General features: G+C 49.2%; 3 protein-coding genes across 4 annotated transcripts; 1 reads left to right on the top strand and 2 right to left on the bottom strand.

Moving 5' to 3' along the window:
* Window positions 1–49,380: 49,380 nt before the first annotated feature.
* LOC134945738 (nuclear factor 7, brain-like) lies at window positions 49,381–71,709 on the bottom strand. The gene is made up of 9 exons (XM_063935195.1): window positions 71,418–71,709; window positions 70,273–70,347; window positions 68,426–68,580; window positions 64,130–64,576; window positions 63,950–64,045; window positions 63,559–63,792; window positions 63,419–63,441; window positions 63,189–63,319; window positions 49,381–50,086 (listed from the first exon to the last, which is right to left on the bottom strand). The coding sequence occupies exons 1-9, from the start codon at window positions 71,614–71,616 to the stop codon at window positions 49,548–49,550; spliced, it is 1,899 nt and encodes a 632-aa protein (XP_063791265.1). The 5' UTR covers window positions 71,617–71,709; the 3' UTR covers window positions 49,381–49,547.
* Window positions 71,710–71,896: 187 nt separating this feature from the next.
* Window positions 71,897–120,573, top strand: KAT8 (lysine acetyltransferase 8). 2 transcript variants are annotated; one of them, XM_063935196.1, is made up of 11 exons: window positions 71,897–72,215; window positions 106,903–107,152; window positions 107,969–108,043; window positions 108,171–108,346; window positions 108,715–108,768; window positions 108,888–109,052; window positions 109,280–109,510; window positions 109,594–109,687; window positions 116,884–117,034; window positions 117,129–117,283; window positions 120,107–120,573. In XM_063935196.1, the coding sequence occupies exons 2-11, from the start codon at window positions 106,918–106,920 to the stop codon at window positions 120,169–120,171; spliced, it is 1,401 nt and encodes a 466-aa protein (XP_063791266.1). In that variant the 5' UTR covers window positions 71,897–72,215; window positions 106,903–106,917; the 3' UTR covers window positions 120,172–120,573. The 2 variants fall into 2 exon arrangements, with proteins under 2 accessions (XP_063791266.1, XP_063791267.1); XM_063935197.1 differs by lacking the exon at window positions 71,897–72,215 and adding an exon at window positions 104,367–104,508.
* On the bottom strand, window positions 120,323–139,023 carry LOC134945740 (prostasin-like). Its single transcript, XM_063935198.1, has 6 exons — window positions 138,627–139,023; window positions 128,028–128,051; window positions 126,938–127,082; window positions 126,380–126,651; window positions 122,990–123,153; window positions 120,323–122,554 (listed from the first exon to the last, which is right to left on the bottom strand). Exons 1-6 carry the CDS (start codon window positions 138,664–138,666, stop codon window positions 122,225–122,227), a joined length of 975 nt encoding a protein of 324 aa, XP_063791268.1. The 5' UTR covers window positions 138,667–139,023; the 3' UTR covers window positions 120,323–122,224.
* Between the last annotated feature and the right edge of the window lie 5,156 nt (window positions 139,024–144,179).

Raw genomic sequence — 144,179 nt, 5'->3', positions numbered from 1 at the left:
GTCAGGCAAGGAGGACACGCTCAGCCCAGCGGACTGCAGCAGAGTCCGGAGGTGCACTCCGTGCGTGTCTCCCAGCCGCCGACCGGAAGTAGCAGGGCCAGCCGCGGCCGGAGCAGGGGAGACCGCACTTACGGCAGCGGGTTCAGGCGGCAGCAGGAAGGAGGAGAGCAGGGAGCGCTCACCGCCGCAGATCTCTCTCCGGGAGCCCGACAGGCAGTGCAGACACAACGCGCCAATCCCCGCCACCACGGACACCGCGTCCCACGTGGCGCGACAGCAGCCAGGCCGGAGCCGTCCCGCCGACCAGGCAGTACAACGGAGCGAGCCAGAAACACTCCTATGGGTGCACCAGACGTCAAGGCAGGTCCAGGGCACCTCTTAACCCCGGGGGGGAGACTTCAGGGTATTTTTGAGGATGTTCAGGCAGGAGAGCTCAGCACAGTACGTGCTACTCCATGCCCAGCATAGCCACGCCCCTCTATAAGACAGCATCTTTAATATGCTCTACGTTTAGCAATATAGTGTCCCTGTCTAGGGTGTCAATGTTTTCTGACAGGGAGTCTGACCATGCAGCTGCAGCACTGCACATCCATGCTGAGGCAATAGCTGGTCTCAGTATAATACCAGTGTGTGTATATATAGCTTTTTGGAGAGCCTCCTGCTTTCTGTCAGCAGGTTCCTTTAGGGCGGCCGTATCCTGGGACGGCAGTGCCACCTTTTTTGATAAGCGCGTAAGTGCTTTATCCACCCTAGGCGGTGTTTCCCAACGTGACCTATCCTCTGGCGGGAAAGGGTACGCCAGTAGTAATTTTTTTGAAATTACCAATTTTTTATCGGGGGAAGCCCACGCTAGTTCACACACTTCATTCAATTCTTCAGAAGGGGGAAAAACTACTGGTAGTTTTTTCTCCCCAAACATTATACCCTTTTTTGTGGTACCTGGGGTCACCTCAGAAATGTGTAAAACATTTTTCATTGCCTCAATCATATAACGAGTGGCCCTATTGGAGATTACATTAGTCTCTTCGTCGTCGACACTGGTATCAGTATCCGTGTCGACATCTGTGTCTGCCATCTGATGTAGCGGGCGTTTTAGAGCCCCTGATGACTTTTGAGACGTCTGGGCAGGCACGGGCTGAGAAGCCGGCTGCCCCGCATTTGGCATGTCGTCAAATTTTTTATGTAAGGAGTCGACACTTTCGCGTAATTCCTTCCACAAGTCCATCCACTCCGGTGTCTGCCCCGCAGGGGGTGACAACACATTTATGGGCACCTGCTCCTCCTCCACATAAGTCTCCTCATCAAACATGTCGACACAGCCGTACCGACACACCGCACACACACAGGAAATGCTCCGACAGAAGACAGGACCCCACAAAGCCCTTTGGGGAGACAGAGAGAGAGTATGCCAGCACACACCAGAGCGCTATATAAATCAGGGATTAACTAAATTATATCCCCTTATAGCTGCTATATGTATATTGCGCCTAAATTTAGTGCCCCCCCCTCTCTTTTTTACCCTTTTCTGTAGTGTAGACTGCAGGGGAGAGCCAGGGAGCTTCCTTCCAGCGGAGCTGTGAGGGAGAAATGGCGCCAGTGTGCTGAGGGAGATAGCTCCGCCCCTTTTTCGGTGGACTTTTCTCCCGCTTTTTTATGGATTCTGGCAGGGGTATTTATCACATATATAGCCTCTGGGGCTATATATTGTGATATATTTGCCAGCCAAGGTGTATATATTGCTTCTCAGTGCGCCCCCCCCCCCCAGCGCCCTGCACCCTCAGTGACCGGAGTGTGAAGTGTGTATGAGGAGCAATGGCGCACAGCTGCAGTGCTGTGCGCTACCTTGGTGAAGACTGATGTCTTCTGCCGCCGATTTTCCGGATTCTTCTTGCTTCTGGCTCTGTAAGGGGGCCGGCGGCGCGGCTCCGGGACCGCACACCAATGGCCGGTTCCATGCGGTCGATCCCTCTGGAGCTAATGGTGTCCAGTAGCCTAAGAAGCCCAAGCTACCACCAGTTAGGTAGGTTCGCTTCTTCTCCCCTTAGTCCCTCGCTGCAGTGAGTCTGTTGCCAGCAGATCTCACTGTAAAATAAAAAACCTAAAATATACTTTCTCTCTAGGAGCTCAGGAGAGCCCCTAGAGTGCATCCAGCTCAGCCGGGCACAGGATTCAAACTGAAGTCTGGAGGAGGGTCATAGTGGGAGGAGCCAGTGCACACCAGGTAGTCCTAAATCTTTCTTAGCTGTGCCCAGTCTCCTGCGGAGCCGCTATTCCCCATGGTCCTTACGGAGTCCCCAGCATCCACTAGGACGTCAGAGAAAAGATTTACTTGGTAAGTACCAAAATCCTATTTTCTTTTTCATTCACTAGGGGTCACTGGAGTACTCTTGGGACATACCAAAGCTTCCCCTGTGGGCGGGAGAGCTGTTTGGCACCTGTAACACTAAGCGGCCAAAGCTATATGCTGATGCCGCAAACGTATCAAATTTGTAAAAGAGCACAAACGTGTGCACTGATGAGCATGTAGCCGCACGGCAAAGCTGCGTCGTAGAAGCTCCACGACCAGCTGCCCATGAAGTTCCCACAGAACGTGTGGAATGAGCTGTTACTGATGTAGGCGGCTGTAACCTAGCATGAAGGTAAGCCGGACGTATGGTCAGTTTTATCCATCTGGATAAGGTCTGCTTAGAAGCTGGCCAACCCATCTTGGCAGCATGATAGAGAACAAACGATGTATCCGTCTTACGAACTGTAGACGTTCGGGATACCTAAACCCGTAATGCACGTACCACATCCAAAGTTCCCGAATTACCTGTTCACACAGGAACTACCATTGGTTGATTGATGTGAAAAAGATGACATTACCCTTGGCAATAAAACGGAATTTGTCTGAAGTTCCGCTCTGTCATTATGAAACCCCAAAAACGGTGGCTTGCATGACAAGGCACCCAAATCTGAAACACGCCTTGCCGAAGCTAAGGCTAGAAGAAAATAAGAATTTACTCACCGGTAATTCTATTTCTCGTAGTCCGTAGTGGATGCTGGGAACTCCGTAAGGACCATGGGGAATAGCGGGCTCCGAAGGAGGCTGGGCACTCTAGAAAGATTTATGACTACCTGGTGTGCACTGGCTCCTCCCACCATGACCCTCCTCCAAGCCCCAGTTAGGACACTGTGCCCGGACGAGCTGACATAATAAGGAAGGATTTAGAATCCCGGGTAAGACTCTTACCAGCCACACCAATCACACCGTACAACTCGTGATACTATATCCAGTTTGACAGTATGAAAAACAACTGAGCCTCTCAACAGATGGCTCAACAATAACCCTTTAGTTAACAATAACTATTTACAAGTATTGCAGACAATCCGCACTTGGGATGGGCGCCCAGCATCCACTACGGACTACGAGAAATAGAATTACCGGTGAGTAAATTCTTATTTTCTCTGACGTCCTAGTGGATGCTGGGACTCCGTAAGGACCATGGGGATTATACCAAAGCTCCCAAACGGGCGGGAGAGTGCGGATGACTCTGTAGCACCGAATGAGAGAACTCCAGGTCCTCCTCAGCCAGGGTATCAAATTTGTAGAATTTTGCAAACGTGTTTGCCCCTGACCAAGTAGCTGCTCGGCAAAGTTGTAAAGCCGAGACCCCTCGGGCAGCCGCCCAAGATGAGCCCACCTTCCTTGTGGAATGGGCATTTACAGATTTTGGCTGTGGTATGCCTGCCACAGAATGTGCAAGCTGAATTGTACTACAAATCCAGCGAGCAATAGTCTGCTTAGAAGCAGGAGCACCCAGCTTGTTGGGTGCATACAGGATAAACAGCGAGTCAGATTTTCTGACTCCAGCCGTCCTGGAAACATATATTTTCAGGGCCCTGACAACGTCTAGCAACTTGGAGTCCTCCAATTCACTAGTAGCCGCCGGCATCACAATAGGCTGGTTCAGGTGAAACGCCGACACCACCTTAGGGAGAAATTGGGGACGAGTCCTCAACTCTGCCCTATCCATATGGAAAATCAGATAAGGGCTTTTACATGATAAAGCCGCCAATTCTGACACTCGCCTGGCTAAAGCCAAGGCTAATAACATGACCACTTTCCACGTGAGATATTTCAGATCCACGGTTTTTAGTGGCTCAAACCAATGTGATTTTAAGAAACTCAACATCACGTTGAGATCCCAAGGTGCCACAGGAGGCACAAATGGGGGCTGAATATGCAGCACTCCTTTCACAAATGTCTGAACTTCAGGTACTGAAGCTAGTTCTTTTTGAAAGAAAATCGACAGAGCCGAGATCTGTACTTTAATGGAGCCTAGTTTTAGGCCCATATCCACTCCTGCTTGCAGGAAATGCAGAAATCGACCTAGGTGAAATTCCTCTGTTGGGGCCTTATTGGCCTCGCACCATGCAACATATTTCCGCCATATGCGGTGATAATGCGTTGCCGTAACATCTTTCCTGGCCTTAATAAGCGTAGGAATGACTTCTTCCGGAATACCCTTTTCCTTTAGGATCCGGTGTTCAACCGCCATGCCGTCAAACGCAGCCGCGGTAAGTCTTGGAACAGACAGGGCCCCTGCTGTAACAGGTCCCGTCTGAGCGGTAGAGGCCACGGGTCCTCTGAGAGCATCTCTTGAAGTTCCGGGTACCACGATCGTCTTGGCCAATCCGGAACCACGAGAATTGTGTTTACTCCTCGCTTTCTTATTATTCTCAATACCTTTGGAATGAGAGGCAGAGGAGGGAACACATAAACCGACTGGTACACCCACGGTGTCACTAGAGCGTCCACAGCTATCGCCTGAGGGTCCCTTGACCTGGCGCAATATCTTTTTAACTTTTTGTTAAGACGGGACGCCATCATGTCCACCTGTGGTTTTTCCCAACGGTTTACCAGCATCTGGAAGACTCCTGGGTGAAGTCCCCACTCTCCCGGGTGGAGGTCGTGTCTGCTGAGGAAGTCTGCTTCCCAGTTGTCCACTCCCGGAATGAACACTGCTGACAGTGCTAGTACATGATTCTCCGCCCATCGGAGAATTCTTGTGGCTTCTGCCATCGCCATCCTGCTTCTTGTGCCGCCCTGTCGATTTACATGGGCGACTGCCGTGATGTTGTCTGACTGGATCAGCACCGGCTGGTGTAGGAGCAGGGATCTTGCTTGACTTAGGGCATTGTAGATGGCCCTTAGTTCCAGAATATTTATGTGAAGGGAAGTCTCCTGACTCGACCATAGTCCTTGGAAGTTTCTTCCCTGTATGACTGCCCCCCAGCCTCGAAGGCTGGCATCCGTGGTCACCAGGACCCAGTCCTGTATGCCGAACCTGCGGCCCTCTAGAAGATGGGCACTCTGCAGCCACCACAGTAGAGACACCCTGGTTCTTGGAGACAGGGTTATTAAGCGATGCATCTGAAGATGCGATTCGGACCACTGGTCCAACAGGTCCCACTGAAAGATTCTGGCATGGAACCTGCCGAAGGGAATTGCTTCGTAAGAAGCCACCATCTTTCCCAGGACCCGTGTGCAGCGATGCACTGATACCTGTTTTGGTTTCAGGAGGTCTCTGACTAGAGATGACATCTCCCTGGCTTTCTCCTCCGGGAGAAACACTTTCTTCTGGACTGTATCCAGAATCATACCCAGGAACAGTAGCCGTGTCGTCGGAAACAGCTGTGACTTTGGGATATTCAGAATCCAGCCGGTCTGGTGCAGCACCTCCTGAGATAGTGCTACTCCCACCAACAACTGTTCCTTGGACCTTGCTTTTATTAGGAGATCGTCCAAGTACGGGATAATTAAAACTCCCTTTTTTCGAAGGAGTATCATCATTTCCGCCATAACCTTGGTAAATACCCTCGGTGCCGTGGACAGGCCAAACGGCAGCGTCTGGAATTGGTAATGGCAATCCTGTACCACAAATCTGAGGTACTCCTGGTGAGGATGGTAAATGGGGACATGCAAGTAAGCATCCTTGATGTCCAGGGATACCATGTAATCCCCCTCGTCCAGGCTTGCAATAACCGCCCTGAGCGATTCCATCTTGAACTTGAATTTTTTTATGTACGTGTTCAAGGATTTTAAATTTAAAATGGGTCTCACCGAACCGTCCGGTTTCGGTACCACAAATAGTGTGGAATAATAACCCCGGCCTTGTTGAAGTAGGGGTACCTTGATTATCACCTGCTGGGAATACAGCTTGTGAATTGCCGCTAGCACCGCCTCCCTGTCTGAGGGAGCAATCGGCAAGGCAGATTTTAGGAACCGGTGGGGTGGGGACGCCTCGAATTCCAGTTTGTACCCCTGAGATACTATTTGCAGGATCCAGGGATCCACCTGTGAGCGAGCCCACTGATCGCTGAAATTCTTGAGGCGACCCCCCACCGTACCTGGCTCCGCCTGTGGAGCCCCACCGTCATGCGGCGGACTTGGAAGAAGAAGCGGGGGGAGGACTTTTGCTCCTGGGAACCTGCTGTTTGTTGCAGCCTTTTTCCCCTGCCTCTGGACAGAAAGGACCCGCCTTTTCCACGCCTGTTTTTCTGGGTCCGAAAGGACTGAACCTGATAAAACGGCGCCTTCTTAGGCTGTGAGGGGACATGGGGTAAAAATGCTGACTTCCCAGACGTTGCTGTGGAAACTAGGTCCGAGAGACCATCCCCAAATAATTCCTCACCCTTATATGGCAACACTTCCATGTGCTTTTTAGAATCTGCATCTCCTGTCCACTGGCGAGTCCATAAGCCTCTCCTAGCAGAAATGGACAATGCACTTACTTTAGATGCCAGTCGGCAGATTTCCCTCTGTGCATCTCTCATATATAAGACTGAGTCTTTTATATGGTCTATGGTTAACAGGATCGTGTCTCTGTCTAGTGTGTCAATATTTTCTGACAGTTTATCTGACCACGCAGCGGCAGCACTGCACATCCATGCTGACGCAATAGCTGGCCTAAGTATAATGCCTGTGTGTGTATATACAGACTTCAGGATCGCCTCCTGCTTTCTATCAGCAGGTTCCTTGAGGGCGGCCGTATCCGGAGACGGTAGTGCCACCTTTTTAGACAAACGTGTGAGCGCTTTATCCACCCTGGGGGGTGTTTCCCAACGTGACCTATCCTCTGGCGGGAAAGGGTACGCCATTAGTACCTTCTTAGGAATTACCAATTTTTTATCAGGGAAAGGCCACGCTTCTTCACACACTTCATTTAATTCATCTGATGGGGGAAAAACTACGGGTAGTTTTTTCTCTCCAAACATAATACCCTTTTTAGTGGTACCTGTAGTTATATCAGAAATGTGTAACACCTCTTTCATTGCCTCAATCATGCAGTGAATGGCCTTAGTGGGCATCAGGTTAGACTCATCGTCGTCGACACTGGTGTCAGTATCAGTGTCGACATCTGGGTCTGCTTGCGGTAGCGGGCGTTTTAGAGCCCCTGACGACCCATGCGACGCCTGGGCAGGCACGAGCTGAGAAGTCGGCTGTCCCACATTTGGCATGTCGTCAATTTTCTTATGTAAGGAGTCTATACGTGCACTCATTACTTTCCATAAGCTCATCCACTCAGGTGTCTGCCCCGCAGGGGGTGACATCCCTTCTAAAGGCATCTGCTCCGCCTCCACATCATTATCCTCATCAAACATGTCGACACAGCCGTACCGACACACCGCACACACACAAGGAATGCTCCGAATGAGGACAGGACCCACAAAAGCCCTTTGGGGGGACAGAGTGAGAGTATGCCAGCACACACCAGAGCGCTATATAATGCAGGGACTAACTGAGTTATGTCCCCTATAGCTGCTTTTTCTATATATTATATACTGCGCCTAAATTTAGTGCCCCCCCTCTCTGTTTTTACCCTGTTCTGTAGTGTAGACTGCAGGGGAGAGCCAGGGAGCTTCCTTCCAGCGGATCTGTGAAGGAGAAATGGCGCCAGTGTGCTGTGAGAGATAGCTCAACCCCTTTTCCGCGGACTATTCTCCCGCTTTTTTCCATATTCTGGCAGGGGTATTTTCCACATATATAGCCTCTGGGACTATATATTGTGGAATTTTTGCCAGCCAAGGTGTTATTATTGCTTCTCAGGGCGCCCCCCCCCCCCCCCTGCACCCTCAGTGACCGGAGTATGAAGTGTGTATGAGGAGCAATGGCGCACAGCTGCAGTGCTGTGCGCTACCTTGGTGAAGACTGATGTTTTCTGCCGCCGTTTTTCCGGACCTCTTCTTGCTTCTGGCTCTGTAAGGGGGACGGCGTCGCGGCTCCGGGACCGAACACCAAGGACTGGGCCTGCGGTCGATCCCTCTGGAGCTAATGGTGTCCAGTAGCCTAAGAAGCCCAATCCGGCTGCAAGCAGGCGAGTTCGCTTCTTCTCCCCTTAGTCCCTCGCTGCAGTGAGCCTGTTGCCAGCAGGTCTCACTGAAAATAAAAAACCTAAATCTATACTTTCTTTCTAAGGGCTCAGGAGAGCCCCTAGTGTGCATCCAACCTCGGCCGGGCACAAAATCTAACTGAGGCTTGGAGGAGGGTCATGGTGGGAGGAGCCAGTGCACACCAGGTAGTCATAAATCTTTCTAGAGTGCCCAGCCTCCTTCGGAGCCCGCTATTCCCCATGGTCCTTACGGAGTTCCCAGCATCCACTAGGACGTCAGAGAAAAATTGTTTTCCAAGTGAGAAACTTAATATCCACTTGTTGAAAGGGTTCAAAATATGACAACTGTAAGAAATCTAAAACCAGATTCAAGTCCCATGGCGCTGTAGGTGGAATGAATGGAGGATGTACTCTGAGGACACCTTGCAGAAAGGTGTGTACAGACGGCAATAGAGCCAAACATTCTTTTTTTGAAAGTAAATTGACAAAGCAGAGACCTACACCTTTAGTGTAGATAAACGCAGTCCTCCATCTAACCCAGTCTGTAGAAATAACAAAAGACGGGATAACTTGAATGATGTCGGAAACTTCAGAGCTTCACACCAACCGATATAAGCACGCCAAATTCTGTAACGATGAGCTGCCGTATCTGGCTTCCTAGCTCGTAACCTGGTTGGTATAACAGATTCTGAAATGCCCTCTTTTCTTAAGAGGGCGGTCTCAACAGCCACCCTGTCAACCGCAGCCGCGCTAAATCGGGGTAAAGGAACGGACCCTGTTGTAACAGATCCGGACGTAGTGGGAGTGGCCAAGGATCGTCTGCAAGTAGTCCGCGGAGATCCGAGAACCAAGCTCTCTGAGGCCAATGAGGCGCCACTAGTATGACTGTGGCGGACTGTCTTTTGATCAGTTGTAGTAACAGAGGGAGCAGCGGAAAACGGTGGAAACAGCTACACGAGGCTGTACGGCCACGCGATTGTGAGAGCATCCATAGCCACTGCTTTTGGATCTCGCGTTCTGGACACATACTGGGCGTTTGGTGATTGTTGCGAGATGGCATCAGATCCACTTGAGGGTAACCCCACCTCTGGACCAATATGTGAAACACTTCTAGATTTAATGACCATTTTCCTGGATGAAAATGCGGATTGCAATTGCGGTCGAATTCCCGAAATTGTCGAATTTCGGGTCATTTTCGACCAAAAAAAAAAAATCGCCTATGCAATTCAGTGCTTTCCGACCAAAAAACGGACTTTCAAAATTCGACTTTTTGAAATTCGACTTTTTGCAAATTCGACTTTTCTGCAATGATACAAGTGCTGCAATTCGACCAAAGCATATTCAATTCAAGTTTGGAAATTCGACAGCAGTGCTTTTAGACAGCAAATTCGTCATTTTCAATCCGCCACACTTTGGAGGGTGAAAACAAATAAAAAAAATTTAAACATGTTTTTTTTTGTGTTTTTTTGGGGGGGAATAGCAGATCTATTTATATTAGAAGGGATTAGGTACTTTTTTTTTTTTTTTTGGAGGCACAAATATTATTTATATATTTTTTAAAATATTATTATTATTTTTTTTTATGCTGGAACGGTGAAATCATAAAAAAAATGGCGTGGGGTCCCCCCCTCCAAAGCATAACCAGCCTCGGGCTCTTCGAGCTGGTCCTGGTTCTAAAAATGCGGGGAAAAAATTGACAGGGGATCCCCCGTATTTTTAAAACCAGCACCGGGCTCTGCGCCTGGTGCTGGTGCCAAAAATACGGGGGACAAAAAGAGTAGGGGTCCCCCGTATTTTTAACACCAGCATCGGGCTCCACTAGCTGGACAGATAATGCCACAGCCGGGGGTCACTTTTATGCCGTGCCCTGCGGCCGTGGCATTAAATATCCAACTAGTCACCCCTGGCCGGGGTACCCTGGGGGAGTGGGGACCCCTTCAATCAAGGGGTCCCCCCCCCCCAGCCACCCAAGGGCCAGGGGTGAAGCCAGAGGCTGTCCCCCCCCATCCAATGGGCTGCGGATGGGGGGGCTGATAGCCTTTTGTGATAATAAAAAGATATTGTTTTTTCCAGTAGTACTACAAGTCCCAGCAAGCCTCCCCCGCAAGCTGGTACTTGGAGAACCACAAGTACCAGCATGCGGGAGAAAAACGGGCCCGCTGGTACCTGTAGTACTACTGGGAAAAAAAATACCCAAATAAAAAAACAGGACACACACACACCGTCGACAGTAAAACTTTATTTCATACGTCGACACGCACATACTTACCTATGTTCACACGCCGACATCGGTCCTCTTCTCCATGTAGAATCCACGGATACCTGAAAAGAAAAGATCAATATACTCACCCCAGCCATGGTCCAGAGATAAATCCACGTACTAGGCAAAAAAACAAAGCGAACACCCGCTCCATGCCGGACTGAAAGGGGTCCCATGCTGACACATGGGACACCTTTCCACGAATGAGACCTGTCAGTGACAGCTGTCACAGAAAGGTCTCTAAGCCAATCAGGAAGCGCAACTTCGTTGCGCTCACCTGATTGGCTGTGCGCTGTCTGTACTGTGACAGCACATCGCAAAGCCGCTCCATTACTTTCAATGGTGGGAACTTAGCGGCTAGCGGTAAGGTCACCCGCCGGTCAGCGGCTGACCGGCGGGTGACCCCACCGCTACCCGCAAAGTTCCCACCATTGAAAGTAATGGAGCGGCTTTGCGATGTGCTGTCACAGTACAGACAGCGCACAGCCAATCAGGTGAGCGCCACGGAAGTAGCGCTTCCTGATTGGCTGAAGGGACTTCAGTGACAGGAGTCACGTGATGTCCCGGCATTCGGGAGAAAGGGGTCTGATGTGAAAACATTGGACCCCTTTCTAGTCCGGTATGGAGCGGGTATTTGCGTTTTCTTTTTTTTTTACAAGTACGTGGATTTATCTCTCTGGACGTGGATTTATCTCTGGACGCTGGAAGGTGAGTATCATTTTTTCACAGGTACCCTCGGATCGTCGGAGACCGTGGCAGTCGGCGTGTCAACATAGGTAAGTATGTGTGTGTCGGTAGTGTGTAATAAAGTTTTACTATCAAGGTGTCTGTTGTCCTGTTTTTATTTGGGTATTTTTTTCCCAGTAGTACTACAGGTACCAGCGGGCCCGTTTTTCTCCCGCATGCTGGTACTTGTGGTTCTCCAAGTACCAGCTTGCGGGGGAGGCTTGCTGGGACTTGTAGTACTAATGGAAAAAACAATATTCTTTTTATTATCACAAAAGGCTATCAGCCCCCCCATCCGCAGCCCATTGGATGGGGGGGGGACAGCCTCGGGCTTCACCCCTGGCCCTTGGGTGGCTGGGGGGGGGGGGACCCCTTGATTGAAGGGGTCCCCACTCCCCCAGGGTACCCCGGCCAGGGGTGACTAGTTGGATATTTAATGCCACGGCCGCAGGGCACGGCATAAAAGTGACCCCCGGCTGTGGCATTATCTGTCCAGCTAGTGGAGCCCGATGCTGGTGTTAAAAATACGGGGGACCCCTACTCTTTTTGTCCCCCGTATTTTTTGCACCAGCACCAGGCGCAGAGCCCGGTGCTGGTTTTAAAAATACGGGGGATCCCTGGCCAATTTTTCCCCGGATTTTTAGAACCAGGACCAGCTCGATGAGCCAGAGGCTGGTTATGCTTTGGAGGGGGGACCCCACGCCATTTTTTTTCCAGGTTTTTCACGATTTTTACCGTTTTTTAAAATCGCGACAAAATCCGCCAAATCGGCCGATTTTCGCCCGCGACTCTGGCGAATCCGTTTTTCATTGAATATGGTGAATTCCGGAAGCCACCTTCCGGGATTCACCTGTCGAATTGAGTCGAATTAAAAAACGGCGAAAATTGCCGCGAATTCGACCGCAATTGCATATACCCCTCTGTCTTTTAGTAGTCCACTCCCTGAATGAACACTGCCGACAATATCACTTGGTGATGGTCGGCCCAATTGAAGATTCAAGCTACTTCCCGCATGGCCATGCGGCTTCTCGTTTCTTTGTTGATGTAATTGACCGCCGTCGCGTTGTCTTACTGCACTTGGATAGTCTGAGACCGAAGCCTGTGCACTGCTTGTCGTAGCGCATTGTAAAGTATCTTGAGTTCCAGGACTTAGAGACAGCAATCTTTCGTGATCTGCCCAGAGACCCTAGAGCTGACAATTTTGAACCACAGCTCCCCAACCTGAGACTCGCGTTGTTAGAATTATCCAATTGCAGACGCTGAACCGTTTTCCTGCGGTTAACGTGTGTACTTTGAGCCCCCAGAGTATAGATTCTCTGGTCCGTGGAAACATCACCATCTGGTGAATTTGCCGATGTGAGGCCGATCACTGTGCGAGCATCTCCAGGTGAAAAGGACGCGAGTGAAATCTTCCGAACTGAAGCGCTTCGAAAGCTGCCACCATATTTCCTAACAATCGAATGCACAAATGTACAGAGACTGTGCGTGCTTCAGCACTAATTTTACCAGATGACGAATACTCTGTACTTTGTGTTCTGGTAAGTAAATTAGTTGATCTACCGTATCGAGAATCATTTCTATGAATTGAATGTGATTTCCTGAAGTTGACAATCCAACCGGGCTGAACTAGGCCATTGTACGTTAGCAACGCATGTTGGAGGATCATCTGTTGAGACGGAACTTTGATGAGTAGATCGTCCAAGTACGGAACTATTATCACTTCCAGTGATCTGAGATGAGCTATCAACACAACATTCGTTTGGTGACTACCCGAGTTGCTGACGAGAGGCCAAACGGTAGAGTCTGAAACTGGTAATGGTTTTGCCGTAGTGCAAACGCAAGAACCTCTGACGAAGCGGCCAAACTGCAATCCTGTAGCTGAAAACATGCAAATACAGACCGCAGGGATTCCAGTTTGAATCTGTAGTAAGTGACGTACTGATTGAGACGGTTTAAGTTCAATAGTGGTCTGACAGAGCCATCTGGCTTAGGTCCTACAAAAAATAAGAATTTACTTACCGATAATTCTATTTCTCATAGTCCGTAGTGGATGCTGGGAACTCCGTAAGGACCATGGGGAATAGCGGCTCCGCAGGAGACTGGGCACAAAAGTAAAAGCTTTATGACTAGCTGGTGTGCACTGGCTCCTCCCCCTATGACCCTCCTCCAAGCCTCAGTTAGGATACTGTGCCCGGACGAGCGTACATAATAAGGAAGGATCTTGAATCCCGGGTAAGACTCATACCAGCCACACCAATCACACCGTACAACTTGTGATCTGAACCCAGTTAACAGTATGATAAACGTAGGAGCCTCTGAAAAGATGGCTCACAACAATAAACAACCCGATTTTTGTAACAATAACTATATACAAGTATTGCAGACAATCCGCACTTGGGATGGGCGCCCAGCATCCACTACGGACTATGAGAAATAGAATTATCGGTAAGTAAATTCTTATTTTCTCTGACGTCCTAGTGGATGCTGGGAACTCCGTAAGGACCATGGGGATTATACCAAAGCTCCCAAACGGGCGGGAGAGTGCGGATGACTCTGCAGCACCGAATGAGAGAACTCCAGGTCCTCCTCAGCCAGGGTATCGAATTTGTAAAATTTAGAAAACGTGTTTGCCCCTGACCAAGTAGCTGCTCGGCAAAGTTGTAAAGCCGAGACCCCTCGGGCAGCCGCCCAAGATGAGCCCACCTTCCTTCTGGAATGGGCTTTTACAGATTTTGGCTGTGGCAGGCCTGCCACAGAATGTGCAAGCTGAATCGTACTACAAATCCAACGAGCAATCGTCTGCTTAGAAGCAGGAGCACCCAGCTTGTTGGGTGCATACAGGATAAACAGCGAGTCAGATTTTCTGACTCCAGCCGTCCTGGAAACATATTTTCAGGGCCCTGACTACGTCCAGCAACTTGGAGTCCTCCAAGTCCCTAGTAGCCGCAGGCACCACAATAGGCTGGTTCATGTGAAACGCTGAAACCACCTTAGGGAGAAATTGAGGGCGAGTCCTCAGTTCTGCCCTGTCTGAATGAAAAATTAGGTAAGGGCTTTTATATGATAAAGCCGCCAATTCTGAGACACGCCTGGCTGAAGCCAGGGCTAACAGCATGACCACTTTCCATGTGAGATATTTTAATTCCACAGTGGTGAGTGGTTCAAACCAATGTGACTTTAGGAGACTCAACACTACATTGAGATCCCAAGGTGCCACTGGAGGCACAAAAGGAGGCTGTATATGCAGTACCCCTTTGACAAACGTCTGAACTTCAGGCACTGAAGCCAGTTCTTTTTGGAAGAATATCGACAGGGCCGAAATTTGAACCTTAATGGACCCTAATTTTAGGCCCATAGATAGTCCTGTTTGCAGGAAATGCAGGAAACGACCCAGTTGAAATTCCTCTGTAGGGGCCTTCTTGGCCTCACACCACACAACATATTTTCGCCAAATGCGGTGATAATGTTTCGCGGTTACATCCTTCCTGGCCTTGATCAGGGTAGGGATGACTTCATCTGGAATGCCTTTTTCCTTCAGGATCCGGCGTTCAACCTCCATGCCGTCAAACGCAGCCGCGGTAAGTCTTGGAACAGACAAGGTCCCTGCTGGAGCAGGTCCTTTCTTAGAGGAAGAGGCCACGGGTCCTCCGTGAGCATCTCTTGAAGTTCCGGGTACCAAGTCCTCCTTGGCCAATCCGGAGCCACGAGTATAGTTCTTACTCCTCTCCTTCTTATGATTCTCAATACTTTGGGTATGAGAGGCAGAGGAGGGAACACATACACTGACTGGTACACCCACGGTGTTACCAGAGCGTCCACCGCTATCGCCTGAGGGTCCCTTGACCTGGCGCAATATCTGTCTAGTTTCTTGTTGAGACGAGACGCCATCATGTCCACCTTTGGTTTTTCCAAACGGTTTACAATCAGGTGGAAGACTTCTGGGTGAAGTCCCCACTCCCCCGGGTGGAGGTCGTGTCTGCTGAGGAAGTCTGCTTCCCAGTTGTCCACTCCCGGAATGAACACCGCTGACAGTGCTGTCACATAATTTTCCGCCCAGCGAAGAATTCTTGCAGCTTCTGCCATTGCCCTCCTGCTTCTTGTGCCGCCCTGTCTGTTTACGTGGGCGACTGCCGTGATGTTGTCCGATTGGATCAATACCGACTGACCCTGAAGCAGAGGCCTTGCTTGACTTAGGGCATTGTAAATTGCCCTTAGTTCCAGGATATTTATGTGAAGAGACGTTTCCATGCTTGACCACAAGCCCTGGAAATTTCTTCCCTGTGTGACTGCTCCCCAGCCTCTCAGGCTGGCATCCGTGGTCACCAGAATCCAGTCCTGAATGCCGAATCTGCGGCCCTCTAGAAGATGAGCACTCTGCAACCACCACAGGAGAGACACCCTTGTCCTTGGAGATAGGGTTATCCGCTGATGCATCTGAAGATGCGATCCGGACCATTTGTCCAGCAGATCCCACTGAAAAGTTCTTGCATGGAATCTTCCGAATGGAATCGCTTCGTAAGAAGCCACCATCTTTCCCAGGACCCTTGTGCATTGATGCACTGACACTTGTCCTGGTTTCAGGAGGTTCCTGACTAGCTCGGATAACTCCCTGGCCTTCTCCTCCGGGAGAAACACCTTTTTCTGGACTGTGTCAAGAATCATCCCTAGGAACAGTAGACGTGTTGTTGGAATCAGCTGCGATTTTGGAATATTTAGAATCCACCCGTGCTGACGTAGCACTACCTGAGATAGTGCTACTCCGACCTCTAACTGTTCCCTGGACCTTGCCCTTATCAGGAGATCGTCCAAGTAAGGGATAATTAAGACGCCTTTTCTTCGAAGAAGAATCATCATTTCGGCCATTACCTTGGTAAAGACCCGTGGTGCCGTGGACAATCCAAACGGCAGCGTCTGAAACTGATAATGACAGTTTTGTACCACAAACCTGAGGTACCCTTGGTGAGAAGGGTAGATTGGGACATGGAGATAAGCATCTTTGATGTCCAGAGACACCATATAGTCCCCTTCTTCCAGGTTCGCTATCACTGCTCTGAGTGACTCCATCTTGAATTTGAACCTTTTTATGTAAGTGTTCAATGATTTCAGATTTAAAATCGGTCTCACCGAGCCGTCCGGCTTCGGTACCACAAACAGCGTGGAGTAATACCCCTTTCCCTGTTGTAGGAGGGGTACCTTGATTATCACCTGCTGGGAATACAGCTTGTGAATAGCTTCCAATACTGCCTCCCTGTCGGAGGGAGACGTTGGTAGAGCAGACTTCAGGAACCGGCGAGGGGGAGACGTCTCGAATTCCAATTTGTACCCCTGTGATACTACCTGCAGGATCCAGGGGTCCACTTGCGAGTGAGCCCACTGCGCGTTGAAATTTTTGAGACGGGCCCCCACCGTGCCTGAGTCCGCTTGTAAAGCCCCAGCGTCATGCTGAAGACTTGGCAGAAGCGGGGGAGGGCTTCTGATCCTGGGAAGAGGCTGCCTGCTGCAGTCTTTTTCCCCTTCCTCTGCCCCGGGGCAGAAATGAGTGGCCTTTTGCCCGCTTGCCCTTATGGGGACGAAAGGACTGAGTTTGAAAAGACGGTGTCTTTTTCTGCTGAGAGGTGACCTGGGGTAAAAAGGTGGATTTCCCAGCCGTCGCCGTGGCCACCAGGTCCGATAGACCGACCCCAAATAACTCCTCCCCTTTATACGGCAAAACTTCCATATGCCGTTTGGAATCCGCATCACCTGACCACTGTCGTGTCCATAAACTTCTTCTGGCAGAAATGGACAGCGCACTTACTCTTGATGCCAGGGTGCAAATATCCCTCTGTGCATCTCGCATATATAGTAATGCATCCTTTAAATGCTCTATAGTCAATAATATACTGTCCCTATCCAGGGTATCAATATTTTCAGTCAGGGAATCCGACCAAGCCACTCCAGCGCTGCACATCCAGGCTGAGGCGATTGCTGGTCGTAGTATAACACCAGTATGTGTGTATATAGCCTTTAGGATATTTTCCAGCTTTCTATCAGCTGGTTCCTTGAGGGCGGCCGTATCAGGAGACGGCAACGCCACTTGTTTTGATAAGCGTGTGAGCGCCTTATCTACCCTAGGGGGTGTTTCCCAACGCGCCCTAACCTCTGGCGGGAAAGGGTATAATGCCAATAATTTATTAGAAATCAGCAGTTTTTTATCGGGGGAAACCCACGCTTTGTCACACACCTCATTTAATTCATCTGATTCAGGAAAAAATAAGAATTTACTTACCGATAATTCTATTTCTCGTAGTCCGTAGTGGATGCTGGGACTCCGTCAGGACCATGGGGAATAGCGGCTCCGCAGGAGACAGGGCACAAAAGTAAAAGCTTTAGGATCAGGTGGTGTGCACTGGCTCCTCCCCCTATGACCCTCCTCCAAGCCTCAGTTAGGATACTGTGCCCGGACGAGCGTACACAATAAGGAAGGATTTTACATCCCGGGTAAGACTCATACCAGCCACACCAATCACACTGTACAACCTGTGATCTGAACCCAGTTAACAGCATGATAACAGCGGAGCCTCTGAAAAGATGGCTCACAACAATAATAACCCGATTTTTGTAACAATACTATGTACAAGTATTGCAGACAATCCGCACTTGGGATGGGCGCCCAGCATCCACTACGGACTACGAGAAATAGAATTATCGGTAAGTAAATTCTTATTTTCTCTGACGTCCTAGTGGATGCTGGGACTCCGTCAGGACCATGGGGATTATACCAAAGCTCCCAAACGGGCGGGAGAGTGCGGATGACTCTGCAGCACCGAATGAGAGAACTCCAGGTCCTCCTCAGCCAGGGTATCAAATTTGTAGAATTTTGCAAACGTGTTTGCCCCTGACCAAGTAGCAGCTCGGCAAAGTTGTAAAGCCGAGACCCCTCGGGCAGCCGCCCAAGATGAGCCCACCTTCCTTTTGAAATGGGCATTTACATATTTTGGCTGTGGCAGGCCTGCCACAGAATGTGCAAGCTGAATTGTACTACACATCCAACTAGCAATCGTCTGCTTAGAAGCAAGAGCACCCAGTTTGTTGGGTGCATACAGGATAACAGCAAGTCAGTTTTCCTGACTCCAGCCGTCCTGGAAACCTATATTTCCAGGGCCCTGACAACATCTAGCAACTTGGAGTCCTCCAAGTCCCTAGTAGCCGCAGGTACCACAATAAGCTGGTTCAGGCGAAACGCTGACACCACCTTAGGGAGAAACTGGGGACGAGTCCTCAGCTCTGCCCTGTCCGAATGGACAATCAGATATGGGCTTTTGTGAGACAAAGCCGCCAATTCTGACACTCGCCTGGCCGAAGCCAGGGCCAACAGCATGGTCACTTTTCATGTGAGATATTTCAAATCCACAGATTTGAGCGGTTTAAAATGTGATTTGAGGAATCCCAGAACTACGTTGAGATCCCACAGTGCCACTGGAGGCACAAAAGGGGGTTGTATATGCAGTACTCCCTTGACAAACTTCTGGACTTCAGGAACTGAAGCCAATTCTTTCTGGAAGAAAATCGACAGGGCCGAAATTTGAACCTTAATGGACCCCAATTTGAGGCCCATAGACACTCCTGTTTGCAAGAAATGCAGGAATCGACCGAGTTGAAATTTCTTTGTGGGGCCTTCCTGGCCTCCCACCACGCAACATATTTTCGCCACATGTGGTGATAATGTTGTGCGGTCAGCTCCTTCCTGGCTTTGACCAGGGTAGGAATGACCTCTTCCGGAATGCCTTTTCCCCTTGGGATCCGGCGTTCCACCGCCATGCCGTCAAACGCAGCCGCGGTAAGTCTTGGAACAGACATGGTACTTGCTGAAGCAAGTCCCTTCTTAGCGGCAGAGGCCATGAGTCCTCTGTGAGCATTTCTTGAAGTTCCGGGTACCAAGTCCTTCTTGGCCAATCCGGAGCAACGAGTATAGTTCTTACTCCTCTACGTCTTATAATTCTCAGTACCTTGGGTATGAGAAGCAGAGGAGTGAACACATACACCGACTGGTACACCCACGGTGTTACCAGAACGTCCACAGCTATTGCCTGAGGGTCTCTTAACCTGGCGCAATACCTGTCCAGTTTTTTGTTCAGGCGGGACGCCATCATGTCCACCTTTGGTCTTTCCCAATGGTTCACAATCATGTGGAAGACTTCCCGATGAAGTCCCCACTCTCCCGGGTGGAGGTCGTGCCTGCTGAGGAAGTCTGCTTCCCAGTTGTCCACTCCCGGAATGAACACTGCTGACAGTGCTATCACATGATTTTCCGCCCAGCGAAGAATCCTTGCAGTTTCTGCCATTGCCCTCCTGCTTCTTGTGCCGCCCTGTCTGTTTACGTGGGCGACTGCCGTGATGTTGTCCCACTGGATCAATACCGGCTGACCTTGAAGCAGAAGTCTTGCTAAGCTTAGAGCATTGTAAATTGCCCTTAGCTCCAGTATATTTATGTGGAGAGAAGTCTCCAGACTTGATCACACTCCCTGGAAATTTTTTCCCTGTGTGACTGCTCCCCAGCCTCTCAGGCTGGCATCCGTGGTCACCAGGACCCAGTCCTGAATGCCGAATCTGCGGCCCTTTAGTAGATGAGCACTCTGCAGCCACCGCAGAAGAAACACCCTTGTCCTTGGAGACAGGGTTATCCGCTGATGCATCTGAAGATGCGCTCCGGACCATTTCTCCAGCAGATCCCACTGAAAAGTTCTTGCGTGAAATCTGCCGAATGGAATCGCTTCGTAAGAAGCCACCATTTTTCCCAGGACCCTTGTGCAATGATGCACTGACACTTTTCCTGGTTTTAGGAGGTTCCTGACTAGCTCGGGTAACTCCCTGGCTTTCTTCTCCGGGAGAAACACCCTTTTCTGGACTGTGTCCAGAATCATCCCTAGGAACAGCATACGTGTCGTCGGAAACAGCTGCGGTTTTGGAATATTTAGAATCCACCCGTGCTGTCGTAGAACTACTTGAGATAGTGCTACTCCGACCTCCAACTGTTCTCTGGACCTTGCCCTTATCAGGAGATCGTCCATTTTCTTTGAAGAAGAATCATCATTTCGGCCATTACCTTGGTAAGGACCCGGGGTGCCGCGGACAATCCAACCGGCAGCGTCTGAAACTGATAGTGACAGTTCTGTACCACGAACCTGAGGTACCCTTGGTGAGAAGGGCAAATTGGGACATGGAGGTAAGCATCCCTGATGTCCCGGGACACCATATAGTCCCCTTCTTCCTGGTTCGCTATCACTGCTCTGAGTGACTCCATCTTGATTTGAACCTTTGTATGTAAGTGTTCAAATATTTCAGATTTAGAATAGGTCTCACCGAGCCGTCTGGCTTCAGTACTACAATATAGTGTGGAATAATACCCCTTTCCTTGTTGTAGGAGGGGTACTTTTTAAATGCTCTATAGTCAATAAAATACTGTCCCTGTCAAGGGTATCAATATTTTCAGTCAGGGAATCCGACCAAGCCACCCCAGCGCTGCACATCCAGTCTGAGGCGATCGCTGGTCGCAGTATAACACCAGTATGTGTGTATATACTTTTTAGGATATTTTCCAGCCTCCTATCAGCTGGCTCCTTGAGGGCGGCCCTATCTGGAGACGGTACCGCCACTTTGATAAGCGTGTGAGCGCCTTATCCACCCTAAGGGGTGTTTCCCAACGCGCCCTAACTTCTGGCGGGAAAGGGTATACCGCCAATAATTTTCTATCGGGGGAAACCCACGCATCATCACACACTTCATATAATTTATCTGATTCAGGAAAAACTACAGGTAGTTTTTTCACACTCCACATAATACCCTTTTTTATGGTACTTGTAGTATCAGAAATATGTAACACCTCCTTCATTGCCCTTAACATGTAACGTGTGGCCCTAATGGAAAATACGTTTGTTTCTTCACCGTCGACACTGGAGTCAGTGTCCGTGTCTGTGTCGACCGACTGAGGTAAATGGGCGTTTTAAAGCCCCTGACGGTGTTTGAGACGCCTGAACAGGTACTAATTTGTTTGCCGGCCGTCTCATGTCGTCAACCGACCTTGCAGCGTGTTGACATTATCACGTAATTCCTTAAATAAGCCATCCATTCCGGTGTCGACTCCCTAGAGAGTGACATCACCATTACAGGCAATTGCTCCGCCTCCTCACCAACATCGTCCTCATACATGTCGACACACACGTACCGACACACAGCACACACACAGGGAATGCTCTGATAGAGGACAGGACCCCACTAGCCCTTTGGGGAGACAGAGGGAGAGTTTGCCAGCACACACCAAAACGCTATAATTATACAGGGACAACCTTTATATAAGTGTTTTCCCTTATAGCATCTTAATATATAATCATATCGCCAAATAAGTGCCCCCCCTCTCTGTTTTAACCCTGTTTCTGTAGTGCAGTGCAGGGGAGAGCCTGGGAGCCTTCCCACCAGCAGTTCTGTGAGGGAAAATGGCGCTGTGTGCTGAGGAGAATAGGCCCCGCCCCCTTTTCGGCGGGCTTCTTCTCCCGTTTTTCTGACAACCTGGCAGGGGTTAAATACATCCATATAGCCCCAGAGGCTATATGTGATGTATTTTTAGCCAGTATAGGTACTTTCATTGCTGCCCAGGGCGCCCCCCCCAGCGCCCTGCACCCTCAGTGACCGTTGGTGTGAAGTGTGCTGAGAGCAATGGCGCACAGCTGCAGTGCTGTGCGCTACCTCATGAAGACTGAGAAGTCTTCAGCCGCCGATTACTGGACCTCTTCTCCCTTCAGCATCTGCAAGGGGGTCGGCGGCGCGGCTCCGGTGACCCATCCAGGCTGTACCTGTGATCGTCCCTCTGGAGCTAGTGTCCAGTAGCCTAAGAAGCCAATCCATCCTGCACGCAGGTGAGTTCACTTCTTCTCCCCTAAGTCCCTCGTTGCAGTGAGCCTGTTGCCAGCAGCACTCACAGAAAATAAAAAACCTAATAAAACTTTTACTCTAAGCAGCTCTTTAGGAGAGCCACCTAGATTGCACCCTTCTCGGCTGGGCACAAAAACCTAACTGAGGCTTGGAGGAGGGTCATAGGGGGAGGAGCCAGTGCACACCACCTGATCCTAAAGCTTTTACTTTTGTGCCCTGTCTCCTGCGGAGCCGCTATTCCCCATGGTCCTGACGGAGTCCCAGCATCCACTAGGACGTCAGAGAAAATAAGATTTTACTTACCGATAAATCTATTTCTCATAGTCCGTAGTGGATGCTGGGGACTCCGTCAGGACCATGGGGAATAGCGGCTCCGCAGGAGACAGGGCACAAAAGCAAGCTTTTAGGATCACATGGTGTGTACTGGCTCCTCCCCCTATGACCCTCCTCCAAGCCTCAGTTAGGTACTGTGCCCGGACGAGCGTACACAATAAGGAAGGATCTTGAATCCCGGGTAAGACTCATACCAGCCACACCAATCACACCGTACAACTTGTGATTTGAACCCAGTTAACAGTATGATAACAATGAAGTAGCCTCTAAAAAAGATGGCTCACAACAATAATAACCCGATTTTTTTGTAACAATAACTATGTACAAGTAATGCAGACAATCCGCACTTGGGATGGGCGCCCAGCATCCACTACGGACTATGAGAAATAGATTTATCGGTAAGTAAAATCTTATTTTCTCTAACGTCCTAGTGGATGCTGGGGACTCCGTCAGGACCATGGGGATTATACCAAAGCTCCCAAACGGGCGGGAGAGTGCGGATGACTCTGCAGCACCGAATGAGAGAACTCCAGGTCCTCCTCAGCCAGGGTATCAAATTTGTAGAATTTAGCAAACGTGTTTGCCCCTGACCAAGTAGCTGCTCGGCAAAGTTGTAAAGCCGAGACCCCTCGGGCAGCCGCCCAAGATGAGCCCACCTTCCTTGTGGAATGGGCATTTACATATTTTGGCTGTGGCAGGCCTGCCACAGAATGTGCAAGCTGAATTGTACTACAAATCCAACGAGCAATAGTCTGCTTAGAAGCAGGAGCACCCAGCTTTTTGGGTGCCTACAATATAAACAGCAAGTCAGACTTTCTGACTCCAGCCGTCCTGGAATTATATATATATATATATATATATATATATATATATATATATATATATATATATATATATATATTTCAGGGCCCTGACAACGTCTAGCAACTTGGAGTCCTCCAAGTCCCTAGTAGCCGCAGGCACCACAATAGGTTGTTTCAGGTGAAACGCTGACACCACCTTAGGAAGAAACTGGGGACGAGTCCGCAGTTCTGCCCTGTCCGAATGGAAAATCAAATATGGGCTTTTGTAAGACAAAGCCGCCAATTTTGACAATCGCCTGGCCGAGGCCAGGGCCAACAGCATGGTCACTTTCCATGTGAGATATTTCAAATCCACAGATTTGAGTGGTTCAAACCAATATGATTTGAGGAATCCCAACACTACGTTGAGATCCCACGGTGCCACTGGAGGCACACAAGGGCTGTATATGCAATACTCCCTTGACAAACGTCTGGACTTCAGGAACTGAAGCCAATTCTTTTTGGAAGAAAATCTATAGGGCCGAAACTTGAACCTTAATGGACCCCAATTTGAGGCTCATAGACACTCCTGTTTGCAGGAAGTGCAGAAATCGACCTAGTTGAAATTTTTTCGTGGGGCCTTCCTGGCCTCACCCACGCAACATATTTTTACCACATGTGGTGATAACGTTGTGCGGTCACCTCCTTCCTGGCTTTGACCAGGGTAGGTATGACCTCTTCCGGAATGCCTTTTCCCTTAGGATCCGGCGTTCAAACCGCCATGCCGTCAAACGCAGTCGCGGTAAGTCTTGGAACAGACAAGGTCCCTGCTGGAGCAGGTCCTTTCTTAAAGGCCGATGCCACGGTTCCTCTTGGAACAGACATGGTACTTGCTGAAAGCAAATCCCTTCTTAGCTCCCGAGGCCATTAGTCCTCTGTGAGCATCTCTTGAAGTTCCGGTTACCAAGTCCCTCTTGGCCAATCCGGAGCCACGAGTATAGTTCTTACTCCTCTATGTCTTTTAATTCTCAATACCTTGGTTATGAGAAGCAGAGGAGGGAACACATACACCGACTGTTACACCCACGGTGTTACCAGGACGTCCACAGCTATCGCCTGAAGGTCTCGTGACCTGGCGCAATACCTGTCCCATTTTTTGTTCGGGCGGGACGCCATCATGTCCACCTTTGGTCTTTCCCAACGGTTCCCAATCATGCGGAAAACTTCCCGATGAAGTTCCCACTCTCCCGGGTGGAGGTCGTGCCTGCTGAGGAAGTCTGCTTCCCAGTCGTCCACTCCCGGAATGAACACTGCTGACAGTGCTATCACATGATTTTCCGCCTAGCGAAAAATCCTTGCAGTTTTGCCACTGCCCTCCTGCTTCTTGTGCCGCCCTTTCTGTTTACGTGGGCGACTGCCGTGATGTTATCCCACTGGATCAATACCGGCTGACCTTGAAGCAGAGGTCTTGCTAAGCTTAGAGCATTATAAATTTGCTCTTAGCTCCAGTATATTTATGTGGAGAGAATTCTCCAGACTTGATCACACTCCTTGTGTGACTGCTCCCCAGCCTCTCAGGCTGGCCTCCGTGGTCACGAGCATCCAATCCTGAATGCCGAATCTGCGGCCCTCTAGAAGATGAGCACTCTGTAATCACCACAGGAGAGACACCCTTGTCCTTGGATATAGGGTTATCCGCTGATGCATCTGAAGATGCGATCCGGACCATTTGTCCAGCAGATCCCACTGAAGAGTTCTTGCGTGAAATCTGCCGAATGGAAGCGCTTCGTAATAAGCCACCATTTTTTACCAGGACTCTTGTGCAATGATGCACTGACACTTTTCCTGGTTTTAGGAGGATCCCGATTAGCTCGGATAACTCCCTGGCTTTCTCCTCTGGGAGAAACACCTTTTCCTGGACTGTGTCCAAAATCATCCCTAGGACCAGCAGACGTGTCGTCGGAACAACTGCGGTTTTGGAATATTTAGAATCCACCCGTGCTGTCGTAGAACTACTTGAGATAGTGCTACTCCGACCTCCAACTGTTCTCTGGACCTTGTTCTTATCAGGAGGTCGTCCATTTTCTTTGAAGACGAATCCTCCTTTCGGTCATTACCTTGGTAAGGACCCCGGGGTGCCTTGGACAATCCAACGGCATCGTCTTGAAACGGATAGTGACAGTTCTGTACCACGAACTTGAGGTACCCTTGGTGAGAAAAGGCAAATTTTGGGACATGGAGGTAAGCATCCCTGATGTCCCGGGACACCATATAGTCCCCTTGTTCTTTGCTATCACTGCTCTGAGTGACTCTATCTGGATTTGAACCCTTGTAAGTGTTCAAATTTTTCAGATTTAGAATAGGTCTCACCTAGCCTTCAGTACCACCATATAGTGTGGAGTAATACCCCTTTCCTTGTTGTCGGAGGGGTAATTTTATTATCACCTGCTGGGAATACAGCTTGTGAATTGTTTTCAATACTGCCTCCCTGTCGGAGGGAGACATTGGTACAGCAGACTACAGGAACCTGCGAGGGGGGAAACCTCTCGACATTCCAATCTGTACCCCTTGGATACTACTTGTAGGATCCAGGGGTCCTGTACGGTCCCAGCGTCATGCTGAGAACTTGGTAGAAGCGGTGGAGGGCTTCTGTTCCTGGGAATGGGCTGCCTGCTGCAGTCTTCTTCCCTTTCCTCTATCCCTGGGCAGATATGACTCTTATAGGGACGAAAGGACTGAGGCTGAAAAGACGGTGTCTTTTTCTGCAGAGATGTGACTTAGGGTAAAAAACTGTGGATTTTCCAGCAGTTGCCCTGGCCACCAGGTCCCATGGACCGACCCCAAATAACTCCTCCCCTTTATACGGCAATACATCTTTGTGCCGTTTGGAATCTGCATCACCTGACCACTGTCGTGTCCATAAACATCTTCTTGCAGATATGGACATCGCATTTACTCTTGATGCCAGAGTGCAAATATCCCTCTGCGCATCTCGCATATATAGAAATGCATCCTTTAAATGCTCTATAGTCAATAAAATACTGTCCCTGTCAAAGGTATCAATATTTTTAGTCAGGGAATCCGACCAAGCCACCTCAGCTCTGCACATCCAGGCTGAGGCGATCGCTGGTCGCAGTATAACACTAGCATGTGTGTGTATACTTTTTAGGATATTTTTCAGCCTCCTATCAGCTGGCTCCTTAAGTACGGCCCTATCCGTAGATGGTACCGCCACTTGTTCTGATAAGCGTGTGAGCGCCTTATCCACCCTGAGGGGTGTTTCCCACCGCGCCTTAACTTCTGGCGGGAAAGGGTATACCGCCAATAATTTTCTATCGGGGGAAACCCACGCATCATCACACACTTCATTTAATTTATCTGATTCAGGAAAAACTACAGGTAGTTTTTTCACCTCACACATAATACCCTTTTTTGTGGTACTTGGAGTATCAGAAATATGTAACACCTCCTTCATTGCCCTTAACGTGTGGCCCTAAAAGAAAATACGTTTGTTTCTTCACCGTCGACACTGAAATCAGTGTCCGTGTCTGGGTCTGTGTCGACCGACTGAGGTAAATGGGCATTTTACAGCCCCTGACGGTGTTTGAGACGCCTGGACAGATACTAATTTGTTCGCCGGCCCTCTCATGTCGTCAACCGGCTTGCAGCGTGTTGACATTGTCACGTAATTTCCATAAATAAGCCATCCATTCCGGTGTCGACTCCCTAGAGAGTGACATCACCATTACAGGCAATTTGCTCCGCCTCCTCACCAATATTTTCCTCATACATGTCGACACACACGTACCGACATACAGCACACACATAGGGAATGCTCTGATAGAGGACAGGACCCACTAGCCCTTTGGGGAGACAGAGGGAGAGTTTGCCAGCACACACCAAAAGCGCTATAAATGTATATAAACAACCCTAGAAGGTGTTGTTTACTATATATGCGCTCTTAATATATAAATATCGCCAATTTATGCCCCCCTTCTCTTTGTTACCCTGTTTCTGTAGTGCAGTGCAGGGGAGAGTCCTGGGAGCCTTCCTCACCAGCGGAGCTGAGCAGGAAAATGGCGCTGAGTGCTGAGGAGAATAAGCTCCGCCCCTTTTCCGGCGGGCTTCTTCTCCCGGTTTTTAATAAACTGGCCTGGGTTAAAATACATACATATAGCCTTAATGGCTATATGTGATGTATTTATTTTGCCACTAAAGGTAATTATATTGCTGCCCAGGGCGCCCCCAGCAGCGCCCTGCACCCTCCGTGACTGAGTCAGTGAGCCGTGTGACAACAATGGCGCACAGCTGCAGTGCTGTGCGCTACCTTCATGAAGACTGTGGAGTCTTCTGCCGCCTGTTTTCCGGACCTCCGTTCTGCCGTCTCTTCAGCGTCTGTAAGGGGGATCGGCGGCGCGGCTCCGGGACGAACCCCAGGCTGACCTGTGTTCCGACTCCCTCTGGAGCTAAGTGTCCAGTAGCCTAAGACTCCAATCCATCCTGCACGCAGGTGAGTTGGAAATCTCTCCCCTAAGTCCCTCGATGCAGTGATCCTGTTGCCAGCAGGAATCACTGAGATTGAAACCTAAAAAAAAACTTTTCTAAACAGCTCTTTAGGAGAGCCACCTAGATTGCACCCTCTCGGACGGGCACAAAAACCTAACTGAGGCTTGGAGGAGGGTCATAGGGGGAGGAGCCAGTACACACCATGTGATCCTAAAAGCTTGCTTTTGTGCCCTGTCTCCTGCGGAGCCGCTATTCCCCATGGTCCTGACGGAGTCCCCAGCATCCACTAGGACGTTAGAGAAACTATGGGTAGTTTTTTCACACCCCACATAATACCCCTTTTTGTGGTACTTGTAGTATCAGAAATGTTCAAAGCCTCCTTCATTGCCGTGATCATGTAACGTGTGGCCCTACTGGACATTACGTTTGTCTCGTCACCGTCGACGCTGGAGTCAGTATCCGTGTCTGGGTCTGTGTCGACCATCTGAGGTAACGGGCGCTTTAGAGCCCCTGACGGTGTTTGAGACGCCTGGACAGGCACTAACTGATTTGCCGGCTGTCTCATGTCGTCAACAGTTTTTTGCAAAGTGCTGACACTGTCACGTAATTCCTTCCATACGACCATCCAGTCAGGTGTCGACTCCCTAGGGGGTGACATCACTATTACAGGCAATTGCTCCGCCTCCACATCATTTTCCTCCTCATACATGTCGACACAATCGTACCGACACACAGCACACACACAGGGAATGCTCTGATAGAGGACAGGACCCCACGAGCCCTTTGGGGAGACAGAGGGAGAGTTTGCCAGCACACACCAGAGCGCTATATATATACAGGGATAACCTTATAATAAGAATTTACTTACCGATAATTCTATTTCTCGGAGTCCGTAGTGGATGCTGGGGTTCCTGAAAGGACCATGGGAATAGCGGCTCCGCAGGAGACAGGGCACAAAAGTAAAGCTTTTACAGGTCAGGTGGTGTGTACTGGCTCCTCCCCCTATGACCCTCCTCCAGACTCCAGTTAGGTACTGTGCCCGGACGAGCGTACACAATAAGGGAGGATTTTGAATCCCGGGTAAGACTCATACCAGCCACACCAATCACACCGTACAACTTGTGATCTAAACCCAGTTAACAGTATGATAACAGAGGAGCCTCTGAAAGATGGCTTCCTAAACAATAACCCGAATTAGTTAACAATAACTATGTACAAGTATTGCAGATAATCCGCACTTGGGATGGGCGCCCAGCATCCACTACGGACTCCGAGAAATAGAATTATCGGTAAGTAAATTCTTATTTTCTCTATCGTCCTAAGTGGATGCTGGGGTTCCTGAAAGGACCATGGGGATTATACCAAAGCTCCCAAACGGGCGGGAGAGTGCGGATGACTCTGCAGCACCGAATGAGAGAACTCCAGGTCCTCCTTTTCCAGGGTATCAAATTTGCAAAAATTTACAAACGTGTTCTCCCCTGACCACGTAGCTGCTCGGCAGAGTTGTAATGCCGAGACCCCTCGGGCAGCCGCCCAAGATGAGCCCCCTTCCTTGCGGAATGGGCCTTAACAGATTTAGGCTGTGGCAGGCCTGCCACAGAATGTACAAGTTGAATTTTGTTACAAATCCAACGAGCAATCGACTGCTTAGAAGCAGGTGCACCCAACTTGTTGGGTGCATACAGTATAAACAGCGAGTCAGATTTTCTGACTCCAGCCGTCCTTTAAATGTATATTTTTAAGGCTCTGACAACGTCCAACAACTTGGAGTCCTTCAAGTCGTCTGTAGCCGCAGGCACTACAATAGGCTGGTTCAGGTGGAACGCTGATACCACCTTAGGGAGAAAATGCGGACGCGTCCGCAGCTCTGCCCTATGTCGAATGGAAAATTAAATAAGTGCTTTTATAAAACAAAGCCGCCAGTTCAGATACTCTCCCGGCCGAAGCCAGGGCCAGTAACATAGTCACTTTCCATGTGAGATATTTCAAATCCACATTCTTTAGTGGTTCAAACCAATTGGATTTGAGGAAATCTAAAACTACATTTAGATCCCACGGTGCCACCTTAGGCACCACAGGAGGCTGTATATGCAGTACTCCTTTGATAAAAATCTGGACCTCAGGGACCGAGGCCAATTCTTTTTGGAAGAATATTGATAGGGCCGAAATTTGAACCTTAATAGATCCCAATTTGAGACCCAAAGACAATCCTGATTGCAGGAAATGTAGGAAAACGACCCAGTTGAAATTCCTCCATCGGAGCACTCCGCTGCTCGCACCACGCAACATATTTTCGCCCAATACGGCGATAATGCTTCGCGGTGACTTCCTACCTTGCCTTTATCAAGGCAGGAATGACTTCTTCTGGAATGCCTTTTCCTTTTAGGATCTGGCATTCAAACGCCATGCCGTCAAACGCAGCCGCGGTAAGTCTTGAAAAAGACAAGGACCCTGCTGAAGCAGGTCCCTTCTCAGAAGTAGAGGCCACGGATCGTCCGTGACCATCTCTTGAAGTTCCGGGTACCAAGTCCTTCTTGGCCAATCCGGAGCCACTAGTCTTACTCCTCTTTGCCGTATAATCCTCAATACCTTTGGTATGAGAGGCAGAGGAGGAAACACATATACCGACTGGTACACCCAAGGTGTTACCAGCGCGTCCACAGCTATTGCCTGCGGATCTCTTGACCTGGCGCAATACCTGTCCAGTGTTTTGTTGAGGCGAGACGCCATCATGTCCACCATTGGTTTTACCCAACGGTTTAATAGCATGTGGAAAACTTCTGGATGAAGTCCCCACTCTCCCGGGTGAAGGTCGTGTCTGCTGAGGAAGTCTGCTTCCCAGTTGTCCACGCCCGGGATGAATACTGCTGACAGTGCTATCACGTGATTCTCCGCCCAGCGAAGGATCCTGGCAGCTTCTGCCATTGCCCTCCTGCTTCTTGTGCCGCCCTGTCTGTTTACATGGGCGACTGCCGTGATGTTGTCCGACTGGATCAACACCGGTCTTCCTTGAAGCAGAGGTTCCGCCTGGCTTAGAGCATTGTAGATTGCTCTTAGTTCCAGAATGCTTATGTGAAGAGACTTTTTCAGGCTCGACCACACTCCCTGGAAATTTTTTCCCTGTGTGACTGCTCCCCAGCCTCTCAGGCTGGCATCCGTGGTCACCAGGATCCAATCCTGCATGCCGAATCTGCGGCCCTCCAATAGATGAGCCTCCTGCAACCACCACAGAAGGGATACCCTTGTCCTCGGCGACAGGGTTATCCGCAGGTGCATCTGAAGATGCGACCCTGACCATTTGTCCAGCAGATCCCTTTGCATGGAATCTGCCGAAAGGGATTGCTTCGTAAGAAGCTACCATTTTTTCCCAGGACTCTTGTGCATTGATGTACAGACACCTTTCCTGGTTTTAGGAGGTTCCTGACCAGGTCAGATAACTCCTTGGCTTTTTCTTCGGGAAGAAAAACCTTTTTCTGAACTGTGTCCAGAATCATCCCCAGGAACAGCAGACGAGTTGTCGGCATTAATTGGGATTTTGGAATATTCAGAATCCATCCGTGCTGCTTTAGCACCTCTTGAGATAGTGCTAAACCCATCTCTAGCTGTTCTCTGGACCTTGCCCTTATTAGGAGATCGTCCAAGTATGGGATAATTAATACGCCTTTTCTTCGAAGAAGAAATATTATCTCGGCCATTACCTTTGTAAAGACCCGAGGTGCCGTGGACAAACCAAACGGCAGCGTCTGAAACTGATAGTGACAGTTTTGTACAACGAACCTGAGGTACCCCTGGTGTGAGGGGTAATTGGAACGTGGAGATACGCATCCTTGATGTCCAAGGATACCATAAAGTCCCCTTCTTCCAGGTTCGCTATCACTGCTCTGAGTGACTCCATCTTGAACTTGAACTTCTTTATATACAGGTTCAAGGACTTCAGATTTAGAATAGGCCTTACCGAGCCATCCGGCTTCGGTACCACAAAAAGAGTGGAATAATACCCCTTCCCTTGTTGTAGAAGAGGTACCTTGACTATCACCTGCTGAGAATACAGCTTGTGAATGGCTTCCAAAACCGTCTCCCTTTCTGAGGGGGACGTTGGTAAAGCAGACTTCAGGAAACGGCGAGGTGGCTCTGTCTCTAATTTCAACCTGTACCCCTGAGATATTATCTGCAGGATCCAGGGATTTACCTGCGAGTGAGCCCACTGCGCGCTGTAATTCTTGAGACGACCGCCTACCGCCCCCGAGTCCGCTTGCGAAGCCCCAGCGTCATGCTGAGGCTTTTGTAGAAGCCGGGGAGGGCTTCTGTTCCTGGGAAGGAGCTGCCTGTTGCTGTCTCTTCCCTCGTCCTCTGCCTCGTGGCAGATATGAATAGCCCTTTGCTCTCTTATTTTTAAAGGAACGAAAGGGCTGCGGTTGAAAGGTCGGTGCCTTTTTCTGTTGGAGAGTGACTTGAGGTAGAAAGGTGGATTTCCCGGCCGTAGCCGTGGCCACCAAATCCGATAGACCGACCCCAAATAACTCCTCTACGCATCGCCTGTCCACTGTCGTGTCCATAAAGCTCTTCTGGCCGAAATGGACATAGCACTTACCCGTGATGCCAGTGTGCAGATATCTCTCTGTGCATCACGCATATAAAGAAATGCATCCTTTATTTGTTCTAACGACAGTAAAATATTGTCCCTGTCCAGGGTATCAATATTTTCGATCAGGGACTCTGACCAAACTACCCCAGCACTGCACATCCAGGCAGTCGCAATAGCTGGTCGTAGTATAACACCTGCCTGTGTGTATATACCTTTTTGGATATTTTCCATCCTCCTATCTGATGGATCTTTAAGTGCGGCCGTCTCAGGAGAGGGTAACGCCACTTGTTTTGATAAGCGTGTTAGCGCTTTGTCCACCCTAGGAGGTGTTTCCCAGCGCTCCCTAACCTCTGGCGGGAAAGGGTATAAAGCCAATAACTTCTTTGAAATTAGCAGTTTTTTATCGGGACACCCCACGCTTCATCACACACGTCATTTAATTCTTCTGATTCGGTAAAAACTACTGGTAGTTTTTTCACACCCCACATAATACCCTGTTTAGTGGTACCTGTAGTATCAGCTAAATGTAACATCTCCTTTATTGCCAAAATCATATAACGTGTGGCCCTACTGGAAAATACGGTTGATTCGTCACCTTCACCACCGGAATCAGTGCCTGTGTCTGGGTCTGTGTCGACCGACTGAGGCAAGGGGCGTTTTACAGCCCCTGACGGTGTTTGAGGCGCCTGGACAGGCACTAATTGAGTGTCCGGCCGCCTCATGTCGGCAAACGACTGCTTAAGCGAGTTGACGCTATCCCGTAATTCCACAAATAAAGGCATCCATTCTGGTGTCGACCCCCTAGGAGGTGACATCCTCATATTTGGCAATTGCTCCGCCTCCACACCAATAACGTCCTCATACATGTCGACACACACGTACCGACACACAGCAGACACACAGGGAATGCTCTATACGAAGACAGGACCCACTAGCCCTTTGGGGAGACAGAGGGAGAGTCTGCCAGCACACACCAAAAAGCGCTATATATGACAGGGATAGCCTTATGATTAAGTGCTCCCTTATAGCTGCTTTTATATTAATATATATATATATAGCCATTTATTTTGCCCCCCCTCTCTGTTATACCCTGTTTCTGTAGTGCAGTGCAGGGGAGAGACCTGGGAGCCTTCCTGACCAGCGGAGCTGTGACAGAAAATGGCGCCGTGTGCTGAGGAGATAGGCCCCGCCCCCTTTCCGGCGGGCTCGTCTCCCGCTATTTAGTACATTTAGGCAGGGGTAAATATCTCCATATAGCCTCTGGGGCTATATGTGAGGTATTTTTAGCCTTTTTAAAGGTTTTCATTTGCCTCCCAGGGCGCCCCCCCCCAGCGCCCTGCACCCTCAGTGACTGCCGTGTGAAGTGTGCTGAGAGGAAAATGGCGCACAGCTGCAGTGCTGTGCGCTACCTTAAGAAGACTGCAGGAGTCTTCAGCCGCCGATTCTGGACCTCTTCTTGCTTCAGCATCTGTGAGGGGGCCGGCGGCGTGGCTCCGGTGACCATCCAGGCTGTACCTGTGATCGTCCCTCTGGAGCTTCATGTCCAGTAGCCAAGAAGCCAATCCATCCTGCACGCAGGTGAGTTCACTTCTTCTCCCCTCTGTCCCTCGTTGCAGTGATCCTGTTGCCAGCAGGAATCACTGTAAAATAAAAAACCTAAGCTAAACTCTCTAAGCAGCTCTTTATGAGAGCCACCTAGAATTGCACCCTTCTCGGCCGGGCACAAAAATCTAACTGGAGTCTGGAGGAGGGTCATAGGGGGAGGAGCCAGTACACACCACCTGACCTGTAAAAGCTTTACTTTTGTGCCCTGTCTCCTGCGGAGCCGCTATTCCCATGGTCCTTTCAGGAACCCCAGCATCCACTTAGGACGATAGAGAAATAAGTGTTTCTCCCTTCTATAGCTGCTGTATTTGTATTATCTGCCAATTAGTGCCCCCCCTCTCTTGTTTTACCCTGATTCTGTAGCAGGACTGCAGGGGAGAGTCAGGGAGCCGTCCTTCCAGCGGAGCTGTGAGGGAAAATGGCGCTTGTGTGCTGAGGAGATAGGCTCCGCCCCCTTTTCGGCGGCCTTTTCTCCCGCTTTTTTTAGGAAAACTGGCAGGGGTTAAATGCATCCATATAGCCCAGGAGCTATATGTGATGCATTTCTTTAGCCAACTAAGGTTTAAAACGTGTTTTATTGCGTCTCAGGGCGCTCCCCCCCAGCGCCCTGCACCCTCAGTGACCGGAGTGTGAAGTGTGCTGAGAGCAATGGCGCACAGCTGCAGTGCTGTGCGCTACCTTATTGAAGACAAGAACGTCTTCTGCCGCCGATTTTTCCGGACCTCTTCGCTCTTCTGGCTCTGTAAGGGGGCCGGCGGCGCGGCTCCGGGACCCATCCAAGCTGAGCTTGTGATCGTCACTCTGGAGCTAATGTCCAGTAGCCAAGAAGCCCAATCCACTCTGCATGCAGGTGAGTTCGCTTCTTCTCCCCTTAGTCCCACGATGCAGTGAGCCTGTTGCCAGCAGGTCTCACTGAAAATAATAAACCTATTTAAACTTTTACTCTAAGCAGCTCAGGAGAGCTACCTAGCATGCACCCTTCTCGGCCGGGCACAAAAATCTAACTAAGGCTTGGAGGAGGGTCATAGGGGGAGGAGCCAGTGCACACCAGCTAGTCATAAAGCTTTTACTTTTGTGCCCAGTCTCCTGCGGAGCCGCTATTCCCCATGGTCCTTACAGAGTTCCCAGCATCCACTAGGACGTCAGAGAAACTGGAGTAATAACCCTGATCTTGTTAGTGAACAGGGACTGGAAACAAACTGCTGAATCTAGCAGCGACTGAATTGCTATTTCCAGAACTTAGACATGGGCTGGGAGCACGTCATGTCCCAGGCTTCTTGGTGTAAACCATGTTCTCTACCACATCTATTAGGTGTGGTTGTTTATGTACCACAGCCTCGAAAAGGCTGAGGTCTCTAATTTAGAATTAAACAACTTCCTGTCAGCGGAAGGTAATGCTTTCAGAGAGCCCATCGTGCCGAAACTAGTGACGCTGAAAAGCGAGAACTGACTTGACAGACGTCCGTAGAAGCTGCACATAAATACTCAGCAGCTTCACCGATGTGATTAGCAAGAAGTATAAAGTGGTCGGCTTGGAGGTGTTCAATATAATCACCACCTTATGTACCCAAATTCCAACCAAACTAGATCTAAGTAGCACCCCTGCTGCTGTATACATGGAGTTTTAGCTTATGCTCTGATGGGTCATGAAGCGTAGTAGTAGTTGGTACTGGTTAATTTGTTTTGTAAGTTTTGACACAGACGAATCCACCATTGGCGGACTCTCACATGTAGATGTCACAGACTGTTGGAAACGGGTAACTAAACTTAAACCGGCGAGGTATAGAAACCCGTTTATGCGGATTCTGGCCTGCCTCTGAAAACACACTAAAGATCTGTCGCTTAATAAATACCACCTTATTATTTGTCAGCGGTTCTTCAGTGTCCGTAAAAATCAGAGACTGACGTACCGCCCTGATGTGACTGGTGGTCCAATTTCCTTCCTCATGCTCACCCTGCGCAGTCGTCAGGATGCAATATAGCAGAAACTGGGAAATTATAAGACAAATGAGAACATTGTGACCCGAACTAGACTGGGACCTGTGCAAAGACTGAGACCTATCCTGAGACGATTTGGTATCTTTTTCGGTCTCACCCGAGCCTCAATTCTTGCCGTGTTTCGTTTTAAGTGAAATTGCAGAAAAGTGAACAAAAAAACAAATTTGGCTATTTCTTGGGTTTTTTGTAACCACAGCCAATAAATACTTTGCGGTTCTTGTTTCTGCATTAATCCACCTCACAGCAAAAATAGGATTATGGTACTTACCAGGCACATCCTTTTCTTTGACTCCATAAGGGCACCTGTTGTCGAGCAGCGCCCATTTTGTGTAGACAATACACACTGACAGACATTGCGGTTACACTGCATTTTGTGTTTGCTGGTGCCTTATTCATTATGTTGTACTGCTGAAGGCAGTGCACGTGGCCAGACTATAGGAACTTGATCCAAAAGTCCTACCAACACCCCTACGCCATCCGGTGGAGTATTGTTGTAGGACAGCCTTTTCCTGGAAGAAGAAACAGGAAGCATGGTTAAAATGGCCTCCAGCCATGTGCTTACATTGTATAACATAGCATACTAGGTTATAAAGACGTGCACTTAAAATCATGGTCCTTTCTCATATAAAACAGCCTGTCTCAATATAATGCAGCCTCTCATATCAAGCAGCAGTTCACAATATAATGCAGCCTCTCATAGCAAGCAGCAGTTCACAATATAATGTAGCCTTTCAATACAATGCAACATATGTAATACTTATATCTTGGCTTAACAGCCTGACTAGCACTGCTGCTGTGGGCATTTTGTCCCCCCCCCCCTTCAGCTGCGCTGCATGTAGAGGGGACAGTCCGCGGCAGCCCTGAGCGCTGTCCGCGTGAGGGCTGAGCCGCCGCAATCCCCCCCCTCAGCGTGAGCTCCCGTACTGCGGTATGTATGAGCGGGCGGCGGCAACAGGCATGATGCTGTGACCGGCTTCTGACTCCGCTCTGCGCCGGATCGTTACACTGGCCGGCGGGTCGGGAGCGGCGGGTAGTGCGGGCGCTATGGAGCCTGTGACAAGAGGCAGGCAGCAGGGAAGTAACGGCCGGCGGCATGCGCAGTACCACACACGGCGGGCGGCAGCTGACCGCCCCGGGCATAAATACCTGCGATCCAGTGCTCCTGGACTCTGACGGGGCTTCTCCAACAAGTTCCGTCCAGTCCTTTCTGCAGCCTCAGCTGTTGTTAGCTGAGCTGCTTGTGGCTGAGGGGGCTCCTTTGTGAGGCCCGACACGCCAAGAGCTGCACGCAGCAGCTTCTATAATCCCGTACCCAGAGCTTTTGTGTAAGCTGGGAAAGGATTGTAATGTATAAAAAATAAAAACAAAAATATTTAAAAGTAAAAAAAATAGGATTTTGGTACTTACCAGGTAAATCCTTTTCTTTGAATCCATAGGGGGCACTGGAGTACTCTTGGGATATGGACGGCTTTAGCAGAATAAGGCACTGAATATTTAAATTTAGAACTCTCCACCCCTCCATATCCCCGAGTACCTCAGTGTTTTTTACTGAGCCGAACAGGAACTATAGAGAGGTTGACAATGGAGAATTACATATAACATAACGGACAACAACAAAGTTGACACATAACGTTACTGACAACTAAACAGTTGACACCATAACCGATAGAACCTTATAATTTGAACCAGTCGGTGAAAATGTGTTACCATAAGATCCCCTGAACTTAATACAACCCAGGTAAAACTGCTCTGGGTGGGCGTCCAGTGCCCCCTATGGATTCAAATAAAAGGATTTACCTGGTAAGTACCAAAATCCTATTTTCTTTTTCATCCACTAGGGGTCACTGGAGTACTCTTGGGACGTACCAAAGCTTCCCCCCGTGGGCGGGAGAGCTGTTTGACACCTGTAACACTAGGCGGCCAAAGCTAAATGCTGATGCCGCAAACATATCAAACTTGTAAAAGCGCACAAACGTGTGCACTGAAGACCATGTAGCCGCACGGTCAAGCTGCGTCGTAGAAGCTCCACGACCAGCTGCCCATGACGTTCCCACAGAACCTTTGGGATGAGCTATTACTGATGTAGGCGACTGTAACCTAGCATGAAGGTAAGCCTGACGTATAGTCAGTTGTATCCATCTGGATAAGGTCTGATGAGAAACTGGCCAACCCCTCTTGGCAGCATTATAAAGAACAAACAACGTATCCGTATTACGAACTATAGACGTTCGGGACACAAACGCGTGATGCGCGTACCACATTCAGAGTTCCAGAATGTGCTGTCAACACAGGAACTACTATTGGTTGATTGATGTGAAAAGAGGACACTAGCTTTGGTAAGAAAATCAGGATTCGTCCGAAGTTCCGCTCTGTCATCAGGAAACACCAAATACGGTGGCTTGGATGACAAGGCACCCAAATTTGAAAAATGCCTTGCCGAAGCGAAGGCTAGAAGAAAAATCGTTTTCCAAGTGAGAAACTTAATATCCACTTGTTGTAAGGGTTCAAAGTATAAGGACTGTAAGAAATCTAAAACCAGATTCAAGTCCCATGGCGCTGTAGGTGGAATAAATGGAGGCTGTACTCTGAGGACACCCTGCAGAAAAGTGTGTACCGACGGCCATAGCGCCAATCGTCTTTGAAAATAAATTGACAACGCAGATACCTGCACCTTTAGTGTAGATAAACGCAGTCCTCCATCCAACCCCGTCTGTAAAAATAACAGAAGACGGGATAACTTGAAAGATGTCGGAAACTTCCGAGCTTCACACCAACCTACATAGGCACGCCAAATTCTGTAATAATGAGCTGCCGTAACCGGCTTCCTAGCTCGTAACATGGTTGGTATACCGATACTGTAATGCCCTCTCTTCTTAAGAGGGCGGTCCCAACAACCTCCCCGTCAAACGCAGCCGCACTAAAGAGGGGTAAAAGAACGGACCCTGTTGTAACAGGTCTGGACATAGTAGGAGCAGGCAAAGATCGTCTGCGAGTAGTCCGCGGAGATTCGAGAACCAAGCTCTGCGAGACCAATGAGGAAATCACTAGTATGACTGTGACGGACTCTCTTTTGATCCGTTTTAGCAACTGAGAGAGCAGCGGAAAACGGTGGAAATAGATACACGAGGCTGTACGGCCACGCGAATGTGAGAGCGTCCACCGCCACTGCCCTTGGATCTGTCGTTCTGGACACATACTGGGGCGTTTGTAATTGTGGCAAAATGCCATCAGGTCCACCTGAGGGTAACCCCACCTGTGGACCAACATGTGAAACACCTCTGGATTTAATGCCTAGTCTCCTGGATGAGAATCCCGACGGCTGAGATCATCCGCCTAGCAGTTGTCCACTCCCGGAATGAACCCAGTCGACAATATCACCTTGTGGTATTCTGGGCAATTGAGGATTCGAGCTACTGCCCGCCTTGCCATGCGGCTTCTCGTTCCTCCATGGTTGTTGTGTATGCGACTGCCGTCGCGTTGTGTGACTGCACTTGGACAGTCTGAGAGCGAAGCATGTAGTGCATTGTACATTGCACGGAGTTCCAGGACATTTATAGACCGTAATCTGTCGTGTGTCCGTCTAGAGACCCTGTCGCTGACCATTTTAAACTACAACTCCCCAACCTCTGAGACTCTCGCCCAGAGTAGAGACACCCTCGCCCCTGGCGACAACCTCACCCTGTGGGGAATATGCCTATGTGAGGGCAACCACTGCTGTTGAAATGGACGCGAGTGAAAACCTTCAAACTGAAGCGCTTCGAAAGCCCATCATTGTTCCTAATAGGGGAATACACAAAATGTACCGATAGTGTGCGTGGCTTGAGCACTAATTGTACCAGATGGCGTATAATCTGTACTTTCTGGTGTAGTAGGTAAATTCTTTGATTTACCGTATTTGGAATCATACCTAGGAATTGAAGTCGTTGAGACGGAATTAGATGCGATTTTTTTTGAAGTTGACACTGCAACCGTGGTGTACGATAGCAGCGCAAGTAGGAGGAGCATCTGTTGAGACTGAGCTCTTATGAGCAGATTGTCTAAGTACGGAACGATTGTCACTGCCAGAGATCTGAGATGAGCTATCATCACAAACATCACTTTGGTGAATACCCGAGGCGCTGACAAGAGGCCAAACGGTAGAGCCTGAAACTGTTAATGGTTGTGGCGTATTGCAAAACGCAAGAACCTGTGATGAGGTGACCAAACCGGAATGTGTAAGTACGCATCCTGGAGATCAAGCGCAATCATGCAATCTTGTGGCTCCAAATATGCAAATACTGACCGCAGAAATTCCATCTTCAATCTGTAGTAAGTGACTTACTGATTGAGACTGTGAGGGAGCCCTCTGACTTCGGTACCACAAACAGACGTGAATAATAACCCTGACCTTGTTGGTGTACCAGGCCTGGAATTAAAAACTGCTGAATCCAGCAGAGACTGAATGGCAACCTGCCAAAACGCCTTCTTGTCGTCCGACAGAGGCAGTCCTGCCTTGAAAAACCGCAGTGGCGGGAGACAGCTTTCTTTTAACCCTAAATAGCGGATACATCCATGAGTGGATGCCTGGAAACCCGGTAAATGTAACGTGTAAAGGCGCGCTCCCACAATTGGAAATCCGAGATGGGCTGGGAGCCAGTCAAGCCACTGGCTTGTTGGCGACTTTAGCGCCCTGGCGTTACAAGGCGTGACTTACCACATCCTTGAAAAGACTGAAGTCTAAAGGCTTTAAACGCCGGACCAGAGTATTTCCGTCTTGATACCGGAGGAGGCAATGGCGGGAAAATAGGATTTTGGTACTTACCAGGTAAATCCTTTTCTTTGAATCCATAGGGGTCACTGGAGTACTCTTGGGATATGGGCGGCTTAGCAGAAACAAAGGCACTGAATATTTAAATTTAGAACTCTCCACCCCTCCATATCCCAGAGTACCTCAGTGTACGACCTCAGTGTTTTTTACTGAGCGAACAGGAACTATAGAGAGGTTGACAATGGAGAATTCCTATAACATAACGGACAACAACAAAGTTGACCCATAACGTTACTGTCAACTAAACAGTTGACACCATAACCGATAGACCTTTATAATTTGAACCAATCGGTGAAAATGTGTTACCATAAGCTCCTCTGAGCTTAATACAACCCAGGTAAAACTGCTCTGGGTGGGCGTCCAGTGCCCCCTATGGATTCAAAGAAAAGGATTTACCTGGTAAGTACCAAAATCCTATTTTCTTTTTCATCCACTAGGGGTCACTGGAGTACTCTTGGGACGTACCAAAGCTTCCCTCGTGGGCGGGAGAGCTGTTTGACACCTGTAACAGTAAGCGGCCAAAGCTAGATGCTGATGCCGCAAACGTTTCAACACGTGTAAACGCGCACAAATGTGTGCACTGAAGACTATGTAGCCGCGTCGTAGAAGCTCCACGACCAGCTGGTCATGACATTCCCACAGAACCTGTGGGATGAGCTATTACTGACCTAGGCGACTGTAACTTAGCCTTAAGGTAAGCCTGACTTGTAGTCAGTTTTATCCAACTGGATAATGTCTGCTGAGAAACTGGCTAACCCCAGTTGGCAGCATCATAGAGAACAAACAACGTATCCGTATTACGAACTGTAGACGTTCGGGACATATAAACGCGTAATTCGCGTACCACATTCAGAATTATAGAATGTGTTGTCAACACAGGAAACACTATTGTTTATTGATGTGAAAAATAAGAAATCGGAATTCGTCCGAAGTTCCGCTCTGTCATGAGGAAACCCAAATACGGTGGCTTGGAATACAAGGCACCGAAATGTGAAAACAAAACCACTTGCCGAAGCTAAGGCTAGAAGAAAAACGTTTTCCAAGTGAGAAACTTAATCCCCATTTGTTGTAAGGGTTCAAAATATGAAAACTGTAAGAAATCTGAACCCAGCTTCAAGTCGCATGGCGCTGTAGGTGGGATAAATGGAGGCTGCACTCTGATGACACCTTGTAGAAAGGTGTGTACCGACGCAATAGAGTCAAACGTCTTGCACACCAAATTTTGCAATAATGAGCTGCCGTAAGCGGCTTTCTAGCTCGTAACATGGTTGGTATAACCGATACTGTAATGCCCTATGTTTTTTCTTAAGAGGGCGGTCTGAACCACCACCCCATCAACCGCAGCACATAGGTAAACAGGGGTAAAAGAACGGTCCCTGTTGTAACAGGTTGGACGTATTATGAGCGGGCAAAGATCGTGTGCGAGTATTCCTTGGAGATTCGAGAAGCAAGCTCTCCGAAACCCATGAGATATCACTAGTATGACTGTGACGAACTGTCTTATGATCCGTTTTAGCAACGGAGAGAGCAGCGGAAAACGGTGGAGCCAGATACACGAGGCTGTATGACCACACGAATGTGAGAGCCTCCACCGCCACTGCCCTTGTGATCTGTCGTTCTGTACACATACTGAGCGTTTGTAATTGTTGCGAGATGCCATCATGTACACCTGAGGGTAACCCCACCTGTGGATCCACAAGTGAAACACCTCTGGATTTAATGCCCAGTTTTCTGGATGAAAATCCCGACGGGTGAGATCATCTGTCTAACAGATGTCCACTCCCAGAATGAACCCCGTCGACAACATCACCTAATGGTGTTCTGGGCAATTGAGGATTCGAGCTACCTCCCGCATTGCCATGCGGCTTCTCGGTCCTCCCTGGTTGTTGTGTATGCAACTCCCGTTGCGTTGTCTGACTGCACTTGGACAGACTGAAAGCGAAGCATGTAGTGCATTGTAAATTGCACGGAGTTCCAGGACATTTATAGACAGCAATCTGTCGTGATCCGTTTTAGAACCCCTGTCGCTGACCTTTTTAACTACAACTCCTCAACCTCTGAGACTCTTGTCCAGAGTATATACACCCTCGCCCCCCTGTGGGAAACGCGAGTGAAACCCGGCGAACTAAAGCGCTTTGAAAACACATCATTGTTCCTAATAGGCGAATACACCAATGTACCGCTAGTGTGCGTGGCTTTTGCACTAATTGTACTAGATGGTATATTTGTTCTTTCTGGTGTAGTAGGTAAATCTCTTTGATTTACCGTATCTATACTCATACCTAGGAATTGAAGTCGTTCAGACGGAATTATATTTTGAACTTGACCTGCCACCGTGGTGTACGTTAGTAGCGCCATTAAGAGGAACCTCTGTTGAGACAGTTCTTATGAGCAGATCGTCTAAGTATGGAACGATTGTCACCGCCAGGGCTCTGAGATGAGCTATCATCACCAACATCACTTTGGTGAATACCCGAGGCGTTGACAAGAGGCCAAATGGTAGAACCTGAAATGGTTAATGGTTGTGGCGTATTGCAAAACGCAAGAACCTGTGATGCGATGACCAACCCGGAATGTGTAAATACGCATTGTGAAGATCAAGTGCAATCATGCAATCTTGTGGCTCCAAATATGCAAATACTAACCGCAGTAAATCCATTTTCAAACTGTAGTAAGTGACTTGCTGATTGAGACTGCGACGGAGCCCTCCGGCTTCGGTACCCCAAACAGAGGGAAATAAATAACCCTGACTCTGTTGGTGTACCAGGCCTGGAAATAAAAAACAGCTGAAACCAACAGAGACTGAATGGCAACCTGCCAAAACGCCTAATTTCGTCCGACAGAGGCAGTCTTGTCTTTTAAACTGTAAATAGCGGATACATCCATGAGTGGATGTCTGGAAACCCGGCAAATGTAACGTGTAAAGACGCGCTTCCACAATTGGAAAATCGAAATGGCCTAAGAGGCCGTCAAGCCACTGGCTTGTTGACTTTAGCACCCTGGCGTTACAAGTCGTGACTGTTTTTGTACCACAGCTTTGAAAAGACTGAAGTCTAAAGGGATTAAACGTCGGGCCAAAGTATTTCCGTTTTGATACCGGAGGCGGCAATGGCCTGAATATCAAATTTAGGACCAAACAACTTCTGGCCTTGTTGTGCTGAAACTAGCGACGATGAAAAGCGAGAATCGAGGTAACAGGTGTCAGCAGAAGCTTTACAGAGATACTCTGCAGATTCTCATTAACGATAAGTCTAACGTGATCGTCATTGTTTCCATACATAGAGCGCCTAGTGACCCAAATGTATCTTGGGTCTTTATAATGTTTGTCACAGACGAATTCACCAATGGCGGATTGTCCCATTTAGATGTGGAAACGGGTAAATAGAGTTAAATGTTAGTCAGATATTCTAAATAATAACTCATTGAAGATTTATTAAATTCGACGGATTAGATGTTAGAGTCTACTTAGTCTCTGTAAAAATTGAGACACTGACTCACTGGTTATTAGCAATGTATGGTTGTCAAAACCCCGCACTATCTGACTGCTGGTCTAATGTACCCTTCTCACTCGTAGGTATCGCTGTGAGGTTTGACATATAATTGTCAGACTGCATTAAGTTATAAGACCAGTTAAATGAACACCCTGGTACCCAAAGGGAAATTGGACCTTTGGAAAGACAGACTCCTTCGTTAGAGCTGGCGGAGTAACTTCCGAGACTCCTATCTTACCGCTCCTGTCGAGCGGAGTTAATTTGAATTGCCAATGCTTAACCTAGGATCTGGGACTGACCCGGCTTCCGGAGTGGAAACCTACAAACCAACTGAATCTGTGGTAGATTTATGTACAGACATTGTAGTAAACCTTATATTTAGTCTGTGTTGGAGCCTTACTCCTTATACACACAGACACCACAATAGCCAAAGGACAGACACTTGCACGACTCAGTAAAATGTGTACTTAAGGTGCGTAATATATATATTATATATATATATATATATATATATATTTTTATGGCTAAATACAGTTTACATGGGCCTATGTGAAACCTGTACCAAAATTCCCACTAACACCCCTGCGCCTCCGGTGGCGTAGAGATGTAGGGCAGGAATGTTCTGGAATTACCACTGGAAGAAACAGGAAACATGATTAAAATGGCCCCCATGCCATGCTTACACTGAAACTCACAGGAGAAGTCACAATACCTGCTGCCACTGATAATCACAGTCTAGTATACACTGATAATCACATGCAGGTTACAATACAATCACAGGCAGGTCACATTTAATATAAGCTCTGCCTGCAGTTAATTATGTATTAATATCTTCTATAGATATGGCAGCCTGTTAATATTAATAACTTCTAGATTTTCCCCTTGCAGCATCTGGCAGCTGCAGCCACGCAGTAATCAGCCAGGTCCCCCATTCCCCCCCCCCCCCTTCCCTGTACTCCCTGTAGCGCTGTGTCTCAGCGGGGAGCCGGGAAGCTCATTGCAGGGAGGCGAGGGACCATAGTCCAGAGCAGCAGAGATCGGCTGGCCGGAGCGCGGCGTCGCTAGGCAAGCTGCGCGGGTCTGTCTCTGAGAGCACCGCTGACGGAGCGAAACTGCAGCGGGTCTCCCTCTGTGCGGCGGGTCTCCCTGTGTGAGCACCGCTGGCGGTTGTGGCGGGCGGCGCATTGGCGGGAGGACAGATCGCCTGTTGGGGGACGGAGCGTGGGGCGTCGGAGCGGCAGACGGGGCACTGGAGCGGCTATCACGGTAGTGAGCGGTCGGCTTTACCCACGGACCCCACACAGCGGGGCGGCAGCCTGCGCTGACCGCCCCGTTTCCCCCAGCATACCTTTTGTAGGAAGGTCTGCGACGTCCGGTCATGGCTGCGACGGGGCTTCTATCTGTAAGCTCCGTCCAGCTCCTCAGATCATGGCTGCGACGGGGCTTCTATGTGTAAGCTCCGTCCAGCTGTTGCAGGAGACAGTGGGCTGCCTGTGGCTGTGAGGGTGCTCTTTGTGAGGACCGACACGCCATGTGCTGCCTTGCAGCGGCACCATCCCGGACCCATGTTTTTCCAGAAACTGGGAAGGGATGTGCTAAGTGTAAAAATTAAAAGGTAAAAATGAAAAATTAATAAAATCTTCCACAAAGTGTGGGAACTCCCACAAGCCGGTTAGTGCTGTGAGCACGGAAAAAACACTGAGGTCGTACACTGAGGTACTCTGGGATATGGAGGGGTGGAGAGTTCTAAATTTAAATATTCAGTGCCTTTGTTTCTGCTAAGCCACCCATATCCCAAGAGTACTCCAGTGACCCCTAGTGGATGAAAAAGAAATTAGACTTTCCCCCAAACAACTTCTGGCCTTGTCGTGCTGTAACTAGCGACGATGAAAAGCGAGAAGCGAGCTAACAGGCGGAAGCAGAAGCTGTAGAGATACTCAGCAGCTTCTCAGATGTGATTAACGATAAATATAACGTGATCGTCATTGTTTCCATACATAGAGCGCCCTAGTGACCCAAATGTATCTTGGGTCTTTATAAGGTTTGACACAGACGAATTCACCAATGGCGGATTCTCCAATTTAGATGTCACTGTGTGGAATCGGGTAAATAGACTTAAATCTTAGTAAGATATCCTAAATAAGAAGCCCATTGAAGATCTGTCGTTTAGTAAATACGACGGATTAGATGTTAGAGGCTCCTTAGTCTCTGTAAATTTCAGAGACTGACTCACTGGTCATTAGCAATGTATGGTTGTCAAAAACCCGCACTATCTGACTACTGGTCTAATGTGGCCTCCTCACTCGTATTTAGCGCTGTGAGGTTTGACATAGAATTGTCAGACTGCAACATAGCAGAAAAATTATAAGACCAGTTAAATTAACACCCTGGTACCCAAAGTGAAGTTGGACCTTTGGAAAGGCTGAGACTCCTCCGTTAGAGCTGGCGGAGTAACTTCCGAGACTCCGATCTTACCGCTCCTGTCGAGCGGAGTCAATTTGAATTGCCAATGCTTAACATAGGATGTGGGAATGAACCGGCTTCCGGAGTGGAAACCTACAAAACATACTGAACATGTGGTAGATTTATGTACAGACATTGTAGTAAAACTTATTTTTAGTCTGTGCTGGAGCCTTACTCCTTATGCAGACAGACAACACAATAGCCAAAGGACCGACACTTGCTATATATATATATATATATTTATGGCTGAAATGCAGTTCACATGGCCAGCCTATGTGAAACCTGAACCAAAATTCCCACTAACACCCCTGCGCCTCCGGTGAAGTAGAGATGTAGGGCAGGAATGTTCTGGAATTACAAACTGGAACAGGAAGCATGGCTAAAATGGCCCCCATGCCATGCTTACACTGATAATCACAGGACAGGTTACAATACCTGCTGCAGTGTTAATATAGGCTCAATAGTCTATTATACAGTGATAATCACAGGCAGTTTACTATACATGCCTCCAGTGTTAATATAGGCTCAATAGCCTATTATACAGTGATAATCACAGGCATATAGGCTCTGCCTGCCGTTTAATATAGGTCTCTATTAATATAGATATGGCAGTGCTATTCTTTCCCTTTACATTCCCTTGCAGCCGCGCTGTAATCAGCCAGGTCCCCCCCCCCCCCTTCCCCCTGTAGCGCTGTGTCTCAGCAGGGAGCGCCGGGAAGCTCATTGCAGGGAGGCGAGGGACATTTCTTGCAGAGCAGCAGCTTCCGGCGTCACTAGCCGAGCTGCGGCGGTTCTCCCCCTCTCAGCGCTGGCATGCAATACAGCGCTGACGGAGCGTCTGGGGCGGCCGAACGGAGCGGGCGGCATTACAACACTGACCCCACACAGCGGGGCGGCAGCCTGCGCTGACCACCCCGTTTCCCCAGCATACCTTGTTGTAGGGAGGCCTGCGACGGGCTTCTATCTGTAAGCTCCGAGCTCTTCAGTTTATGGCTGCAACGGGGCTTCTATCTGTAAGCTCCGTCCAGCTCTTGCAGTAGGCTGCCTGTGAGGGTGCTCTTTGTGAGGACCGACACGCCATGCGCTGTCCGTGCAGCGGCACTATCCCGGACCCATGTTTTTACAGAAACTGGGAAGGGATGTGCCAAGTGAAAAAAGTAAAAGTTAAAATGAAAAATTAATAAAATCTTCAACTAAGTGTGGGAACTCCACACAAGCCTTGTTAGTGCTGTGAGCACAGAAAAAACACTGAGGTACTCGGGGATATGGAGGGGTGGAGAGTTCTAAATTTAAATATTCAGTGCCTTTGTTCTGCTAAAGCCGTCCATATCCCAAGAGTACTCCAGTGACCCCTAGTGGATGAAAAAGAAATGTATGTCCCCCTCTGGAGGTCCACACTTGTGCTTCCTGTCCATGTGAGCACCAAAAAAACACTGAGGTATTACTGGGAGTATGGAGGGGAGGAGAGTTACTGAAATTTGAATATTCAGTGCCCAGTCCTTGCTAACACCATCCATATCCCAAGAGTACTCCAGTGACCCCTAGTGGATGAAAAGGAAACAGCTCTTATTACTGTTCTGCTATATACTAAGCCATGCAAGCTGAAATCATACCAAATACTGTAGCTTGTGTGCTTCGAAAATAAACAGAATACTGGTCACCAGGACTTACTATTCCAGTCCCCGGAGCCACCTAACCTAGTAATGTATTGACCGTTGTTCCCCCAAAGCCCCTTGCTGCAAATATACAGATGTGTCCTCATCAATGCTGTAGTCACGTTAAACAGCCTTTCCAGGTGCACCTAGTTGTGGGTGCGTTAACGCCAGGCATTTCCACCTGAAAATGCATCTAATTCACTTCACTATACAAAGATCCACCAGCAGACTGATTAAAATGATACACGGCCTGTGTATATTCTGTGCCTATGAAATGCTAGGTTAGTGTTCTCCACGAAAACTGACAGCTCACACCAGGCATCTTGATGCTAGATGTAGGAGGACACATCTAACACTGATCCAGGTTTCCCAACGCAGTCGACAAGGTACCCCCAGTCCAGGATTTAGGTATATCCATGGCTCAGCACATAGTTAAATCAAATTGACTTGGGTGCTAATTAAGTCACCTGTGGCCAAGTACAGATACATTTAAAACCTGGACCGTTGGGGTGCCTTGAGGACTGCGTTAGGGAACCTCTGCTCTGGCCTCATCCTGCAGGGGGAAGCAGGGAGTGAGAAGGCAGCTCCTATGGTCCGTTCTTTCTGGTGACCATGAAAGGACTGGGGGACATGCAAGTTGGCACCACGATGCAGTTCAAGGTTAAAATGCAATTTCAACAGTGTCTGCAGTATAAGTTGAACCTTGTTGATATTGTGGTGTTAACAGTCAACCTATTGTATGTATTCTCATGAGACCGAGGTGTCACACCGAGCTGGAGTACCCCACCAACGTCTGATACTACCCGCGACTTGCCCAACACCCTCAGACTTATTGATACTTACAAGCATAATCCACCCATCTTGCAGAAAGAAAGAATGACTAATACCAGATTAATCAGATTTTATTTTCAAAACTGAACATAAAAGCAAACACTAGAAATGCACAAGAACACTAACAGCAACATTTACACGGTATGTCAGAGCATCACATTAGGCGGGTGTAATTAAGGAAGCACCCCAACAGCAATGAGTTTCCAACCACACACCACAAGGTCACTTCTGTATGAGACGGAGGGCCTCTGCGTTACGGCCAGAATCGTGCAGGAATGGAGACAGGTAGGGGTACAGCTTCTCAGTGAAGGTCGCATTGAACGTGTAGATGGCAGACATGTCATCCGCATTGTAGAACGATATCTGACCACCTTCGTAATCCACATAGACACCAATTTTCTTTGGTTTGGATTTTAGGACGAGGGTCTTGGAAGGAGACTCAAGGGCCTTGTACGCATTACCATTCCTCAGCCAAATTGCCCAGTACCCATTCTTGGGGTTCAGCTTGATCTTACCCTTACGGTTGCTGGACTCGCTGGCCATGCCGACATCCCAAGCGGTTTTATCTCCCACATCTACCTCCCAGTAATGGCGGCCTGAACTGAAACCCTCAGATCCCAACACAAGGATGCACTGGCTGAAACGCTTGGGATTGTCAGGGAGGGGGAGCTTGGTATCCACATATTTAACACTGGACAGCCCATCGGACAGTACCAAGTTAGGGTGCGCAGTGCTAGGGTCCAACAACATCGGAGACAGATCTGAGGAACAGAATACATTTTAATAAGCAATATAATAGGATTTACAGGTAGGAAATTAAAATACTTTTCTTGTAGTCTGTAGAGAATGCTGGGGTGCATATTAGTACCATGGAGTATAGACTGGTCCACTAGGAGCCACTGGCACTTTAAGAGTTTAATAGTGTGGACTGGCTCCTCCCTCTATGCTCCTCCTACCAGACAGTCTAGAAACTACCCAAGGAGACAGACATCTTCGGGAGAAGGATTTTACAGATAGTGGCGAGATTCACACCAGCTCACACAAGGCAACCCAAGCTAACTAGCTTGAAACTCAGCAACAGCTGAAACATTACTAAAACAACAAGGCAGTACCTAAGAACAAAGTCATACTGAACCATATAACCACTGCAGGATAACAAAGCACTGGGCAGGCGCCCAGCATCCTCTACGGCTACGAGAAAAGGATTTACCGGTAGGTAATTAAAATCCTATTTTCTTATGTCTTAGAGGATGCTGGGGTCCATATTAGTACCATGGGATGTACCAAAGCGCCCAGAACAGGAGGGAGAGCGCGGAGCTCCTGCAGAACTGACTGACCAAACTTTTGGTCCTCAGCGGCCAAAGTATCAAACTTTTAGAACTTGGCAAACATGTTCGACCCAGACCAAGTAGCCGCTCGGCAAAGTTGTAAAGCAGAGACACCCCGGGCAGCTGCCCAGGAAGAACACACCTTATGAGTAGAGTGGGCCTTAACAGATCTTGGGACACAGCAAGCCTGGTGTAGAATACGCATGCTGGATAGTGAACCTGATACGGCGAGAGATCGTCTGCTTAGAAGCAGGACATCCAATTTTCTTAGGATCATACAGGACAAATAGTCCAATTTTCTGTGACGAGCAGTCCTCTTCACAGATCTTAAGAGCCCTTACAACATCCAAGGACGTTCAAGATATTGAGAAGTCAGTAGAAACTGGCACAATAGGTTGGTTGATATGAAAAGCCACACAACTTTAGGAAGAAACCGTTGACTGGTCCGGAACTCCGCTCTATCTTCATGGAAGATCAAGTAAGGGCTTTTACAAGACAAAGCCCCCAACTCCAACACGTCTAGCAGAAGCTAAGGCAAACAACGTGACAGCCTTCCATGTGAGAAACTTGACCTCAACCTCCTGTAGAGGCTCAAACCAATCTGATTGGAGGAACTGTAACACCACGTTAAGATCCCAGGGTGCCGTAGGCGACACAAAGGGAGGCTGGATGTGCAGAACCCCTTTCAAGAAAGTCTGAACCTCAGGGAGGGGAGCCAGTTTCTGGGGGGGGAAAATGGATAGGGCCAAAATCTGGACCTTTACAGATCCCAACCTCAGGCCCATATCCACACCTGCTTGCAGGAAGAGAAACCGTCCTAATTGAAACTCCACCGTAAGAAACTTCTTAGACACAAGATAAATACTTTTTCCAAATGTGATGGTAACGTTTAGACCAGAGGTTCTCAAACTCGGTCCTCGGGGGCACACACAGTGCATGTTTTGCAGGTAACCCAGCAGGTGCACAGGTGTATTAATTACTCACAGACACATTTTAAAAGGTCCACAGGTGGAGCTAATTATTTCACTTGCTATTCTGTGAGGAGACCTGCAAAACATGCACTGTGTGTGCCCCCGAGGACAGAGTTTGAGAACCTCTGGTTTAGACGTTACGCCTTTTCTAGCCTCTATCAGGGAAGGAATAACCTTGTTCGGAATGCCCTTCCAAGCCAATATCTGGCGTTCAACTTCCATGCCGACAAACGTAGCCGCAGTAAGTCTTGATAAGCGAACGGCCCCTATTGCAGTAGGTCCTCCGAAGAGGAAGAGGCCTCGGATCTTCCAGCAGAAGACCCGCATACCAAGCCCTTCTTGGCCAGTCCGGAGCAATGAGTATTGCCTGAACTATTGTTCTCCTTATGAGTTTTAAAACTCTTGGAATGAGTTGAAGTGAAGGAAACACTTACGCTGACTGGAACACCCACATAGCCACCAAGGCATCCACTGCCACAGCTTGTGGGTCCCTTGACCTGGAGCAATACCGCCAAAGCTTTTTGTTGAGACGGGAGGTCATCTTGTCTATTTGAGGTACTCCCCAAAGATCTGTCACCTCCAAATGGAGACCCCACTCTCCTGGATGGAGATAATGTCTGCTGAGGAAGTCTGTTTCCCAGTTGTCTACTCCTGGAATGAAGATTGCGGACAGCGCCAACATGTGTTTTTCTGCACAGAGGATGATGGTTACCTCTGATAACGCAGCTCTGCTCTTCGTTCCACCCTGTCTGTTTATGTAAGCCACCGTTGTTACATTGTCCGACTGCAGTTGAATGGCTCAATCTCGCAGATGAGCCTCTTGGAGAAGACAGTTGTAGACGGCTTAGTTCCAGAATGTTTACTGGAAGACTGTATACCAGGCTTGACCACCTTCCTTGGAAGGTATCCCGTGACTGCGCCCCAGCCCCAGGGACTTGCATCAGTGGTTAGAAGGGTCCAGTCCAGAATCCCAAACCTGCAGCCCTTCAGGTGGTGAGGTATTTGCAGCCACAAGAGATCCTGGTATTCGGCGACAGACGTATTCTCTGGTGCATGTGTAGATGAGAACCCAACCACTTGTCCAGGAGATCCAGTTGGAAGGACAGAGCATGAAACCTTCCGTACTGTAGAGCCTCGTAAGAAGCAACCATCTACCCCAGAGGGTGAATGGACTGATGAATGATTACCCAGGCTGGCTTCAGGACGTCCCGGGCCATTGTTTGATACACCAATGCTTTCTCCTCTGGCAGAAACACCCTCTGCACTTCTGTGTCGAGGATCATTCCCAGAAAAGAATCTCCTTGTCTGCTCCGAATGTGGTTTTGGAAGGTTCAGGATCCAACCATGTTCCCTGAGCAGATTAGTCATGAGTACCACAGACTGCAACATCTCCCTAGATCGTCCAGATATGGAACTATGTTCACCCCCTGTCTGCAGAGGAGAATCATCTCTGCCATCACCTTGGTTAACACCCTCAGTGCTGTGGAACGGCCAAATGGCAGCGCCTGCAATTGAGAGTGACTGTCTAACAGTGCAAATCTGAGATAAGCCTGGTGCGGCAGACAAAATCGGGATGTGGAGGTACGCATCCTTGATATCCAGGGATACCAAAAACGCTCCCTCCTCCACACCTGAGATCACTGCTCTGAGAGACTGCATTTTGAATTTGAAGACCTTCAGGTAAGGGTTCAGCAATTTCAAGCTCAGTCAGTCTGACCGAGCCATCCGGTTTCAGTACCACAAAAAGGTTTGAACAACCCTTGTTTTGCATATGAGGTGGAACTGAAATAATGACCTGTGACTTCTCCAATTTTAGGATGGCTTCCTGTAGGATGGTCCTGTGTCAGCAAGCCCTGATTTGAAGAATCAGTGAGACAGGAGTTCTTGAAACTCCAGTCTGTACCCCTGGAACACAATATCCTGTACCCAGGGATCCAGGCCCAACAACACCCAGACGGGTCTGAAACATCCGAGTCTCACACCCACCAAACCATACTCCAGGCTGTGTGGTCCACCGTCATGCAGAGAATTTTGAGGCACCATAAGCAGGTTGCTGGTTCTTTGCACAACCCTCTAAAGAAGGTGGTAGGAGGCTTGGACTTTTTTGCCCTAGCGGTCTGAAAGGACTGCGATGCAGCTGAAGAAAAAGGTTTCTGCGTAGGAGGCATAGCAGAGGGAAGGAAAATAAGAATTTACTCACCGGTAATTCTATTTCTCGTAGTCCGTAGTGGATGCTGGGAACTCCGTAAGGACCATGGGGAATAGCGGGCTCCGAAGGAGGCTGGGCACTCTAGAAAGATCTTAGACTACCTGGTGTGCACTGGCTCCTCCCACTATGACCCTCCTCCAAGCCTCAGTTAGGTACTGTGCCCGGACGAGCGTACACAATAAGGAAGGATTTTGAATCCCGGGTAAGACTCATACCAGCCACACCAATCACACCGTACAACTCGTGATATGAAACACAGTTAACAGTATGAAACAATAGAGCCTCTCAACAGATGGCTCAACAGTAACCCGATTTAGTTAACAACAACTATGTACAAGTAATGCAGATAAACCGCACTTGGGATGGGCGCCCAGCATCCACTACGGACTACGAGAAATAGAATTACCGGTGAGTAAATTCTTATTTTCTCTAACGTCCTAGTGGATGCTGGGAACTCCGTAAGGACCATGGGGATTATACCAAAGCTCCCAAACGGGCGGGAGAGTGCGGATGACTCTGCAGCACCGAATGAGAGAACTCCAGGTCCTCCTCAGCCAGGGTATCCAATTTGTAGAATTTTGCAAACGTGTTTGCCCCTGACCAAGTAGCTGCTCGGCAAAGTTGTAAAGCCGAGACCCCTCGGGCAGCCGCCCAAGATGAGCCCACCTTCCTTGTGGAATGGGCATTGACAGATTTTGGCTGTGGCAGGCCTGCCACAGTATGTGCAAGCTGAATTGTACTACAAATCCAACGAGCAATAGTCTGCTTAGGAGCAGGAGCACCCAGCTTGTTGGGTGCATATAGGATAAACAGCGAGTCAGATTTTCTGACTCCAGCCGTCCTGGAAACATATATTTTCAGGGCCCTGACAACGTCTAGCAACTTGGAGTCCTCCAAATCCTTAGTAGCCGCAGGCACCAAATAGGCTGGTTCAGGTGAAACGCTGACACCACCTTAGGGAGAAACTGGGGACGAGTCCTCAATTCTGCCCTATCCATATGGAAAATCAAATAAGGGCTTTTACAAGACAAAGCCGCCAATTCTGATACTCGCCTGGCAGAAGCCAAGGCCAATAACATAACCACCTTCCATGTGAGATATTTCAGATCCACGGTTTTTAGTGGTTCAAACCAATGTGATTTTAAGAAAACTCAACACCACGTTGAGATCCCAAGGTGCCACAGGAGGCACAAACGGGGGCTGACTATGCAGCACTCCTTTTATAAATGTCTGAACTTCAGGTACTGAAGCGAGTTCTTTTTTGAAAGAAAATCGACAGAGCCGAGATCTGTACCTTAATGGAACCCAATTTAAGGCCCATAGTCACTCCTGCTTGCAGGAAATGCAGAAATCGACCTAGTTGAAATTCCTCTGTTGGGGCCCTTTCGGCCTCATACCATGCAACATATTTTCGCCATATGCGGTGATAATGAGTTGCTGTAACCTCTTTCCTGGCTTTAGTAAGCGTAGGAATTACTTCCTCCGGAATGCCCTTTTCCTTCAGGATCCGGCGTTCAACCGCCATGCCGTCAAACGCAGCCGCGGTAAGTCTTGGAACAGACAGGGCCCCTGCTGCCGCAGGTCCTGACTGAGTGGCAGAGGCTATGGGTCCTCTGATATAAATTCTTGAAGTTCTGGGTACCAAGCTCTTCTTGGCCATCCACGAGTATCGTTCTTACTCCTCGCCTTCTTATTATTCTCAGTACCTTTGGTATGAGAGGCAGAGGGGAGAACACCTAAACCGACTGGTACACCCACGGTGTTACCAGAGCGTCCATAGCTATCGCCTGAGGGTCCCTTGACCTGGAGCAATATCTTTTATAGCTTTTTGTTAAGGCGGACGCCATCATGTCCACCTGTGGCCTTTCCCAATGGTGTACAATCCTATTGGAAGACTTCTGGAGGAAGTCCCCATTCTCCCGGGTGGAGGTCGTGTCTGTTGAGAAGATCTGCTTCCCAGTTGTCCACTCCGGGAATGAACACTGCTGACAGTGCTAACACATGATTTTCCGCCTATCGGAGAATCCTTGTGGCTTCTGCCATCGCCATCCTGCTTTTTGTGCCGCCCTGTTGATTACATGGGCGACTGCCGTGATGTTGTCTGATTGGATCAGTACCGGCTGGTTTTGAAGCAGAGGCCTTGCTGGCCTCAGGGCATTTTAAATGGCCCTCAGATCCAGAATATTTATGTGTAGGGAAATAACCTGACTTGACCAAAGTCCCTGGAAGTTTCTTCCCTATGTGACTGCCCCCCAGCCTCAAAGGCTGGAATCCATGGTCACTAGGACCTAGTCCTGTATGCCGAACCTGCGGCCCTCTTGAAGATGGGCACTCTGCAGCCACCACAGTAGAGATACCCTGGTCCTTGAAGACAGGGTTATCAGCCTATGCATCGGAAGATGCGATCCGGACCACTTGTCCAACAGGTCCCTCTGAAAAGTTCTTGTATGGAACCTGCCTAATGGGATTGCTTCGTAAGAAGCTACCATTTTTCCCAGGACTCGCGTGCAATGATGCACCGCTACCTATTTTGGTTTCAGGAGGTCTCTGACTAGAGATGACAACTCCTTGGCTTTCTCCTCCGGGAGAAACACTATTTCTGGTTTATGTCCAGAACCATCCCCAGGAACAGTAGACGTGTCATAGGAACCAGCTGTGACTTTGGACTGTTTAGAATCCACCTATGCTGTTGTAGCACTTTCCAAAATAGTGCTACCCCGACTACCAACTGCTCCTTGGACCTCGCCCTTATAACGAGATTGTCCAAATACGGGATAATTACAACTCCCTTTTTTTTGAAGGAGTATCATCATTTCGGCCATTACCTTGATAAAACACCCTCGGTGCCATGTACAGTCCAAACGGCAGTGTCTGGACTTGGTAATGGTAATCCTGTACCACAAATCTGAGGTACTCCTGGCGAGGATGGTAAATGGGGACATGCAGGTAAGCATCCTTGATGTCCCGGGATACCATGTAATCCCCCTCGTCCAGGCTTGCAATAACCGCCCTGAGCGATTCCATCTTGAACTTGAATTTTTTTTATGTTCAAGGATTTTAATATAAAATGGGTCACACCGAACCATGCGGTTTCGGTACCCCAACCCGTGTGGAATAGTAACCCCGTCCTTGTTGAAGTAGGGGCACCTTGAGTATTACCTGCTGGGAATACCGCTTATTAATTGCCTCTAGCACAGCCTCCCTGCCTGAGGGAGTTGTCAGCAAGGCATATTTTAGGAAACGGCTGGGGGGAGACATCTCTAATTCCAGCTTGTACCCCTGAAATACTACTTGGAAGAAACAGGGATCCACCTGTGAGCGAGCCCACTAATTGCTGAAATTTTTGAGGCGGCCCCCCACCGTACCTGGCTACACCTGTGGAGCACCCGCGTCATGGTGTGTACTCACAGGAGGCGGGGGAAGAATCTTGATTCTGGGAACAGGCTGACTGGTGCAGCTTTTTCCCTCTACCCTTGTCTCTGTACAGAAAGGAAGCGCCATTTGACCCGCTTGCTTTTCTGAAGCCGAAAGGACTGTACCTTTTTCTGTGAGGAAACCTGAGGTAAAATTATTTCTTCCCAGCAGTTGCTGTGGATACGAGGTCCCAGAGACCATCCCCAAATAATTCCTCACCCTTATAAGGCTCTCTATGCGCTTTTTAAGTCAGCATCACCTGTCCAGTGACAGGTCTCTAATACCCTCCTGACAGAATGGACATTACATTTATTTTGGATGCCAGCCGGCAAAATATCCCTCTGTGCATCCCCCATATATAAGACAACGTCTTTAATATGTTTTTATGTTTGCCAACTATTATCCCTGTTTGACAGGGTCACCAACCACGCTGCAGCAGCACTATCTGCAGGTCTCAGTCTAGTACCTGAGTGTGTAAATACAGACTTCAGGATAGCCTCCTGTTTTTTATCAACAGGTACCTATTAAAGTGGCCGTATCCTAAGACGGCAGTGCCACCTTTTTTGACAAACGTGTGAGCGCCTTATCCACCCTAGGGGATATCTCCCAGCGTAACTTATCCTCCTGGCGGGAAAGGGTACGCCATCAGTAACTTTTTATAAATTACCAGTTTCTTAACGGGGGAACCCACGGTTTTCACACACTTCATTTATTCATCTGATGGGGGAACAAAACACTGCCTGTTTTTTCTCCCCAAACCTAAAACCCATTTATAGAGGTTAAAGTCAGAAATGTATAACACATTTTTTATTGCCGGGATCAAGTCACGGATTGGATTGTGTATATGTCTCCACCTTGTCGACACTGGAGTCAGACTCCGTGTCGACATCTGTGTCTGCCATCTGAGAGAGCGGGCGTTTTTGAGCCCCTGATGGCCTTTGAGACGCCTGGGCAGGCGCGGGCTGCGAAGCCGGCTGTCCCACAGCTGTTACGTCATCCACCCTTTTATGTAAGGAGTTGACACTGTCGGTTAATACCTTTTACCTCTCTATCCACTCTGGTGTCGGCCCCACAGGGGGCGACATCACATATATCGGCCTCTGTTCCGTCACCATATAAGCCTCCTCATTCAACATGTCGACACAGCCGTACCGACACACCGCAGACACACAGGGAATGCTCTAAACGAGGACAGGACCCACAAAAGCCCTTTGGGGGGACAGAGTGAGAGTATGCCAGCACACACCAGAGCGCTATATACTGCAGGGACTAACTGAGTTATGTCCCCTATAGCTTTATATCTATATATATAATGTATACTGCGCCTAAATTTAGTGCCCCCTCTCTCTTTTTTTAACCCTTGTAGACTGCAGGGGAGAGCCAGGGAGCTTCCCTCCAACGGAGCTGTGAGGGAAAATGGCGCCAGTGTGCTGAGGAGATAGGCTCCGCCCCTTTTTCGCGGCCTATTCTCCCGTTTTTTATGGACTTCTGGCAGGGGTATTTACCTCATATATAGCCCCTGGGGCTATATATTGAAGTATTTTTGCCAGCCAAGGTGTTTTTATTGCTGCCTCAGAGCGCCCCCCCCCAGCGCTCTGCACCCTCAGTGACCGGAGTGTGAAGTGTGTATGAGGAGCAATGGCGCACAGCTGCAGTGCTGTGCGCTACCTTGGTGAAGACTGAGCCTTCATGCCGCCGATTTTCCGGACCATCTTCTTGCTTCTGGCTCTGTAAGGGGGACGGCGGCGCGGCTCCGGGACCGAACATCAAGGCTGGGCCTGCGGTCGATCCCTCTGGAGCTAATGGTGTCCAGTAGCCTAAGAAGCCCAATCCGGCTGCAAGCAGGCGAGTTCGCTTCTTCTCCCCTTAGTCCCTCGCTGCAGTGAGCCTGTTGCCAGCAGGTCTCACTGAAAAGAACAAATTCTAAGACTATAACTTTCTAAGAGCTCAGGAGAGCCCCTAGTGTGCATCCAACCTCGGCCGGGCACGAAATCTAACTGAGGCTTGGAGGAGGGTCATAGTGGGAGGAGCCAGTGCACACCAGGTAGTCTAAGATCTTTCTAGAGTGCCCAGCCTCCTTCGGAGCCCGCTATTCCCCATGGTCCTTACGGAGTTCCCAGCATCCACTAGGACGTTAGAGAAAGGTGACTTACCAGAGGTTGCCGTGGAAATTCACACATCCAATGCTTCCCCAAATAGAGCCTGACCTGTGCAGGGTAGGCTCTCCACACTATTCCTGGATTCCATGTCTACAGACCACTGGCGTAGCCAGAGTCCCTGTGAGCAGATACTGACATGGAAGATATCCACGCATTCAGCGTACCCAGGTCCTTCATGGAGTCCACCAAGAACCTTCCAGAATCCTGTATGTTACGCAGAAACAATTCAAAGTCGCTTCTATACATTGTAACCAAATCCTCTAGTAATGTGCCTGACCACTTTACTATGGCTTTAGAAATCCATGCACAGGCAATAGTGGGCCTTAACGCCACTCCTGAAGCAGTGTAAATGGATTTGAGCGTAGTGTCAATCTTATGATCAGCCGGTTCTTTTAATGCAGTAAATCCAGGAACAGGTAAAACCACCTTTTTAGACAGTCTGGAGACATGCGTCAACTATGGGTGGGTTTTCCCATTTCCCCCCCTTATCTTCCTCAGGGAAGGAAAAACAACCAGAACCCTTATCGGGCTCTGGAATTCTCTGGGTTTTTCCAGGATTTTTCAAAAATAGCATTCAATTCTTTAGCCGCAGGGAAGGTTAGCGGCGCTTTCTTATAGTCCGTGAAGTAAGCCTCCTCAACCTGCTCAGGTAGCGTGTCATTAATGTTTAACACATCTCTAATGGCCTCAATCATGAGCTGCACCCCTTTTGCAAGGGATGCCACCCCCCTCAGAACATCCGATCAGTCTGCAGTATCAGTGTCATCTTGCATAATTTGGGCAAGAGCACATTTCTGTGGGAACATGCTAGCGGATTTTGCAGGAATAGGAACAGAACCTGACCAAACTGCCATAGATTTCTTGAATGCCTGAGTTTGTCTCAGTATTTGCAAGATCTGAGAGATCATTCCTTTAATAGAGGTTAACCACTCAGGCTCAGTAACAGGGATCTGAGACAGGGCATTACATTCCTGTGTACATGGAAAGGCCTTCTCCCAAGAGGAAACATCCTCTGCAGCATAGGACACCGAGCCCCTAGACATGGCTATGGGAGATATTAAACACCCACACAGGGAAATGTCAGACAGTCCTCCTCCCCCCCCCCCCCCCCCAGTATGCCACAGAGACCGATTGGAGCCAACCCATACAGCGCTGTTTGAGGTAGAAATTACACTACCAGCGCTATCTGAGCACCTTAATAGACTACACAGACTTTACACAGCCCCCCTCTACAACCCCTTGGTACCGCACAGGATAGCTGGAGTTGCTTGGAGGGGCAGCTCTCCGTCAGCAGGTAGGAAAATGGCACTGAATGCCGCTGGGTCTGCTCTGAGGAGAAGCTCCGCCCCCTGAACATAGCACTGCTTCCCGCTCTTCAGTTTTATACTGGCCTGATGTTAGTGCTGGCAGCGTTACCGAGGTCCCTGACAGACATGTAGACTACTGTAAGGTATCGGCACTGGCTCAGGGCACCCTTCACAGCGACGTACTATGTACTGCTGAGCCTCTGGAGCGCAGTTAATACTGTGCTCCCACTCTGTTGCCACCATCTTCCCGCTTGTAAGGGGGTCGGTGACTCACTCCCCACCTGAATCTTCTGGTTCTGTAAGGGGGTGGGGCCATGCTGGGGGAGTGAGCGGTCGCCTGGGGCGGCTAGTGATCATCACCCTCAGGAGCTAATGTCCTGTCAGCGGAGATGGTGGCTCAGACCCCGCAGGGTGGACACTACACCCCCCCGTAGTCCCACGAAGCAGGGAGACTGTTGCCAGCAGCCTCCCTGTGTCTAAATAACTCTGGGGAACCCCCCCCCCCCAAAACAAAACTAAAGCTCTAGGAGCTCCCCTAGCTGTGACTGGCTCCTCTGGGCACATTTTCTAAACAGTCTGGTAGGAGGGGCATAAAGGAAGGAGCCAGCCCACACTCAAGTTCTTAAAGTGCCAATGGCTCCTAGTGGACCCGTCTATAACCCATGGTACTAATATGGACCCCAGCATCCTCTAGGACACAAGAGATATAGTTACACATAGATATCACAAGGGAATAAATCTTACCATAATGGGTAGCTGACAATTATTTTTAATTGTAACAAAGTTAGCGAACCAATACCTTGTGAGGTTGCTGCCCTGTCCATACCCCACAGGGTCCAGAAGAGGACACTGTAGAAATAGTCACCACTCCTAGCCAAGGGGTTCATTACAAGTATTAAACTGAGCATCTCCTAAAGGATCCCAGCAAAAGCGACTTGAGTACACATGAATATGGGCATTAAAGAACTGGAGATGGACTGCCTGCATAGAAACCTGGCCTTAAGAGCAGGGGTGGGGGAACCTTTGGCCCCCCCAGCTGTTGAAATACACATACCATCATGTCTTGATACAGTTTTGCTATTTGGCCATGCTAAAACAGTTGCACAGTATGCTAGGATGTGTAGTTCTACAGCTGGGAGGGCCGCAAATTCCCCACCCCTGCCTTAGAGAAAGAGATTTCACAGACCAGGTCATGACAGATGTCCAGAATATAAAAAGCACATCATGCAAAATAGAGAATGATTCAAAGTTATCATGACGATTAAAAGCCCAGTTGTATAGCAGAGATCTGGAGTTATTCCTGGTACCTCCTTTACACATGGGGTTAAGGTTACTCACATAAGAGTGTAGGTCCAATAACTGGAGATATCCTAAAAGGGTTATACTGCAAGCACTTTGAAACTAATGGTTAACTCCCATCATGGGCATGGAATATAATTTGTGTCTCGCACTGTAGCTTCCACAGCCCTGCCTCAAAGCCCACCAACGCAGACTAAGTGTAAATACTGTGCTAGCCAGGGGACTGGGGATATCCAAGCCATGTTTATGTTGCCTTAACATCTCAAACATGAACAGTTCATGGGTACATGCCAAATCCAGCAGTAGTTGCTACTCCCAGCAACACCACATCATAGGGTTCACGCAAAGTCCAGCAGGACTCCAGCACCTACACTAACTGCCACCATTGTCAGCGAACAGTTAAGCTGACAGCGTGGATTACATATAAGGACAGTCGTCCCTGAAGTTAGGGAGGAGTTTCTTGCTTCATGACCTGTGGGATTGGAGGAACCCAAACCATAGAGTTGTAGGTGGGTATGACTGCCTGCAGTGAACCATACCTTCCCCTAATGACCAAAACGGAGTAGTCTTTGTAACTGCTTTTCTTGGGTCACCAACTTTATGGAAGTGATAAATACTGGAACTTCTTCCTGCAAGCTATGGTGGCTTGTGATTTTATAAGGGGTTAGCAAATGATTAGACAAGTCATGATACTTACAAAGATTATAGGAGTGAAAGATCCAGAAGGAATTAACTAGAGTGCAATAGACCTTATAACCAAAGAACTAGGCCCTTCAGCTACAGCTTGCTGCTGCTACAGGAAGTCCAGCAGGAGCACCATCGGACTCGCTTGGGGTTTTACCATGAGGAATTGAAAGCAGGAGTAATTTATAGTGTCCAACCAACTAGCCCTGATATTTTGCTGATAGCACTAGCACTGATATTTGTTACTAATCTCCAGACTCCATTAGAGGCAGATGAAGCCCCCATCATTTGTAGGACAGGATCCTGAAGTAGCTAAACATACACCCCCATGGTTTTGTGTTACTGTGGAGCACTCCTCCACACATCACAAGTATTACACCGTCTGTTCTTAATGATTCTTTGGATGCTCATAATGTCAGATAAGGCCTACAGGCTGTGGACTATTGCTCCGCTCTAGACACATACAAAACTCCTAAACTGTGCAATACTTACATGGGACAACGAAAGACTTCATCTGCTTCCACACTGTGTACTGGATGGGCCCCTTGAAGGTTCCCTGGCACAGATCCTTGGACAGAAGGGTGTTACCGGAGGAAATGGCCTCTTTCTGCTGCTCCTGGCACCTGGAAGGAAAGAGGTAGATTGAATAACAGGTACTAGACACCAACATAAATCTCACGAGACGTCAACTACTAGACAATAGAAGTGTACGGGAAACTTACTTCTCCATGAATGCTTTGATGTCCTGCAGAAATAAAACAGAAAGGTTATTTGGCATCAAATGTGGGAAACTAGAGGTAACGTACAAAGAGCAATAGCCAGTCACAGCAGACCGTGTAACCTGGCAGGTATGGCCACTTACTGTGAGGAAAGAGATGGAGTCCTTATCATTCACCCTCTCGTTAGCCACCGATATGGTCTGCTTAATGTTGTCCCTGTTCTCCTGCATCTTGACCATGTTGGACTCCATTTCTTTCAGCAGACTGTCCCCCTGCTCATTAAGCTGTTCCAGAAGCTTCTCCTCGCGTTGCTTCAGGAAAGAGTGCAGCTTCTCAAACTCAGACACAATGTGCTGCTTGTAGTCAGATACATTCGTCTAAGGGCACAGAGAGGGGAGAGAATCAGACCAGAGACCTGATGTTTCTGCAGGAGATCCCTCAGTGCCGTCCCAACTGGCTTCACATAGACCTACATATTGATGGGTACCAGCAGTAACTTACAACCCCCCCACTTCTCTGTATGAGATCACTTACTCTGTGCTGCTCAACTTTTTCACTCTGCTGATTGGTCAGCTGTTCAGTCACCTTCAAGGCTTCTTCTAGTGGAGCCACTATGGCAGACAGCTCCGTCTGGAGGGGAGGCAATGTGAACAAGGTAAATACAAGTCATAGATTAGAACAACTCTGAAATGCTTTGGTTACCTCACAACTTACCCTGTACACATCCACTGCATCCATGATGGGCAGGAAATTGTGACTTGCGTGTTTCAGTGAGTCCCGGCAGATGACACAGCTCAGAGTCCCGTCGTCCTTGCAGTACAGCTTCAGCCTCTCATCATGCTCAGGACAGTTCTCCGTAGGCTTGGCTTTTTCAGGCCTTGAAGGGGTCGAGACAGCAGAGGATCCAACAGTCTTCTTCACCAGGTTAGCTAGGGCTCGGTTGGTGGTGTGTCTTTTCTCCGTTATGACATCCTTGCAGTCAGGGCAAGTAAAGGAATCTTGACCTTCCCAGGCCTTGTCGATGCAGTTGCGGCAGAAGTTGTGGCCACAGTCAACCATGACTGGATCCTTGAAGAGCTCATTGCACAAGAGGCATGTCAGTTCCTCCGCAAAATCCCCAGAGGCCATCACCGAATTATTGGCTGCTTCCATCTTGGCTTTCTAGAGGAAGAGAGAAAGATTTGAGGGTAGGTAGTCTGTATAGAATGGAAGTATATAGTGATCTCACTATAAGGGTATAGATGAGATTGTGTCCGGTATACAAAAAAAATAAAAATTTAAAATAAAGTTAGTGTGCATTAAACAGGCACATAGAAAAAGGACATTTCCAGCTAGAAAACAGAATTCAGAGTTAGAGTAACTGAATGGTTCCAAAAGCAGGATTAAGTTACTATGCCCTCACGCAGCCACCAGTCTTCATAAAACATTGCATTATATATCAGCTCTATATAGCCTCGCACATGTTCCATATAGAGCTTTTACATCAGGACTAGGCGACAATACGGCCCAGAAGCATGGCAGTGTGACCAGTCCATTCAAACGGCAGAATGCAAGCAGGCCGTTACACAGATGTGCTAGATTTAACACCAAAGAGTCTAAACGGACCTATTACTCAGACAAGAAAGTACAAGTATAATATTCATGGACAACCTGGGCAGGGAAAACTAAAAATGACTGGACTTCTAGTATTCACAAATCTAAATCATCCTGTGACAGACGGTCAGAGCAACCTCAGAAAGCATTGTGTGCTGGGAACAGGTTAACGTGTTCAGCACCATGTTGCAGGGTAGGATGACCACATGTGAACACAAGTTACAATAAAAGCAAACCTCTGCCTTACTACAGGGCAGACTCCTTAGCTGTTGGCAGGTTGTCTTGCATTTTCCTGTGCATTACACTAGACCAGTGGTTCCCAAACTTTTTTGACTCACAGCGCCCTACAGTATCAGAATTGTTTTCATGGCACCCTTATGCCAAAAGCTGGAGAAATTTAGAAAAAATAAAATGAGTAAATTGTGTTCATACGTCACACTTAGGGTCAGTTGTGTGGTGAGGGACAGGATTTGCTTTTGTTTGTTCACATAGTTTGATTGACAGCCACCAGCACTGGTTTTGCCTATTACATTGACCATAGTCTGAATTGGTCCTAAACCACTTAACCAGGGAACCCCTGCAAGTGTCCTGAGGCACCCCAGGGTGCCACAGAACACAGTTTGAGAACCACTGCCATAGGTAGATTCTGTTCACAGCTTTACAGGTTGTAGGCAGAATTTGCCTTATGCACAAGCAACCAGCCACGGAGGCTTCCGTAACCAATTTGAATCTGCCCCTACAGATTTTCAAACCAGGCTCTAGGTTACCAATTACATGGGCTTTTCGAGAGACCACAACCTAAGAATCCATGACAGAGCTGCCGCAAGACAGGACGTCAGTGTCAAATACAAGATACAGTTCTATACAAGGCACAAAATGCACATGTGACACCACCACGTACAGCCAAGTATATGGACCCACTGTCGGCCACAGGAGAGCGCGTTTACATGATGCCATTTATTTATTAATGGTTTCTTATAGAGCACAGCAGATTCCTTTACAACTGGACAGTCATAAGACAAAACTGGGTAATTACAGTCAGAGGTAGGAAGGCCCTGCTCACAAGCTAGGTGGGCTTGTCTATTGCAGACAGTAATTACCAAGTGCCCACCTATCTTGCTGCATTTCTGAGTTGGTAGGATCTAGGAGCATCTAGCTGCCAAGTCATAAAGTGGCATGACGCTAAATGTACAGATTGCAGAACCCTCATTACTGTAAGGCCTAGGGACTATGTATTGCTATGCACACAGAAAAAGTCCGGTGGATTTATGCTTCATCAGGAATGCAGCAATCACAGGACTGGGCAATGGGGCACATCCTTGAGCATTGAAGAACATGAACTTGTGGTTTGGCTGACAGATGTTTCAGTACATTACAGAACATTGGGGCGATTTGTTAAGTCTTGAAGAGAGGAAGTGAAGGGAGAAAGTACCAGCCAATCAGCTCCTGACATTTTTCAAATAGCCATTAATATGGCAGTGCGCAGCTGGTTGGCTGGTACTTTTCATCTGCCCCATTGTTCCTCTGCACAGCATCATGCCTGCATTAGCCCGCTGATCGCAGCCAGCCTTAACTTCCCAGGAAATTCTATGATGCCAGAAGCAAAAGCCTTTTCATAGGGAGATGCAGCACATTTTCTTAATAGTTTAGGAGCTCAATGCCCCACATGCTGTACCTCCAGCAAAATTTTTCAAACCGAGGGATGTGAAGGGGAGGAGCCAGCTGTGCAGACAATGCTCATTTTTAGATTGTGCCACACCTCCGGTTGCAAGCTTCACACCCCTACTGTAGAAGACTGTTCCAGTGTACCCTAGTGGATGAAAGAAAGCACAACCTTATAGTCCATTGGCAAGTGTAATGGAGTGCTAATGGACCTCATTCCCCCCTACGAGCACATATTTCCGGCCTGTGCCTCAAGCCTCTGGAGGCAATAATCTATAAAAGGGACAGTTAGTGCTTACACAAAGGAAAAGCCCCCACTGTACTCCCCCAGTAACAGCCAATTGCTGGTGAGCAGTAAGAATGTTAGGAAGCATTTACCATTTCCTTCTATGTAAACACTAAGAGCCTGGGTGTGTCTAGAGTATGGATCTTCAGAGGCACAGGAGGACAACCGGGAGAATAGGACCACCCTCATTTATCGGTCAGTGTGTACACGTGTGCCGCACACTGCAGATCTTCATCCCAGGTCAGACTAAACAGGTCCAACCTGAACGCAGAGCACAGAACGCAGCTCTGTGTTCAGGACATGACCCAGGAGAAGACATGTGAGCAAAGGTCACAGTTCAGACCTGGCTTAAGGAAGGCTAAACACACAGATAACCACATGTGACCGTAATCAGGGCACCACAGGAGTGACGTGTACAGTGCAAAATAACTTCATACAAAACAATTATCTTTATTTCACATACTTGTGTCCTTGGGAGTGACAATGGAAGGCTGTGCAGAGATTATGGCTTATATGTGGATGTACTCGCAGGAGAGCAGTTCATTTATACCCCTTTTCCGTTACGATGTGGGTCGCAGCCGGGAGCCTGACACGGGCGATACCCGGCTGCAACACGCATCGATGGCCCCTTTCCCATCAGCAGTCACAATCCCGGCATATTGTCGGGTTGGTGACGCTGCTAGTGATGCAGCGCTGGGAGGTCACATGATCTCCCAGCCCTTCCATATAGTATAAACGTGAGCCGTGTCACATCGACAAGGCTTCCGTTTACACTACAACCCGACACGGATCATTACAGTGTCCTACCCAGGTAGGATGAGACTGCATATCCTCAGAGGTCATTACAAGACTTGTTGCCGACCGCTATTGTTCAACCACACACTAAATAAAACCAAATAAAAAGAAACTGCAGCGTTTAGTGGCAAACTCAGAATGTGCACAAATTAAGCCGAAACAGCCTAAAGGCAACAAAACGCACGCATTAAAAAAAAAAAAAAAAAAAAACAAAAAAAAAAATTTCAATAAAATCTGAATTTTGCAAAACAAAAGTGCCTATAAAAACCTAACACCTGCCCAGAAACCTTTATAACAGCAAGCACACATCTGCGATAGTGCTGCTGCCTGCAGGGAACGCACGATCCCTACATGGAGCAGGTCCCACAGGCAGAAAACCCATCACAGGTGTACATAGGTAATTTGGCCAATGCCTTCAGCCCGCCAATGGGAATGAGGAATGAATGAAAATAAAATGAGAATGAAATTCAGTTGCATCCTCCAGAATTAAGAGGATGAGACAACTGGGTGAGCATAGCCCAGAAAGACGGACCAGAATACGGGCTAGGTGTGTGCAATGACTATTCACCTAGCCAGAAGAGGGACAAAACCACGCAGCAAGCCTCTATCGCAAACCTCCGGTGTAGGCGGCGAGAGCTGCTGGAGTAGACTGACAGGACTGAACCTCGTGTTACCTTAGCGTCAGGTTCGGATTCATCGCACTCCTGTTTCTGAGCTGGTTTATCGTCTGACATCTCCTGGTCTGTACCGTTTTCTGCATCACCGTCCTTCACTGGTTTGGTCAGCACCAAGCGCGTTTTGTCAACCCACTCGTTTTGGCGACGATTCACTGCAGGAAAAAGCGAGCTTACAGCAGACATTTTTATAACAAATACAGATGGGGAGGAGAGGAAGGAGTTTGGCTCAAACCCGAGCTCTGACTTACCGACAGATTTCCAGCATAAAGAACACATGATGATTTTGCATACGAAACAAACCAACCGCTTCAACCTGTAAAGTGTCCTAACATGCCAATCACTATGTCGGTGGTGAGTTCATAGCGCCCTCTACAGTTGAAGGAAGGAAGCTGACAATGGGCCCTGAACAAAAGGCCGCTTTAAGCTAGGAAACTAAGGTAGACTGCATGATTGCCAGGTGCATAACATGAGGGATTAAAAGCTCAAAGCTGTGAAAGGCTAAATAAATGTTTAACATTCTGCATGTAAAAGTGAATATGGATACTCTTCACCTACGCAAGTCAACAAGCCTTAAGGGGGGTACAGACTGAGCGATGTTCAGCTAATTTCTAAGCAATCTGACTAGACAGCTCAGAATTTAACTGAACAGCGCTCCGTGTGTAGGGGCAACAGGGTGTCGCTATCACCGGTGCTAGATTGGCCAGCATGCGGGCACAATCTAGGCCACTCATTTCACCGCTGGGTGAAATGAGTGGCCCCTGTGTCCGTCCCCCCCCTTGCTCAGCACACCACGCTGTGCTGAGCAGGGGGAAAGATGTGTGCTGAGCAGTCTGTGCTAGACCTCCCCGTCAGTATGGCCCTTTAGGCGAGAATGCAATTAGATGTAACGTGGGGCGATGCTGGCAGCTCCCTACATTACCACATCAAGAATTTACCTACCTGCCCCATATGGGTGTGCAGGAAAATGCATGGTTAGCCTACCATATGTATACATGGGAGACGTGTGAATTGCACATCATCCATAACTTCTACTGCTACATAGAACCTTTCATCACAAGTAACTGAAGTCACCCATTGGAGCTTGTGTCACAACAAAGACTAATGCAACCAATGGGGGGGTGGGGGTGGGACTTGCACCAGATAATCAGGGCCCCTTGTGCTTTATCGATGAACTTGCCTGGTATAATTCCATGACATCATAGCTGGATCCAACCGTTCACGCACCCTGTACATAGCTTGTTCTACAAAACCAGTGGAGGCCTCGGGCAACCTTAAATTTGTTTCGGGGCAGTAGGATTTAGGCTGAATATTGCCACTAATTAAATGCCTATATTCTCACCTTACAGGAGCACAATCCCAGCAGTCTAAGACTAACAAAGGTCACTCCTGCCATATGGGTCATGCAGCTGAAGCGATGCCACCACGTCACTGACCCTTAGAGCAGGATGACTTTGTATGGACTCGTTCAAGGCCGTTGTGACCTCTTCAGAACCAGACACTAACAGAGCAACCAGCTGGTTGCTCTAATTAAGACATTTAAGCCCAAAGCAATGAAAAGACAGTTCAGATTCAGTGACCTTGATTGGAGAGTACACATAATAAAGCCCTGTAGACTAAAGGTGTTTAGTAGCCGTGTAATTGAGCATATGACCTGTAAACGGAGGCCCACGTGTGCCAATTGCCACTGCACTAAACACTTCCTGCCGCTGACGCCCTGGGCCAGACACTAGTAGATACTGTCCTTATCACTCCCAACAGGACGAAACGCTGCACACAGACCATCTGAGGAAAGGGAGAGATAAGTAACACTACAGACGCAGCAGTGGCAGCAAGGTATTACTTACATCCGGCGTAATGCACGTAGAACTCCTCCCTGCCCGCCTGCTTATTCATCCGGGTTTTCACAATCTCTGCATCATCTGCCGAGAGAGAACACAGTTATACCATGAGCAAACACTCCTAGTGCAATACCGAGCAACATAATTATACACAACCACATGCTCTACCGCCAGGTGCAATATACCATCTTTCCCATACTGACCCCTTCACCAAAAGCTAAAAATACCCTGTTCATTAATTCAACAGCTAACTTATGATACATTGAGGGGGATTCCCAGGAATAGCATTTCACACTTACTGGAAAGCCGGATGGATACCCTCCAGCATTATACATTGTCTATGCAGGGAAATGTAAAGGGCAGAAGGGTGCATGAGAAGAGTTCCCCGGACATGTGCTGCATCTGTAGGATATACTCCGCACTATCACCCCCAAATAACTAGACATTTTATAAAAGCAATAGAATCATACATACAGCAAATACTCCAGATTATCCTAATCACGGGCAGTTACTCCACATCTGTACACAATGCCGATGTTCACACAACTGAGCATATACAGTATATGGGGGGTATATAGTGTATATAGGGGATACCCTCACAGAAGGTGTATATACAGTATATGGGGGTATATAGTATAAATTGGGGAGACACTAACAGAAGGTGATATACAGTATAAGTACTATAGGTGTATATCAGTATACATGAGACCCTTATGGAAGGAGGAGTCTATACAGTATATGGGGGTATATAGTATATATAGGAAGACCCTCATGGAAGGAGTCTGTACAGTATATGGGTGGTATATAGTATATATAGGGGGGAGACCCCCACAGAAGGAGGCGTATATATACAGTATACAGGGTGTATATAGGTGTAAGGGCAATTGGTGTATATGAAGTATATGAGGGGAGAATATATAGTAATATATACGGGGAGTAGCAGACACCCAGAAGGAGCTATATATACAGCATATGAGGGTATATAGTACATATATCAGTGGATTATTATATATATATATATATATATATATATATATATATATATATATATATATACATACACACACACACACACACACACACACACACACACACACACACACACACACACACACACACACACACACATATATAGAGAGAGTGAGACTCACGGAAGGATCCGTCCGCCCGCCGGCACGAGTAGGTGGACCCGATCTGCACGGTCACATCCTCCGAATCGTCCTCGCCTCCGTCGTCGTCGTTCTCATCCTCTTCTTCCTCCATCGGATCCTCCGCGTTATCGACCTCATCCCCAGCCAGGGTCTCATTTTTCTCGGCCTCGGTGGAGGCAGCCTGAGCCACGGCAGCCATGTCTGGGGTGTGTGGCGGAGATTACTACACCGGGAGCGGGAGAGCAACGAAGTACGTGTCCGTCCGAGAGACGTAACAAAATGGCGGCCGAGGCGACCGCGCGGTCCCCTTATATCCCCTCCCGTGCTCGTACTGCGCATGCGCCACCCGCAGCTGCACACCGCGCATGCGCACATGGCCGCCCTCCACGCACAGCGCATGCGTCCTTGCCATTCCTCAACACACTGCGCATGCGTCCACTGCGATCAGGCACTGCGCATGCGCCACCTCCTGGCGCCGTCACACTGCGCACGCGCGTGCAACGAACATACTGCGCACAAAGACGCAGGAAGGATCGGCCGCCGGAGACATACACAAGATGGCCGCCCATCCTCACGTGACCGAGCTCCGACACTAGCGTGTTTCCGGCCCTTGGATTGCGGCCTAGCTCAGGCCGAGAAAGCGGCGGCTATTTTATCTTCGCGTGTGTGCGTTCTTCGGTGCGGCGAGGCCTCGTCCATTTCACAGGCAGCGGCCGGGGAAGACCCGGGGCCCGATTCTCCCGGTGACGTTATCCGAAGGGGTGTGTCGTAGGACGGACCGGTCATGTGATTTACCAGGTACTGTACCACGAGGTGCTTAGTCACTGGCGCCCCCGCAGCTCCCAAATTGGGTCAGGTGACCTGTACTCGTGCTCAAACGGTCGGGCTCCCTCCCTGTGCGCGTGTGCTCCTCCCGCGGGGGCAGGGAGCCGGGAGGGGGCGTGGCCTGGCTCACTAGAAACCAGTCACGCCCCTGAGGGAATGGCTCCACCCTTGCTGTGAGATGCAAATTGCGGGGTGTCTGGGTCTGCCTCCTGCTAGTTTACCTGACCCAGGTTCCCTTTACTTTCCTTGTCACCGTGTGCTGTTACAGCACCCCGTCACTTACACCACAGCACTGGTGGATCCTGTGGGAGGCGATAAGGGCGACCGCCCACCACATGTAGGAAGTGCCTCAAGCTCCCTCCCACCCACTAATTCTGTTCTGCCTCTGGCTGCTCCATTATACAGCAGTGTCACCTGCAGCAGCCATAGGCGTGCATACATGCTGACATGGGGGTGCCGCTCAGTTACTTCACCTCTCCGCCGCTTAATGGTCTAACTCCCCCCCCTTCTTCCCCCACACACACACACCCTTCCTGCCCAGGACATAGGCCCAGATGAGCAGTCTTATGTCCCAGAGCAAGGAGTGGAGGAGGTAGTACGTTATCCTGGGGCGGGGTGAGGCCCCGGAGCGGCACCCCTGTGTCTGCATCTGCACACGCCTATGGCGGCAGCACCACCTCACAGTGGTTTGGGCTTTCGCCCCTCTCACAGGAGTATGGGACGTCAGAGGGTGGGGCTCCTCACTCAGGCAATACCTCCAAGCTTGGTAAGGTGAGGCAGATGCAGGAAAAGGCGGCCGGAATAGCAAATACTGAGATACTTGGGGGACACGTCCACAAAAATAAACGTTTTTAGTCAAATATAAACAAATTAGTAAACAAGGTATTAGTTCTCTCGTTTTAGAAGAAATATCGGTATCTTCCTAGCTCGTTGCTTGTCCCTGGTGCATCTCAGCGGCTAATTACGCGTAATTACTAAGATTTTGTTCATGTTGCTTAGAAAATTACTTGTAAGACAGATACTATAGACTACGTTTTATTTACACTGTTTTTGGAGTGAAGGTACAAATATAGAAGCTGGAGAAGAGGCTTTTATAGCGCTGGCAGCGTGACTGACGCAGACTGGGACAGGAGCTCATGCATGTTATTAATGCGGCAGGATGAACGGTGGAGAGTATGACTTATACAATGGGGGCGTTTGCAGCATTTCCCTCCTATCTGCAATCCCCCTTTATAAGAATGTTGAGGCCAGCGCACTAAGCACAGTTTGCGCCGTTGTTTCTGGTTACAGTGTTATGTTCGGGATGGTGGGCACCGTATTTAATTTGAACTGACCAAGTTGCTTAAAATATCTAAAAAAATGTTTTGAAAAAAACAAACCCAAAACCATTTTCTCTAACGTCCTAGAGGATGCGGGGGACTCCGTAAGGACCATGGGGAATAGACGGGCTCCGCAGGAGATAGGGCACTTTAAGAAAGCTTTGGATTCTGGGTGTGCACTGGCTCCACCCTCTATGTCCCTCCTCCAGACCTCAGTTTTACACTGTGCCCAGAGGATGAAGGGCGCACAGCAGGGAGCTCTCTTGAGTTCTTTGCTACAGAAAGCATTTTTGTTTGGATTTTTACTTTTTTACAGGGAGCACTGCTAGCAACAGGCTCCCTGCATCGAGGGACTGAGGAGAGAGGGGCAGACCTACTTAACTGATAGGATCTGCTTCCTCGGCTACTGGACACCATTAGCTTCATAGGGGGTGAACACAGATTCGTCCTGGGCGTCCACCCCCGGAGCCACGCCGGTTCCGGTATGAATGGTCGACCATGTTATGGTCGACAGTCATTAGGTCGACCACTATTGGTCGACATTGACATGGTCGACATGGACACATGGTCGACACATGAAAGGTCGACACATGAAAAGGTCGACATGAGTTTTTTTACTTTTTTGGGTGTCGTTTTTTGCGTAATGTGACTGGGAACCCCAATTAGTGCACCGCGTCCCCTCGCATGGCTCGCTTCGCTCGCCATGCTTCGGGCATGGTGCCTTCGCTTCGCTCGGCACAGATTACCGTTCCAATCGTAGTCCACGTGGATCGTAAAGTATGGAAAAGTTCCCCAAAAGAAAAAAAAGTTAAAAAACTCATGTCGACCTTTTCATGTGTCGACCTTTCATGTGTTGACCATGTGTCGATGTCGACCATGTCAATGTTGACCAATAGTGGTCGACCTAATGACTGTCGACCATCTGAACGGATAGCAGCCACGCCGCCGTTCTCCTCACAGAGCCAGAAGAGAAGAAGCAAGAAGACGTCTCAGGCGGCAGAAGCCTTCAGCTTCACAGAGGTAACGCACAGCACTGCAGCTGTGCGTCATTGCTCCACGTCACCTCACACACTCCGGTCACTGTATGGGTGCAGGGCGCAGGGGGGGGGTGTCCTGGGCAGCAATAATAACACCTCTTAGATGGCAAATAGGTATATACATGTACAGCTGGGCACTGTACATGTATATAATTGAGCCCCCGCCATTTTACACGATTTTGAGCGGTACAGAAGCCCGCCGCCGAGGGGGCGGGGCTTCTCCCTCAGCACTCACCAGCGCCATTTCTCTCTCCACAGAACGCTGAGAGGAAGCTCCCCGGACTCTCCCCTGCTTACACACGGTGAAGGGAGTTTAAAAAGAGAGGGGGGGGGGGGGCACATAATTGGTGGATAAAGTATAATACAGCGCTGCTGGGGAAAAGCATTCTGTGTTGGTCTCCAGGTTGTTGCGCTGGGGTGTGTGCTGGCATACTCTCTCTCTGTCTCTCCAAAGGGCCTTTCAGGGGATACTGTCTTCGGAAAAAGTTTCCCTGGGTGTGTGCAGTGTGTCAGTACGTGTGTGTCGACATGTTTGATGAGGAAGGCTCGCTTAATGTGGAGGGGGAGTGCTTGAATGTCAGGTCGCCGTCGGCTACGCCGACACCGGACTGGGTGGATATGCTGAATGTCTTGAATGCAAATGTAAATCTCCTGCATAACAGATTAGACAAGGCTGAAGCTAGGGATCAGTCAGGTAGCCAGTCCGTGCCTGTCCCTGTGGTGCCAGGACCTTCAGGGTCTCAAAAGCGCCCCATTTCCCAGGTCGCTGACACAGATACCGACACAGATACTGACTCTAGTTTCGACTATGAGGATGCAAAATTACAGCCAAAGGTGGCAAAAGGTATTGGGTACATGATTATTGCCATAAAAGAGGTTTTGCATATCACGGAGGAACCCCCTGTCCCTGACTCGAGGGTTCACATGTATAAAGGGAAAAGGCCTGAGGTCACCTTTCCGTCCTCATTTGAGCTAAGCGAATTATGCGAAAAGGCTTGGGAATCTCCGGATAGGAGACTCCATGTTCCCAAAAGGATTCTCATGGCGATCCTTTTCCACAGAAGGATCAGATACGATGGGAATCTGCGCCTAAAGTAGACAAGGCGCTGACACGCTTATCCAAGAAGGTGGCTCTGCCTTCTCCGGATACGGCTTCCCTCAAGGATCCTGCTGATCGCAGGCAGGAAATTACCATGAAGCACATTTGCACACATTCAGGAACTATAGTTAGGCCGGCCATGGCGTCGGCCTGGGTTTGTAGTGCTGTCGTGGCATGGGCAGACTCCTTATTTACGGAGATGGACACCTTAGATAGGGATACCATTCTAATGACCATGGAGCATATCAGAGATGCTGCCTTGTATATGAGGGATGCTCAGAGAGACATTTGTTTACTAAGCTCTAGAATAAATGCTATGTCTATTTCTGTTAGGCGGCTCTTGTGGACCCGACAGTGGACGGGAGACGCAGACTCAAAGCGGCATATGGAGTCATTGCCTTACAAGGGGGAGGAGTTGTTTGGAGAAGGCCTCTCTGACCTAGTCTCTACTGCTACGGCCGGTAAATCGAATTTTTTACCTTATGTTCCCCCGCAGCATTCTAAGAAGGTACCACATTATCAAATGCAGTCCTTTCGTTCCAATAAAAACAAGAAGGTACGAGGATCGTCCTTCGTTGCCAGAGGTAGAGGCAGGGGGAAAAAGCTGCACTCAGCTAGTTCCCAGGAGCAGAAGTCCTCCCCTACTTCCGCAAAGTCCACAGCATGACGCTGGGGCTTTCCGGAGGGGGGTCAGATTAAGTGGGGGCACGTCTTCGTCTTTTCAGCCACGTCTGGGTTCAATCACAGGTGGATCCCTGGGCAATAGAGATTGTTTCCCAGGGATACAGACTGGAATTCGAAGACATGCCCCCTCGCCGGTTTTTCAAATCGGCTCTGCCGGCTTCCCTGTCAGAGAGGGAGCTAGTGTTAGCGGCAATTCACAAATTTGTGCATTCAACAGGTGATAATCACGGTTCCTCATCTCCAGCAAGGAGAGGGTTATTATTCATCCTTGTTTGTGGTACCGAAACCGGACGTTTCGGTCAGACCCATTCTAAATCTAAAATCCCTGAACCTGTACTTGAAGAGGTTCAAGTTTAAAAAGGAATCGCTCAGAATGGTCATCGCCAGCCTGGAGGGAGGGGATTGGATGGTGTCCCTGGACATAAAGGATGCGTACCTTCATGTTCCGATTTTCCCCCCTCACCAGGCGTTTCTGAGATTTGCAGTACAGGATTGTCACTACCAATTTCAGACGTTGCCGTTTGGTCTTTCCACGGCCCCGAGAATTTTCACCAAGGTAATGGCGGAAATGATGGTGCTCCTGCGCAAGCAGGGAGTCACAATTATCCCGTACTTGGACGATCTCCTTATAAAGGCGAGATCTCGGAAGAAGTTGCTGGACAGCGTGTCTCTGTCCGTGCAGACGTTGCAGATGCACGGCTGGATTCTCAATTTACCGAAATCCCAGCTAGTACCTGCATCGCGTCTGACCTTTTTGGGCCTGATTCTAGACACAGACCAAAAAAGAGTTTTTCTTCCGGTGGAGAAGGCTCAGGAGCTCATAGCCCTGGTCAGGAACCTTTTAAAGCCAAAAAAGGTTTCGGTGCATCATTGCACAAAGGTTCTAGGGAAGATGGTGGCTTCATACGAGGCCATCCCCTTCGGCAGGTTCCATGCGAGGACTTTCCAATGGGACCTATTGGACAAATGGTCCGGGTCCCATCTAGAAATGCAGAAACGGATCACCCTGTCTCCCAGGGCCAGGGTATCTCTCCTGTGGTGGCTGCACAGTGCTCACCTCCTAGAGGGTCGCAGGTTCGGCATTCAGGACTGGATCCTGGTGACCACGGACGCGAGCCTCCGAGGTTGGGGGGCTGTCGCACTGGGAAGAAATTTCCAAGGTCTCTGGTCAAGCCTAGAGACTTGTCTCCACATCAATGTCCTGGAGTTAAGGGCCATTTACAACGCCCTACGCCAGGCGGAGGAATGGCTTCAGAACAAACCGGTTCTGATTCAGTCGGACAATATCACGGCAGTGGCTCATGTAAACCGCCAAGGCGGCACAAGGAGCAGAGTGGCCATGGCAGAGGCGACCAGGATTCTGCGCTGGGCAGAAGGCCATGTAAGCGCACTATCAGCAGTGTTCATCCCGGGGGTGGACAACTGGGAGGCGGACTTCCTCAGCAGGCACGACCTGCATCCGGGAGAGTGGGGACTTCATCAAGAAGTCTTCGCACAGATCGTGGATCGGTGGGGACTGCCTCAAATAGACATGATGGCGTCCCGTCTCAACAAAAAGCTAAAGAGGTATTGCGCCAGGTCAAGAGACCCTCAGGCGGTAGCGGTAGACGCTCTGGTGACACCATGGGTGTTCAGATCGGTCTATGTGTTTCCTCCTCTGCCTCTCATACCCAAGGTGTTGAGATTAATAAGACTAAGAAGGGTCAGAACAATTCTCATTGTTCCAGATTGGCCAAGGAGGACTTGGTATCCGGATCTGCAAGAGTTGCTCACAGAAGATCCGTGGCCTCTTCCTCTAAGGCAGGACCTGCTGCAGCAGGGGCCCTGTCTGTTCCAAGACTTACCGCGGCTGCGTCTGACGGCTTGGCGGTTGAACGCCGGATCCTAGCTGAAAAAGGGATTCCGGAGGAGATCATTCCTACCCTGATCAAGGCTAGGAAGGATGTGACATCGAAACATTATCACTGTATATGGCGGAAATATGTTTCTTGGTGTGAGGCCAGAGTTGCTCCTACGGAGGAGTTCCATTTGGGCCGTCTGCTTCACTTCCTTCAAACGGGAGTGAATTTGGGCCTAAAATTAGGGTCCATAAAGGTCCAAATTTCGGCCTTATCCATTTTCTTTCAAAGAGAATTGGCTTCTCTTCCTGAAGTACAGACTTTTGTGAAGGGAGTGCTGCATATTCAGCCTCCCATTGTACCTCCGATGGCGCCTTGGGATCTTAACGTGGTATTAAGTTTCCTCAAGTCACCTTGGTTTGAACCACTCAAAACAGTGGAGTTGAAATACCTCACTTGGAAAGTGGTCATGTTGTTGGCCTTAGCTTCTGCAAGGCGTGTTTCGGAATTAGCGGCTTTATCATATAAAAGCCCATACCTGATTTTTCACGTGGATAGGGCAGAGTTGAGGACTCGTCCTCAATTTCTGCCCAAGGTGGTCTCATCTTTTCATATGAACCAACCTATTGTCGTGCTTGTGGCTACACGGGAGTTGGAGGACTCCAAGTCCCTGGATGTGGTCAGGGCTTTGAAGATTTACGTGACCAGAACAGCTAGGATCAGGAAGACTGAAGCTCTGTTTGTTCTGTATGCGGCCAACAAGATTGGCGCTCCTGCTTCAAAGCAGACAATTGCTCGCTGGATCTGTAACATGATTCAGCAAGCGCATTCTACGGCAGGATTGCCGTTGCCTAAATCGGTTAGGGCCCATTCCACTAGGAAGGTGGGATCTTCTTGGGCGGCTGCCCGAGGGTCTCGGCACTACAACTGTGCCGAGCTGCTACTTGGTCGGGGTCAAACACCTTTGCAAAGTTCTGTAAGTTTGATACCCTGGCTGAGGAGGACCTCCTGTTTGCTCAATCGGTGCTGCAGAGTCATCCGCACTCTCCCACCCGTTTGGGAGCTTTGGTATAATCCCCATGGTCCTTACGGAGTCCCCAGCATCCTCTAGGACGTTAGAGAAAATAGGATTTTACTTACCGGTAAATCTATTTCTCGTAGTCCGTAGAGGATGCTGGGCGCCCATCCCAAGTGCTGACTTCTTCTGCAAGACTTGTATATAGTTATTGCTTACATAAGGGTTATGTTATAGTTGGTCGGTCTTGAACCGAGGCTATGTTACTTGTTCATACTGTTAACTGGGTAGTTTATCACAGGTTATACGGTGTGGCTGGTATGAATCTCGCCCTTAGGTTACATAAATCCTTTCCTCGTACTGTTCATATCCTCTGGGCACAGTTTCTCTAACTGAGGTCTGGAGGAGGGACGTAGAGGGAGGAGCCAGTGCACACCCAGAATCCAAAGCTTTCTTAAAGTGCCCTATCTCCTGCGGAGCCCGTCTATTCCCCATGGTCCTTACGGAGTCCCCAGCATCCTCTACGGACTACGAGAAATAGATTTACCGGTAAGTAAAATCCTATTTTCTCCAATGTGTCTTATTTCCCCCCTCCCCCTGCTCTCTCTCTCTCTCTCTCTCTCTCTCTCTCTCTCTCTCTCTCTCTCTCTCTCTCTCTCTCTCTCTCTCTCTCTCTCACACACACTGTCGCATCGCTCAACTTCCTTTACACATCCCTCAATATCTCCCTTCTAGTCTCTCTATCTGCCTCTTTCACCCGTATCCTGTTCCTCTCGCCATCATACTATGGCTTTATTTCATTGTCACTCGCAGCGCTTCCCAATACCCTCTTGTCTGTCTCTCTCTGGGGTCTATTCATGAAGCAGTGAAAAGAGTTGGAGAAGTAGCAGCTGATTGGTTGCCATGGGCAACTTGTCCCCTGGCTCACTTCTCCACTCTTTTCCGTGCTTGATGAATAGACCTCGTTGTCTTTTTTTTTTCTCTTCCTCCTTTTTTATCCCTGTACTTAACTTTCATCCAACAATGTCTATCCCTCTCTCTTGTACTGTCGCTTCTGCCTCCCTTCCTCTCTCTCCTCGACTTTCTTATATTTATCAATAGTCCATCCATCCATCCATCATACATGTCTCCCTCTAGCTTCCAAACCGTACTGTCCCTCGCTGTATAGCCCCTGCCTGTACCCCACTTATACAAATCATCTCCCTCTACCCTCCCTCCATTCATCTCCTTGTGTATGCCCTTTTCTCTTTCATCCACTAGGGGACACTGGAGGCTGTAGACACTGGGGTATAGCCGGGTGGCTGTCAGGAGCTTTAACTTTAAGAAAACTGAAGAAGTGTGTAGCTCCTCCCCCTCTCCTCCGTCAGCCCAGAGTTTCTAGAAACGTACCAATTGAGCCGGTCACGTTAGGCTGGGATACCTGGATCACTTGAAACCAAGTCTAAAAATATTACCAGCGACTTGAGTGTGCAGCACATGGGAACACCGCCTCTCTCACCTTTCACATGTGCAGAAATTCGTGTGACTGCGTGTCATCTCAGGATGGTGCACCGTTTCACGGTCAAATTCCGAAATTAAGAATTTTTGGAGCTTGATGACTTTTTGTATTGGGACTGTGGAAATTATCGTGGAAGTTTTGAGTGATACCTTGATCGTTACAGCCTGGATGAATGGGGTCTGTCACTTGGAAATGAGAAAAGTGCATGGAAAAATGTAAAAAAAATGTCAAATATACTGATGGCAGGAATGTAAGAAGGGAGGAGTAATGAGTAGAGGGGGGAGGAGTCAGTAGTCTTAAACTGCCTCCCCCAACAAAACAAAAAAAAAAGAAAAGGCTAAATCCGCTCCTGTGTCACCTATAAAGTGGAGGCCACCTGAAGCAGGGGGGACTGAGCGGGGGATAATTATTATTACATTTTATTTACAAGGCGCCACGTGTGTTTCGCAGCGCCGTACAAAGGACAGTACAGGGGACAAAACATTGCATTACAGTAAATAAATAACAGAAATAGAGTACAGGTAACAGAGCACCACACATTCTCAAGACATAATACAGCTAAGATGTAAGTATTGAGGGAGTGATCATCGTACTACTAGGGGCTGGTGGTCATAGATGGAGATGAGCCTTTACTAGCAGGATAAAAATGGTCGTTGAGTGGGGGAGAGCTGTGAGTGAAATGTGTTGAGACGAGGGCTTAGATAACAAGAGGAAAGAGGGCCCTGCTCTGAAGAGCTAACAATCTAATGGGGAGGGGCGACAGACAGATGACAAGAGGTGCAGGCAAGTGGGAGGTAGCCTGATGGCAGTATGCAAGCAAAGCTGAGATGTTCACGGCATGAGGCAGGGGGGTGGAGGCGCGGCTTCAGCTCTGGGTTATGCATCAGAAGGGTACGCTTTGATGAATAGGTGGGTTTTTAGAGCCCGTTTGAAGCTTTGCAAGGTTGGGGAGAGTCTAATGGAGCGGGGGAGTGCGTTCCACTGAAGGGGTGCAGCACGTGCAAAATCCTGAACTCGTGCATGGGAAGCAGTAACCAGGGCGGTGGAGAGGCGACGGTCATTAGTCGACCGTAGGGGGCGGGAGGGAGTATGAAGGGAGAGGAGGTTGGAGATGTAGGGAGCAGTGGAATTAGAGATGACCTTGTATGTGAGGGTGAGGAGTTTGAAGAGGATTCTGTAGGGGAATGGGAGCCAGTGTAGATTTTGTTGAAGAGGAGTGGCAGATGTGGTGCGGCGGGAGAGGAAGATAAGCCCAGCTGCAGAGTTCAGGACAGATTGGAGGGGAGCAAGATGGGAGCAAGCGAGGCCAGTGAGGAGGACATTGCAGTAATCAAGTCGTGAGATGACCAGTGAGTGGATGATGAGTTTAGTTGCACTCTGGGAGAGATATGGCCTGATACGAGCAATGTTGCGTAGCTGGAAACGACAGGATTGTGCCAGAGCTTGGATGTGGGGTGCAAAGGAGAGGGAGGAGTCAAGAGTGACGCCCAGGCAGCGGAGTTGGGGAACAGGGGAGATGGTGGTGTTGTCAACAATGATGGAGATATTGGTCGGGGGTGTTGCTCTGGATGGGGGGAAGATGATGAGTTCCGTTTTGTCCATGTTGAGCTTTAGAGAGCGTTCAGACATCCAGGAGGAGATTGCAGAGAGGCAGCTGGAAACCTGAGAGAGGACAGAGTGGGACAGATCAGGAGATGAGAGGTAGAGTTGTGTGTCATCAGCATAGAGGTGGTATTGAAGGCCAAATGAGTTAATGAGCGCACCCAGGGAAGAGGTATACAGGGAGAACAGAAGGGGTCCAAGGACAGAACCCTGAGGGACACCAACAGGAAGGATGGAAGGGTGTGAGGTGGTGCTTGAGGCAGACACAGAGAAGGAGCGGGATGTGGTGATACCTGCACTTACCATCTTTTGTAAAGTTATTTCAGGGACATTACTTAAAGACTGGGTATCCTGCTCCACCTATAGGGTATACGTATAGTGCTGGTCGTGGGGCATAGAACAATGGCAACGGTATTGTATTCCCAACACGCTTGTGATGGGATCCAGTTAGGATCCTGGCAGACGAAATACCAACACGGCTCAGAATACTGACGGAGGGATCCCGAACGTAAGTGTGTGGAGACTGCAGAGAGTTAAGACACGTGGGAGGGTGAAGGGTTAAGGCCCATACACACTGGCCGATTAAATCGAGCGAAGTTGCTCATTTTCCCCCTTCCTGAGCGGCGTGGATCATTTTGTCGGCCAGTGTGTATGCCACCGGCGATGAATGATGCGCTGCCCCGCATTTCGGCAACGTTCGTCGCTGTCGGCAGTGCATGCAAGCTCAATCTGGACTGTCGTCCAGGAGCTGCATGCACGGCTGGTGGCTGCGTGACGTCACTGAGTGATATGAGCGGTCATATCGCTTAGTGTGTACGGGCGGCCGCTGACCGCCCGTCCCGGCAGGGGAAATACTAGACCAAGTCGCTCAGAGCGACATCGTCTAGTGTGTGTGGGCCTTTAGGCTGCCGGGGGTAAAGGGTAGGGTGAGGCTGGGTGAGAGGGTAGGTTAGGTTTTGGCTATGGGGGTTAGGGTTAGGCTGCGGGGGTGGGGGATTAGGAGGTTAGGGATTTGGGGTAGCATATTTACCTAGTATGCGTCGGAATCCTGAGCTTGTCGGTATTCTGACTACAAGCATCCCGATACCATCTCCTTGGGGTGTGTATCACGTTACTGGCGCCGGGTAACCCGGTGGTCAGCATCCCAACTGCTGGATCCCGGCGGCGGAATGCCGGCGCGGGAGGGTCGGGGCGAGCGCAACAAGCCCCTGGGAATAGTCCCTGCTGGTCGGCATTGTGAGGGGGCGGGAAGTAGGGGGAGTTAATCCGCTGGTCACATGACTACACCCCCCTCATTGTGATGGCATTTTCACAACATATCAAAATACAGATATTCAGTGCCTGTTGCACTTCTTTTGGATACAAATGTTTTGGTTAGTCTGTTCTGAATTATAGTGAAAATTTACCACACACACCTGGGTGGCAACACAGTTGGTGTAGTGGTTAGCATTCCTACCTCACAGTACAGATCAGTAGTTTCGTTCCCATTTGTGGCTGAGGGACTGATGCACACTCTGTTGTGTGTATCTGTGGCCATGTGGAAGGGAGCGTGAGGGGGGGGGTCTATGTACTAAGCCGGGGAGAGTGATAAAGTACCGTGTCACAGGCTGTGTTTGAAAAATAACAGGAGCTGATTGGCTGGCACTTTAGCCATACCTCCCAACATTTTTTGAACCAAGATTTAGGAGCGGCAGTGCTCTCCCAAAAAAAGGGGTGTTGCCCTAGCAAAGGGTGTGGGCTGCCGGGATATGCGGAGTCTGTGAGCCACGCCTCCCATTCGCCATCACTGTGGAGTCATGCCCAGCGCTCCGCTCTCCCGTGAATAGACGCAATTATGCTGGAAGCAAAAAAATACTACTGTAGGTTTAACTGTAGTTACAAGTACTATGCGGTCACATGACCAATTTCCCGGTCACATGACACAGATTCTGAATCACTGAATGGTGTTACTGGACACAAAAATGGACATATTAGTTCTCTCTTTGCACGTGATCAGGGCCGCCGTCACATGTTCGCAGTAATATGGGCTCCGATATACAGAGCTTTCCCTGCACAAATGTGGCCGATTTGACACGCGACCCGGAAGTGCCGCCGTGGAACGCAAACTCGCGTCCACAGAACGCACTTCCTGTCACGTGATAAGGAAATACCGCGGTGGAACGCACATTTCCGTTCATGAGCACAAAAACGGGAAGGAGATTAATCTAAACTTTAAAAGGGGTTGTATTACTTCATAGTAAAGTTAATTCCTACGAGCATTTATAAATCCATTAGAATGACAGGTAGTTCATAATGCTGAATAGAAATTATTAATAAATGATGCAACCACCTGACAATTAGTTTGGAAACCGAAACACATGTACATAAGAGACGAGCATATCGTTTCAAACAAAGGGGGTCATTCCGAGTTGATCACTCGCTAGCTAGTTTTAGCAGCCATGCAACTCTAAGCCGCCGCCCACTGTTGAGTGTATTTTAGCTCAGCAGAAGTGCGAACGCATTTGCAGCCGAGCTCTGCAGAAACAGTTCGTGCAGTTTCAGAGTAGCTCTGAACCTACTCAGCGCTTGCGATCCCTTCAGCCTATTCGTGTCCGGATTTGACATCATACACCCGCCCTGCGAACGCCCAGACACGCCTGCGTTTTTGCAAACACTCCCTGAAAACGGTCAGTTGACACCCAGAAATGCCCCCTTCCTGTCAATCTTCTTGCGGCCGTCAGTGCGAAGAAAAACTTCGCTAGAACCTGAGCACAACCACAAAGGGCTTTGTACCCTTACGTTGCACGTGCACATTGCGGGGCATACGCATAAATGACGTTTTTTCACCTGATCGCTGCGCTGTGAAAATCGACAGCGAGTGATCAACTCAGAATGACCCCCAAAAGACGATGGAACAGTATATTTACATTACAGTACTGTACTTCATTCTAATGCTTCATTAAGACCCTGTGGATGTAAACAATTTAGCTTGAAGGTCCAGTAGATTTCCCAAATCTATCACCCCCACGCTTCGCGGCAGGAATATGTTCCAAGCCGATCACCCTAAGTGATTCTGGATCTCCATTATGGCATTTACAAAAGTCTCTGGGGATACTGCGATTATTAACTTTAGTCATAACGGGGCAGATGTATTAACCTGGAGAAGGTATAAGGAAGTAATAAACCAGTGATAAGTGCAAGGTGATAAACGCACCAGCCAGTCAGCTTCTAACTGTCAATTTGCATATTGGAGCTGATTGGCTGGTGCCTTTATCACCTTGCACATATCACTGGTTTATCACTTCCTTATGCCTTCTCCAGGTTAATACATCTGCCCCAAGTATTCTAAGTATTAGGTAATAAGTATTCTATTATCTTGCAGTGGAATAGGTTTCGGTAAGCTTGGAGCCAGAATAGTTTTCGGTGACCGATTCTTTTTAAAAATAAAGTTGGGGTTGGATGGTATGCATTCTTTGAGAACAGGGATCATATTTGAATACATTAGAGTTGTTCAGTATAGTTTGTCTGGTTTCCCGACACGTATTGTTAAAGGTTGAGATGAATGACGTTGCTCTCTGAATAGATGTGGTTTCCTGTATAGGTTTGGCCAGTTCTCTCCTATTCATGGTCGGAACCTCTTCATATGCATTGGATGAGAGTTGTTTAGGGTAACCTCTGCTTTCAGATGCATGAAGCATCCCTGCAGCTTGTGTGGTAAACAGTTCATCCGAAGAACAATTCCGTTTGATGCGCATTAATTGTCCTTTTGGAATGTTAAGGGGGGTACACACGGAGAGATCTGACTAGATTGCTTAGAATTTCAGCACAGATCTCTTCGTGTGTAGGGGTGCCGGCGACAGGGCCACGCATCGCTATCGCCGGCTCTAGATTTGGCATGCATGCCAATTCTAGTGGGATCGCTCATTTCAGCGCTGGGTGAAATGAGCGCCCCCCCCTCGCTCAGTACACATCGCGCTGAGTGGGGGGAGAGAGATGTGTGCTGAGCGGTCTGTGCTAGATTGTTCAGCACACATCTGCCCCGTGTGTACACCCCTTTAGTTTTCCAAGGCCCATTTAAAATGAAGGCAAGCGTTGCTGCCTACCTCCTTGATGTGATTCGATGTCTGAATGGAACCATCAACTATTTCCAGGGTGACATCCAGGAAGGTGATAGTAGAGGCGTTATAGACATGTGTGAAAAATAAATTAAGTGTTGGTGTTGAGAAAACTAACGTAATCTTTAGCTGTGACTAGTTTTTGCATTATCATTGTATACTTTCGTGTTAGCGTTGTTTCTCTGACGTCCTAGTGGATGCTGGGAACTCCGTAAGGACCATGGGGAATAGCGGCTCCGCAGGAGACTGGGCACAAAAGTAAAAGCTTTAGGACTAGCTGGTGTGCACTGGCTCCTCCCCCCATGACCCTCCTCCAAGCCTCAGTTAGATTTTTGTGCCCGGCCGAGAAGGGTGCATGCTAGGTAGCTCTCCAGAGCTGCTTAGAGTAAAAGTTTTAAATAGGTTTTTTTATTTTCAGTGAGACCTGCTGGCAACAGGCTCACTGCATCGTGGGACTAAGGGGAGAAGAAGCGAACTCACCTGACTGCAGAGTGGATTGGGCTTCTTGGCTACTGGACATTAGCTCCAGAGGGACGATCACAGGTTCAGCCTGGATGGGTCCCGGAGCCGCGCCGCCGGCCCCCTTACAGAGCCAGAAGAGCGAAGAGGTCCGGAAAAATCGGCGGCAGAAGACGTTCCTGTCTTCAATAAGGTAGCGCACAGCACTGCAGCTGTGCGCCATTGCTCTCAGCACACTTCACACTCCGGTCACTGAGGGTGCAGGGCGCTGGGGGGGAGCGCCCTGAGACGCAATAAAACATGTTTTAAACCTTATATGGCTAAAGAAATGCATCACATATAGCTCCTGGGCTATATGGATGCATTTAACCCCTGCCAGTTTTCCTAAAAAAAAAGCGGGAGAAAAGGCAGCCGAAAAGGGGGCGGAGCCTATCTCCTCAGCACACAAGCGCCATTTTCCCTCACAGCTCCGCTGGAAGGACGGCTCCCTGACTCTCCCCTGCAGTCCTGCTACAGAATCGGGGTAAAACAAGAGAGGGGGGCACTAATTGGCAGAAAATACATATACAGCAGCTATAGAAGGGAGAAACACTTATATAAGGTTATCCCTGCATATATATAGCGCTCTGGTGTGTGCTGGCAAACTCTCCCTCTGTCTCCCCAAAGGGCTCGTGGGGTCCTGTCCTCTATCAGAGCATTCCCTGTGTGTGTGCTGTGTGTCGGTACGATTGTGTCGACATGTTTGAGGAGGAAAATGATGTGGAGGCGGAGCAATTGCCTGTAATAGAGATGTCACCCCCTAGGGAGTCGACACCTGAGTGGATGGGCTTATGGAAGGAATTACGTGACCGTGTCAGATCTTTACAAAAGACGGTTGACGACATGAGACAGCCGGCAAATCAGTTAGTGCCTGTCCAGGCGTCTCAAACACCGTCAGGGGCTCTAAAGCGCCCGTTACCTCAGATGGTCGACACAGACCCAGACACGGATACTGACTCCAGTGTCGACGGTGACGAGACAAACGTAATGTCCAGTAGGGCCACACGTTACATGATCACGGCAATGAAGGAGGCTTTGAACATTTCTGATACTACAAGTACCACAAAAAAGGGTATTATGTGGGGTGTGAAAAAACTACCCATAGTTTTTCCTGAATCAGATGAATTAAATGAGGTGTGTGACAAAGCGTGGGTTTCCCCCGATAAAAAACTGCTGATTTCTAATAAATTATTGGCATTATACCCTTTCCCGCCAGAGGTTAGGGCGCGTTGGGAAACACCCCCTAGGGTAGATAAGGCGCTCACACGCTTATCAAAACAAGTGGCGTTACCGTCTCCTGATACAGCCGCCCTCAAGGAACCAGCTGATAGAAAGCTGGAAAATATCCTAAAAGGTATATACACACATACTGGTGTTATACTACGACCAGCAATCGCCTCAGCCTGGATGTGCAGCGCTGGAGTGGCTTGGTCAGATTCCCTGACTGAAAATATTGATACCCTGGATAGGGACAGTATATTGTTGACTATAGAGCATTTAAAGGATGCATTACTATATATGCGAGATGCACAGAGGGATATTTGCACCCTGGCATCAAGAGTAAGTGCGTTGTCCATTTCTGCCAGAAGAAGTTTATGGACACGACAGTGGTCAGGTGATGCGGATTCAAAACGGCATATGGAAGTTTTGCCGTATAAAGGGGAGGAGTTATTTGGGGTCGGTCTATCAGACCTGGTGGCCACGGCGACGGCTGGAAAATCCACCTTTTTACCCCAGGTCACCTCTCAGCAGAAAAAGACACCGTCTTTTCAAACTCAGTCCTTTCGTTCCCATAAGGGCAAGCGGGCAAAAGGCCACTCATTTCTGCCCCGGGGCAGAGGAAGGGGAAAAAGACTGCAGCAAGCAGCCTCTTCCCAGGATCAGAAGCCCTCCCCCGCTTCTGCCAAGTCTTCAGCATGACGCTGGGGCTTTACAAGCGGACTCAGGCACGGTGGGGGCCCGTCTCAAAAATTTCAACGCGCAGTGGGCTCACTCGCAAGTGGACCCCTGGATCCTGCAGGTAGTATCACAGGGGTACAAATTGGAATTCGAGACGTCTCCCCCTCGCCGGTTCCTGAAGTCTGCTCTACCAACGTCTCCCTCCGACAGGGAGGCAGTATTGGAAGCTATTCACAAGCTGTATTCCCAGCAGGTGATAATCAAGGTACCCCTCCTACAGCAGGGAAAGGGGTATTATTCCACGCTGTTTGTGGTACCGAAGCCGGACGGCTCGGTGAGACCGATTTTAAATCTGAAATCATTGAACACTTACATAAAAAGGTTCAAATTCAAGATGGAATCACTCAGAGCAGTGATAGCGAACCTGGAGGAAGGGGACTATATGGTATCTCTAGACATCAAGGATGCTTATCTCCATGTCCCAATCTACCCTTCTCACCAAGGGTACCTCAGGTTTGTGGTACAGAACTGTCATTATCAGTTTCAGACGCTGCCGTTTGGATTGTCCACGGCACCACGGGTCTTTACCAAGGTAATGGCCGAAATGATGATTCTTCTTCGAAGAAAAGGCGTCTTAATTATCCCTTACTTGGACGATCTCCTGATAAGGGCAAGGTCCAGGGAACAGTTAGAGGTCGGAGTAGCACTATCTCAGGTGGTGCTACGTCAGCACGGGTGGATTCTAAATATTCCAAAATCGCAGCTGATTCCAACAACACGTCTACTGTTCCTAGGGATGATTCTGGACACAGTCCAGAAAAAGGTGTTTCTCCCAGAGGAGAAGGCCAGGGAGTTATCCGAGCTAGTCAGGAACCTCCTGAAACCAGGACAAGTGTCAGTGCATCAATGCACAAGGGTCCTGGGAAAGATGGTGGCTTCTTACGAAGCGATTCCATTCGGAAGATTCCATGCAAGAACGTTTCAGTGGGATCTGCTGGACAAATGGTCCGGATCGCATCTTCAGATGCATCAGCGGATAACCCTATCTCCAAGGACAAGGGTGTCTCTCCTGTGGTGGTTGCAGAGTGCTCATCTTCTAGAGGGCCGCAGATTCGGCATTCAGGACTGGATTCTGGTGACCACGGATGCCAGCCTGAGAGGCTGGGGAGCAGTCACACAGGGAAGAAATTTCCAGGGCTTGTGGTCAAGCATGGAAACGTCTCTTCACATAAATATCCTGGAACTAAGGGCAATTTACAATGCCCTAAGTCAAGCAAGGCCTCTGCTTCAGGGTCAATCGGTTTTGATCCAATCGGACAACATCACGGCAGTCGCCCACGTAAACAGACAGGGCGGCACAAGAAGCAGGAGGGCAATGGCAGAAGCTGCAAGAATTCTTCGCTGGGCGGAAAATCATGTGACAGCACTGTCAGCGGTGTTCATTCCGGGAGTGGACAACTGGGAAGCAGACTTCCTCAGCAGACACGACCTCCACCCGGGGGAGTGGGGACTTCACCCAGAAGTCTTCCACGTGATTGTAAACCGTTGGGAAAAACCAAAGGTGGACATGATGGCGTCTCGTCTCAACAAGAAACTAGACAGATATTGCGCCAGGTCAAGGGACCCTCAGGCAATAGCGGTGGACGCTCTGGTAACACCGTGGGTGTACCAGTCAGTGTATGTGTTCCCTCCTCTGCCTCTCATACCCAAAGTACTGAGAATCATAAGAAGGAGAGGAGTAAGAACTATACTCGAGGCTCCGGATTGGCCAAGAAGGACTTGGTACCCGGAACTTCAAGAGATGCTCACGGAGGACCCGTGGCCTCTACCTCTCAGAAAGGACCTGCTCCAGCAGGGACCTTGTCTGTTCCAAGACTTACCGCGGCTGCGTTTGACGGCATGGAGTTTGAACGCCGGATCCTGAAGGAAAAAGGCATTCCAGATGAAGTCATCCCTACCCTGGTCAAGGCCAGAAAGGATGTAACCGCAAAACATTATCACCGCATTTGGCGGAAATATGTTGCGTGGTGTGAGGCCAAGAAGGCCCCTACAGAGGAATTTCAACTGGGTCGTTTCTTGCATTTCCTGCAAACAGGACTATCTATGGGCCTAAAATTAGGGTCCATTAAGGTTCAAATTTCGGCCCTGTCAATCTTCTTCCAAAAAGAACTGGCTTCAGTGCCTGAAGTTCAGACGTTTGTCAAAGGGGTACTGCATATACAGCCTCCTTTTGTGCCTCCAGTGGCACCTTGGGATCTCAATGTAGTGTTGAGTCTCCTAAAATCACATTGGTTTGAACCACTCACCACTGTGGAATTGAAATATCTCACATGGAAAATGGTCATGCTGTTAGCCCTGGCTTCAGCCAGGCGTGTCTCAGAATTGGCGGCTTTATCATATAAAAGCCCTTACCTAATTTTTCATTCAGACAGGGCAGTACTGAGGACTCGCCCTCAATTTCTCCCTAAGGTGGTTTCAGCGTTTCACATGAACCAGCCTATTGTGGTACCTGCGGCTACTAGGGACTCGGAGGACTCCAAGTTGCTGGACGTAGTCAGGGCCCTGAAAATATATGTTTCCAGGACGGCTGGAGTCAGAAAATCTGACTCGCTGTTTATCCTGTATGCACCCAACAAGCTGGGTGCTCCTGCTTCTAAGCAGACGATTGCTCGTTGGATTTGTAGTACAATTCAGCTTGCACATTCTGTGGCAGGCCTGCCACAGCCAAAATCTGTAAAAGCCCATTCCACAAGGAAAGTGGGCTCATCTTGGGCGGCTGCCCGAGGGGTCTCGGCTTTACAACTTTGCCGAGCAGCTACTTGGTCAGGGGCAAACACGTTTGCTAAATTTTACAAATTCGATACCCTGGCTGAGGAGGACCTGGAGTTCTCTCATTCGGTGCTGCAGAGTCATCCGCACTCTCCCGCCCGTTTGGGAGCTTTGGTATAATCCCCATGGGCCTTACGGAGTTCCCAGCATCCACTAGGACGTCAGAGAAAATAAGAATTTACTTACCGATAATTCTATTTCTCATAGTCCGTAGTGGATGCTGGGCGCCCATCCCAAGTGCGGATTGTCTGCAATACTTGTATATAGTTATTGTTACAAAAATCGGGTTGTTTATTGTTGTGAGCCATCTTTTCAGAGGCTCCTACGTTTATCATACTGTTAACTGGGTTCAGATCACAAGTTGTACGGTGTGATTGGTGTGGCTGGTATGAGTCTTACCCGGGATTCAAGATCCTTCCTTATTATGTACGCTCGTCCGGGCACAGTATCCTAACTGAGGCTTGGAGGAGGGTCATAGGGGGAGGAGCCAGTGCACACCAGCTAGTCCTAAAGCTTTTACTTTTGTGCCCAGTCTCCTGCGGAGCCGCTATTCCCCATGGTCCTTACGGAGTTCCCAGCATCCACTACGGACTATGAGAAATAGAATTATCGGTAAGTAAATTCTTATTATTTCCACCACTTTATCCGTTCACATTATCTATAGAGGGACTGACTCCCTCAAATTTTCTCCTTCGTCCTAGAGGATGCTGGGGACTCCAAAAGGACCATGGGGTATAGACGGGATCCGCAGGAGACATGGGCACTTTAAGACTTTAAATGGGTGTGAACTGGCTCCTCCCTCTATGCCCCTCCAGACCTCAGTTAGATTCTGTGCCCAGAGAGACTGGTCACACACTGAGGAGCTCTACAGAGTTTCTCTAAAAAAGACTTTCTCTGACGTCCTAGTAGATGCTGGGAACTCCGTAAGGACCATGGGAAATAGCGGCTCCGCAGGAGACTGGGCACAAAAGTAAAGCTTTAGGACTACCTGGTGTGCACTGGCTCCTCCCCCTATGACCCTCCTCCAAGCCTCAGTTAGATTTTTGTGCCCGGCCGAGAAGGGTGCACACTAGGGGCTCTCCTGAGCTTCTTAGTGAAAGTTTAGTTTTAGGTTTTTTATTTTCAGTGAGACCTGCTGGCAACAGGCTCACTGCATCGAGGGACTAAGGGGAGAAGAAGCGAACCTGCCTGCTTGCAGCCAGCTTGGGCTTCTTAGGCTACTGGACACCATTAGCTCCAGAGGGACCGAACACAGGCCCAGCCTCGGAGCTCGGTCCCAGAGCCGCGCCGCCGGCCCCCTTACAGAGCCAGAAGCAAGAAGAGGTCCGGAAAAATCGGCGGCAGAAGACATCAGTCTTCAACAAGGTAGCGCACAGCACTGCAGCTGTGCGCCATTGTTACTCAGGCACACTTCACACTTCGGTCACTGAGGGTGCAGGGCGCTAGGGGGGGGCGCCCTGAGCAGCAATGTAAACACCTTGGCTGGCAAAAATACACCACATATAACCCCCAGGGCTATATGGATGTATTTTAACCCCTGCCAGAACTCACCAAAAAGCGGGAGAAAAGGCCGCTGAGAAGGGGGCGGAGCCCATCTCCTCAGCACACGGGTGCCATTTTCCATCACAGCTCCGCTGGAAGGACGTCTCCCTGACTCTCCCCTGCAGTCCTGCACTACAGAAAAGGGTAAAAAAGAGAGGGGGGCACTAATTTGGCGCAGTTTTAATAATAACAGCAGCTATAAAGGGAAAAGCACATTTTATAGTGGTATTCCTGTCTATATATAGCGCTCTGGTGTGTGCTGGCATACTCTCCCTCTGTCTCCCCAAAGGGCTAGTGGGGTCCTGTCCTCTATCAGAGCATTCCCTGTGTGTGTGCAGTGTGTCGGTACGATTGTGTCGACATGTTTGAGGAGGAAAATGAGATGGAGGCGGAGCAATTGCCTATTATAGAGTTGTCACCCCCTAGGGAGTCGACACCTGAGTGGATGAGCTTATGGAAGGAATTGCGTGACAGTGTCAGCTCTTTACGAAAGACAGTTGACGACATGAGACAGCCGGCTACTCAGCTTGTGCCTGTCCAGGGGTCTCAAACGCCATCAGGGGCTTTAAAACGCCCGTTACCTCAAATGGCAGACACAGACACGGATACTGACTCCAGTGTCGATGATGAGGAGACAAACGTGACTTCCACTAGGGCCACACGTTACATGATTGAAGCAATGAAAAATGTATTGCATATATCTGATAATACAAGTACCACTAAGAAGGGTATTATGTTTGGTGAGAAAAAACTGCCTGTAGTTTTTCCTGTATCCGAGGAATTAAATGAAGTGTGTGATGAGGCGTGGGTTTCCCCCGATAAAAAACTGATAATTCCTAAAAGGTTATTGGCATCATACCCTTTCCCGCCAGAGGATAGGGCACGTTGGGAAACACCCCCTAGGGTGGATAAAGCGCTCACACGCTTGTCTAAACAGGTAGCACTACCCTCTCCTGATACGGCCGCCCTAAAGGAACCTGCCGATAGAAAGCTGGAGAATATCCTAAAATGTATATACACTCACACGGGTGTTATACTGCGACCAGCAATCGCCTCAGCCTGGATGTGCAGTGCGGGCGTGGCGTGGTCGGATTCCCTGACTGAAAATATTGATACCCTAGATAGGGACAGTATATTACTGACTATAGAGCATTTGAAGGATGCATTTCTATATATGCGTGATGCACAGAGGGATATTTGCCGACTGGCATCAAGAGTTAGCGCGCTGTCCATTTCTGCAAGAAGAGGTTTATGGACGCGGCAGTGGTCAGGTGATGCGGATTCTAAAAGGCACATGGAAGTATTGCCTTATAAGGGGGAGGAGTTATTTGGGGTAGGTCTATCAGACCTGGTAGCCACGGCAACTGCTGGAAAATCCACATTTTTACCCCAGGTAGCTTCTCAACCTAAGAAGACGCCGTATTATCAGGCGCAGTCCTTTCGGCCCCATAAGGGCAAGCGGGCAAAAGGCGCCTCATTTCTGCCCCGTGGCAGAGGGAGAGGAAAAAGGCTGCAGCAAACAGCCAGTTCCCAGGAACAAAAGCCCTCTCCCGCCTCCGCAAAGTCCTCAGCATGACGCTGGGGCTTTACAAGCGGACTCAGGCACGGTGGGGGCCCGTCTCAAGAAGTTCAGTGCGCAGTGGGCCCACTCGCAAGTGGACCCCTGGATCCTTCAGGTGGTATCTCAGGGGTACAAATTGGAATTCGAGACGTCTCCCCCTCGCCGTTTTCTAAAGTCTGCTTTACCGACGTCTCCCTCAGACAGGGAGGCAGTATTGGAAGCCATTCACAAGCTGTATTCCCAGCAGGTGATAATCAAGGTACCCCTCCTACAACAGGGAAAGGGGTACTATTCCACACTATTTGTGGTACCGAAGCCGGACGGCTCGGTGAGACCAATTTTAAATCTAAAATCCTTGAACACTTACATACAAAGGTTCAAATTCAAGATGGAGTCACTCAGAGCAGTGATTGCAAACCTGGAAGAAGGGGACTATATGGTGTCTCTGGACATCAAAGATGCTTACCTACATGTCCCAATTTACCCTTCTCACCAAGGGTACCTCAGGTTTGTGGTACAGAACTGTCACTATCAGTTTCAGACGCTGCCGTTTGGATTGTCCACGGCACCCCGGGTCTTTACCAAGGTTATGGCCGAAATGATGATACTCCTTCGAAGGAAGGGAGTTTTAGTTATCCCTTACTTGGACGATCTCCTGATAAGGGCAAGATCCAGGGAACAGTTGGAAGTCTGGGTAGCACTATCTCAGATAGTGCTGCGCCAGCACGGTTGGATTCTCAATATTCCAAAATCGCAGCTGATCCCGACGACACGCCTTCTATTCCTAGGGATGATCCTGGACACAGTCCAGAAAAAGGTGTTTCTCCCGGAGGAGAAAGCCGGGGAGTTATCCGAACTAGTCAGAAATCTCCTAAAACCAGGCCAAGTCTCAGTGCATCAATGCACAAGGGTCCTGGGAAAGATGGTGGCTTCTTACGAAGCAATCCCATTCGGCAGATTCCACGCAAGAACCTTCCAGTGGGATCTGCTAGACAAATGGTCCGGGTCGCATCTTCAGATGCATCAGCGGATAATCTTGTCACCAAGGACAAGGGTGTCTCTCCTGTGGTGGTTGCAGAGTGCTCATCTTCTAGAGGGCCGCAGATTCGGCATTCAGGACTGGGTCCTGGTGACCACGGATGCCAGCCTGAGAGGCTGGGGAGCAGTCACACAGGGAAGAAATTTCCAGGGCTTGTGGTCAAGCCTGGAGACATCACTTCACATAAATATCCTGGAGCTAAGGGCCATCTACAATGCTCTAAGCCTAGCAAGACCTCTGCTTCAAGGTCAGCCGGTGCTGATCCAGTCAGACAACATCACGGCAGTCGCCCACGTAAACAGACAGGGCGGCACAAGAAGCAGGAGGGCAATGGCAGAAGCTGCAAGGATTCTTCGCTGGGCGGAAAATCATGTGATAGCACTGTCAGCAGTGTTCATTCCGGGAGTGGACAACTGGGAAGCAGACTTCCTCAGCAGACACGACCTCCACCCGGGAGAGTGGGGACTTCACCCAGAAGTCTTCCACATGATTGTGAACCGTTGGGAAAAACCAAAGGTGGACATGATGGCGTCCCGCCTCAACAAAAAACTAGACAGGTATTGCGCCAGGTCAAGGGACTTTCAGGCAATAGCTGTGGACGCTCTGGTAACACCGTGGGTGTACCAGTCAGTGTATGTGTTCCCTCCTCTGCCTCTCATACCCAAGGTACTGAGAATCATAAGAAGGAGAGGAGTAAGGACTATACTCGTGGCTCCGGATTGGCCAAGAAGGACTTGGTACCCGGAACTTCAAGAGATGCTCACAGAGGACCCGTGGCCTCTACCTCTAAGAAGGGACCTGCTCCAGCAGGGACCCTGTCTGTTCCAAGACTTACCGCGGCTGCGTTTGACGGCATGGCGGTTGAACGCCGGATCCTGAAGGAAAAAGGCATTCCGGATGAAGTCATCCCTACCCTGATCAAAGCCAGGAAGGATGTAACCGTACAGCATTATCACCGTATTTGGCGTAAATATGTTGCGTGGTGCGAGGCCAGGAAGGCCCCTACAGAGGAATTTCAACTGGGTCGTTTCCTGCATTTCCTGCAAACAGGACTATCTATGGGCCTAAAATTAGGGTCCATTAAGGTTCAAATTTCGGCCCTGTCGATTTTCTTCCAGAAAGAACTGGCTTCAGTTCCTGAAGTTCAGACGTTTGTCAAGGGGGTACTGCATATACAGCCTCCTTTTGTGCCTCCAGTGGCACCTTGGGATCTCAATGTAGTTTTGGGGTTCCTAAAATCACATTGGTTTGAACCACTCACCACTGTGGACTTAAAATATCTCACATGGAAAGTGGTAATGCTGTTGGCCCTGGCTTCAGCCAGGCGTGTCTCAGAATTGGCGGCTTTATCCTATAAAAGCCCTTACCTAATTTTTCATACGGACAGGGCAGAATTGAGGACTCGTCCTCAATTTCTCCCTAAGGTGGTTTCAGCGTTTCACATGAACCAGCCTATTGTGGTACCTGCGGCTACTAGGGACTTGGAGGACTCCAAGTTGCTGGACGTAGTCAGGGCCCTGAAAATATATGTTTCCAGGACGGCTGGAGTCAGAAAATCTGACTCGCTGTTTATCCTGTATGCACCCAACAAGCTGGGTGCTCCTGCTTCTAAGCAGACTATTGCTAGTTGGATTTGTAGTACAATTCAGCTTGCACATTCTGTGGCAGGCCTGCCACAGCCAAAATCTGTAAAAGCCCATTCCACAAGGAAGGTGGGCTCATCTTGGGCGGCTGCCCGAGGGGTCTCGGCTTTACAACTTTGCCGAGCAGCTACTTGGTCAGGGGCAAACACGTTTGCTAAATTCTACAAATTTGATACCCTGGCTGAGGAGGACCTGGAGTTCTCTCATTCGGTGCTGCAGAGTCATCCGCACTCTCCCGCCCGTTTGGGAGCTTTGGTATAATCCCCATGGTCCTTACGGAGTTCCCAGCATCCACTAGGACGTCAGAGAAAATAAGAATTTACTTACCGATAATTCTATTTCTCGTAGTCCGTAGTGGATGCTGGGCGCCCATCCCAAGTGCGGATTGTCTGCAATACTTGTACATAGTTATTGTTACAAAAATCGGGTTATTATTGTTGTGAGCCATCTTTTCAGAGGCTCCTTCTGTTATCATGCTGTTAACTGGGTTCAGATCACAGGTTGTACGGTGTGATTGGTGTGGCTGGTATGAGTCTTACCCGGGATTCAAAATCCTTCCTTATTGTGTACGCTCGTCCGGGCACAGTATCCTAACTGAGGCTTGGAGGAGGGTCATAGGGGGAGGAGCCAGTGCACACCAGGTAGTCCTAAAGCTTTACTTTTGTGCCCAGTCTCCTGCGGAGCCGCTATTCCCCATGGTCCTTACGGAGTTCCCAGCATCCACTACGGACTACGAGAAATAGAATTATCGGTAAGTAAATTCTTATTTTTGTTAGGTTTATTATTTTCATGGAGCACTGCTGGCTACAGGCTCCCTGCTTCGTGGGACTGAGGGGAGAGAAGCAGACCTACTTAAATGATAGGCTCTGCTTCTTAGGCTACTGGACACCATTAGCTCCAGAGGGAGTTGGAACGCAGGTCTCGCCGTTCGTCCCGGAGCCGCGCCGCCGTCCTCCTCACAGAGCCGGAAGATAGAAGCCGGGTGAGTAACCGAAGCAAAGAAGACTTCAGTGAAGGCGGCAGAAGAAATCAGTCTTGGAGGTACCACTGCGCGCCATTGCTCCCGCTCACAAATGGCACTACACGGGTGCAGGGCGCAGGGGGGACGCCCTGGGCAGCAATAAAACCTCTTTTTGGGATCTGGCCAAGAGGTATACAGTGACCAGGCACTGTATACAGACCCCCGCCAGTTTAAAAATAAGTGGGACTCAAGCGCGCCATTTAGGGGGCGGGGCTTCGTCCTTCCAGCTCTTGTCAGCGCCATCTTCTCTCTTCACAGCAAGCTGCAGAGACGCTGGTCCTGGCCCTACACTTGTGTCACAAGTATCGGTGCAAAAACGGGGGGGGGGGGGCACAGCATATTTGGTGTTGAAAATATATATATATATATATATAAAAGCGCTGCAAGGTCTGGGGCATTGTATATTCCTTCAGACCGGGTGAGGCGCTGGGTGTGAGCTGGCAAACTCCTTCTCTGTCTCTCTGAAGGGCCTTACTGTGGGTCTGTTCCCTATAGCCCAGTGTGATAGTGAGTGTCGGTACGCGTGTGTCGACATGTCTGAGGCTGAATGCTTCTCCCAGGAGGAGGCTGGTGTGGGGGCAGAACAGAATGTGGGAGTGACTCTGTCGGTGCCGCCGACTGCTGATTGGGTAGATATGTGGAGTGTCTTAAATGCAAGTGTGGCTTCGTTGCATAAGAGATTAGACAAATCTGAGTCTCAGAACCAAGCATGGAGACAATCCATGGGAGATGTTTTGTCACAAACTCAGACCCCCTCAGGGTCACAAAAACGTTTGTTTACCCAAATAGCAGACACAGATACCGACACGGATTCGGACTCCAGTGTCGACTATGGTGATGCCAGGTTGAATCCTAAACTGGCTAAGAGCATTCAGTACATGATTGTGGCAATAAAAGAAGTGTTGCATATCTCGGAAGACCCTGCTGTTCCTGAGACAAGGGTCTGTATGTTTAAGGGAAAGAAAGCTCCGGTAACGTTTCCTCCCTCTCATGAACTGAATACTCTTTTTGAAAAGGCTTGGGAAATTCCTGACAAAAAGTTGCTGATTCCCAAGAGAATTATTATGGCATACCCAAAGTGGGAGTCGACCCCCAATGTGGACAAGGCTCTAGCACGGCTGTCCAAGAAGGTGGCGCTTCCGTCCCCTGACACGGCAGCCCTAAAGGATCCTGCGGATCGTAAGCAGGAAACTACCTTGAAATCTTTTTATGTCACTACGGGTACACTGCTCAGACCTGCAGTGGTATCAGCATGGGTGAGTAGTGCAATTGAAAAGTGGGCAGATAACTTATTATCTGACTTGGACACCCTGGATAGGGATAGCGTTCTTTTGACGCTTGGTCATATCAGGGACGCTGCAGTCTATCTAAGGGAGGCTGAGAGAGATATTGGCCTCTTGGGATCAAGGGCCAATGCCATGGCAATCTCGGCTAGGAGAGCATTATGGAATGGTGATGCTGACTCTAAGAGGGCTATGGAGGCACTGCCGTATAAGGGTGGTGTTTTGTTTGGTGAGGGACTCGCGGACCTAGTATCTACAGCTACCGCGGGTAAGTCATCTTTTCTACCTTTTGTCCCTCCACAGCAAAAGAAAACGCCTCAGTATCAGATGCAGTCCTTTCGGTCTAGTAAATTCAGAAAAGGACGAGGGTCCTCCTTCCTTGCTGCTAGAGGTAAGGGAAGGGGAAAAAGATCACCGGCTGTGGCAAGCTCCCAGGAGCAGAAGTCCTCCCCAGCTTCTGCCAAGTCCACCGCATGACGCTGGAGCTCCGCTGCGGGAGTCCGCACCGGTGGGGGCACGTCTTCAGCTCTTCAGTCGGGTCTGGGCTCACTCAGGCCTGGATCCTTGGGTGCTGGAAATTGTGGCCCAAGGATACAAACTGGAGCTTCAAGACGTGCCCCCCCCACCGATTTTTCAAATCGGCCTTGCCAGCTTCTCTTCCGGAAAGAGAAGTGGTGTGCGCTGCAATACAAAAGCTGTGTCAACAGCAAGTCATTGTCACGTTACCTCCGTCACATCGGGGAGAATGGTTTTATTCAAGCCTGTTCGTGGTCCCGAAGCCGGATGGCTCGGTCAGACCGATTCTGAACTTAAAATCCCTCAATCTATATTTGATAAGATTCAAATTCAAAATGGTATCTCTCCGAGCGGTGATTTCCAGTCTGGATGGGGGGGATTTTATGGTGTTAGTCGACATAAAGGATGCTTACCTACATGTCCCCATATATCCTCCTCATCAGGCTTACCTGAGGTTTGCTATTCAGGATTGTCATTACCAATTTCAGACGTTGCCGTTTGGTCTTTCCACGGCCCCGAGGATTTTCACCAAATCAATGGCGGAAATGACGGTGCTCCTGCGCAAGCAGGGTGTCACAATTATCCCGTACTTGGACGATCTCCTGATAAAGGCGAGGTCAAAGGAGAAGTTAATAAAAAAACGTTGCGCTCTCCCTGACAGTTCTACAGCAACATGGTTGGCTCCTAAATTTGCCAAAGTCACAGTTGATTCCGACAACACGGCTGTCGTTCGAAGGCATGATTCTGGACACGGAACTGCAGAGAATTTTTCTCCCGATGGAAAAAGCTCTGGAAATACAGAACATGGTCAAGGGGATTCTGAAACCGGCAAGGGTGTCGATTCATCAATGCACTCGGGTGCTGGGGAAGATGGTGGCGGCCTACGAGGCCATCCCGTTTGGCAGGTTCCATGCCAGGGTTTTTCAGTGGGACCTGTTGGACAAGTGGTCCGGGTCTCACCTACACATGCACCGGAAGATAAGCCTATCTCCCAGGGCCAGGATTTCTCTTCTGTGGTGGCTCCAAAGTTCCTTCTAGAGGGACGCAGGTTCTGGATCCAGGATTGGATCCTAGTAACCACGGATGCAAGTCTCCGAGGTTGGGGAGCAGTCACACAGGGACAAAATTTCCAGGGAAAATGGTCAAGCCAGGAGGCTTGTCTGCACATAAACATTCTGGAATTAAGGGCCATCTACAACGGCCTTCTACAAGCAGAACATCATCTTCGCGGCCTGCCCGTCCTGATTCAGTTGGACAACATAACAGCAGTAGCGCACATAAACCGCCAGGGCGGAAGAAGGAGCAGAGTGGCGATGGCGGAGGCCACAAAAGTTCTTCGCTGGGCGGAAAAACAGGCAAGCGCTCTGTCGGCGGTCTTCATTCCAGGCGTGGACAACTGGGAAGCAGACTTCCTCAGCAGACACGACCTCCATCCAGGAGAGTGGAGTCTTCATCAAGAGGTCTTTGCAGAAGTGACAAGTCGTTGGGGAATTCCTCAAATAGACATGATGGCGTCTCACCTCAACAAGAAACTTCAGACATACTGTTCCAGGTCGAGGGACCCTCAAGCAGTAGCAGTGGACGCCCTAGTGACAACGTGGGTGTATCAGTCTGTCTATGTATTTCCTCCACTTCCACTCATCCCAAAGGTGATACGGATCATAAGAAGAAAAGGGTTCAGGTGATACTCGTTGTTCCAGATTGGCCACGGAGGGCCTGGTATCCGGATCTTCAGGAATTACTCATGGAAGATCCCTGGCCTCTTCCTCTACGAGAGGATCTGTTACAGCAAGGGCCGCGCGTGTTCCAAGACTTACCGCGGTTGCGTTTGACGGCATGGCGGTTGAACGCAAAATCCTAGCACGAAAGGGTATTCCCGGCGAGGTCATCCCCACCCTACTGAAAGCTAGGAACGAGGTAACGACGAAGCATTACCACCGTATTTGGAGAAAATGTGTCCTACGGAAGAATTTCAGCTGGGTCGGTTTCTCCATTTTTTACAAGCAGGTGGGGATGCGGGCCTGAAGTTAGGCTCCATTAAAGTGCAGATTTCGGCCTTACCAATTTTCTTTCAAAGGGAATTGGCCTCGCTTCCAGAAGTACAGACTTTTGTGAAAGGCGTGCTGCACATCCAACCTCCATTTGTGCCCCCAGTGGCACCATGGGACCTTAACGTGGTGTTACAGTTCCTTATGTCACATTGGTTTGAACCTTTACAAACGGTTGAGTTGAAATTTCTCACTTGGAAAGTGGTCATGCTGTTGGCCTTGGCGTCCGCAAGGCGGGTGTCGGAATTGGCGGCTTTGTCTCACAAAAGCCCCTATTTGATTTTCCACGAGGATAGAGCGGAGTTGAGAACTCGTCAACAGTTTTTACCCAAGGTGGTTTCTTCGTTTCACATGAACCAACTTATTGTGGTGCCTGTGGCTACTGAAGCCTTGGCTGAGTCAAAGTCTCTCGATGTGGTCAGAGCTTTGGAAATTTATGTAGCCAGAACGGCTCGTATTAGGAAAACGGAGGCTCTGCTTGTCCTGTATGCTTCCAACAAGATTGGGGCTCCTGCTTCTAAGCAGACTATTGCACGCTGGATCTGTAATGCGATTCAGCATGCTCATTCTACGGCTGGATTGCCGTTACCGAATTCAGTGAAGGCCCATTCTACCAGGAAGGTGGGCTCATCTTGGGCGGCTGCCCGGGGGGTCTCGGCGCTGCAACTTTGCCGATCAGCTACTTGGTCGGGTTCAAACATTTTTGCTAAATTCTACAAGTTGGATACCCTGGCTGATGAGGACCTCATGTTTGCTCAATCGGTGCTGCAGAGTCATCCGCACTCTCCCGCCCGGTCTGGAGCTTTGGTATAAACCCCATGGTCCTTTTGGAGTCCCCAGCATCCTCTAGGACGAAGGAGAAAATAGGATTTTAATACCTACCGGTAAATCCTTTTCTCTTAGTCCGTAGAGGATGCCGGGCTCCCGTCCCAGTGCGGACTCTATCTGCAGTACTTGTTCATGGTTATTGCTTTTGCTACGCAAAGGTTGTGTTTTAGTTACGATCAGCCTGTTGCTGATTTTTTGGTTCATGCTGTTAACTGGTTTTAGTTAAATGCCATGTTGTACGGTGTGTTGTGGTGTGAGCTAGTGTGTATCTCACCCTTGGTTAACAAAAATCCTTTTCCTCGAAATGTCCGTCTCTCCTGGGCACAGTTCCTATAACTGAGGTCTAGAGGAGGGGCATAGAGGGAGGAGCCAGTTCACACCCATTTAAAGTCTTAAAGTGCCCATGTCTCCTGCGGATCCCGTGTATACCCCATGGTCCTTTTTGAGTCCCCAGCATCCTCTACGGACTAAGAGAAAAGGATTTACCGGTAGGTATTAAAATCCTATTTTCTGTGCAGGGTAAATACTGGCTGCTTTATTGTTACACTGCAATTTAGATTTCAGTTTGAACACACCACACCCAAATCTAACTCTCTCTGCACATATTATATCTGCCCCACCTGAAGTGCACATGGTTTTGCCCATCTGTTAACAAAATTGCTGCTGCGATCAGGTCTGAATTACCCTCCATGTGTAGTGCACGTGGGGCAGATGTAACATGTGCAGAGAGAGTTAGATTTGGGTGGGGTGTGTTCAAATTGAAATCTAAATTGCAGTGTAAAAATAAAGCAGCCAGTATTTACCCTGCACAGAAACAATATAACCCACCCAAATCTAACTCTCTCTGCACCTGTTACATGATACCCCCCCAGAGTGCACATGGTTTTGCCCATTAGCTAACAAATTTGCTGCTGCGATCAGATCTGAATTAGGCCCCAAGTGTGAGTCCTGTAGTACCAGCTGAGGCCACTAGATGTCCTTGTTTCATGAACAGCAGAAGCTTGGTGCAGCTACAAATAGAAGGTGCATAAGAAAAGAGAATATTCTGGAAGAGGTAGTGAAGCGGATAAGATTTCTAACCGCCCCATTAAATCCCACACCGATCCGCTGGTCACCCGTAGTTTACAGTTACACCATTTCAGAATAAAAGTGACTTATTTAGGCTAGTTACAAATTGTGGCTTCAGGCGTGTTTTTTCTCCAGCTAAGAGATGAGACTGAGGGAGACCTCCAGGCAGTGCACCTACTAACACTTCCCAGGTCCCCACCACCACCAATGAAGAAGAGCTGGATTGCCACAGCCCTAGAGTCCTCTATTCAGTGTGGTCCCATAACCGTCCGAAGCGCCACTGCCTAGATGGAGCCTCTCTTGCTGTAAGTCTGTCGTGTCCATGTCTGTAATTATTCATTCATAAGTTGTAAAAGTGAGAACTGATAACAATGACTTCTTTCAAGCAGTTATTATTCTGTACTAATATATGGCAACATTCACAGGGCAACCAGGGCAGCTCAGGAGCACAGTGGTTAGTATTGCGGTCTGTCAACACTGGTGTCATGGGTTCGACTTGGAGCAGTGATGTATCTGTGTGGAGTCTATATGTTCTCCCTGTGGTCTGCTTTTCTCGCACAGTCCACAGACACATTGGTATATTAGATGGCTTCTGACGCAATAGACCCCATTGTGTGTGGTTGGATATTTAGATTGTGAGCTCCCGTGTGGCAGGGGCTGATGTGAACAATTTGACATTATCTGTGCAGCTCTGTGTAATATAAGTGGTGGTATATAAAGGAATAATATTCCGATCTAAAACATCTACGAGGTAATTTATTGGAGAGATATTAATGGACGGGGCCCGGTATGAATCATTTGTCCGAATGGCTGGACGGTCGGAGAGCGATGTTGACGCTCACCACAATCCCCTGTATATACTCTGTGCCCCTGTGATCTCATACCCATTAATGCTAAATATTCAGCATCCGTGTGAAGTCCAGTCCAACTGGATTAGATGTGTTTATCTAGCTGCCACAACTGTGTGACTTGCGGTAGTTTTGTGTGTGTGTGTGTGTGTGTGTGTGTGTGTGTGTTATTGTAACCACTGTGTAACCTGCGTAATCAGACATGTTTACCTACCAGCCGGAGGGATTGGTTGTGACTTTATGACCTGTATGTGTTTTCTTTTAGTGTTTGCGTTCTTAATTAGAAGTCTGGTTCTGTCATCTTTGGACATCGTCCATGTTTCTCTTTCATCCCCCTGGTGTTTATGTCTGTACCTCTGATACCTCAGAGGGTGTTACGTAGGAGATCACTGACCCCCAGACTGTGCGATGTCTCTGCGTGGGTAGATATAGCTGATAGACATTGCGGGTAAGACTGTTAATGTTAGATTAAGGGCCGCACCTTTCCCTCTGCTATAAACTGAACGTGTAATGGTAATGTCCGTCATTCCTGGTACACTCTGTACCCTGCGCCTCGGATGTCTGTGCATAGCTCCCCAATATCTCTGTATCCTGTGCTTCCCAGTGTCCGTCCTCCTGACTGATCACCTCGTCCCCATCACACGTGTCCTCTGTACAGCCCATGCTACCCCCCCCCCCCCCCCCCCCACCTCGGCCCATCTACATCCGATGGACTGTGCACTGTCCAGCATTTAAAGAGGAATGGGGGCTCCTGCTGGTCATTGAGCCGGTATTATAAACCATTGCCGAAGAGGTTCATAGATCTGTGAGGTAATCCTGTCCCTCTAGAAGTGATTATTATTATCCTTTATATGGCGCCACAAGGGTTCCGCAGCGCCCAATTACAGAGCACATATGCACATAATCAAAACAGGAAGACAGTGAGTTACAGGTGAAGACAATATAGGACAAGTACAGGGTAACTAACATAAATACACCAGTAGACACTGAGGTAAGTATCGAGGTGGCCGAGAACTGTAGGATTTGGGCAGTTGAGGATTATTAAAGTAAGAAAAGGATAAGCACATGAGGGAAGAGGGCCCTGCTCGTGAGAGCTTACATTCTAAAGGGGAGGGGCAGATAGACAGGGGTGACACAGATGGGGTAGACCGAGCATGGGACAGAGGGTCAGGATGAGATTTGGCTGGGTTTGGTGAAGAAGTGGGTCTTGAGAGCCCGTTTGAAGTTCTGTAGAGAGGTGGAGAGTCTGAGGGGGAGAGGTAGGGAATTCCAGAGAAGTGGTGCAGCACGTGAAAAATCTTGGAGGTAGGAGTGGGAGGAAGTAACCAGAAGACAGGAGAGTTTGTGTGCATTAGCGGAGTGAAGAAGACGGGTGGTTTGAAGGAGAGGGAGGAGTCAAGGATTACGCCAAGACAGCGCACTTGGGGGCTAGAGGAGATAGTCATGCCATCAATGGGTAATGAGATTGTGGGAGGTGAGGTTATGCTGGAGGGAGGGAAGATGATCAGCTCAGTCTTAGACATGTTGAGTTTTAAGAAAGTGCTGGGACATCCAGGAAGAGATAGCAGAGAAACAGTTGGAGGTACGAGTGAGGAGAGCCGGGGAGAGGTCAGGGGAGGAGAGGTAGATTTGAGTGTCATCAGCATAGAGGTGGTATTGGAAGTTAAAAGAACTGAGTTCACCTAAAGAGGACGTATAGAGAGAGAAAAGGAGAGATGGCTATAAGACCTTGTGTCAGAGGTAGTGATGAATCCGCGTCCCTACAGCCAGGTGTCCAGAACTTTCTATGGGTGGGGGCAAGCTGTGCGCTCCGTGGTTTCTCATACACCTTTTATTTCCCCCCGTACTCAGGTCCTGGTGGAGGTCATGGACGATTCTGCCCCAGAAGAGCATCGATCCGATACTCTGGAGGTCGGGGAGGACCAACAGGACTCTCTCCCCTCCCACGATGATGGTCTGGAGCAAGGAAGCATTAAAGAGGAGGATGACGATGACGTATCCGGAGGGGAAACCGGTGTGTCCACAAGAGGGGGGAGAGACCCTGAGGTGACGGTGGAGATCGGGGAGACTTACCTGTGTCGGAGAGCAGACAACACTTGGCGTAAGATCTACAGAGTATTATGAGTCCACGGATGTCTCTGTGTTATTAGTCTATATACTATAAGGGTCTCATTCCGTCCTCTCATTCTTCCTCTATTTATGCTGCTCTCTCAGCATTGTTCCGACTATTCATCCATCCAAACACTATATTGAATTATAAATTAGATCCTGGATTAATGTACGGTCACCTGCTGTGTATCTGTCCGGCCATATCTCCTACTGCCCCATTAGATCAGCAGGTTCCAGGCGGATCCCTCAGTCCTTTTGCCCTCCGTTTACATTGGCTGTAGCTGCTGGGCTGGCCGCATTGATTGGTAGGAGGATTCAGGGAAGCAGATTGACCAGGAGGTCCCTCCTGAGAGCAAATAGAAAAATACCAAGGTCTATTTAGGGTGCTGTTGTGGTTTGCTTATGCCTTGCAGCTACTAAAAAATTGGATATTTACTCCCACAAGCAAATGGAACACAGAATAAAATAGCAGTGCTGATAAACCTATGAAATAATCCAGTTCATTAAAATAGCTCACCGCTAGGCTGGTGTGTCTTCCCTCCTGAGAGCAGCAGCTGCGAGAAAGTCCTCTTCCTGCAGCCACCCACCCTGTGTATCTCACTGGTCACATCGCTTGCGACCTGATCAGATAGCTCACTGTCTGGTGTGGTCGCAAACGATGCGACCATGCCAGGTAAGTGGTTAATAGACTTGGACACAGGTGTTGCTCTGGATGGATGTAATGTAGGAAGATGAGTAACGTGCCTGTTGCTTGTTGTTGTGTTGGAGACCATAGATGGAACCGTGCCTCCTCTCTCTCCTCCCCCAGATTCCGCAGAGGTGATCCAGTCTCGGCTGAACGAGCAGGAGGGACGCGAGGAGTTCTATGTGCATTACGTGGGCTGTAAGTGCTTTAAATATCCCGAGGTGTTGATGGTAGTGCGTCTTATGTCATGTGGCAAACTCCTTAGCCTGAGGTCCCATCACTGCTGATCATTTACTCACCCCCCTCCCTTGTCTTACATGTTTAGTCAACCGCCGCTTGGATGAGTGGGTGGATAAAAACCGCCTGGCACTGACGAAGACCGCTAAGGACGCAGTCCAGAAAAACACAGACCAGTACCTGAACGAGCTCTCCGAGCAGCCAGAGAGGAAAATCACCAGGAACCAGAAGAGGAAACACGATGAGATCAACCATGTGCAGAAGGTACGGCTGTTCCGGCGTCCATGGACTTCTATCGTTCCTGCCCTCACGTGATTCACTAGTGACCATAGACCTGTAATCTGGCCTGTTCCGATGACCCGAGACTATGTAGTTACTATTCTCATGTGCCCTGCACCAGTGTCTACAGACCTGTATAATGCGGAGGCGGCATATATACGTGGAATTGTTGATCACGTGAAGAAAGTCTATTGATAATCACAGTCGTGGATATAGATTTAGGACACCCATTATAGAAAACCTTTCCTCTTGGAGACTCTTGATAGACCAAGTCCTGCTCTAATGTTCCGTCAGGTTTAGAGGTGTCTGTGTCCCTCTAACTGTCTTCTCCACACTCTCTCTCTCTTCCTCAGACCTATGCGGAGATGGACCCCACTACTGCAGCGCTGGAGAAGGAGCATGAGGCGGTGCGTGTGACGGTGCTGATTCTCATTGGGACTCCGCTCTGGTCAGCGGGTTCCGTTTGGTCAATGCTGTGTATGATCTTAGAGTCATTTTTGTTTTTCTTTCTTCATTTAAAACCCAGATCACAAAAGTGAAGTACGTGGACAAGATCCACATTGGGAATTACGAGATTGATGCGTGGTACTTTTCCCCCTTCCCAGAGGATTATGGGAAGCAGCCTAAACTCTGGGTATGCGAGTACTGCCTGAAGTACATGAAGTTTGAGAAGAGTTATCGCTACCACCTGGTAAGAACCTGCCCTGAAGACGTATGTTACTTAGTGTCAGTAGCAATACTCCCCAACATTCTGTGCCTTGTGCCTCGGTGATAACACTAGTTCCCAGTTATTTGCGTCTCCTGTTGGGTAGGCTGCGCTAGTATCTGTTCACCCCACAAAGCACCTGCGTATAGGGATAGGGTAGACTTGGACAAGGTTCTGCCCTTCTACATATGGACTGCATCTTCTTCCTCCAGGGACTATGCCAGTGGCGGCAACCCCCAGGGAAGGAGATTTACAGAAAGAACAACATATCCGTGTACGAGGTGGACGGGAAGGACCACAAAATCTATTGCCAGAACCTGTGCCTCCTGGCCAAGCTCTTCCTGGACCACAAGACTTTGTACTTCGACGTGGAGCCTTTCGTCTTCTACATCTTGACGGAAGTGGACCGGCAAGGGGCTCACATTGTGGGCTATTTCTCTAAGGTAAGTACGGTGTAGTCTGCATATTGTCCTTGACCGCCCTTAAGTGGATTGTGAGTGATTTGAGATAACCTCTGTGTTTGCAGGAGAAAGAGTCCCCAGATGGAAACAACGTGGCTTGTATCCTAACCCTCCCGCCGTACCAGAGGCGAGGCTACGGGAAGTTTCTCATCGCCTTCAGTAAGTGGCACACTCCTCTGTGGTCGCCTGTTAGATGTGGCTTATGGGACTGTGTGTGGCCCATGTGGGTGATGCCACTGGTGATGTAGTCGTTAATGGGTGCTGATGGCATCCATCCAAGAGTAGGCAAGAACTAGGAGTAGTGCTTTCATCCACTGCTACAGGGTGCAATAGGGATAGGAAACCATTGCGCCTGTCTTAAATGGTAGGAAACTATTAGTCGTTGTATAAAAATAGTTGTAGACTATGTGGTGTCAAGCAAATGTTAAGATCCAAGGCTGCCAGGATCTGCTGTTAAATTGTCAAACACTTCCTGTGGGTCTCTCTTGACTCTGTGATTCAATGTGGCGGATGCACCTTGAGATTTTAGGAAGTGATCATAGGTTTATTTGGTTGATGCCTTTTGGTGTTGTGTTAATAAGACCACAGCCTTTAGAGGGAGATAAAGAGTGCCCAATATATCTCCTGAGGTGGGATGCAAATAATGGATTTTCTGCACAGGGAATAACATCGGGGTGTAGAGTAGGATCTTGATCTGAGGCACCAACAGGCTAAAAGCTTTGACTGTTCCCAGAATGCTTAGCGCCGCCTCCTCTATAACCCCGCCTCAGTGCACAGGAGCTTTGACTGTTCCCAGAATGCTTAGCGCCGCCTCCTCTATAACCCCGCCTCAGTGCACAGGAGCTTTGACTGTTCCCAGAATGCTTAGCGCCGCCTCCTCTATAACCCCGCCTCTGTGCACAGGAGCTCAGTTTTGTAGTTGGTGCCATGCAGTGCAGACATACAACAGGTGGGCTGCTCCAGCATCCCTCAGAAGAGCTTTTTTAAAGTGAAATCTGAAGACTTCAAGGGCTGCAGCAGAGACTGTGTGTGTTAGATGTCAGTCAGACATCTGCTGCAGCTCCATCACCTCCCCCAGCAGCGCTGTATACTCCCGCTCCCTTGTTGCCGGGTACTTACAGCGGAGGCTCCGGTTTGCTACTGTCAGTCACACATCTCGCCGCAGCTCTCCAGGATCGCGTGGCCGCATTTTGGGAGGAGGTAAGAGGGTTCCCCAAGCGGCACCCGCTGGAAACCGCGATCCGGCGCAACCGGTGGGAGGCAGGCCGCGCGCTAGCGTGGACACTGTGGTAGTACAGGGACCCCACTAGACCACCAGGGCAAGGGCACAGGTCGGTTTTACTGAAAACCGTTTATACATAGCCCACAGTACCCGGAGGTGAAGCCCAGCAAGGGGATAAGACTTTGACCTGTAGCCCCTCCCCCAGCCCCTGGGCGCCATTTAGAGTAAATGTTCCCACCCTGGAGCTGCATCTCTCTCTCTCTCTCCCTCACTCCCTGTCAGCGTTTGGCCGCCATTGTAGCAAGCAGAGCTGGTCCTGGGACTGTTTGGGCAAATCCTCCTCTGTAAAGCCGCCTGCATGTCAGCGCTGTGCATTTTACAGGACACTTAAGTATTCTACATGTCTGCTGACAGTGTTAGTTAAGAAACAGTGCATTTAGTCAGGGTTATTTAGTACAAGTACCCTGTGATATACATCCAGTCTTTACTGTGCATTGTTATATCTTTTGATTATATAGCTGTACTTAGTATTATTTTTTGTATTGCTAGTCCAGTGCAGCTTTATTGCATGTCATAATTTCTGCATTGTACATGTGACTGTGTGTGTGTGCATATAGCTGCTGTGTGACCTCCATTCCGTGTATCTCACTCAGATTGCTATCCCTATACTCTGTAACCTGAGGGGGCTAAGTGCGTCAGGGTTATTGTTTAATATAGGTGTTTCACAGGATATACTTATTGTGTATTTTTCTCTGTGATTGTCAGTCACCATATATCTCTTGAATTCTCTGTTTGTGCTCATACACTGCACAGGGGGTTCTTGTTAAGGTATTAGACTGCTGATATTGTACTGGGTTGCCCGTGATTTGAGCTTTCGAATGTGTCCGCTACAAGGGGCGACAGAGCTGGGGCTGATCCCACATTGCGTGGTGGGCGATGCTGCAGACATATTAGAGGAAAACAGCAGCAGAGGGTCCAGGTTCTGCGGGTTCCTTACACCACAGTGGAACTGTAACAACGGAGGTTCATAACGACCCAGCTTGGGCTACTTTAGCCACGTTAAGTACACTGGTAACTAGACTTGCCCCCCCTATGGGACCTCCTGTGCCGGTACGAGATCAGTACCAAATCCCGCTGGATGGGATCACGGCGGTCGAAATACCGACACCGGAATCCCGACCAGCACAATCCCGACAGGGGAGGGGAGCGGAATGTAGCCCCTTGCGGGTTTGCTACGCTCGGCACACTATTTTATTCTCCCTCTATGGGTGTCGTGGACACCCACGGAGGGAGAATATGTCGGGATTCCGGTATCTGTATTTCGACCGCCGGGATTCCGGCCGGCGGGATCTTGACCGCATCCTGCCGGTACAACCGCTTATGGTCCCTACGGTTAATCCGCCTTGGGCAGATCAACTGTCCGCTCAGTTACAGCAATTGAACCACTCACTGAATAAACAGACGTCGAACCCTCACCCGCCTAAGACCAAGCAAGAAACCGGCCAGATTTAAACGTCAGAAGGTTGTTAAACAAGTTTTACCTCATTCTGACCATTTAATTGAAATACGTCAGGAATCCTGGGAAAATCCAGGAAAGAAATGCACACCTCACAAGAAGATGCTGGCTCGCCGCGGAGCTAAGTAAAAATTAGGAAACACCCCCGCCAGTGGATTCGCAAGTGGCGCGGCTGGTGGTGTCCTCTGCTCTGCCTGTAACTACCGTCACTTCTCAAAGAACTGACGGATAAGCGTGTGGAGGGTCGCTTAAAAGCGATTTACACCCCCTCATCGATTTTGCCTGACGGACGTCCCTTCGGATCAGGTGAAGGCAAAAACTCTTCATTCGGTGGTACAGTCCCTCCTGGACACAGGAGTGGTAGTACAGGTGCCTCTGGCTCAGAGAGGCAAGGGGTACTATTCACCGCAATTCCTAGTCCCGAAACCGAATGGGTCCTCTTGGCCCATTCTCAACCTCAAGTCCTTGAACAAATTTGTGAGAGTCTCCAAGTTTCGTATGGAAACCCTTCGCTCTATTGTTCTGGCTTTGGAACCAGGGGATTATATGGTCTCCCTGGACATACAGGATGCTTACCTGCATATTCCTATTGCAATGTCGCATCAGCAATATCTGAGGTTCGCTACTGGAAACCTCCATTACCAATATCGGGCGTTAACTTTTGTCTTGACCACGGCCTCACGAGTCTTCACCATGGTCATGGCGGTAATGGCGGCTGTACTCCGCTGTCAAGGGGTCAGGATCCTCCCGTATCTGGACGACTTGTTGATCCTGGCAAATTCCCCAGTAATTCTCCTACGCCATTTGGGTCTCACGCTCCAGTTTCTGCAAGCCCACGGGTGGCTCATCAACTGGATGAAATCCTCCCTGGTCCGTGCGCAGAGCATGGTGCACCTGGGGGCGTTGTTAGACACTCACAACCAGTGGTTGTTCTTGTCTCAGGAGAAGGTCCTGAAGCTTCATGACAGGATTCGATGCTTCCTATCTCGTCCGCAAGTGTTGATACATTCGGCGATGCAAGTGCTAGGTCTCATGGTGTCGGCCTTTGACATGGTGGAGTATGCTCAATTCCATTCCCGCCCTCTACAGAAATTGATTCTTGCCAAGTGGGACGGCCTGCCTCACCGGATCAGGTCTCACATGATCGCCTTGTCTCCGGAGGTCCGTCTGTCACTGAGCTGCTGGCTTCAGGACCAACGATTGAGCACGGGTCATCCCTTCTTGATCTCCAACTGGGTCCTTTTAACAACGGATGCCAGTCTGAGAGGTTGGGGCGCGGTGTTGGAGCAACACTCCCTTCAGGGTCAGTGGACCAAGGAAGAGTGTCTCCTCCCGATTAAACATTCTGGAACTGCGGGCGGTGTTCGATGCTCTGAACTTGGCCCAGCATTTAATTCAGAACGGACCTGTTCAAGTACAGTCGGATAACGCCACTACGGTGGCGTACATCAACCATCAAGGCGGCACTCGAAGCCGCATGGCAATGAGGGAAGTATCCAGAATTCTTCATTGGGCAGAACGCCATCTGCCAGCCATATCGGCAGTGTTCATCCCAGGAGTCCTAAACTGGGAAGCGGATTTCCTCAGTCGTCAGGACGTACACACTGGAGAGTGGAGCCTCCATCCAGAAGTATTTCAACTCCCAGATGTGGACCTGATGGCGTCTCGACACAATCACAAGGTTCCGGTCTTCGGAGCAAGGACAAGGGATCCTCAAGCAGCGTTCGTGGATGCTCTGGCAATTCCATGGAACTTTCGGCTGCCGTATGTTTTCCCTCCGGTGTTACTCCTGCCCAGAGTAATAAGAAAGTTTAAGCAAGAAGGAGGAATCCTACTTCTGATCGCTCCAGCATGGCCCAGACTGCATTGGTTCTCAGACCTCCAGGGTCTCTCATTGGAGCGTCGTCCTCTGCTTCCACAATGACTAGACCTCCTCGTTCAGGGCCCTTGTGTTTACCAGGATTTGGCCCGTCTGGCTTTGACGGAGTGGATCTTGAAGCTTCCGTACTAAGGGCCAAGGGTTTTTCTGAGGCGGTCATTCAGACTATGTTGAAGACCTGTAAGCCGGCTTCTGCTCTGATTTACCATAGGATCTGAAATGCTTACTTTACTTGGTGCACATCTAATAATCATGATGTTTACAAGTTTAGTACGGCCAAACTTTTGGCCTTTCTGCAACAGGGCCTGGACTTAGGCCTTCGTCTGGCCTCCATCAAGGTTCATATTTCTGCCTTGTCGGTTTGGTTTCAGAGAAAAATTGCCACTCTGCCTGATGTTCATACGTTCACTCAGGGTGTGTTATGGATTCAACCTCCTTACGTCCCGCCTGTGGCTCCTTGGGATTTGCCGTGGTTCTGGAGGCTTTACAAGAGTCTCCGTTTGAGCCTCTTGAATCTGCAGACCTTAAGTGGCTTTCCCTTAAGGTATTGTTTCTACCGGCTATTGCCTCTGCTAGACGGGTGTCTGATTTTGGGGCCTTGTCGTGTAGGTCCCCCTATCTGAATTTTCACCGTGACTGGGCGGTTCTTAGAACACGTCCCGGGTACCTACCTTAGGTGGCGTCTTCTTTCCACCTTTAATCAGGAGATTGTGGTTCCGGCCTTTGTCTCTCCTGAATTGTCTTCCAAAGAATGGTCTTTGGATGTGGTACGGGCTCTCCGTATCTATTTGAAGAGGACAACTCCTTACAGGAAGTCTGATTCTCTCTTTGTACGGTTTGGTTTTCACAAACGTGGCTGGCCTGCTAATAAGCAGACCTTGGCCAGATGGATTAGAATGGTGATTGCACATGCTTATGTACAGGCTGGCCTTCCAGCTCCTGCTACCATCAAGGCCCATTCTACTCGGTCGGTTGGACCTTCTTGGGCGGTCCGCCGTGGTGCGGCCCTTGAATAATTGTGCAAGGCGGCAACGTGGTCCTCAGTGAACAAGTTCATAAGGTTCTATTCCTTTGATACATCCGCCTCCCAGGATGCTTCCTTTGGACGCTGGCTTCTTGTGCCCGCTACAGTGTGTCCCCTCCCATAAGGAACTGCTTTAGGACATCCCCGATGTTATTCCCTGTGGAGCCTAATGTACCCCGCAGCAGAAAACGAGATTTATGGTAAGAACTTACCTTTTGTTAAATCTTTTTCAGCGAGGTACACTGGATTCCACAGGGCTCCCACCCTGACGCACTTAGCTTCTTTGGGTTTGTATGGCATTAGCCGCTGGTACCTTCTCCTGTCATGAGAATGTGGTGTATGTGGCTACTAACGGTTGTTGTCTCTCTTACCTGCTACTACATTGGGCTGGTTAACAAAACTGTGCTCCAGTGCCTGGAGGCGGGGTTATAGAGGAGGCGGTGCTAAGCATTCTGGGAACAGTCAAAGCTTTTAGCCTGTTGGTGCCTCGGATCAAGATCCTACACTACACCCCGATGTCATTCCTTGTGGAGCCCAGTGTACCTCGCAGAAAGAGATTTAACAACTGTAAGTTCTTAACCATAAATCTGGTTATCCCCGGTGTTTCTGTATCACGCGCTACAGTGTAGCAGAATAAACACGCACTATTGCCAATAAGGGTCAAATTCTGTTTATTGAATAATTCACACATTAATGTGCCAGACTGCTAATGCGCCCAATACAGCGGCCAGACAGTACCGCTTACAACTACTGTGTGTAAAATTACAAATTCCATATCTATATACCAGTAAGTCCTGTGATATACAAAGAATCAATCTCAGAAGATCAAAATAACATATGCTAAAAAATTCATAGTATAATAATATTATTTATTTTATTAACAGTTTCTTATATAGCGCAGCAAATTCTGTTGCGCTTTACAACCGGACACAATGATAACATAAAACAATTAGAAACAACAAAGATAAAACAAGACTGGGTAATAAGACAGACATAGAGGTAGGAGGGCCCTGCTCACAGCGTACATTCTATAGGGAAATAGGCATGGATACACAAGGATAGGCGCTATCTCTTGCATAATGGTCCACCAGATTGCAAAGGTTTTTGGTGGGCTGTATGATATGGTCACACAGTAATGTTGGGCTGGGGTCAGGAGGATTATTAATAATAATAATAATAATAATAAAAATAGAATGATAAAATAACAGACTTAAAACAATAAGAAATGATAGCAAAACTAAAACAATTTAAAGTCCATCGCGCTGCGTGACGCGTTTCGCAGATGGCAGTCCGCCTCTCCACGCAGTAGGCTTAGACGGCACCAGGGATAATCTTGTGTTTTGAGATTTTAGCGAGATATTTTATGACGGTTAGGCAACCTGTGCGTGCTAGCTGCTGTAGAACTACACCTGCCAGCATGCCCTGCTGCAGCTTTGCGGTTGGGTTGTACTAAAACTGTGGCAAGGAATACTGGGATGTGTAGTTCCACGGCAGTCTGAGTGCCACAGGTTGCCTGCCGATGTGATGTGCCACCTGACACTAATTCAGAAGCTGAAAGAAAGTGGATTGTACGGAAATAAGTTTGGATAAAGGACGGGGTGTGGTCCCTGTTGCAGGTGAGGTAAATGGGGCAGAAGCGGAGTGCTCGGAGACAGAAACAGTGTAATATGTGGGTCATGTCACTGAGCGACTCTAATTGTCCCCAACAACACAGGTTATGAGCTGTCCAAGCTAGAAAACACGGTGGGCTCCCCCGAGAAGCCGCTCTCCGACCTGGGCAAGCTCAGCTACCGCAGCTACTGGTCCTGGGTTCTGCTGGAGATCCTGCGGGATTTCAGAGGGACTCTCTCCATCAAAGACCTCAGGTGAGGAGTCCCTAAGCCAATGGCTGCTCAGCCCCTCATCCGTTGAACAGGGCAAAATCTCCACATGGCAATAACCGCACACCTTTCCTTTCAGCCGTATGACCAGTATAACGCAGAATGACATCATCGGGACCCTGCAATCGCTGAACATGGTGAAATACTGGAAGGGACAGCATGTCATCTGTGTCACCCCCAAACTGGTGGAGGAACATCTCAAGAGCGCACAGTACAAGAAGCCCCCCATTACAGGTCAGGACATATAGTACACACAGGGATGATCAGCTGCATTCTCCTCTGCCAGGCTCTAATGCTCCGTACCCATTCCTGTCAGTCTGTGGCATCAGTGTCTGTGTTACTCTCTGCACCCAGGCCCCTCAGTCTGTAGCAGCGGTGTCGCTGTAACCCTCTGCACCCGGTCCCCTCAGTCTGTGGCAGCGGTGTCGCTGTAACCCTCTGCACCCGGTCCTCTCAGTCTGTAGCAGTGGTGTCGCTGTAACCCTCTGCACCCGGTCCCCTCAGTCTGTGGCAGCGGTGTCGCTGTAACCCTCTGCACCCGGTCCCCTCAGTCTGTGTCGCTGTAACCCTCTGCACCCGGTCCCCTCAGTCTGTGTCGCTGTAACTCTCTGCACCCAGGCCCCTCAGTCTGTGGCAGCAGTGTCGCTGTAACCCTCTGCACCCGGTCCCCTCAGTCTGTGTCGCTGTAACTCTCTGCACCCAGGCCCCTCAGTCTGTGGCAGCAGTGTCGCTGTAACCCTCTGCACCCGGTCCTCTCAGTCTGTAGCAGCGGTGTCGCTGTAACCCTCTGCACCCGGTCCCCTCAGTCTGTGTCGCTGTAACCCTCTGCACCCGGTCCCCTTAGTCTGTGGCAGCGGTGTCGCTGTAACCCTCTGCACCCAGGCCCCTCAGTCTGTAGCAGCGGTGTCGCTGTAACCCTCTGCACCCGGTCCCCTCAGTCTGTGTCGCTGTAACCCTCTGCACTCGGTCCCCTCAGTCTGTGTCGCTGTAACCCTCTTCACCCGGTCCCTTCAGTCTGTGGCAGCGGTGTCGCTGTAACCCTCTATACCCAGGCCCCTCAGTCTGTGGCAGCGGTGTCGCTGTAACCCTCTGCACCCGGTCCCCTCAGTCTGTGTCGCTGTAACCCTCTGCACCCAGGCCCCTCAGTCTGTGGCAGCAGTGTCGCTGTAACCCTCTGCACCCGGTCCTCTCAGTCTGTAGCAGCGGTGTCGCTGTAACCCTCTGCACCCAGGCCCCTCAGTCTGTAGCAGCGGTGTCGCTGTAACCCTCTGCACCCGGTCCCCTCAGTCTGTGTCGCTGTAACCCTCTTCACCCGGTCCCTTCAGTCTGTGGCAGCGGTGTCGCTGTAACCCTCTATACCCAGGCCCCTCAGTCTGTGGCAGCGGTGTCGCTGTAACCCTCTGCACCCGGTCCCCTTAGTCTGTGTCGCTGTAACCCTCTGCACCCGGTCCCCTCAGTCTGTGGCAGCGGTGTCGCTATAACCCTCTGCACCCGGTCCCCTCAGTCTGTGTCGCTGTAACCCTCTGCACCCGGTCCCCTCAGTCTGTGTCGCTGTAACCCTCTGCACCCGGTCCCCTTAGTCTGTGGCAGTGGTGTACCTGTAACCCTCTGCACTCGGTCCCCTCAGTCTGTGGCAGCGGTGTCGCTGTAACCCTCTGCACCCAGGCCCCTCAGTCTGTGGCAGCGGTGTCGCTGTAACCCTCTGCACCCGGTCCCCTCAGTCTGTGGCAGCGGTGTCGCTGTAACCCTCTGCACCCGGTCCTCTCAGTCTGTAGCAGCGGTGTCGCTGTAACCCTCTGCACCTGGTCCCCTCAGTCTGTGGCAGCGGTGTCGCTGTAACCCTCTACACCCAGTCCCCTCAGTCTGTGGCAGTGGTGTCGCTGTAACCCTCTGCACCCGGTCCCCTCAGTCTGTGGCAGTGGTGTCGCTGTAACCCTCTGCACCCGGTCCCCTCAGTCTGTGGCAGCGATGTCTGTGTTTTACCTCTGCACCCGGTCCCCCTTAGTCAGGGGTATTAAATATACGGCTCTCCAGCTACTGCGGAACTACACATGCCAGGAGGCTCTGCCACATTTTTAGCATGGTCTAATAGCAAACCTGTGGTAGGGAATGCTGGGATGTGCAGTTCCCCAGCAGCTGCATACCCCTAATCTAGGTAAAAGTAGACCAGTGCTGGTCACAGTGGGCCTCAGTAATGCATACTCTCACCAAGGGACCAGGCTCGCTGGCTGCCATTATCTAGAAATCTAGCCGTAAGCTGCAGTGTTACCCTGTGACAAACACATTATTCTACGGCAGATGTATTTGGCCTACACGCGGATCAGAGGGGTGGTATAGAAATAAATGAGCGGCCTGTTTAACATTACATTTTTTTCCCCTGTCTCATCCTTGAATGATTCGCAAAGGAAAAAGGGGAAAGGGGAAATCAGTTGGCACAGGAGACAAGTAAGAAAGTGCACCTAATTTAGATATAACATTAATTGTGTATAGCTTTGTAGGGGGTGCCACCACAGATCATATCATAGTATAGGGTTGGGGGAAAAAAGAGAAAGAGAAAAGGATCTGTCTTCGGTGACAGATCCTCTTCTCTTTCTCTTTTTTTCCCCAACCTCATCTTTGAATGCATAATATAATTATTATAGCAATGTGACCACTGATCCACAAAGAACACGACTCCCAAATATAAAACATTTCTTTTCCCAAATTACAAATAAACAGAGTATTGATTATAGAAGCTTTCCCCAGATTAACGGTGTCATTGCCACGTTCCAGCGGTTTTAGTTTATGGAGAAACTTGTGACCGGTAGAAATCCGATGGAGATTTCGTCCCTTCTTCCCGTCCCCAGGACTCCCAGGTGGCTTGTTATAGGGCAGCCTGTGTTCCGGTCCCTACGGTGTCTTAACACCTGACATATATACGTATTGTGTCCTGGTAAATCTCCACGTTGTGAAAGCTGCAGCTATAGGTTACTTGTGGCGGCGATAGTCTTGTAGCACTAGTGCACAGATTCCTCTGCTCACTAATACTTATCACTGTGTTTTTCCCTACTCCCACAGTGGATTCCCCGAACCTGAAGTGGGCTCCGCCAAAACACAAACTAATGAAGGTCCCCAAAAAATAAAAAGGTGAAGGCTCGGAAAAAATCCCTGAAGCACGGAGGACACACCTGCCAGATTTGCCACCACTCGCACTTAGCAGGAGCGGATGTCAAGTCCTCGCTTGGAGGAGGAAATAAATCCATGTAGTTTGCTTGGAAATAATATTCTGTACCATAGAGAGTAACAAACGTTTTATTTCTGTTTACAAGACTTTTTTTTATTTACAAAAGAACTTTTTTTCTTATGAAAAGATTTCAGAGTTAGAAATACTGAGCGCCGTCTCCCAGCGCCCCTGCGTGTGGCGGGATTACTGGGAGAGCGGTCCAGGATGTGTAACGCAGGAAGAGCGCTAATACTCCCGTTATACTGGTAGCCGTGGAAATATCTTCCCCTGATACATGTAATAAATGTTACCCTGGTCTGAACGCAGAGTCTCTTCATTTACAGCGGTCGTTGGGGATAGATGGGACTGAGTCGCTAAGTGTAGTATGTGCTATTATTACTCTCCTCTGGGTACTGTTAGTAATGTCTTCAAAAATATATTATCTAAGAGCCTGACATTGGCTGCAGACGCCAGGATTGCTTCTAAGTGTCCCGTCTCCCTATTTATCAGGCCAGGACACTCACCTGTTGTGTTTCTGCTAATCCATTCACAGTCTCTGAACTTAAGAGAATGCATTATATTAATCATCTCCTAACCCCGCATTATCACTTCATGTATTAATGCATAGTATTATAATAGAGGATTTCTGGTGTGTAAGTCCTGATTTTGGATTCCAGAAGCTGTAAGCCCCACCAGCTCCATGCGGCAATCCACGGTCCCCTCTTTGATAAGGTGCCGCCGCTGCAGCTGTGACACTAAACGCAGGAACTGGCTCCAGTTTACAAGAAACCAGAGCAAACGAGTCTTTTACGGAACCGACAACCACTCTGCGTTACGACTGTCAGTGCTGAATTAAGCAGGATTTCTAAAAGTGGAAATATGCAATGGTTACAGAACATAATCTCCCCTGCTTTACTTTTACCAATGATAAGTCTGGGATACCGAAGCTGCTAACAGGGCATGTTTTCCGGTTGTCCCAACTGCTCATTACTGACTGATACACACTGAAAGACGACACTGATTATTCCCTGTGTGATTCTTCGAGAGGATCTGGGAAACGTGACTGCGGGTCCCAGAGGGCCGGATTTGGGAAACGCTAATCTGTGTGTAGCCGTTGTGGAGAAGTGTTTGGACACCTGCGTGCCAGAAATCAGAATACAGAAGGGTCGCCGGAATCTTGCTGTTCCAAGTACAGATTTTTAATGAAATCCCATTTACAGCATATTTGCATCTAAGCTAAACCGGTTTAAAGAAAATCTCTCAAAAAAGGGCATCATTATAGCCTAAATACAATCATTAGAAAAATATATTAATGTGTTCCTGGTGTAGCCTAAAATCTGAAATTGTTCTCTGGAACCTGGTCCTAGAACTCTACTGTGCTCTGGCCTCGGAGGGGTCTGTCTGTCTTCTACAGAGTTAATAGCCCCATAGATCATAGAAGGGTTATCCTAAAATCCCTGTGACTAGAGAAGACCATAGCGGAGACAGTAATGTTCTAATGATGGGAGACTTCCCATTGCGCTCCTGTATAAACGTGTTGGCATATCCATGCACTAGGAACCATGGATAGTACAAGGCACATATTGCTTTTATCATTAAAATACCAGTAATTACAGACTGGAGAGGGGGTGTTTTATTATTGAACGGGGAAGCCTGGAGACTGATCAGGAGCTGGCATTGTAGGGTTAAGGACGTCTTGCTGGTAACCTGTCCTGGCAACGAGGACGCGTCCCTTACATACAGCATAGGTAGAGAGCCATTTCCCACTCCTGGGGTTGTCTTTGCGGCAGCACGTGGAGCGACAGACCTCTTGCCCCAAGCTGGTCTGTACACGTTGGGCAGTAAGAGGTTGGAGACTTGGGTCTATGGATTGAGCTGGGCAGTATGATTACAGGAAGGAGAAATCTAGTCTTAACAAGATCACCTCAGACTTGACGTTGGAAGACCTGGATCGAGAACAAAGTGCAAACGGTCTATAAATCGGTCAGCAGATAAGCCGTCAGCCAATACAGAGGGAGGGCGGCGAAGGTGACCAGGACGACGGTGGCACCATTAGGGTAAGGGTAGATTTCACCATCTGCGCCGGTGCAGCCGCTCTCACCATCCGCCACCGGAGGCGTGTTGACCACAAAGTCATCAATCTGAGCGCCCGTGTTGTAGCCCGCAATCCAGCTGCTATAGGCAGGGACCGAGATGTAGACTCCGGGTCTGTTAGGCGTCCCACACACGTCGCCCCAGCTGACGATTGCGGCCTGGTACCAGTTGTTATTCGTGTAACAGGAGAGGGGGCCGCCTGAGTCACCCTGGAATAAAGCGGCGATAGAGTGTTAGACTGGGAGACACAGGACACAGCTGTTATTGCTACACCTACAGATATATACTTACATGTATGTACCCCCATTGTGTGGAGAGAGTGGGGGAGAGAGTGGGGTACAGCCCCCCCCCCCCCCCTCAGTATAAGCATACCCCCATTGTGTGGAGAGAGCGGGGTACAGCCCCCACATCACTATAAGCGTACCCCTGATGTGTGGAGAGAGCGGGGTACAGCCCCCCCAGTCAGTATAAGTACCCCCGGTGTGTGGGGAGAGCAGGGTACAGGCCCCCGGTCAGTACAAGTGTACCCCCGGTGTGGGCAGAGCGGGGTACAGCCCCCCCCCCCCCCCCCCGTCAGTATAATTACCCCCCGTGTGTGGCAAGAGCGGGGTACAGGCCCCCCATCAGTATATGTGTACTCGTACCTGACAGGCATCGACGGAGCCGTCTGTTGTTCCGGCACACATCATATCGGCCTGGATGGTCAGTGTTTCGGGCGTAGGGTTGATGCCATAGAGACAGCTGCACGTCCTCCTGCTAATGATAGTGACTTTTCCCACCTGCAGGGTCTGCTGGCCGCCGAGATTAACTGCAGAGACAACAGAACAGCAGCATTACATATTATAGCAAGCAGCTCGCCAGCTGTTGTGGAACTACAAGTCCCAGTCTGCTAGTTTAAGTTTAAAACAACTATGACAAACTGCAAAAAAGTTTACTGAATTATTTTTGTTTCTTTTTATTTAAGAGAGTCTCAGGGTAGATTGATTAACGCATCTACAACTGAATAGTGGCCGTGTCGCCCATAGCAACCAATCGCAACACCGCCGCGTCTCACACACTGCCAAATACACACTGTATAGAATGCACGGACACACACGTGGCCTGGCTCCGGACACACACTGGCAGGAGCAAAAGACAGCACACAGCGTGAATGCGAGTTGTGTGAAACAGCTGCAGCAGGAGCTGCCAAAGACTTCTGAGCCTGACTGGGCAGAGCAGACCAAGGGCACGTGGCACTGAACTGGGGGTACTGAGAGACGTAAAAGGAACTACAATCCGGCATTGTGTGACCTAAGGGGTAGGGCAGAGCGGCATTATGTAACCTAAGGGGCAGAGCGGCATTATGTAACCTAAGGGGCAGGGCGGCATTATGTAACCTAAGGGGCAGGGCGGCATTATGTAACCTAAGGGGCAGGGCAGAGCGGCATTATGTGACCTAAGGGGCAGGGCAGAGCGGCATTATGTAACCTAAGGGGCAGGGCAGAGCGGCATTATGTAACCTAAGGGGCACTGCGGCATTATGTGACCTAAGGGGCAGGGCAGAGCGGCATTATGTAACCTAAGGGTCAGGGCAGAGCGGCATTATGTAACCTAAGGGGCAGGGCAGAGCGGCATTATGTGACCTAAGGGGCAGAGCGGCATTATGTGACCTAAGGGGCAGAGCGGCATTATGTGACCTAAGGGGCAGAGCGGCATTATGTGACCTAAGGGGCAGAGCGGCATTATGTGACCTAAGGGGCACTGCGGCATTATGTGACCTAAGGGGCAGGGCAGAGCGGCATCATGTGACCCAAGGGGCAGGGCAGAGCGGCATCATGTGACTTAAGGGGCACAAGATAGATAACATGGGGCCTAATTTAGACCTGATCGCTCGCTATTTTTTGCAGCGCTGCAATCAGATAGTCACCGCCCATAGGGGAGTGTATTTTAGCTGTGCAAGTGTGCGATCGTCTGTGCAGACGAGCAGTACAAAAAAGTTTTGTGCAGATTCTGAGTTGACCACAACTTACTCAGCCGCTGCGATCACTTCAGCCTGTCCGGGACCGGAATTAACGTCAGACACCGCCCTGCAAACGCCTGCGTTTTTCCAACCACTCCCAGAAAACGGTCAGTTGCCACCCACAAACGCCTTCTTCCTGTCAATCACCTTGCGATTGGCCGTGCGAATGGATTCCTCATTAAATCCATCGCTCAGCAATGTTCTGCTTTGTACCCGTATGACGCACCTCCGCATTGCGGTGCATACACATGCGCAGTTCTGACCTGATTTGCAGCGAAAAAACCCTAGCGTGCGATGAGGTCTGAATGACCCCCATGGTACGGAGTGCATTGCTAATTTTGTTCAGTGTGCCGCCAGTTGAAAAAGGTAGAAAATTTGTGAAGTAGAGGATGACTTCTCCATAACCAATACAGACGGTGTAATGGTTACCATTCCTGCCTCACAGCACTGAGGTCATGGGTTCCATTCCCACCATGGCCCCAACTGTGTGGAGTTTGTATATTCTCCGAGTTTCCTCCCCCAATGTAAAAATATACTTGTAGGTTAATTGGCTGGTAGATTAACTCTAACGTGAATGTGTACATGTGTTAGGGAATATAGATTGCAAGCTCCACTGGGGCAGGAACCGATGTGAATGGTCAAATACAGTATTCTCAGTTATGCGCTATGGAATATGGGTGTGCTATATAACCAGACACATCCCTCTCTACTGTCCTCTTACAGCCCTGTGATATACCTGGCTTCTTACTGAAGCGTACGGACCCTGCAGTGCCAGATGTCAACACTTGGTGGTGCACTGGAGCGCAAGGAGGGCATGCTGGCAAGGGTACAGAGACTTCTTGCTTGCACATGCCCAGCCGAATTTGGGAGATGCCGAGGAGATGGGGCAAGCGGCGACACTGAAGTGTTTCCGAGGGACCGAGCCGTTGCGTAGAGCATTGGAGACCGCAGTTCTGACTGAGTGTGCGAAAGACAGATTGGTAGCACCTGGAGCCTGACAGTGTACTGAGCTGAGGAGGAAGATGTCCCTGCAGCAACTGGGAGTTACATTTCGCTATAGTCATCTACATACAAAAAACCTAAGGGGTACATTTACTAAGCAGTGATAAAAGTGGAGAAGTTGCCCATGGCAACCAATCAGCATTGATGTAACATTTATAATTTGCATACTATAAAAGTATACAGAGCAGCTGATTGGTAGCCATGGGCAACGTCTCCACTTTTATCACTGCTTAGTAAATGTCCACCTGAGTTACATATAAGAAGACCCTGCTTACTAATCTTTGGAAAGAGATGATCCATAGGAGGGTGGGGGGGTGGGGGGAGATGTACTAAGCCTTGAACCGTGAAAAAGTGGAGAGAGATTAGGAGTCTATTCATGAGGCCGTGAAGAGAGTGTAGAAGTGCACCAGTGGAGAAGTTGCCCATTGCAACCAATCAGCTGCTCCGTACAATTATATAGTATGCAAATTATAACCGTTATTTCAATGCTGATCGGTTGCCATGGGCAACTTCTCCGCTGGCTCACTTCTCCACACTTTTCACGGCCTCATGAATAGACCCCCAAAGTACCAGGCAACCAGCTCCTGCCATTTATCAAACACAGGGGTCTATTTATGAAGCAGCGGAAAAAGTGTGGAGAAGTTGCCCATGGCAACCAATCAGCATTGAAGTAACATTTACAATTTGCATACTATATAAATTGTACGGAGCAGCCGATTGGTTGCCATGGGCAACTTCTCCACTGGCTCACTTCTTCTGTCTTTTCACTGCTTCATGAATAGACCCCACAGGCTGTAACATGACAGTTGGGCGTTGATTGGCTGGTACTTTATCTCTCTATCATTTTTCAAGGCTTAGTACATCCCCCCTATAGAGAGAGATAATGTTAAGAGCTGAGTAACAGTCATTTTGCTGTGTGTATGGGCCCAGCCTCTGCTGCCGTCTGGGGAGTCGGCGTCTCCAGTGTAAGGTACCAGCTGCACCTAACTTATCTGTGCCCGCGCCAGCATCCGGGGTGCCGCAGATTCTTTACCTGAGGGTTTAGTATTTCCCCATCCGGTGATCGAGCATTGCATCCCGGCTGGAAACTGGACGCTGGCGGATGGAAGTCTTATGGGCTGCACGGTATTACTGAAAGTGACGGGAGACTTCAGTTTGACAAGAGCGATATCCCAGGAATAGGCATCAGGGGTGTACGCCGGGTTCTTGTACACAGAATCTATCATTACCGACTGGACATCGGGGCCGGGGTTGGTCAGAGTCGTTGTTCCAACAACCACCGTATAATCTGTAATGCTGTGTTCTCTGGGAAGAAGAAGAAGAATATGTCGGTGCATTGTTGTTACCAGTCACCAATAGGAGGGAAGAGGATGAAAGTCAGAGGCAAACTAAATTCACGCACATGTCTATAGTATAGATCCAGCATATAGAGCCAGTCATTCGGGGACACACAGGGGGAATTGGGTGAGAAAGCTCTTCAAGACAGAACCAGGTGGACCAGGGAGGAGAAAGAGGAGGACAGCAGCAGCACCACCTTATAGTAGCATTGGAGGGCAGTAGCCGGCCCTGCCCTCACACATGGGACACTTACACTGGGAAGCAATGGGCCGCTGACAACAACCACTGCGCAGAGATCAGAGATGCGCCACACGCGTGCTGCGAGTTGTACCACAGGCTGACCTGCCACGGGAAACTCGTAATATCTCCATCTTGTCCTCCAACAATGCGGTCGGCTTCTGTAGGAACAGAGTTACTGCTTATTATGGATCTCAGCGTGAATGTGCTCATTGCTATAGGCTTACGCTTCCATACAGTGCCCATTAAGCCGCATTTTCTCCCTCTTTACCCCTCCGCTCTTCCTTGTGTTGGGCCGGCTCTACTTGTAGGACGCGTTTCTTCCTAGAGGTCTCCCGGTAACCTGACATTCCAATAGCTCCTTACCCATCACCTTCTCTGCACCCTGCTATCCAATGTAGAGTGTAAGCTCACGTGGGCTTTGCCTTTTGTTCTGCATATCTCCCCATGGTGCACAGCACTGTATAATATGTTGGCACTATATATACACAGACGGGTGTCCCTGTGGCATTCCAACTTTACGTACAGAACCACAAGGAGCCACGGCTTGCCACAGAAGCTAATTCAAGTAACTTTGGCACTGACATAAATGTGAAAAAGATTGCCAGCTTCTATTCCTGCACACAAGTCAGTGCAGAGACCTGTTCTCATGCAGGAACAATGCGGAAGTTTTCCTAGTTGGCAAAGTGGACCTACATCTGTTATATATCAAAAGGTTCACAAACGCGGTCCACAAGGAACTCTAACAGACCAGGTTTTAAGAATATCCATGGCTTGGCACAGATCAACCAGACTGAGGTGCTAATTAATTCACCTGTGGCCAAGCATGGATATACTGGACCATAATAATAATAGAACGCTATAAAATCAGTATAATAACAGGATAGGATATTCAGTACAATATAAATGGGATGGAGTGGGGCGCTAAAACAGCTCTAGCGTGAGGGGTGTGTCCTCACCTCATGGAGGCGGTCACGTCTCACGGGGACATGCCAACAGAGCTGCACAGCCCTTGGCATGTACATAGCAATATGTAAGGGATATGATATTCACTATGATACAGTGCACAGACAGTGACAGATCAGACAGACACAAAGACAACTTACTTTGGCAGGATGCAATGTTCAAGGCTGTAAAGAAGAACAAACAGGCATGAGGATGAGAGACACATAACATCTGGCATTACTAGTAACAAGCCGACGTGGGATGTTACCGACACAGAGACCCTGACCAGAGAGCGGCTACACCTCAGGATGTGTGCCACGGACCCTGGGCCCATCTAATACAGGGACCGGTTACTGGGTACGACCCCATACACTTCTACCAATAAAGGGTGTGGTGCCCCACTACCCACCCGAGTGCCACTGCTAGTGATTGCCCCATAGGGGAATGGAGAGGGAGGTTCTCCTATACTGAACCTGTAGTCCCAAACCCACTGACCTCTCTCCTCTACAGGGCCATACCGTAGGGCAGGGATGAGGAAAACCTTTGGCACTCTGTTGTTGAACTACACATCCCAGCAGGTCCTGCTACAGTTTTAGCAAAACTGTAGCAGGGTATGCTGGGATGTGTAGTTCAACAACAGCTAGAGTGCCAAAGGTTCGCCATCACTGTCATAGGGAGGAAATGTATCAGAACTTGGAGCGATAACGTTGAGAGAGAGAGAGAGAGTATCAGCCAATCAGCTCCTGTCTGTCATTTTTCTAACACGGCAGCTAGGAGCTGATTGGCTGGTACTTTCTCGCCATGACTTAGTACATAGCATTTACTTTACAGAAAACACCATCAGTCCTAACTGTCCCTACATTTCCCCATAACCAATATAATACCCAAACATAAAAAGCCTCCATTCAATAAAGGACAGTGCACATAAAATGCACCGCGGTATTATATATACACGTTGCAGCGTTTTATAGAGATAGACTTTTACTTTATCTTTTATAAGACATAAACATTGGCAATATAAAAATCTTACGGCTCTGTCTTGTTAGTCATTCCTTTTATTATCTTCCAGTTCCATTATACGCTTTATATCCCTCACTATAGCACCAGCAATATAATTTAATGGCGGAATGGTGTTGGCAGCCCGTTTTACTGTAGCGGTAACTTACAGTTCCAATGATTGTTTCCTTATGTAACGCCAGTCACATTCCGCAGTACTATACAGAGAATAGGCATCATGCACATCAGCCCCTGCCCCGGGAGAGAACGCCAAGGGCCTCACCCAATGAGCAATTACTGATGCACTGCGCATGCGTACATAACCACGCGCCGTCTGTTTTCTGTAATCGTGCCTAGGTATCTGCAAACACAGTAGCGACCGCATTAAGTAACAATCCATAGGAGTGCTGGAGGCGTGTCAGTGGGATGGGTACGCAATCCCTGTGATGCGGGGCGTATAGCAGGTGTGTCGTGGCTGTTGTAATCACAATACAGTATATGCAAAACAGATTGCAGGAATTGCAAATGCATCAACAGCGCAGGCCAAATAGCCGGAGAGCTGCGCAGACGGCGGAAGTGCTGACGGCAGCAGCAAACGTTCCGATGGGCAGGCTGATCATTGCAGAATCGCAGGCGGCTGGCGGTGTCACAGTGATGCAGATGACTGAGGAAGCCGCTGATTATTGGCTCAGACGGGGAAACGCGTATCAGCCACATAGAGGCAGCTGGAACCCTTGGTACCTCCGTGAAGCTTACAATACAGTTTGGATTCTCATCTCCAGATATGGCTGCAAGATTTTTACAATAAGCCAGGCGTGGTAATACAAACCCAGGAGGGTAAAAGTGGCATTTATAACAAAATCATGGCCATGATTATATAGACTGTATTCTATGCTTAGAGCTAAAGTGCTACCTCTTTCTTACTAATAAAAACCATAACTAGACATTTTAGCGCTGTGTGCAAAAAACGGCATTGGTGCCCCCCTTATTTAAAATGGGGCGAGTGTGTGCCGGAGGTGCGCAACAAAAATATAGGGGCGTGGCTTCATGGGGAAGGGGTGTGGCCACAAAAATACCAATTCATATTACAGTGCACAGTAGTCTCCATTATTCAAATTATGCCGCACAGTAGCGCCACTACACCAGGTAGAGCCACTTTTACACATTACGGCAGTGGTTCCCAAACTGTGTGCCGTGGCTCCCTGAGGTGCCTCGGGACAGTTGCAGGGGTGCCCTGGGTTGGTGGTCCAGGACCAATTTAAAATTATTTATGGTCAATATAATAGGCAAAACCAGAGCTAGTGGCTGCCAGTCATAAAACACGTGGACAAACAGAATCAAACCTTGTCCCTCACCACACAACTGACCCTAAGGATGACATATAATCGCGATCTACTTAATGTAATATTTCTACATTTCTCAATAAGAAATTTTTGGCCTGGGGGTGCCGTGAAAAAAATTCTGATATTCTAGGGCGCCGTGATTCAAAAAAGTTTGCCAGATACACATATGCCCCCAGTGCCAGGTACACATATGCCCCCAGCCCCAACAGTGTTGCTTACCGCTGCCAAGACTGTGAGGGTCCGGCCATCGTCCATGAGCAAGGTAGGGAGCGATCACGGCCAGCCAATGTGGAAGGAGAGGGACAGCTGCAGTTGCACTGCCACCAATTACAGTGCGCTGCTGCGGCTCCGAGTCCCCCTCCCTCTCCTCCTCCCCTGCCCCAGCAGCTGCTCATCTCCAGTGGCAGCACGCACAGGCAACTTGTAATGAGTCAGTTTGACTCATTACACTTTTAGGCGAACGGGTGCAAATCGGCCAGATGAAGGGTTCAAATCGGGCTGCCATTGCAGCATTTAAATGCAGCAGCAATGGAAATTCACTGTATTCTGGAATGTCCAGGAGACTACCAGCAGCTGGGGTGCCGAGAAGAAGTCCGGTACCAATTACCCAGGTTTGTGGAGGGGCCCGGGTCAGCTGCTAAGGATTGTCCCCCTTTGCAGCACTGAGAGGAACAAATTACCCCGTATGTGAACCCCAGCGTCCCCCCCTTTTTTTTTTTCAGGGGGTATGGTAATGCCTCCCCGGATTTGGCCACGCTCCCTGAGTTCCCGGGCCTGTGACCTCTCTTGACGGCTTGCCCAAGAGTGCAGGACACCCTCCTTCATCCCACTCACTTACTGAGGAGGGGCATGGGGTGTGATGATGCAAATCCCTCTTTGCAATCCAGTCCCTCTTTCTATGGGAGGGAGCAGGGCTGGACGTAGCATTCGTTCACTCAGTCAAACGCTTAAAACTTAGTTTTTGAAGCTTGACAAAGTGTATACTGAAATTACCACATCCCCAAGATGGAGGGGAGACGCATGGCGTTCCCCGGTATTTCCCACATTAAATACATGCAGTAACTCACTGTAAGGGAGCAGAAGTGGGTTATAACACACAATAGACGACGTAGTAAAGGGATAAATCTGTATTTGAGTACGGAGTGGTACAGCAAACAGGTGACGCATCTGAGGGCTAAAGACCTTTATCAGATTGGAGTGGGGCGTATTTATCAATCAATTATGCCTTTAAAATAAGCGGAAACTGCCGTCTCCGCACGTGCAAGGGTAGAATTACACATCCCTTAAATGTACCAATACAGAAAGCTGGAGATACCTCCTTCTTCTGTCACCCCCTGCCCCCGCAGCAGCCGTCCCCATAGTTTTCTATGGGGACACTATTTCACAAGTTCTGCCCACGTCAGCCCAGTGACTGCAGTGGGGCAGCCCTATCGAAAAGGGATCTTACAGTCCCTCTCCGGTGATTTGCAAGAAACCCTGCAGAGAGTCATGGCTTTTTCCACATAAGCAGCTGGAAGATCCATGGGTCCTGATCACTGCGAAAAAAGTCTGTATCGGAGCCAATGTTCTGGTGATTTTTGTTAATGCATTTCATCAAATAGAGTTCTCATTGGTGCGATATGTGGCGGTAACGGCATCTTTAGATGGCATTGCCCAGTAGAAGCCTGTGGGCTTCATTTTGGATCCCTCTTAGAGGAAAATGCAATTGGATCCCTCCCAACACCCCCTGCGGACTGTGCGTCATACAATGCATGCGCGGATGGACTAACGGGTCCTACACCAGGAAGTCTAGTGATCGTTTAGGACAGCGTTCCCGGCTGTCCTTTGCTGAACTCCTCATTGCGTTATTTTGATATACAGGGACCTGCCAGAGAACGGCTGTGGATTAGAATAAACATGTTTTCCGTCATCTGCTGTGAGGAGCCAGCATTAATCCATGAGAACAGCAATCTTATTGTCTTGGTGTATTGACCTTGGGTCTGGCTGTGGTAAGGGAACCCCCTCCCTCACCTGCGGGCGGCGTGAGACAGCTGTATCCTGTGTGACAGGTCTGTTTGTGGGATATTTTGCTACATACACGGGACGCAGTTATGAGAACACCAGGCGCAAAGCATACAACAGTAACTGATACAAAATGGATCCCTTGAGTGCAGATTTTACTTTAGGGACCAGGAAGAAGTCACTCGGTGCTAGGTCTGGAGGTGTTCTAGCACCGCAATCTGTTTCTCGGCCAAAAACTGCCTCACAGAGAGCTGTGCGGGCTTATGCGTTGTCCCGATGGAGTACAAGACCATTTTTCCACCACTCTGGCCTTTTTCTTCTGACTCTTTCCTGTAAAGATGCTAGAACATTTTGATAGTAAAGTGGAATCACTGCCTTCTGGTACCTAGTCTACCAAAATAACACCGTTGGTATCAAAGATAACAATTGACATGGCTTTGGATTTGCTTTGATGTGCTTTCTTCATTCTTAGTGATAATGGTGTTTTCCCGTGCATGGATTGGCGTTTTGTCTCAGGATTGTACATGGAGATCCATGTTTTATCACGGGTAATAACTCTACTTTAAAAAAAAAAGAAAAAAAAAAAAAAAGTGGATCCGCTTGAATTTCTTTCAAAATGTTTCGATTTTTTATCTGCTCGGCGGTGAGAAGCCCTGGAACCATCTTAGCACAAACTTTTGTCAAGTTAAGATCTTGATGCAAAACTTGCCTAACATTTCCTATGCGATGTTTACCATTTCTGCCGTCATTCAGATGCTCAGTCAACGATCAACTCGAACAGTTTAAAAAAAAACAAAAAAACCCAACACATCTTTATTTGTTTTTGATGTTCAAGGACTTCGGGGATGTTCTTTATCTTCCACATCCTCACAACCATCACTAAATCTTTTGTGCCACTCAAGCACACATGCACGTGACATAGAAACCGCAAGCCTCGGTTAGCATACAGAGACAGTCGGTGGGCGTTTTATTTAATTTAACTAAACAGTTCACACCTTGCTCTACTCTTAAGTTAAGCATTTTTACGACACACGGAAAAAGACACCACTTCTCAGAAACTATCTGTGCGAGAGGCGTGAAACTTACAAAACCGTTTGGGATAGTCCCAGGTCAATGTTCCCCTACTCCCTTGTAACACACGTACAATGGTTTATTATTTACAAGTACAGTCTTGTTATTTAATAGTCACACCTCGTATTCCAAGGTGACCCTGCTACAGCTCAAGCCGCATTTCTGCTATATTATGGCCAGAGGGACAGTGGCAGAAGTTATGAGTGGGGGGCCCAGGTGCAAAATAGAATTTGGGCCCCTCTCCCCCATCCCAACCCAAGTACACAATATGCCACACGACATTGGGTAACAGGGAGAGGCAAAGGGAGACCGGGGGAGGCAGTGGGTGACAGGGAAAGCATGACAGGCAGAGGCAGTGGGTGACAGGGGTACACAAGCACAATGTCATGCGTGGTGCTGAAATCCGGGGCCAGGTAAATGGGTGGGGGCAGGAACACAGCGGCCTCTGCTCTGCCTGTGACGGGTCCCGGCACCTTGTGCTTTCCTTAGTTTGGCAATGCCAGTTAAACCAATTGTGAGCTGCCTTTAATCCACAGAAGTGAATTTACTGCTGTCTGTTAATTAGAGGCAATATGTGGCTGTGATCACCAGCGCCGATAGGTGCTCAAAATGTCCTGTGGGGGGCGCAGAGGATAACCAATTGCTGGTCTGGGCAGCAGTGGGCCCCTTAGTCCTCAGGGGCCCCGTTGCAACGCACCTGCTGCACCAATGGTAGCTCCACCCCTGCGGAGGGATGTGAAATTCGGGAGACCGCAGAAGAAACCAGATATTCTCCTGCCGTAACCGGCTCCTTGATTAGCGCAGAGCTGTGAAAAGACGTTTTATCACGACAAGAGATGGATGATAAAAGGGATTTCCACGGCTCTATAAATAAACCAGAAAAACACCTAATGAATCAGTAATCGCTATACCTGTACATGGTCACATATGAATCACATTGTTTGCGTCACCCAGACATTCCACTGGAGCTCTGTTAGAAGTATAGATAATCCCCCCCCCCCCCCAATCGCAGGAAACAGAAGCTCCTCCCAGACCTTTAGGACAGTGACAACCCCCCATGCAAAAATCGATGGTGGACCTGCCATCCGCAGATCACCGTAAGCAGATACACTTGCCGCTTGATATGCCGGTCCTCACATCACAGGTGGGTGGACATTTGAATTTGCCCGCCCAGCTGTGGCGCCAGTCCCTGAGGCCAGTGTACGGGCGAGGGGGGGGGGGGGGGCAGGGTTGCCCGTATATACAACCAGATGCGCCGATATATCTGCAAACATCGTTCACAGACCTATCGGGTGAACACACCCGTCCTTGATATATTGCCCAATGTGTGCCCAGCTTTAGAGTTTTCTGCACCTCATATAAAGACTGGCTGCGACTCATTTAATGCAATTTAAACCATATGTGTTTGTACAAACATTCTGCATTGCAGACAGAACGGCCCTAATGGCGCAGGTCTCCATAGCAACCATCTTGATGGTGAATACAGGCAAAGCACAGCGGGAATCGGCCTGGCGCAGCTTGTGTACGTGACATTAGTGTGCGCAGGGCAATATAAGGCCTATACGCAGGAGGGTCTCCCAGCACATATCAGCTGATCACGGCGGGAAGATCTGACAGGAACATGGATCAGCCTGTCATCCCACACAGGCAGGAAATAAAGTCTATGCTCACCAAGGCATTCATTAACCAGACATGTATACAGTCATTACATGAACAGCACTGTACACTGCCCAGGGCTAATACTCAGTTATTTATAGATGGAATTATAGAATTTATGTACCGGGGTAAGCAAACAACACAAATCCAACCTATATGAGTATGTATGTATGTATGTATGTATGTATGTATGTATGTATGTATGTATGTATGTATGTATGTATGTATGTATGTATATATATATATATATATATATATATACACACATATACATATATACACACACACACACACACACACACACACACACACACACACACAGGTTGAGTATCCGAAACGCTTGGGACCAGAGGTATTTTGGATATGGGATTTTTCCGTATTTTAGAATAATTGCATACCATAATGAGATATCATGGTGATGGGACCTAAATCTAAGCACAGAATGCATTTATGTTACATATACACCTTATACACACAGCCTGAAGGTCATTTTAGCCAATATTTTTTATAACTTTGTGCATTAAGCAAAGTGTGTCTACATTCACACAATTTATTTATGTTTCATATACACCTTATACACACAGCCTGTAGGTCATTTAATACAATAGGTTTAATAACTTTGAGTATTAAACAAAGTATGTGTACATTGAGCCATCAAAAAACAAAGATTTCACTATCTCACTCAAAAAAAGTCCGTATTTCGGAATATTCCGTATTTCGGAATATTTGGATATATATATATATATATTTTATCTCATAGCACTACTTGTCTTTCTCATTGCTGTAGGATAAATATAAGGAGTGCAGGGAGGAAGGGGATTCATTCTGGGATATTCAACATGTGGCACAGCTTTGCTAATAGGGCATGCTGGGGTGTGTAGCTCTACAGCAGCTGTGATACCAGAGGTGGGCTTTATAGGTAATGATGGGTAAAGGGTCCTCGTAACAGATCAGAAATGTACATATGTGCGCTGGATGTCATTCTCAGCATTTGTGATTATCCTGGATGCCTGCACAGTGCAGAGTTTCCCCATCCTGTGCTATCCTGGATGCCATTCTCAGTATTTGTGATTATCCTGGATGACTGCACTGTGCAGAGTTTCCCCGGCCTGTGCGCTGGATGCCATTCTCAGTATCTGCGGTGATCCTGGATGCCTGCGCAGTGCAGTTTCCCTGTTCTGTGCCATCCTGGATGCCTGCACAGTACAGAGTTTCCCTGTCCTGTGCTATCCTGGATGCCTGCGCAGTGCAGAGTTTCCCCGTCCTGTGTGCTGGATGCCTGCACAGTGCAGCGTTTTCCTGTCCTGTGCTATCCTGGATGCCTGCACAGTGCAGAGTTTCCCTGTCCTGTGCTATCCTGGATGCCTGCACAGTGCAGAGTTTCCCTGTCCTGTGCTATCCTGGATGCCTGCGCAGTGCAGAGTTTCCCTGTCCTGTGCTATCCTGGATGCCTGCGCAGTGCAGAGTTTCCCTGTCCTGTGCTATCCTGGATGCCTGCGCAGTGCAGAGTTTCCCCGTCCTGTGCTATCCTGGATGCCTGCGCAGTGCAGAGTTTCCCCGTCCTGTGCTATCCTGGATGCCTGCGCAGTGGAGAGTTTCCCCGTCCTGTGTGCTGGATGCCATTCTCAGTATCTGCCGTAATCCTGGCTTTCCCCAACAGTAGTTACAACTGTTACCCCGCTACCTTTCATACCGAGTGTCCACCACACCTCTTATTTGGGCAGGACCGTATAACCATGTTTCTGGTCTTCGCAGGTGATGTATTGGCATCATGAGCCCCTTAACGTACAGCGCTGTGTAATACATGTATAAGAGTAGAACTGAGTGATGTTCAGCGGACAGGAGAGGCTGGGGGCAGAAGGCCGGGTGGTCACCCTTACACCGGACGTTTGTATGTAAGTGTTGGCGGCTACAAACGAGGCCTCGCAAACTGGGACATCACTAGATGGCTAAGGTGGAATAGTTTGTGGTTGCAGACGGTTTATAGTAAAAGTCGCTGGAGGGTGGAGTTGTTGTTATCACAGTCTCCTGTAGCTCCCAGCTCGCCCTTCCCAGTGACATTCAAACGTCTCAATTTTAAATTCAGCAAGAGGAATGTAACCGGCGGCTGGCAGACACAGGCCTGGGACCCATTCTAGCAGAAGCCTCTGAGGAGCATAGGGCTTGTAAGTACACAGAGGGAAAGTCTCCTCCGAGAGGACAGTATGTACAGTCCCTGCCCTCTGCATACAATAAGTATCACAATGACTTTCCTCACAGAGCGTCTGAGCCATGCTGTAATCACTGCAGTTGTGCAATAGGCCAAAGTCAATCTCTCCTCTCTCTTATCATGCATAAGGAGTAGTTACTGGGAGTATTAGTTTCACACCAACAAATAAGAGCAAATCTGCATTAATTCCTTGTAACAAACCAAAACCTATAAACTATATAGTGAAACCGCGTGAGGGGCAGCGTTCCCGGATATCCTTATATTAGAACATTATAAACACTCCAGGACCTCAGTCCCAACGCTCCTTCCTCTGCCGTTCCAGAGGTCCGCTTTGTCAGGTTACTCCTCATTGTGTAAGGGGCTTTTATACAGAATTCCCCAAATCAGGACACAGTGACCACTTCACAGCGGCGCACGCACAAGAAGGCGGTGTTATATTATTAACTTTTATTTATAAGGCGCCACAAAGTGTAGGCAGCACCGTAGAATCGGAGCATAAACACCATACATGAATATCAGACCAGACTGAGAAGGAACATGAGCAGGGAGAGGACAACACACGTTCCTTCCCCCCGAATGCAGGACTACACCCCAGACAGTTTCCCTAAAAATATTCCTTTAATGCTACATGCATCTGCCGCTGAAACAAGCAGCACCCATCAGCAGGAACTATCACCCAGCTGTCCTGGAATCGGGACATAAGGGGTTTATTTACTGTTTATTCACAGTTTCTTATATAGTGCAGCACATTCCATTGCGCTTTACAACTGGACACAATTAGAAGACAAAACTGGGTAAAAACAAAGAGTCATAGAGGTAGGAGGGCCCTGCTCTCAATCTTACAATCTATGGGGAATCAAGTTTACAATGTATGTGATTTACTAAGCCTTGTTGGAGATAAAGTACCAACCAATCAGCTCCTGTCATTTTTCAAACACAACCTGTGACATAGCAGTTAGGAGCCGATTGGGCGTTACTTTATCTCCATCCAAGGCTTAGTAAATAGACCTCTTAAGTCCTGTCCCGTTGGACAGTCCACTTGAATAGAGGCTGTCTCGCCTAGATTAGGACATTTGGGAGGCAAGCGTTATACACTGTCACACCTTATAAAGGGGGTCTATGTACCAAGCACTGGAGAGTGATAAAATATCAGCCAACCAGCTCCTGTCATTTTTCAAACACAGCCTGTATCATGGCAGTTAGGAGCTGATTGGCTCGGACTTTATCTCTCTCTATAAGGCTTAGTTCTTCTCCTACTACATGGACAGCAGGAAAAGGGCAATATATGATTTTGTCCTAAATAGAGCTCATCAGCACACACAGTATTTCACCCTCCATGAGACCCCAGTCACAGCAACCCCCCAAAACAGCCTATCAGCACCATCCCACTTACTAAAAGCAGATTTTCCCAGGAAGGCTCCAGCCTGCCCCTACACGTTACATACATGTTACCGAGCCTCTCTGCAGAGGGTTGCGTCACTCACCTCCCAGGCATAACAAAATGTGGCGGAGGGATTTTTCCATGCTCCAAAAACAAAGTGGTCCCCCCCTCCCTTTTTTTTCTGCGAGGGGCCCAGGTGGCTGAGAGCGGTTTCTGTACAGATCCAGGTGTGGAGACCGAGCAGGCAGGTGTACCTGTCTGGCTGCAGGCAGGTGGACAGCTCAGACAGGTGTGTGTGTGTACAGATCCAGGTAAGGGGATAGCCAGGTAGGTGTAAAACGTATCACATCAGGTCAGGAGACAACCCAGACGTACGCTGTCTGCAAGCATCCAGGAGGCAGGATAGTTCAGTATCTGGAATCCAGAATGAGTGGTGCTTATGGCTGCTCAGGAATGTTAACAGGTGCATGTAATGAGTTTCACCTGAGAGGCCGGCCTAACCTGTTCCTGACAGATCCCCGCCTCCCCCAGGTTTCTACAGCCTCCCACACCACCTCAACTCACACCATTGTCATAGTCCTACAGTATCCTATTCTGCAGAGCGCACACAATAACACATTCTCCCGCCCTTACTGTCCACATAACAGAGTCATCACTTTGTGTTGTTGTGTTGGAAGTCGCACGCTCTGCAGATTGTTAGCTCTGTGGGTGAGTTTTGGGCTGGCTTCCTAGATGCTGAAGACTGCAGTACTGACCTCCCAGCTCAGGGGAGAAAATATTTCTGCAGCATTTTCCCAGGAGTACAGGTGCCCGGGAAGGCGCAGGGTTTTCATAAAAAGTCATTTGGACGCCTGCGCCCGGGGACCTAACATACAATTACTGGATATACGTGTTCATCGGTTTTGGTAACCAAACAAGGGGGGTAATTCAGACCTGATCGCTAGACTGCGGTTTCGCACAGCGGGCGATCGGATCTGAACTGCGCATGTATATGCACCGCAATGCGCAGGCGTGATGAACCTCTGCAATGGGGATCGGTGCTCTGCGACGGGATGGTGCGAAAATAGCGATCGCACGGGAGAACCCAAGGAGATTGACAGGAAGAGGGCGTTTGTGGGTGTCAAATGACCATTTTCTGGGAGTGTCTGGAAAAAGGCAGGCGTTCCCAAGCGTTTGCAGAGTGGGTGTCTGACGTCAATTCCGGCACATGCCCCGGTGTGCTGGGATGTAGGGGGCGCTAAGGAGGCCAGTTGTGGTGCTGCACTTTGCTGGCGATACACCTGCTGGCTTCCGCTGTCTCCAGTCAGGTGTCGGCAGCAGAGGCTTCTGGCGCTTCCGGGTTGCGGCTGAAGCTTTGTGCGTGTGACGTCAGACGCACGCATTGAGACGCTTGTAGAGAAGGATGGAGGCGGGAGTCCGGCGGCCGGGAGCGAACCCCAGCGCACCCAACAATAAAGGAAGGTGCGTGCTGGGGCATCACTATTTTAAGCCTGCACGCTGCACTGAGGAGGAAGGGGGGAGAGGGGTAAGTGAACACTGCGCTGCCTTTTGCCCAATAAATGTGCACTCCTGGAAACCAGTATCCCCTGTATAGCAGCATTCCCCCCCTATAGTAACAAGCTGTACTCCCCGGATTTGAATGAGTTCACAGCTACACAAGCCTTTAATGGCTCGGGGAGTGCAGCCTGTTACTATCTGCATCTATTGAAGTTCTGTTTGATGCATGGTATGGCACCCAGGTATTTCTGATGTGAAAGTGGAGTGCCGGTCATAGGAAGACTATCTCCTATATAATAGCCCAGATCTGTGACTTTGTGACTCATTTGCTAACTCTGGGCGGAGTCACAACACTGGGCGGAGTTAGTCAAATGAGTCACAGATCTGGCATAATCTGGAGACTAGGAGCAGAAGCAGATAGTATGGGCATGTCACAGGCAGGGGTGCATACCTCCCAGCTTTCTTCAGGAGCTTTCTTCAGGCAGAAGGAGGGACACACACCCGGCGAAAAGGGGGCGTGGCTTCACGGGAGGGTCCCCGTTTTCGTCAGTGAGGGGGCATGCCCAGCACTCTGTGAGCTGCTGGCATGCCCCCTGGGGCTGATTATGAGTCCAGGGGGCCCAGGGCACTTGAGACAGGGGAGCCCTATCTCATTGCTGTGCCTGGTGTGGGATTGGGGGCGTGGTCTAATCGAGCGACTCTAGGCCACGCCCCTTATGCAAATTCCGGGATTTTTTTTTAATGGAATTTTGGCCCCTCAGCTGGGGCTAAATCCAGAGGAGGTGGTTGCTCCCCCCTACACATCCGCACAGGCAGAAGAAAGCAGGGAGACTGCTGCCTCCCTGCAACACCACACACCTGCCAACACGCAGCAGCGTGTGCGGACTGAATCACAAAGCTGCCGTTGTTGCTGGCAGGACGGGGGAGCTTCTGAGCTGGGACAGAGCTACTCGAGCTGGGGGGGCCCCCTAAAACTGTGGGGCCAACGGTACGTACCGCCTGCCCCCCCCCCCCCCCCTTAATCCGCCTCTGCTGCTGGAACCCCCCCTTAATCCGTACCCCCTGATGCCCCCTCTCCCTCTGTCTCCACTATTCACCGCTGCAGAACAGCGAGTACAGGAGCTTTCCAACTGCCCCCCCCCCCCCCCCCCCCACCGTGGGACACTGCGACCCGCGGGTGGGACAGCGGGACAGACCCCAAAAAATTGGACTGTCCCCGCGAAAATCTGGACATTTGGGAGGTATGGAGGTGTGTGAGGGGGTATGCCGTACTTGACCCTCCCACATCAGCATACTCAGCAGGGTCTCTCTGGTGCGGAGGAGCGTCACTTTCTGGCACACTCCACGCTTCTTAGCTGCAGTTTTGTGGGGCACCTGCCGCTCTGCACTTTCCGTACTGCCTCTGTTATCTCCAGCCCCGGCAAACCCCACCGCTAGCTGCAGCGCTGCCACCCGCAGTGAGGTGCGCCCAGCTCCTTCACACACTTTAGCCGGCGGGTAGCGCTGCAGAAGTCCGAGCTGCTTGCAGGCTCTGACCCCCTCCTCCCTCCAGCCGCAGCGTCTCTTGGGAGCTAACCAGTCACTCCCAGTCTCCCCTTACCACAGTGCCTAGCAGCCGCGAGGTCCGCGCCACGTGCATGCTATGACCCCCTCCTCCCTCCAGCCGCAGCATCTCCTGGGGGCTAACCAGTCATTTCCAGTCTCACCTTACCACAGTGCCCGGCAGCTGCGCGAGGTCTGCGGTGTGTGACTGAGGAGGGGGGGAGGGATGCGGACGGGCAGAGGAAGCAGGACTTCAGCCTAAGAGAGTCAGCCATGCCAAGTCTCCACCAGCAGCAGATCCCAACAGGTTGGAGTGGAACAGCAGCAGCCAGCAGCAGTGACTCCGGTAAGACACATCTGTCTGTCACCACTGTTTTGTCCCTAATACCAATCTCTCCCGTGCCCTGTGTTCTGTCATGTCCCTGTCACCCCTGGCCTTGCCTTGTCACCCTTATATGTCTCCCCCGACACCTGCCCCCCTCCACCCGCAGCATCTACAGACACCCTCCTCCATCCGTGGTCCCCCCCTCACCCACCCCTCCCCCACGAATCCCCCCCCCGCACCTGCCCCTCCACCACCTGCAGCACCTTTGGACCTCCTTCCCCATCCACCGCACCACCCGTACCTGCCCCTCCCCTACCCATGGCGCCTGCGGACCCCTACCCCACCCCCTTCACCATCGCACGCCCTTTCATTGTGCAATATTTAACCACTAACAAAGGAATGCAGGTAATACTCCATATAATACAAATATTGAACCCCAGAAAGGCATGCAAGGGTTAAGGAGGCGTAGCCCCTTGCGACGGTGTGAAGAGCGCCCGTAGGGCGCGATGAAGCACCTAGTATATATATAATAGCGATCCCTGATGTGGACTCATTAATTTAATGTATTCTCCACTGGGTGCACCCCGCTGTTGCTATTAGGAAGATGAGAGTGCGGGTTTATTTGTATATATATATATTTGTATTTTTTTTGTTTTGTGGGGTTTTTTTTTTTGGGGGGGGGGGGGGGGGGGGGGGCGAATTACTGCCTTGCCCCGGGTGACAGAAGTCCTAGTTTCGGCCCTGATGTTGCGCTAAACCTTTTTTACGCCACTACACCAAAAATGGCTGCGTGTGAAGGGTGGCCCAAGTGTGTACCTTCCGATGGGTATCTCTGAGTACATCCGAAGCACACATGGCTGAGTTGACATTATGGGCCTTATTCTGATGTGGAAACCTCTTTAAAAAAAATGGACGCTTTTCAGAATCACACCCTGCGCCCATGAGCGCCCCACTTCTGAACCAACAGGTGAAAACGGAGAGGCCACATTTACAGGGTGGATCTTGACATTACGGAAGGGGTCACAGCCTTATAACCCCCCCCCCCCCACACACACACACACACACATACACACAACGGGGGTCATTCCGACCTGATCGCATGCTGCACTTTTTCGCAGAAACTGTGCATGCGCTGTGGGCGCAATGCGCAGGTGCGTCGTTGCGCGGCGACGGCTGTCTCTGGGTAGCGACGCTTCCTACGAAGAAAGCGGTCGCAATGGCGACCGCAAGAATATTGACAGCAGGAAGGCAGATCCGGGCATCAACTGACCGTTTTCGGGGAGTGGTGATTCCAACGCAGGTGTGTCGAGGCGTTTGGAGGGCGGATGTCTGACGTCAATTCCGGGACCTGACAGGCTGAAGTGATCGCAACTGGTAAGTCTATACCTACTCCTATTCTGCACAAAACCTTTTGCCATAGCTTGGCTGCACAAGTGATCGCATCCTTGCTATGCTAAAATCCACTCCCCCATAGGCGGTGTCTACCTGATCGCACAGGCAGCAAAAAGTTGCTGCATGCGATCAGGTCAGAATGAGGGCCAATGTCAGACACTGATGAGTCAGGTGTATGGAACACGACACACTGAGTAAACACCCTCTGAGGACACTGTAATAATGTAGTGTGGAGAAACGGGTGAGGAGTTACTGGTCATGATACCCAGGAATTGTATGAGTTTTGTGATCAGACATTGCTGCGTGAAAGTCCGGGATCCATTTTATCCTATTTAATCAACCCTATTTCCCCGACTGTTTCCACATGATTACAGCTGAATTAAGTATAAGGCTATTCATTAAAGGTATCTCCTGCTTTCCAGAAACTAACAATATGTGGACACGTTGCGATTGTGCTATTTATCAAACTCTGAAGAGCTTGACTGTGGGCTCTAACACTATCATTACATATGTGTGTCCATAGCCCTCACAGCGGCCAGGTGCAATAACACTGTCAGGACTGAAGTCGACAGTGTAAACTTTGTTTCACCATTAGCGGGTGGGCTTCGCCAGTGAAGCAGTTTATTAGAGCTGTAGTCCTGGCAAATTGATTCATTAATTGTAACTGAATAAAATAGAATAATTAGTATTTATTAATTGATTCATTTATCAAATTACATTTGACTTGGTCTGTTCTGCAGAAACTGAGAAAAAGCCATGAAAAAATATAATGCTAACAGCCAAGGATTCCTGACAAGGGTTGAAAAAGAAGTTAAGAAAATGAATACTTACACTGTAGAACTGCAAGCTCAAAATCAGCTATCAAAATCTTACACTAACAAATATTAGGATGCTGACCTG

Source organism: Pseudophryne corroboree, chromosome 7, assembly GCF_028390025.1.
Source record: "Pseudophryne corroboree isolate aPseCor3 chromosome 7, aPseCor3.hap2, whole genome shotgun sequence".
Lineage (NCBI taxonomy): Eukaryota > Metazoa > Chordata > Amphibia > Anura > Myobatrachidae > Pseudophryne > Pseudophryne corroboree.
The sequence above is the reverse complement of the archived record's forward strand: the minus strand, read 5'-3'. Positions and strand labels throughout refer to the sequence as shown.

What these genes read in the sequence shown, in the direction of transcription:
- LOC134945738 (XM_063935195.1), bottom strand. Translation starts at nt 71,616, where the DNA reads ATGGCTGCCGTGGCTCAGGCTGCCTCCACCGAGGCCGAGAAAAATGAG. An exon ending in GCGGGCGGACGGATCCTTCC is followed by an intron (nt 70,348 to 71,417) that starts GTGAGTCTCACT and finishes CTCTCTCGGCAG; the next exon opens with ATGATGCAGAGATTGTGAAA. An exon ending in ATCAAAGCATTCATGGAGAA is followed by an intron (nt 63,320 to 63,418) that starts GTAAGTTTCCCG and finishes CTTTCCTTCCAG; the next exon opens with GTGCCAGGAGCAGCAGAAAG.
- KAT8 (XM_063935196.1), top strand. Translation starts at nt 106,918, where the DNA reads ATGGACGATTCTGCCCCAGAAGAGCATCGATCCGATACTCTGGAGGTC. An exon ending in GAAGTTTCTCATCGCCTTCA is followed by an intron (nt 109,688 to 116,883) that starts GTAAGTGGCACA and finishes CCAACAACACAG; the next exon opens with GTTATGAGCTGTCCAAGCTA. An exon ending in CAAGAAGCCCCCCATTACAG is followed by an intron (nt 117,284 to 120,106) that starts GTCAGGACATAT and finishes CTACTCCCACAG; the next exon opens with TGGATTCCCCGAACCTGAAG.
- LOC134945740 (XM_063935198.1), bottom strand. Translation starts at nt 138,666, where the DNA reads ATGGAAAAATCCCTCCGCCACATTTTGTTATGCCTGGGAG. An exon ending in CATTTTGTTATGCCTGGGAG is followed by an intron (nt 128,052 to 138,626) that starts GTGAGTGACGCA and finishes TCTTCTTTACAG; the next exon opens with CCTTGAACATTGCATCCTGC. An exon ending in GCGGCCCATTGCTTCCCAGT is followed by an intron (nt 126,652 to 126,937) that starts GTAAGTGTCCCA and finishes TCTTCTTCCCAG; the next exon opens with AGAACACAGCATTACAGATT.